This window comes from Amborella trichopoda, chromosome 4 (genome assembly GCF_054954075.1).
Source record: "Amborella trichopoda isolate Santa Cruz 75 chromosome 4, AtrichopodaSantaCruz75HAP2 v2.0, whole genome shotgun sequence".
Lineage (NCBI taxonomy): Eukaryota > Viridiplantae > Streptophyta > Magnoliopsida > Amborellales > Amborellaceae > Amborella > Amborella trichopoda.
The window spans coordinates 56628379-56745263 of NC_142339.1; the positions used below are offsets into that span (position 1 = coordinate 56628379).

The 116885-nt window shown below is 35.8% G+C and overlaps 7 protein-coding genes, 2 long non-coding RNA genes and 1 pseudogene across 32 annotated transcripts; 7 read left to right on the forward strand and 3 right to left on the reverse strand.

Moving 5' to 3' along the window:
• The first annotated feature begins 15139 nt into the window (after window positions 1-15139).
• LOC18422378 (calcium-dependent protein kinase 2) lies at window positions 15140-21341 on the forward strand. Of its 2 annotated transcripts, none has more exons than XM_006827049.4 (8): window positions 15140-16118; window positions 18574-18717; window positions 19092-19244; window positions 20067-20182; window positions 20301-20468; window positions 20611-20738; window positions 20862-20961; window positions 21069-21341. In XM_006827049.4, the coding sequence occupies exons 1-8, from the start codon at window positions 15392-15394 to the stop codon at window positions 21171-21173; spliced, it is 1641 nt and encodes a 546-aa protein (XP_006827112.2). In that variant the 5' UTR covers window positions 15140-15391; the 3' UTR covers window positions 21174-21341. The 2 variants fall into 2 exon arrangements, with proteins under 2 accessions (XP_006827112.2, XP_020521846.1); XM_020666187.2 differs by lacking the exon at window positions 15140-16118 and adding an exon at window positions 18182-18388.
• A 3036-nt stretch (window positions 21342-24377) lies between these two features.
• On the forward strand, window positions 24378-28744 carry LOC148782622 (uncharacterized). 2 transcript variants are annotated; one of them, XR_016054976.1, is made up of 2 exons: window positions 24378-24498; window positions 28200-28744. It is a non-coding gene; the product is annotated as an uncharacterized LOC148782622 (long non-coding RNA). The 2 variants fall into 2 exon arrangements; XR_016054975.1 differs by having other exon boundaries at window positions 24392-24498; window positions 28191-28744.
• On the forward strand, window positions 24498-27060 carry LOC18435689 (transmembrane 9 superfamily member 11). Its single transcript, XM_006845731.4, is given in 3 exon segments — window positions 24498-25883; window positions 25885-26136; window positions 26138-27060. Coding segments are annotated over 3 exon segments (1428 nt in total). The 5' UTR covers window positions 24498-25337; the 3' UTR covers window positions 26768-27060.
• Window positions 28745-32235: 3491 nt separating the features above from the next.
• Window positions 32236-43147, forward strand: LOC18422381 (uncharacterized). Of its 8 annotated transcripts, none has more exons than XR_016054982.1 (6): window positions 32240-32751; window positions 39634-39703; window positions 40924-41090; window positions 41177-41250; window positions 41750-41859; window positions 42517-42723. XR_016054982.1 is itself a non-coding variant. In XM_088865902.1 (6 exons), the coding sequence occupies exons 1-5, from the start codon at window positions 32350-32352 to the stop codon at window positions 41810-41812; spliced, it is 732 nt and encodes a 243-aa protein (XP_088722028.1). In that variant the 5' UTR covers window positions 32240-32349; the 3' UTR covers window positions 41813-41859; window positions 42517-42723. The 8 variants fall into 8 exon arrangements, 7 of the variants coding, with proteins under 7 accessions (XP_088722027.1, XP_088722028.1, XP_088722030.1 ...); XM_088865902.1 differs by having other exon boundaries at window positions 41794-41859; XM_088865901.1 differs by lacking the exon at window positions 41750-41859 and having other exon boundaries at window positions 32236-32751; window positions 42517-43147.
• An 8654-nt stretch (window positions 43148-51801) lies between these two features.
• LOC18422382 (shikimate kinase 3, chloroplastic) lies at window positions 51802-58463 on the forward strand. Of its 4 annotated transcripts, none has more exons than XM_088865900.1 (11): window positions 51802-52263; window positions 53343-53572; window positions 54318-54379; window positions 54502-54556; window positions 54654-54726; window positions 54840-54927; window positions 56823-56905; window positions 57008-57137; window positions 57428-57506; window positions 57829-57893; window positions 58124-58463. In XM_088865900.1, the coding sequence occupies exons 2-11, from the start codon at window positions 53350-53352 to the stop codon at window positions 58181-58183; spliced, it is 918 nt and encodes a 305-aa protein (XP_088722026.1). In that variant the 5' UTR covers window positions 51802-52263; window positions 53343-53349; the 3' UTR covers window positions 58184-58463. The 4 variants fall into 4 exon arrangements, with proteins under 4 accessions (XP_088722026.1, XP_020521024.2, XP_088722025.1 ...); XM_020665365.2 differs by having other exon boundaries at window positions 51802-52021; XM_088865899.1 differs by having other exon boundaries at window positions 51802-51834; window positions 53297-53572.
• A 2943-nt stretch (window positions 58464-61406) lies between these two features.
• LOC105420589 (pentatricopeptide repeat-containing protein At4g21065 pseudogene) lies at window positions 61407-65338 on the reverse strand (annotated as a pseudogene). The gene is made up of 2 exons (XR_016054980.1): window positions 63080-65338; window positions 61407-61998 (listed from the first exon to the last, which is right to left on the reverse strand). The product of XR_016054980.1 is annotated as a pentatricopeptide repeat-containing protein At4g21065 pseudogene (transcript).
• A 664-nt stretch (window positions 65339-66002) lies between these two features.
• On the forward strand, window positions 66003-67467 carry LOC148782623 (uncharacterized). The gene is made up of 2 exons (XR_016054983.1): window positions 66003-66156; window positions 67165-67467. It is a non-coding gene; the product is annotated as an uncharacterized LOC148782623 (long non-coding RNA).
• LOC18422385 (Protein kinase superfamily protein) lies at window positions 67340-78771 on the reverse strand. 11 transcript variants are annotated; one of them, XM_020665341.2, is made up of 22 exons: window positions 78216-78771; window positions 77285-77329; window positions 76509-76547; window positions 75818-75988; window positions 75541-75693; window positions 75383-75418; window positions 74506-74549; window positions 73090-73180; window positions 72928-72969; window positions 72720-72828; window positions 71629-71743; window positions 71498-71547; window positions 71224-71302; window positions 70390-70440; window positions 69842-69983; window positions 69696-69740; window positions 69242-69346; window positions 69077-69118; window positions 68817-68990; window positions 68448-68576; window positions 68250-68338; window positions 67340-67929 (listed from the first exon to the last, which is right to left on the reverse strand). In XM_020665341.2, the coding sequence occupies exons 1-22, from the start codon at window positions 78603-78605 to the stop codon at window positions 67698-67700; spliced, it is 2373 nt and encodes a 790-aa protein (XP_020521000.1). In that variant the 5' UTR covers window positions 78606-78771; the 3' UTR covers window positions 67340-67697. The 11 variants fall into 11 exon arrangements, 8 of the variants coding, with proteins under 8 accessions (XP_020521000.1, XP_020521006.1, XP_020521002.1 ...); XM_020665347.2 differs by having other exon boundaries at window positions 67340-68006; XM_020665343.2 differs by having other exon boundaries at window positions 67340-68049.
• Window positions 78772-85871: 7100 nt separating this feature from the next.
• Window positions 85872-94855, forward strand: LOC18422374 (elongation factor G, mitochondrial). Its single transcript, XM_006827057.4, has 20 exons — window positions 85872-86333; window positions 87055-87276; window positions 87498-87619; window positions 87733-87883; window positions 88158-88229; window positions 88542-88637; window positions 88749-88837; window positions 88974-89040; window positions 90366-90404; window positions 90801-90861; window positions 90964-91073; window positions 91373-91447; window positions 91550-91618; window positions 91703-91824; window positions 92579-92704; window positions 92883-93003; window positions 93205-93305; window positions 93426-93486; window positions 93569-93622; window positions 94491-94855. The coding sequence occupies exons 1-20, from the start codon at window positions 85896-85898 to the stop codon at window positions 94593-94595; spliced, it is 2301 nt and encodes a 766-aa protein (XP_006827120.4). The 5' UTR covers window positions 85872-85895; the 3' UTR covers window positions 94596-94855.
• A 2214-nt stretch (window positions 94856-97069) lies between these two features.
• On the reverse strand, window positions 97070-110321 carry LOC18422386 (beta-D-xylosidase 4). Its single transcript, XM_006827058.4, has 7 exons — window positions 109815-110321; window positions 108659-108946; window positions 104172-104341; window positions 103478-103575; window positions 101115-101465; window positions 99137-99553; window positions 97070-97875 (listed from the first exon to the last, which is right to left on the reverse strand). Exons 1-7 carry the CDS (start codon window positions 110226-110228, stop codon window positions 97304-97306), a joined length of 2310 nt encoding a protein of 769 aa, XP_006827121.1. The 5' UTR covers window positions 110229-110321; the 3' UTR covers window positions 97070-97303.
• Window positions 110322-116885: the final 6564 nt, after the last annotated feature.

A 116885-nucleotide genomic window follows, 5' to 3' on the forward strand; every position in this document is an offset into this window, starting at 1 on the left:
ATAGTGCTCTTTGGCAATGTTCTCTTGGGTCTAAAAAGTCAATGTAAAATTTGGTCGAAATGATTTTTGTGGACAGAAATAACAGTTTCGGCTAAAAAAAATGAGCTTTTTGCTTAAGGTTATTTATATAGAAAATTTGTTTTTGGAGAAAAAAGTGACATAAAAAAATAGATTGCAATAAGTTGCATAAAAAGTGTGGAATTTTTTATTTTTTTATTTTTTTATTTTTTTATTTTTATAAACTACCCTAAAATGTTCTTCTCTATCTTGGACTCTTTTGGGGTTCTCTTTTATTGCATTTGCGGGCTTTAATCAAGGAATTATACAAGGAGACTCTTTTATTATGAAAGAGAATCAGAGTCTACAAGGGTGTATAGTGAATGTAACCTAACATGCACTTTCAACGATGAAAATCTTCATGATGAATCAAAATTAATTTTCAACATTAATAATAAAATTTGAAATTAAAAAATTGATACAAATCTTACGGTTCTATGAACACTTAATTTTAGGGTGTCATGAACTTTCTACATAATTTGTTACAATATACATGATTTTTAGAGCTTAATATTTTTTTACAACTAATATGTTCAAATGGAGATGATAGATGCCAAGGGGGTTTTTCAATGCTTGAATTGTAATTTTTTTAGAAATGATGCCAAACTTTATTTATTGGAAAAATATCTCCATACTCTCTATTTTTAGGTTTTATTTATTGATAAACTCAATTTTTTAAAAAAATATCTTCTAACCCGTTGTCACTTTAAAATTATTCTTTAACTTAAACAAGTATGATAAAGACATGTTTTTTTTAAATCCAATCATTTCTCTCTCTTTATTTATATACCTTGAACTTATCTCTTTCTCTCTCTTCATGCCTCTATTTTTTCTAAACTCAATCATTTCTCTCTCTTCACTCATATGCTTTAAATTTCTCTCTTTCTCTCTCTTCATATGTCTCTCTCCTCCAATGTTTTTCCAAACATCTCTCTCTCCTCCCGATAACCTCTCACCTTCATGAATCTTTTATCTCTCTCTAGAATTTTGGGAGAATGGCTTTTAAAAAATATGTCTTTTTTTATTTGTTTAGCCTAAAAACCAGGTTTAAATTAGCTCAAGGGGTTAGAATAAATAAAATTTACAATTTTTATGTCTCAATATATATTTTAAAACCTTTGATCTATTGTGAAATAAAACCTAAAAAAAAAAAGTATAGATATATTTTCCCTTATTTATTTTAATAGGGTTACAGCACTATCAAACCATTTTCTATGTTTAAAAATGCAGTTCAGTTGTCCGGTCTCCAATCCTAGCCGAACTCCAATCCCAAAAAGAGTAAAGACCGTCAGTGAATTGAATCCTCATCAATTCTCATCAACAATATTTGTTGAGATAACTAGACAAACAAAACCTAAAAAAAAAAAACGAGGCCGAGCCGAATCTTTTGGTTCTTAATAGAACCGAACCGTTTTTAATACAAGGTGGGAACCATATCCCTATCGGTTTGGATCAAATGATTCCAATGCAGGTCGACATTTTTTAAAACCCTTGACATAAGAGCTAGGTTTAGCTTCTTCATTATCGCACTTTGGAAGCAAGCCCTAAATGCCCTACTTTCTTGTAAAAGTGATAGATTTTCCTTGATAAATGTTTCTTAATTTACCCAAAATAAATATAGGAATTTATTTGTTTATTTTCCAAAAACCAATCTTACGAATGGATGGTTGAGAGTTTTATCAGGGCTTTGAAACCCAGCAACAGGAATTGCCCATTCACATCAGATTCTTTGAGCTTAAGTCCCACACATCCAGCCCTTCCCGATTATACATTCTATAATTTTTTGAACCAAATTTTGACGCCGATTCAGATTTCCGATCTAGAAATCCAAAACGTGATCCAAGGTTAATAGTTCTTAGAACAAATAGGTGGATTTTCAGTATCATGCGCAAGTTAGCCGCGAGTTGTTTAGAACTATGGACTCGAGGATCAAGTAAAGTCGGGTTTGTTTAGTACTATGGATTCGAGGATCAAGTCAAGTCGGGTTTGGTTCTAGTGCATCAAAACACATGATGCATTTTTCAATAGAATTCATGAAATTGAATTATAAAAATGAGTGATGTTAAATAATTGACTTTTGTTAAAGGGATAATATAGTATGAGATCATTTATCTTTAGTACAAATAGGTCACAATTATTATTAGCCATAACATACCCAATTTGAAATCTGATTGACAAGAATGATTGTAACTTCATTGTACTAAAATTAAATGGTCTCTTTGTGGGGAAGACTTATATGTGACCCCTAGTCTCAGCCATCAGATCTAGGTAGATGCTTAAGGTGGCTTGAGTCACAATGTCACAAACTGACTTTTAACTATCAAATATTGATCAGACGGCTCAAAGTTTTTTATTTTTTATTCTATAAAAAGCAAAATTTGGGGCATGCATAGATCATGTGCACATGATAAAAATAAAAATAAAATATTTTCGATGATGAACAATTACCATAATATCTATGAAGATTGTAGGGGTATTTTGGTCATTTATTCTCATATAAAATATTTATTTTCATTTTTCCCCCAAAATTTCATCCAAAAATATTTCGTAAGAAAAAATGAAAAATATAAACTGTTTGGCATGACATTGGGGTATGAATGGTCATAGCCATCCTATTCTGATCCAACGGCTAAAAAGCATAGCCAAGAAATACCAAAAAAAATGAATTTTCGATATCTTTGATACATACTCCGGGAAAATTGAGAGTTTGAGGAAAATGTTGCGTATAGAATTAGAGTTGGGTGGTTCTTCTCTTTATAATCTATTTTTAGATGAAGTTTGGACCTGATTTTCTGGAAATATATAATCTCTAAAATTTTAGTGTCGTAAATTTTATGATGACTTGAAATTTGATTTTCATACCTAGATATAAAATTCAAAATTTCAAAACTAATATAGATAGAGCATATCAATGAACACTTAAAAATCTTGAAAATAAACGGTCCAAATGACTTGTTACAAGATGCAATATTTTTTGGACTTAAAATTCTTTCTTTTTTTTCCCTTCATGTTCATAGATACATCTTGATATCTAGATGATTAATTGGAGAGTTTAACTTGATAACACTATCTTCGATAGGATTTTTGAGGTGCACTTTATTTCAATAGTTTATGATTTCAACCTTATATGTACTTTTCCTGGATGAGGTTGGTATAAAGTTGCACCAAAGTAGGGGTCATTGAGGAGATGGAACTAGTGGGTCAGAACGGTCTTTGAAAAAAACAAAAGAAAGTATAGATGTGAAATTAGGTGGCTGCAATTATTCTATTGATGAAGCTCAAACTTAAAGGTGGTCACATTAATCTTGACCAATCGATGTAAAATTAGGTAGTTGCAATTATTTTATTGGTCAAGCTCAAAATTAAAAAGAAAGTTTCTTGAAAATTGAGACACATCTAAGCTATCAAATTTCAAGTCGGATGGTTTCTCATTTCAAGTCGGAAGGTTTCTCATTGTATATAATCCCTTTTAATAATGAGTCTCATCATATTGGGGTTTCCGATGATGGGTAAGATCGAATTTGAGAGAATTAGGGATGGCGGGTAGAGAGAGGAGAGAGAGAGAGGATGAATAGAGAGAAAGGGTGGGTGGAGAGCGAGGATGAAAAAAGGGAGAGATATGGCAAGTAGAAAGAGAAAGAGAGATAGAGAGGACGGAAACATAGAAAGAAAGAAATGGGTAGAGAGAGATAGAGAGAAATTGTTGCCGACATGTGACTACAAAAATATAGGGGGAGAGAGAAAAAAATGACATTTTAGTCTTTAACTTTTTTACTGGAGAGCTAAATAATTGTTTCATGCCCGACTACTGCGTTTCCACATTTACAAACTAGAGGTGTGGTTGCATTATACGATTGTACAACCGTTAAATCATTTCCCTCCATATTCGTATCTTTAAATGATTACTAAACCGAAAGTATAGTACGGAAATAATGTCGGACCTTTAAATTTTGATGAGAGGCGTCATTTCAGTGTCGTAAACTTTGTGATGGCTTGCTTAAAATTTGCTAATGAAATGACATTCAAACTCCACACAAAGGCAGGTCCAAGGAGGAGCATGAATAGGGTTTTCCAAACAAATTAAAGAAAAGAAGTATCCTTTTTGCTAATAGAGAAAACCGAGTTAGATAAACACTACATCCTCCAAAATGCCCCATTTTCACGATAATGGTGTTATCGATTCCAAACTAGATCACCCTCACCAATTCATAATGGTATTGTCCCTGACCAATTTATGATGGTATTGTCGATTCCAAACTAGATCAACCCCTCCAATTGGTTAGACTGCCTACTGATGCTTTGATCGGTCTAGCTTGGAGTAAAAATTGAATTTGCTCAATTTTTTGTCAAAATTAATATTTAATATTTTTTTGTTAGTATCAAAGGAATTAGCTAAATAAAGGTGGATCACTTTTTTTGTAATATATTATATATTTTAAAGTTATTATATATATATATATATATGATCGCATAATCCTACTAGCCTATAGCTACATATGAGCCCAACAGTCAATATTGAATCTAAGCTAATCCAATGATCACGATTGTATTTCGTATTTGAATTTTAATATTTTTTTATATAAATTTAAATCACTTGAAATTTTGGGCATACGTTCCTTAAAAATTGAAAAGAATAATAAAAATATCAAAATAATATTCCGTAAAAAAATAAATTTCCCAAAACTTTTGAGGGTATTTTAATCTATTTATATTTTTTGAATTATTATTTTAATGTTTTTATTAGGTGCACCTTTATGTGAATAATAGACTCCTAAATTTCACATGATTTAGATTTGTAAAATAAAATAAAATTTAAATATCAAATGAAGTAGTGTTTTTTAGATCGGCTCATATTGAATTTTAACTGTTGGGCTCATATGATATGCTAGTGGGTATATGACAGCATTTCCTATATGTGTGTATGTGTAATGAATAGTAATATAGGTGCAATCACAACTGTTAGATCTTCAACTAAATGGTTCAAAATACATATCACTATTTTAATTTTATTATTTTTTATATAAATCATATTAAGATGAAATTTTTGGTGTACATACCTAACACTATTGTGCAGTATATAAAAATATAAAAAAATTATTTCAATAATTTAAAATAACAAAATTATCCATGTCATTTTTAGGGGTATTTTAGTCATTTTATAATATAGGAAATATAATTTTTTAGGGAAAATTACATTCATATCAGTTATAGTTTCCATTATTATGGCTCTACCGAATAGTTTCCGTTATTACCACCATGTCCATTTTTTCATATAAAAAAGCAATTTTTTAAAAAAAATACAACTTCATCATTTTTCGGATGTTGAACAACCGAAAATACACTAATTTCGATAAATTTTAAATTTTTGGTTCTTCACTGAGAGAAAAATGTTTTCTCTCTCTTGTCACATATTTTATCTACCTCTCTAAAGTCATAGTTATCCGATAAAATCAAAGAGGAACAACTGGTTTGAGCCCCTAAATTTAAGAGAAATCTTAGGGATTATGAGATTAGAAGATTAAGATAAATCTTAGGGATTATGAGATTAGAAGATTAAGATAAATCTTAGGGATTATGATATTAGACGATTAAGATAAATCTTAGGGATTATGAGATTAGAAGTTTAGGAGAAAACTTGTGGCTTATTCTCTCTCAACCTCTTTGAGGTCATGGTTATTGATAAAATCAAAATAAAAAGAAATTCAATTCAAAATAAATTAATAAAAAATCAAAGTAATAGAGTAAAAAATATTTCTTTCTCCATTTTTCATGCTTGTTTGAGTAATAGCAATGAGATTCCACAATATCATGCTAAGAATAGCTATGGTTATCGGAATCTATCTAATTTGGTTTGCTGGGAAATAGAGAATTACACTATATGGATAGTCCATGATAGATAGTACATATATAACTAATGACCAATGAGTATCTAATTTCACATATACATGTGTCTCTTCCATAATGTAAACCATCCGCATACAGCTAGTTTGAGCCCCTAAATTTAAGAGAAATCTCATGGATTATGAGCTGACCCAAAAAAGACACTGGGTGAAGGGGAAATACAATGTTTAAAAAATAAACATTTTTACCTATGTAATGTAGAGAGAGGATACACGGACCCACAAGAGAGACAAAAAAATTCAGAATTTGAATAACCGAAAAATTTGTTTTGGGTTGTTAAACAACCGAAAATATTTTGAATTCGGTTGATCAACAACCAAAAAAGGGTAAAATCATATTTTTTTCTAAATTTCCATTTTGACGTGAAAAAAATGGACACGATAGTAATAATAGAAACTATTCAGTAGAGTCGTAATGACATAAACTATAACAGATATGCATGTAATTTTTCCTATTTTTTAATTGTGCACCCTATTTTTTATTACACACGTCTAAATTGTTATTACACTCCAATTTCTAGAAAAAATATTAAAACTCAAATAGTGATATGTATTTTGAACCATATGATGAAGATCTAATGACTGTGATTCCACTTATATTACTATTCATTATCGCTGCTAAGTGTTCATTAACTTTTTCTAATATATATATATATATATGTGTGTGTGTGTGTGTGTGTGTGTGTGTGTGTGTGTGTGTGTGTGTGTGTGTGTGTGTATGTGTGTGTGTGTGTGTATTAACACATTATTTGTAAAATATTAAATAAAATTGATAGACCGAAGGAAAAAAAAAACGCAGTTCTTATCTGTTTTTCCTGTAACCATGGCTTCAAATTCAAATCTGAGATGTAATAGTCCAAAATACTCACAAATTATAAACAAAAACTTGTAAACAACACTCTTAAGATCAATAACCTTCAGATTTTACAAAAAATGATGTCCTATTTTTCTTGAAATCAGAGAAATGGTGGATCCCTAAAACTCACGCTTTGTTCTTCACATATCCAAATATTTGTGATCAAAATCGATGATTCTACAACAATTTATTGACTGAAATGTCTGAAAATATTAAAGTAAAGGCTGAAAGATTCGATTAAAAAGCTGAAAACGATGAAAAATGACAAAAAATCAATGATCTCGTGAATAACACTGTTACACCCGAGTTTTCCTATTGAGAACCGGTGACTCGGCGATTTTTACTGTTGGGAATCGGCCGGTTCTCTCTGGACACGGATGATTCCCTGTATTTCTATGGAACCGGCATGGGTGTGCCGGTTCTCGAGTCGAACCGGGCGAGTCCGGTTCGACTCACCGAGTTTTCAATCACTGGGTATAACACAGTCACAAAAATTGAGTTCACTAAATCAAGATCATAAAATTTTCTCACTTAAAGAGACCAAAGCATAAGATAGTTATGCTAAACAATGAAAATTATTATGCAAATAGAATATGTAGAAAAATTCCAAAATTATAGAGCACAAAAATACATGCAATTGTTATGTAAACCTTCACTCGAACAGTTAGTGTGTGCACAACAATTTTCAATATTCCATAAAAGATGTGCACTAATTTCAGCAGCCAATCTGCCTTAAATCAAATAAATTACATCAAATTGAAAATATGTTATTTATTAACACATTATTATAAAAAATAAAAATAAAATCGATTGAATGGGGGAAAAAAAAATGCAGTTCTTCACAGACCCACTTAATATCAGTCATTGCATCTAAAAAATCAAGCTCAAATTGAATAAATTAGATCAAATTGAATATATTCGATGATAAACAATCCTATAAGGAATCAAAACCCTATAAAATTGACACATTATTTGTAAATAATTGAGTAAAATCGATTGAATAGCCGAAAAAAAAAAGAAAAAAGAAAAAAAAGTTCTTCATAAACGTCAGTCATTTTTCTAAAAAATCAAGCTCAAATTGAATACATGTGACAATAAACAACACTATAAGGAATCAAAACCCTATAAATTTAACCCATTAAATAATTGAGTAATATCAATTGAATGGTGGAAAAAAAAAAAAACGACGCAGTTCTTCACAAACATCAGTCATTTTTTCTCGAAAATCAACCTTAAATTGAATAAATCAGATCAAACTGAATACATTTGATGATAAACAACACGATATGAATCAAAACCCTATAATATTAACACATCATTTGTAAAATATTAAATATATATATATATATATATATATATATATATATATATATATATATATATATATATATATATATATAGGAAAACTACTCACATTGAACAAATGGAACTAATACCCTAACCTAAGGTCATCCTTTCCTGAATCTTAGCTGTTCTCTTTCTTTTTTTTTACTACTACCAAAGGCCGGAAGATTGAAATTACGTCTCTGGGTCGTACGTCTGGAACAAGAAGGCCTGTTCGTCGTACAATTTCAGCGATTCAAAAAAGAAAGGACTCTCCCTTAGTGTCTTTCCACTTCCGTCGTTCAGGAACAAACGCAACACTTCTCCTAATTCTTTTGAGTCCCGGCCCGGTTTTTCCCCACTAAAAAATTACGTTACGACCACTGAACAAACTTGGCTGATGAACATAGTTTATGCGCCGCTAATGTAGCGGCTTGTCGAGCATTTGACAAACTCACACCATCCATTTCAAATGGGATTTGTCCTGTAGGATTCCCTTTTCCTCTTCCCATTCTAACTTCTGTAGGTTTACTGGTAATAAGGAGATCCGCGAGAACTCTTACCCACATCTTACTATTTCTTCGGAATTGTCCGCTCATAGCACGACGCGCTGCTTCAATGGCTCGATATGAAAGACGACCAGCTCCACAAATTTTTGTGCCATATCTTCCAAAACCATGTTTTGTACCGTTCGGTTCGCGACCCCTACTACATATGCCTTTACAATATTTACTATATTTCGTATGTTTCGGAAATAGCACGTCCCTCTTTTTTTTTACTATATGAGTTCCGCACTTTGACACCTAAGATTCCGTAATGAGTAGCTACTTCCGCAGGAGCATAATCTATTTTCTAGTGAAATACATTACGATATGTTTATCCATACTTTCCGCATTCAGTTCTAGCTATTTCTGCACCTTTTAATCGACCTGAACAACAAATACGGATCCCCTCCACCCCTTTGGGCATTACTAATTGAATATCCTTCACTATTTGACTAAAAATGGAACGAAATGATCTTGTTTTGTTCCTCGGTTGAAAAGAGATGTCTTGAGCAATCAGAGAAGCACTTTGATAAACAGATTTGATCTTGACCGACTCTATAATAGTATGAGTCTTTTTTTTATTAGACAAAAAAGATCGCATTTTTTGCATTTCTTTCAAATAAGAGTTGTACCTGTACGGAATTATTATGTTTCTCAGTATGATCTCTATCATCATCTCTATTCCCTTTATCAATTCTCCTATCCTACCTAGGTCTATTAATTTCTCTATGAATTCCACCTTACCCATGAGGTTCCTTAATTTGATCCTTAATTTACCTAAGAGTTGTTCCCGGGCATCCTCAATTAGGTTATTAGACACCCCAACCCCATCCCTTGGAAAGAAAAAGTTTGCACCGAAGATCATTCGCTTCGCGAATGAAGTGGGTCAACCTCTTTTTGGCTTCGGCCAAACACTTTTTCTCGCTGGTCGAGCTTTCTACAAAAAAACCGATGCGAGAGAGTATTCTGTTATCTAAGCTTCCCTCATGTTCATTCGCTCCCCCCATCGTATATGGTTCGGCCACGCCCGGTGCCACAAAATGATTGAGAACTACGACGAAGTCGAAATTCATTTGGTTCTTTGTAAAAAATAAGTATTGCATGACCCAATAATTCAAGGAAGGGCGCACTGTAGGGAGGGTCCTTGTAAGTAGATTACTCGTCGGGCCGCCGGAGCGGGACTTCTTTTGGAAAAAGAACTTGAAGAACTTCGTTTTTCTGAAGGAGTCGTCATTTTCTATCAGAAACGCTATGTCATTTACAACTCCGACGTATTTCGGATTCTTGAAGGCCCCGTTGACCCGAAGTGATTTAGAAATCTTATTCTGTCTCGATGGTGATCGATCATGGTATCCTAAGCCTTGCTTCTTTTTCGACCAAATCCTGACTTCATTTTGCTTCTCCCGGTCGTCGAGCCTGATCGACTCGACAGTTTTCCCTGCCCCCCGGCCTCTCACTTCGTCTCGTTCTTCCTCTGTACCGTCGCTTGAATGAAGACACCCGATAGGCCCAACTTTCCCAAATGCCCACCACCGGCCCTTCTCCTTTCCGGGTCTTCATTTGTAGCGTCATTTTCGCTTGTTAGGAAGAAAGAAATGAATGAATGTCCTTTTGGGGAAATGTAGAATAATACACCTATCGAGACGAAAGCCAAAGGTTTGTCTCGTAGGTGGACGTATCGAAGCGAAATAAGATCTCAAATTGACATCTTGATGCACTGATTTACCATAATAATAAATAGAGTCAATGGTTACAGTTACTCCGCCGTGGGAAGAGACACTTCTTTCTTTAGAGGGGGGCTTCCATTCACCAGCGCAGACTAAAAGTGCTCTCCGAACCGTGTTGGATAGTAACCCATCACACGGCTCTCCAACCCAACCTGTGCTGGATCCCAGGGGACAAAGTCAAATCAAAGCGTTTGATCCCTTGCCCCATACTTTGAGATGCTCCTACTCACCGATCAAGCAGCGACGCTGCTCATGATAGGCTTAGCTTAAGCCGCTAATGTTTGGTTCGGATAAGTCAAGTCCCTTCGGTTGGTTCGCTCAGGTGGTCTTCCCTTATCTTCCCTAACGTTCAAATGAGTTATGGGGAGCACCGGCCGAGCGCCCTGAATGAATAAAAAAAGGAAAGCAGAGGGAAGAATTTCTTCCCGAGAATAAGCTAGCAACATGTCGTCGATTACACACCTGAGGTTGCTGAGAACTGTGAGCCCCCCGCCACCGGGCGTAGTTTAAGCCTACCTGCGGCGGGTACTGTCTCGTTTTTTGTAGGAAGAGGCGGTTGTCATTTGAAAGGCCACCCCAAGCCCTCGCTCTCTTGGCACAACGCTTCGAAAGAAGAACCGTCTCGCCAAGGCCCCGCCCGCCCTCTTTGCCCGCCGGCCGGCAGAGAGTCAACGTCACCCTTCGCCTATCGGCCGAGAGTCGGAAGCGAAGCTTCTTAGGGCGACGTTAGAGGCATGGAGCAGGTAGGAAAGCCGACCACGTAATAAGCCTACTTATAGCATAGCAAAAGGCTGGCAGCTCGCCCTACTGAAGATTCAAAAGGCCTTCCCCCAGGAGAACATCTAGGCCCTACGACTACTTCTTAACTGAATCAAAAGGTAACCAAAGGTTGACTTTGTTAACTAATAGGTGGGTCAAACCGACGGTTCCCTACTTTGTCCGTGGTTTTCGCAACCTATAAACATCCATAGAAAGTGGGAACCGCAAGCAAAGTTTCGGGATAAGGAACCGTAGGTTACGACGTACTTCAGTAGGGCGATTCATAGGAATTAGTTAATTAGTTCAAAAGTTGTTGTACAACATAATGCCGTTCGCTACTTAAATAGTAGTACTTTAGATTTAGTGGCTTTTTGTAATCTGAAAAAGGTGAGCATGCCGGTCGCCCGGTCGCCTTTGCTATTAGGAGTTGTCCAACAGAATGCTGTTCGCCCTAATGTTGGACAACTCCTAATAGCGAAACATCGGACTCAACTGGCGGATAAACGCCTACTAGTTTCCAAAGTCAACCTTATTGTATTGGTCTTTGCCTTTGGAGCTCAAGTAGCCCGTTGATCACTCTTTATAATAGAGTGTTGCCTTATAACCGGTTAATTAATTACCAAACAGTACTAACTAAAAACAACTACATCTCTGTTCAGTTCCTACAAACTCAAATAAAGTCAACTACAGCTTTAAGGGCCACTATAGAAGCTATCAATCAGTGGACTGACAGTTCATAAACTCCAACTACACTCTTGATTCATCAAACTACACCCCCTACAACTCAAACTTTCAGTGAACAACTCAGTTTAGTGGCTTTTGTTTCTTTATGACACCCAGTGAACTATAAAAAAGTCAAAGTGGCTTGGGCAAAGAAAGGCAAGGCTTTCAGTGAACAACTCAGTTTGGTTTTTTCAAGCTTCCGACAGAGCCACTATAGAAGCGAACAGTGGGCCCAAAGGCCTCTTTGGTTGAAAGGCTACCGACGATCTAAAGGCTTTCGCCCTCTCCTTAGGCTCTCGATAAACATGCGGGCTGCTGTTCGCCTAACTTAACTGAGTAGCGCCTACTGTTGTAGTGAACGCGAAGCCAGCGAGATAAGTACTACAGCACTGAGCGAGCCTTTGGGGGGAAGCAAAGCCAAAGCTTCGTATACTAAATTGAAATGGCTTCGCTCTTTGGCTCGCTTTTTGGCTCGCTCCGTACTTACGCACTTCTCTCGTTCAGTGCTACACTTCGCTTCCTCCCTTCTGGCTTTGCTTCTACAACTAGCTTTACTAGCGCTTGGAAAGCGAGCTTTAGCGAGCTTCCTTTGCCTACTCACGCCGGTTATCTTATCAGAGTCGTCCTTTTCCTCCTGCTAAGTTCAAGAGCTTGCTTGGATCGTTCTGCGGCCGCCCTAATTGAACGTTCGTTTGACATAGTCATAGAAACTTCCATAACCCATTCATTGGTGAAACAAAGAAAAAAGAAGGGTTAGCTTAGGAGAGAAAAGTGTGTCTTTCTAAATGAATCTAATAGAAATGACAGCTTCAACTTGGCTCTACTTTAGTTTGAGTTTAGAAAGATTTTTCGGTCTTAATCCAAATAGGTCGGTCAGGGGCGCGTCGAAACGATAGCTGCTTAGTCTCATCCGAGAGTCCAATCTCTTTGTACTGCCCTAGTGTCTTTGAAGAAAAAGAAAGAAGGGGGTCGATTTAGGCTCCTTCCCTTCCACAACATAGCAGCGCTAGCAGGTACTACGAGCCCTCTGTCCCACGCACCTAACCAGCTCGCGTGGTTCATCGGTTCCACCGAAAACTCTCATTTGTTGAAGCGGAGCATAGTGCGCTTTAGGCGCTGAGCGAGAAACTTCTCTTCCGATTTATTCACTGATCTGAAACTTGGCACTGGTCTTATTGGATTCCAGGGGTGGCGGCATTCTTTAATTCAGTCTCCCGAACCGAATTAGCACTTCTCAGATCAGGCTAGGCCTCAACTGTGCGCCGGAGACACGGTCGAAGCACGCCCGGCCTGTGTGCTTCTTTCACGACATGCTCTGGTCCCGGGTGTCTTCCTGTGGTTGGTCTTCTAACGTTAGAAGAAGTCGTGTCCGTCCCGGACATCTGCAACGTCCTCCCATCCCACGCCTCATATTAAGGGACTCTGCAGGGAGACCCATTCGGTGACTTTCGCGGTCGCCCTCACTGAACCGACTTGGATCTGAACTACGATTCAGATCAAGTCTTACCGAAATTGGATTCCTTTTTGTTAGAAAGCTCCCCCGCCCTCTTTTACATCACATTAATCATCCTATGTACCGGGCGGGCCGCCTCTAGGGGTGGTCGCCTTGACTTGACTTTAGAAGTAGTGCCTTCATACAACTTGCATGTGTGAAACTTCTAGCTTAGAGTTTAGTCACAGTATAGAAGCCCCGCACCGCTCTTCCCCTTTCTACGGCTTGACTCATCTGCTCTGCATCTCTTCTTCCACGCTTTCTTGCATGGTTGATAGTGGGGCGGGGCATTGAACCTATAGAATAGAGCTCTAAACAAGCCGGCTGCTGTTTTGTTATTTAGAAAATGCAAGAGCCGGGCATAGCGCTGCGCCGGGCAAGAGCAAACAAAAAAGGAGCTATCAAGAAGAAAGAAGGGGCCGGGCTCCCCGTTCTTCCGAGGCATTGTAGAGTGGAGTTCGTGGAGGTCCTTACAATTTGGCAAGGTAGTCCGACCTTATAGAAGAGCGGGGGTTGTCCTCGGTTTCCCCCTGACGGGGCAGGCTTCTGCCTCCTCCGTCACTGCCCCAACAACATCTGCCTTTCTAAGAGACTTCTCTTAAGTGGTCCCGACGCAAAAAAGAACATACAAGACCGACTCTTTCGACCCCGCCGCTATCGTAGATACGTTCTATTACATCGATAAGAATGAGTAGTGGCCTTCGCGGCCGCGACTTATATGTTCTTTATGTCTTTCCCTCACTCACGTTTTCTCAAGGAGGAGGACGGTGGAAGTCTGATCAGTTGAGGAGAGAGGGAGAGAGGACTCTACAGGTCTGAATGATCGTGACGAGAGAACGTATGAAACACATCACGTGCCCGCTGTTGCTCAGATAGGGGCTGCCTTGATGAGGTCTCCTGCTGCACCTGTTGTTATTTATGATGAGACTCTTTGTCTCAATTCACGGCTATCTCCCGAGACAGGAGCAGGAAAAAAAAGGCACAAAAAGATGGATAGCTCTCTTCGAATGTGACATGCCTTGAAATATGCATCTTCTTAGTCACAGGTCTCCTTTTTTTCCTTTTTGAGAATAAGGATACCCTAACCTAAGGTCATCCTTTCTTCAATCTTAGTTCTTCAATCGTGATCGTATGATAAAATTAGGACTGTGATAAAGATAAACGAAATCACTATTTATTTTTGCCTACATTGAAAAGACTTTTCCTCTACATATATATAAAAGCGAACGGATGTGACCAGCTGCTACGCAAGTTTCAAATGTGCCTGATAATCGAATCAAAGAGAGGGAGATCCTAACAAATCTCGATTGTCATTAGAAATGAGTAAGAAGGAGCAAGCTCTATACCGTTAAAAAACAAAGAAAAACCTATTCAAATCCAATAAATCACGTTGACCACATGCCTCTCGCGCCACCACGTTGGAGAAAGAAACGTCAGACGACCACGTCAGACGCGGAATATTACATGTGGCACGCAGTCATTGACCGATCAGTAGCCCCACTCTATTTCCTAACGCTTCCTCTAACCTGCCACAAAATGTCTCTATAATCCCCTCTCTCTCATACATTCCCCCTCTCTCTCTCTCTCTCTCTTAAAAATCGTCTATAAACCTCTCTTAAATGACCATTTTAACTCTCTCTCCTCTACAAAAACACTCTCTCTCTACAAAAACGCGCACTCTCTCTCTATCTCTATATCCTTGGTCGTGCACTCCAACGAGTCGTCTATAAAATATTCTGGTCTTCATTCCCATCTTCAGAAGCCGTCTGCAAACATCTTCACATCAAATCTCTCTACAAGGTGTTCCCCGTCTCTTTCTCTCTCTTGACATCTCTCTATTTTTTATTTTTGTTGACATTTCTCTCTCTAAACAACTCTCACGAGTTCATTTTCAATTCCAATACCTCCCGTCTGCATTTCCCCTTCGTCTTAATCACCTTATCTCCCTCTCCAATCCATTTTCGCCCCAATCAATCAATCTCGCTCTCTTTCTCTCTCTAAAATCCACAATGGGTATGTGTCTGAGCCACCAGGAGACTCCACCGGAATACCCCACCAAGCCCGGAAACCACACACCACACCACCCATCTCCCGGAAACCATACACCACGCCATGGGAACCACACCCCTAACCACCCCTCTCCGGGGAACCACACGCCACACCGCCGCTCTCCGAACCATACACCGCCCCTCTCGCCGGCCCGGTTCTTCAACCTCCGCCCCCGCGTCGGCACTGTCCTCGGCCGCCCCCTGGCCGATGTCTGGGCCTCCTACAGCAAGGGCAAGGAGCTCGGCCGCGGGCAGTTCGGCATAACCCACCTCTGCACCGACCTCTCGACCGGCCGGCAGCTCGCCTGCAAGACTATTGCCAAGCGCAAGCTCACCCACAAGGATGACATCGAGGACATGCGGCGCGAGGTCCAGATCATGCACCATCTGGCCGGCCATGAGAGCATCGTAGAGCTGGTCGACTCCTTCGAGGACCGGCATTCGGTGAATCTCGTGATGGGGTTGTGTAGCGGAGGTGAGTTGTTCGATAGAATTATCAAGAGGGGGCATTTCAGTGAGAGAGAGGCGGCGGGGCTGGTGAGGGCTATGGCAAGGGTTGTGCATACTTGCCATTCCATGGGGGTTGTGCATAGAGACTTGAAGCCTGAGAACTTTTTGTTCCTCAGTGAGGAGGAGGACTCGCCTCTTGTGGTCACTGATTTTGGGCTCTCTGTTTTCTACAAGCCAGGTACGTGAAAATTATTTTATTTTAATTAATCAAAAAAATCAAACAGTTTTATTCCATTGTGCGTGAAAATTGTTTTATTTTAATTATTGGAAAAATTAAATAATTTTATCAAATTTTATCCTTTTGGGAAAGATAAGATGACTTTTTTTTTTTTTTTTTCTGGGGGTGGTAAATTAGATGGGATTAGATGTGAAATGGGTGTTTTTTTGGCTTTAGGTTTTTAGTGCAAACTATTTTTTTTGTTGGGTTTTTAAACGTGAGATTATTTATCCATGGGATAAAGAGGTAACAATTATTTGTCATTTTTGGGATGTGAAATTTGATAGCTTGAATGTGTTGTAAATTTTAAAAAAAAAAATTTAAAAAATTTTCACGACAAATAGTCAAGATTAATTGTAACCACCATAAATAGTCTCATTGAATGCTTTTCCTCATTTTATTTAGCCGTCGATTTGGTCCAAAACAAGAGAATTTTGCTTTAGGGCGGTCTTTTAGAGAGAGGTTAATGGCCGTCTTTGATTAGAGAGAGCCCAAATTTTTGCGAGATTCCGGCGAAATTTGTGGAAATTAGACCAACTTTCGATAAATTTTGCACATACGTTTCTTTTGGTTGGTTCCAGTTGGCCTAGCCGAAAAATTAGAGGAATGTTTCGGACCTTTCGGTCCATTGGGCGCTCCAGCTAAATTTCGAAAAGTTTTTAATTTGATCTTATCTTAACATTTAAATTATGCACATAATCTCTTAGAAAGTAAGAATTATTTTATGTTTTTTTGGGTTAAGCAAACATCATTATTGTCATTCGAGTTTTATCTCTGATTTGGGGTCCATCAATATAAATCATGTTCCTCCATTCTTCTCGCTTAAGAGTCCTATTTTTTTTGGACTGCATTATTTATTATACGATGAAAATAGTGTTGGACCCAAAATATGTTAGGAAAAACAAAGAAAACGACACAAACACAATAATTGTAGTGCAGCATTGATTCCTTTTTGTGATCGATGTCCTCTTGCATCCTTTTCCTTGGACAAAACTCATCAGTGCGCCTCCTCCTCCTTTAAGGTCCCTTTCTCATCAAATGTCTAAAGAGATAATGGTTGGTGGGTCACTCTTAAAAAATGATTTGAAAATCATCAATCCAGCTCGTAATCACCCGAGCCAGATTGGGCAAATTAAAATCAAAACCCAGCTATGGTTGTTATCGGCAGGTTTCGGGGAGGGCCCATGAGGCCCGAATCATAGCCAAAAATCATGTAAGGTAGGCCCGGGCCCAAAAAGAGAATTATGGGTCTAGCTTAAAATCTTGCCTACAAGGCCCAAACTTGAAAAATCAGATTGGGCCAGGCCCAATGGGCCTTTCACAAATGTAAGAAATTTTTTACATGTATTAGTTAATATCATATAATGTTTTAGAGTAAACCTTACAATAGCTGGGTAACTATAACGAATAGTAATATAGGTGGAATGTAGAGCCGTCAGATCTACATCATGTGGTTGAAAATGCATATCACCATATGAATTTTTTTTTTTTTTCTATTATCTGATTAAGATGAAATTTTGGATGTATATACTTAACACTATCGCGCACCATATAAAAATATAAAAAACTTATTTTCAATAATTTAAAAATGATCAAATTACCCCCATCATTTTTCAGGGGTATTTCGATCATTTTATATTTTGGAAAATATTTTATATATAATTTTTTAATTGTGTTCCTATTTTCTAATACACATGTCTAAATTTTCATTATGATCAGATTTCTAAAAAAAAATATTAAAATTCATATAGTAATATGTATTCTGAGCTACATGATGAAGATATGACGGCTCTCATTCCACCTATATTGTTGACACGTATGGCATGAGGCCTCACATGATTTAGCCTACAATTGTGGGCTTGGAAGAATCCCATGTTTTATTATAATTATCCATAATTATCAATATTCATCCAACTCATCTATCCGAACGATGGAGAATATAGATAATTATGGATAATTATAATAAAACATGGGATTCTTCGAAGCCCTATAATTGTAGGCTCAATCATATGAGTCCTTATGGCCATACGTCTCAACATATATTACTATTAATTATATCTGCCCAGCTATTGTTAGCTTTTTCCATTTTTTAGGTAGGCAACACAATTTCAAAGGGTCTATAAATCATCATCATCCATTTATTTGGGGTAGGCTACACATCATGTTCTGTCATTCCACTCTATCAGGAACATTCCACTCTATCAAGGGTCACACCCTCAGTCAGACCATAGGTATATAATATTGTAGCGAAATTCATGATCCAATGCGCGACCGATCATGGCAGAGGTCTCTAGATATGAGCAAATGTTGGCCAAGTGCTGAATCTTTCAAAAAGTAAACCTAGGAGTATGGTGAAAAGTTCTACCATCCAAAATGCATTTATCTAAATCTTTTGTTTTATTTTTCTATGCAACAGGGGACGTGTTCAAAGATGTCGTAGGGAGTGCATATTATGTGGCTCCTGAGGTTTTGAAGCGAAACTATGGACCAGAGATTGATATATGGAGCATTGGTGTCATACTTTATATACTCCTCTGTGGAACTCCTCCTTTTTGGGCAGGTAATTCATGGTCAGGAGTTTTCTGTTCTTATAAATACATGAATGTTTTGTTGTTGAAGTAAATATAATTATGCCCACTTGTGGTTTTATTAGAAACAAAATATGTTAACTCTAGTCTAGTATTTTGGTTAAAGTAGCTTATAGTATTGCCTTATTTAGTTATTATTGCTTTAGTTTTCATTAGTAAGAATTCTATAAAATATGTTTCAAACATATTTTTGTTACTTTTCCTTTTTACATCTTGTCATTTTTTTGGAGATTGTTTGATTTTATTCTCAAATTTTGGTAATAATTATTGTTAGTTGTTTTGTCTGTGATCTTAATGGAAAGTTATAGTATTTCAACCATTGATTTTTTTTTTTTCGCTTTAACAGAGAGCGACGAGGGTATTTTTGATGAGATCATGAGAGGTCTTATAGATTTCCGTAGCGAACCATGGCCATCGATCTCTGCAGGTGCAAAGGACCTGGTGAGGAAGATGTTGAATCCTGATCCCAAGCAAAGACTCACTGCCTTCCAAGTTCTAAGTAAGTTTCCCTAAACCCGTAATGGCCCTTACGTTTTACATGGGCTCTTCTAAACAAATGTTCAAAAAATTGCCTGTCTGACATGTGACTTGTTTGAGTCGGTCTGGATTGGGAAGTTGGTGATTTTGGGCCGGAAAAACCTGCCATCACCCTAGTCACTTGGTTCCCACTTCCCAGTGTTCTGAAAAAAAAGATTTTGTCAAATATAGCCCAGTCCGACTCTGGCTTACCTGAGTTGAACCTGGGGAACCAACTCGAACCCTTGCCAAGTCACAGCCCCATTCTGATTTTTGAAACTCTGCCCACTAAAATGAATTCTCCAATACAATATTTCCTTGTCCAAAAAAAAAGACCACCCTCCTGCCCGGCCCTCTCTCCAGCGGGCGAAACGGGAAAAGGCTTCGGAAAGACCGGACCGGAGCTAAAGCACCCAAAAAAATACCTCGCCCCACACCCAACCTTCCTTTTGAACGGTTTGGCTCTACGAAAGCACCACCATAACTATCACTTCATCAGTGCCAGCCTATTGATTGGCCCTAGAACATATGTTGAAACCTTAATGAATTGGTCAATGATGATCCTATGGACTAGTTTATTCATCGGTCCAACTGTTATTTGAGTTCAACTCGGCTGAGTCGGAACCCTCGACTCAGACGAGTCAGTGTCAAAATTATAACTTTTTTGGTTAGTTATCTAGACCTGGTACGCCCCCAGATCTGAGTTGCTGGGGCGAGTCCGAGTCAGAGTGAATGATTTGTATCCCTGCTCGAAATAATACTACACCTATTACATTGACAATTAAACTAATTAAGTTCACTACAGATCATCGATGGACCAAGGAGGATGGTGAAGCTTCTGATACTCCTCTGGACAACGCAGTTCTGAACAGGCTGAAGCAGTTCAGAGCCATGAACAAATTCAAGAAAATTGCTCTCAGGGTACATAAAGCTTCTTTTGTTAAAATCTAATTCATATTAATTTGATGCCTTTTGCCTTTCACATTAAAGTCTCTGCCACTCGTACTTGTCTGAAATTATACATTGTGTGGTTTTACAGGTTATAGCAAAAGGTTTATCTGAAGAAGAAATCATGGGGTTGAAAGAAATGTTTAAGGGAATGGACAGAGATAAAAGTGGCACCATCACCTTCGAAGAATTAAGGCGCGGCCTTGCCGCCCAAGGGTCGAAGCTTACAGAGACGGAGGTTAAGCAATTGATGGAAGCGGTGAGAAATCCATGAATTTCTTTTGTTGAATGAATTGGATTTTGAAGGACTTAGCCCTTGATTGGATCTCTCTCTCATTTATTGAGTAATTATTCTGTTTTAGAATTTTTTGTCTCCTAAATTTTGGTTGGGGTTTTCACAGGCCGATGTCGATGGGAATGGTACAATTGATTATGATGAATTTGTCACAGCAACAATGCGTTTGAACAAAATACACAAAGAGGACCATCTTTATACAGCTTTCCAGTACTTTGATAGAGATAACAGTGGGTATGTAAATTTACATATCAGCACTGAAAACATCGCCCTGCGTGTGTGCGCACATGAGTTTTTGTTACTGCTTTTTTCTTTAACAATTTTTTCAAAGTGATGAAATCCTTTAAATTTGATCAGGTATATTACAAAAGAGGAACTGGAGCAAGCCTTAAGAGAACACGGTTTGTACGATGGTCGAGACATAAGAGATATCATCGCAGAAGTTGATGCAGACAATGTGAGTGAATTAGAACGATTCTCCATGTCTAATCTGCATATTGGCCTGACTTTAGTGAAAATTGCTGAAATATTTTGTTATTAAATAAATAAAAATTCCATGTGCAGGATGGTCGGATAAATTACGATGAATTTGCAGCCATGATGAACAAAGAAAATGCAGAACCAAAGGCTAAGAAGAGACAGGACATATTTGCTTATGACCCAAAATAAACCCTTTCCAAATCCCTTCGTTCTTTGTACAGTATTGGAGTGAATTGTTTTAAATAATGGGACGATGTAGATTGATTTTTGTAAATGGTACTAGAAGCAGTCGTTCTTTGTACATTATTGGAGTGAATTGTTTTAAATAATGGGATAATGGAGATTGATTTTTGTAAATGGTACTAGAAGCAGAAATTGAGTTTATGGCAACTTGCATGCATTTAAAAGCCTAACACCCTTCTTCATTAATTGAGCAGTATTTAAATTCCCTTACTCAACGCAGTAAATTTTAAAATTACTCTCTCTCTCTGTATATGTGTGAAAATAAAAGATTTCTTGCCTGCACCAGCTTCGTAGGTCTCAGTAAAATGTAATATATGATATTGATAGGAATATCATGAAATTACTCTCTCTCTATGTGTGTGTGAGAAGAAAAGATTTCATGCCCGCACCAGCTTCGTAGGTCTCATTAAAATATAATATGTGATATTGAGAGGAATATCACGAAAAATTGCATAGTGAATCCGAAACTGTAACTGTCTCTCTCTTTATTTTATGCAAGTGAATGTTCTAATTTTTGAGATGGAAAATAGCTTCCAAATTCTCAATGATTCTATTGCCCTATTTGGATTACACAAACATTATTTGTAACCATCCAATGTGAAATCTGATAGTTTAGGTGTATCAGAAAGTTTGAGAAAATCTCTTTTGAACTTTGAACATGGTCAATGAAATAAATGTTGCCACTCGATTTTACATTCAGTGGTCAAAATTAATTGTGACCACCTCGTATTAAAAGTAAATGGTCTAAATGTATACTTTTCAACATAAACTATTAAAAACCATACAAGGATCGCTATATCATGTAATAATCAAGAAGTTTTTAAAAACTATTAAAAACTATCTTGAAAATTTTTACTATTAAAATTATCTTGAAATTTTTTACTATTAAAACTATCTTGAAATTTTTTACTATTAAAACTATCTTGAAAATTTTTACTATTAATAGTTTTAAAAAACATAGTGAAAATTAAAAATTATTAATTTTTAGAAACTATCTCTAAAAATTTGGTTTAAATTTGAAGAAAGTTTTAAAAAACTATGTTGCAATTAAATTTTTTTAAAAAAATTATAATTTCTTTATAGTTTTTTTTAATTTTAATTTTTAAAAATTAATTTTTTTAAAAACAATTAAAAATTTTAATTTTTTTTAAAAAAATATCTTGAAATTTTTTAAAAAATTTTAAAAACTATCTTGAAATTTTTAATTTCAAGATAGTTTTTAGATATAATTTTTAAAAACTATCTTGAAAATTAAAAACTATTAATTTTTAGAAACTATTTGCAAAAACGTAGTTTTTAATTACTATTATGAGTTTTAAAAAACAAAGTGACAATTTATACTATTAAAAACTATCTTGAAATTTTTTACTATTAATAGTTTTTAAAAACATAGTGAAAATTAATATTTTTATTTTCACTGTGTCCCTCTTGATTATTCTATTTAAAATAATATTGTAAATCTTTTGGTCGCATATAGTCCTTTTTTATGATAAATATTATATCTGAATTATTTCATATGTTCATGCTTTTTAAATAAATTTTATACTTCTTAAGTGAATGCGATAAAATAACGCAATTTAGTGAAAATGACTATCCCTTATCAATAAGCATGCATTTTTTTTATTAAACATATCTCTCTCACATTTAACTCATTATTTTCCATGCGCAACAAAAAGCCCCAACCCAATAAAAAATGTACATATTTTTATTTATGATCATTTATCCCTCTCACACAAGTTATTATTTTGATCTATTTTTAATAAAAAATATATAGGTTAAGGAAATAAATATGTGTTAATCTCACCTCTCACCTCTAAATCTCTCACTCATCTCTCTTTCCTTGTCTTTAGCAGTCTTTTTTTTTTTTCCCTTAAAATTTTCTCCCTTTTCTTATTTTTTATCAATATATCTATATATATATATATATATATATATATATATATATGAATTCTTATCACTCTTTTATTTATAATAAGGTTAATGCTTCTTAATTATGCCTTAAGAGACAAATATATTCGATATAGATATTAATAGAATCTAATGTCTTAAACTAATATACTGGATATTAGCATTAGTAAGACTCTGCATAAATTTATTTATTACTTTTATTTATTTAATTTATATTATTTATTTAAATAATCTTCATTATTTTAATTACATGTTAAATGGATATGTATTAATTAATAATATATTAAAAATAATTTTTACTATCAAATTTATTATTAATTAATAAAATATTCAATTGTGAAGATAAATGCATTAAATTATTTCTCTCTCTAAAAAACCATGTTTTATTAAAAAAAAACTTAATGATAAATATATTTGAGTGATTAATATTAAAAAGCACGAGCAACGCTCGTACATATTACTAGTAAATTATTTATATGACGAGGCCACGGGGTATTTACCAAATGGGCCTTGAGATCTATTTTATTTCATTTTATGTGAAATATTTTTTAATTCCAATTTTGAGTTTTTAATTTACACTTTACTTAGTAATACAAAAATTACAAATGTTAGAAATCTTTAAATCTTCGATAGAAGTACCTTTTTGTCATAGTGCCTCAACAACACATTTTAGATAAAAGTATAAAAGTTTATACAAAGTTGCAATTTTAAAAATATAGAAATATGTAGAATTAAAGTTGCATCTCAAAAATCCATTAAAAAAATATTGTTTTAATGTTGAAAAACTTCCAATTGATCATCTTGACATCGAGATGTATGCATATGGAAAAAAAGACAAGAAGTTTGAGTTTCAGAATTAGTACATTTTGCAACACATTATCTAGATCGTTTATTTTCAATATTTTCATATGTTTTTAGATCTATTTGGTTTTAATTATTTTTGAAATTTAAAATTTTATAATTATAGATAAAAATAGCTTTTTAAATAATTTAAAAAATTATTTACATCAAAATAATATATTATAATTGGATTGTTTAAGGTTGCAACCTTATAGAAATTCCACCTTTTCTTATTGCGCTCCATTTTCTTTTTTTCTTTTTCTTTTTTTTGTTTTCGTGTGTTTTTGGCTCTTAGTCATTTGCAAATGGCTCGTTATTTGTGAATCGTATGTTAATGTCATTTTTCCAATTGTATGAGGTAAATTGTGGACTTTTGAAAGGCTCAGGTATTTCTAGAGAGATGATTACAGATTTATAGAGAGAGAAATAAGAGATTTAGCACCGAAGAAATGGGTTGCTTCTGTCTCCCTCTCTGGGCTTGAGCTATAAAAATGAGCTCGACCTTCTTCTGTTCAAGAGAGAGGTAAGAACTTCTCCACTCCCTCCTTTTGTGCTCAAAACCAAGAGATCTATTCTCTGGTTTATTTTTCAGATTCTCTGGTTGAGTTTTCAGACCTCTGGTTTTTCTGCTCTTTTCATGGCGTAAACATGCTCCATCACTATCCATTTTGATACACATCTGTGAAATCAATTCAAGTTGTTTTTTAGGTTTTTGGGTCTTTTTTTATTTTCGAATTTTTCATATGGATCTGATAATTGAGGCCCCCAATCGTTTTCTCAGAGATTCATTCTGGTTTTTCAGAGTTGGATTTTGTAACTTCTGTTGAGTCATGGGTTTTGAGTCTCTGTTTGTTGTTTGGGATGTCTGATGCTTTCTATTTACCTGGAAGTTATCCCCACAAATACCTGAAAGGGGATGAGCTATGGGTTAAGGTGCATTCTCTCACCTCTGTTGAAACAGAGCTTCCTTATAGGTATTATAGCCTCCCTTTCTGCAAGCCTCTTGATGGGATCAAGGATAGTGCAGAGAATCTGGGGGAGCTTTTAATGGGGGACCATATCGAGAATTCCCCATATCGGTTCAAGATGAACACCAATGAATCTGATATCTTTCTCTGTGCTACCAATCCTTTGTCAAAAGATGATGTGAAGCTTTTGAAGAAAATGATTGATGAGCCTTATCAGGTGAATCTCGTTCTTGAGAACCTCCCTGCTATTTGATGTACATAGAGAGATGGGTTTAATGTGAGATGGACTGGTTGCCCAGTTGGGTACCAGCTTCAAAATGTGCATTACTTGTTTAACCACCTGAAATTGAAAGTCTTGATTCGTAAGTATGAAGATCCCAGTGTAGCCAGGGTTATGGGTACTGGAGATGCCGTGGAGATGATACCTAATTCTCAAAAGAATGGAGATTCACCTCCTGGTTTCATGGTTGTTGGGTTCGAAGTGGTTCCTTGTAGCTATCAACATGTTGGAGATTCAGCCAAGAATTTGCAGACTTATGATAAGTTTTCTTCTCCGATCAATTGTGACACTGCAACTCTTTCTATGGCTCTCAAGGAAGTTCAGCCTGTAATCTTCTCTTATGAGGTTTCCTTTGTGGAGAGCGATATAAAGTGGCCTTCGAGATGGGATTCTTATTTGAAAATGGAGGGAGCGAGAGTCCATTGGTTCTCGATCCTCAATTCTCTAATGGTGGTAGCATTTTTAGCAGGAATTGTGCTTGTTATCTTTTTACGGACAGTTCGTCGAGATCTAACCAGGTATGAAGAGCTTGATAAGGAGGCTCAAGCCCAAATGAACGAGGAGCTTAGTAGTTGGAAGCTTGTAGTGGGAGATGTCTTTAGAGCCCCACCTCATCCTAACCTCCTCTGTGTAATGGTGGGTAATGGGGTTCAAATTTTGGGGAATGGGGGTTGTTACCATACTCTTTGCAACCTTTGGTTTCATGTCTCCAGCCTCAAGAGGAACTCTCATCATTGGTATGCTATTTTTCTATATGGTTATTGGTGTAGCAGCTGGTTATGTAGCTGTTAGACTTTGGAGGACCATTAATAGTGGGGATCACAAGGGTTGGTTATCTGCTTCATGGAGAGTGGCTTGTTTCTTTCCTGGTATTGTCTTTCTTATTCTCACTACTCTGAATTTCCTCTTATGGGGGTAGTCATAGCACCGGTGCAATTCCCTTCTCACTATTTGTTGTGTTGATTTTGCTCTGGTTTTGCATTTCTGTTCCCTCTGACTTTAGTTGGGGGAGGGGGGGGGGGGGGGGGGGGGTGTAGTATTTTGGAACAAGAGCTGCCCCAATTGAGTAGCCAGTTAGGACGAATCAGATCCCAAGAGAGATCCCACCCCAAAAATACCCTTCTTGGCTATTGGTTTTAGGGGCTGGGATCCTTCCTTTTGGAACCCTATTCATTATGTCAAGCCTCTGGCTTGGCCATGTCTACTATGTGTTTGGGTTCCTTCTAATTGTTTTTGTCCTTCTTGTGGTGGTATGTGCTGAGGTTTCTCTGGTCTTGACCTACATGCACCTTTGTGTGGAGGATTGGCAATGGTGGTGGAACGCCTTTTTCTCTTCTGGTTCAGTCGCTATCTATATCTTTTTGTATTCAGTCAATTACATGGTTTTTGATCTCCACAGTTTGAGTGGCCCCATTTCAGCAGCCCTATATCTGGGTTACTCCCTTTTCATGACTTTAGCTGTTATGTTGGCAACTGGAACTGTTGGGTTCTTATCATCTTTCTGGTTCGTGCATTACTTATTCTCCTCGGTCAAGCTTAATTGATTCAAAACTTTGAGGAGGCTCTGAGAAATATTCATGGAAGAACCAGCATCATTTATTGGGTCTCTTTGTTGTGAGAACTAGGATATCTTTCTTTCATTTCATGTTTTCCTTCACTAATATCATTCTATGTTGTTTTCTTAGATTTATTTTTTTAGAGTTTGAAGACCAGACTTGGTTAGAGTATCTTGTAATTTTTTTCATACATGTTCCATGAAGCAGCTTGTTATGGCTATTGGGCCATGGATGCTTTGGTATTCCATTGATGATAATAGAGTGGCATATTTTTTGTACTAGCTTCAGATGCTTCCATTATGCACTGTATTCCTCTTTTATGAACAGGAAATTTATCAAAATGCTAGGCATTTTACACATATGGTTTGATTTAATTCAAAATGCCCATAGAAAGACAAATGATCATGAGTTGGAATAGTTGCAAATGTGTCAAATGCTAAATAATGTATCTCTCATGGGTATTTTGATAAATTTGCTTTTATGAACAGGTCAAGTGACCTACTGAGAAACTTCAATTGGAGTCCCTTGGCAAGGTTAATTGTCATGACATATTCTAAATGTCATTTTTTTATGATTTATTAGGAAAGCTAAACAATATGAAAGATCTAAGAGATTATAACAAATGATGAAGAAAGTTAAAAACTTACCCTAAATAATCTTTAATTTAATTTTCCATGAACTTTGATTTTTCGGTGCTGTTAACAACTCGTGTCAAATACTTTTTCTTTTTCTTTTTAAAAGACTTAATATTGCCATAAACATATGCCTACATTTCAGTGTCAATCTATTTTTCAAAAAATTGCAAGAATAAAGCAAAATAGTAGGGGCAAAGTTGTTTGACATCAATGAACATATTGTTCACCGGAATCTTCTTATGGTTTCAGGGATTTTCCATGAAATTGGGATATTCACCCTTAGTTAGCTATGGAGTTTCTATTATCTACCAAAAAAGCAATGGAGTTTCTATTTGCTGATTTAACAGGCCTTCACTTTTAAAAAGATGAAATTTTGAATGTTTAGGAGTAAGGATCCTGAAAGTTCTGGGCAAATCTTACTATGAATGTTCCCAGTTCTAACATTTGAAGTTTGTGCATGCTTTATTTGGTGCATTACTACTCAGATTTGATGGTTCTCCCTTTAGACTTTCTTTTCTCTGACTGAATCTTGAACAAGAATTGCTTCTTTAGTTCATTCCATGGAGCTTTAAGCTATGTTTTGATATGACCTACTGGTTTGGCCTGCTCAACTAATAGGCACAAAATTGGGTACCTCCAAATGTGGTGGTCTCATATTTTCACTGCTAAATTTCGGGCCTTTTTAGCAAAGACAAGATACTTAAAAAAGATTTTTTATTCCTGTGTTTACTATACATGTTAGCTTCCTAAGAGTAATTTCCATATTTTAAATGAAGCTTCTACAGGCTGCAACTCTCTCAATCCCTGGATTAAAGTCCTACTTTGATAAACACTGAAGATAAGAAGGGAGGGCAGATGAGGAAACGTGCTTGGGTCAAGATGTAGAGGCTAGGCCTTCATAACAACTCAAGTTCCATTCTTATGTAACCCTGTCAAAGAAAAAAGAGGGCAGGTTTCTGCCCGCCTTTAAATTGTCATCTTGTAAAGCCCTAGGGCGTCAGAGTGATTGCTCAAGCAGTGTATGTATGTCATATACACTCCCTATTCTGGAGGTGCCACCCTCGTCTCAGTAGAGCCTGAGTGAGTCACCCAAGTGTGAGGCAACTCGGATGAGTTTCTTACACTGATTCCCAGTGAGGAACTGTGGAGAATTCCCAAGGTACATTCATATGGGTACTGTCGATCTCAATTGTCCGAGATTGAGAATGGCTGGTGGATCTCCATGTCGTTAGCTATGTACCATATGTGCCGGGTCTATGGTACACTCTACCTGAACATAGTACATACTAGTTTGTAGTATGAATACGTTTTAATCATGTTTTGTGTTAAACAAGTGCAGTAACTATTTTTTTTTTTTTTTGTTTTTTTTTTTTAACATTAACAGTTAGTAGTGGGTTAGCAATTTGAAACAATTAGTAGTTTTTGAACGTGAACGGTTAGTAGGAATGGATAGCTATTTTAGATGGCCATGAGGAGACAAAAGGGCTTTCTCTACTTAAAATAAATAGTTTGTTGTGTCCATTTCTTTTGGGCTTTCTCCACCTAAAATGAGTGACTTTTATTCACCATTTCTTTCATAGAAACTTACCTTTGTGTTTTGATTTGTTGGGGTCTCTTCTATCTCTAAAAGTGAATTGTGCCAAGAACTTAATTTCTTTTGTATCAGAAGGTTCTCTCTCTGGGGAAGAAGGAGAAAAATATAATAATAGACGAAAAGAATTTGCAGACTGGATCCCTTAAGAATCATGAAATGGTCAGAAATTCATAACAAAGAGCGCAAAAAGATCATAAGAAAAGCAACGATAGAGCTCAGGGAAATTGATTCTTAGAGAAACATTGTTCTTCTTTTTATGCATTCAATCACTAAGAAGCTTCAGCATATAGGGGTAACATAACACAGTTCACTGGCAAACATCGTCTTAAAAGGATCAGTGGGGCAGATCGTTCACCCACATTTTTGTGTTGGATGGGTCCAAATTGGTGATCTAACAAAATATTAAAAATAAATAAAATAAAATAAAATTTAAAATAGGGGTTTGTGGGATGGGAATTTAGAAAAGACCTAAAGAACATTAGATAAGCTAAAAAAAAGGAAAAAACATATAGAGAGGGGTTATGGGGGAACCAGGCCGAGACCCATGGTATTCTAGAATTGGTTCAGCTTTGATTAAATCCCATCCAAATTGGCAATCTTTATAAGAAATCGTCGGATTTTGAACATTTTAAGCTCACTTTGGTTTTCAAGGTTTGTATGACCCCATAACGCATATTAAATTCTCATATCCATTTCCGTCTCATATATAAATTTGGAGCTCCAAAAAATAGAGCATATGTAATGGTTTTTGAAGAGTTGAGATGAATGGTAAAAAAAGGGAAAAATATTGAAATCTTCATGTGATGAACAATTTAATAGTGCCCCCACGTTTTATTTAGTTTCAAAGTACATGATCATGAGCAGCAATAGTATCAATCATGTAAATGCTAAATAATGCATTTATCATAAATATTTTTATAAATATTTAAAATAAAAGGATTTAAGATGGACTATTTTTAACACATTCATGAGTGTAGTGATCGGGGGATGAAGCCCTACAAAATTTTGGACCCCTAGTCCACTCCAATATGGATTTCAGAAGGTAGATACCCGGTGCGGCCGGGACCACCTAAAAGCGCCCCATATATATTTTATATGAAATTTTGAGGAACTATAAATGCACTAGAGCATTACAAATGTTCGATATAATTTATGTTGGGTACAATCTGTGAAGGTGATGTTTGTCATCCGTTAGAAGTTAAACTACGGGAGGCCATCAGGAACAGAGAAATTCATAGGACTGAAAGTTGATAACCAACCAACAAAATGGCTTTTGCCTCTCCAAAATTTGTGTGCTCCAGTGGAGTAAATGTACACTTACTCCAATGATCAAACCCTTGCTTGGGGAATTTGTTGGACCTTAAGTTTTAAGGTCTATTTTGAAGTACTCGTTATCGATTATGTAAATTATCTGTTGTTTGCAAGAGCCGTATTGAGTTTATCTTTGTGAAAGTTGTATTTGCTTTATTCAAAGTAATTTATAGAATGTCAAATGTTTTTATTAAAAATAGCTAAAACTATATGGAAAACATAAAAACAAGTTGAATAATTAAATAATATTATCCTTAATACAAGCTAGGTGCTAAACATCTAACAAAACAATAGTGTATTAATTTAAACAAGATAGTCTATTCCAAATACAATCGATTGTCATCCAAGCATGCTCTCATAAATTACCATAACGAGAGTTTTTTTTTAAAGGAAAAAGTTTATGCACGGTTGCAACCTTGAAATGTAGAATTAAAGATACACCTCAAAAATATGTCGGAAAAGGTTATTTCAATGTTGAAAAATCCTCAATCATCTCAATCGATTGTCATCCAAACATGCCCTCATAAATTACCATAGCAAGAGTTTTTTAAAGGAAGAAGTTTACAGTCTTATAAATGGAGAATTAAAGATGCACCTCAAAATCCATCGAAAAATGTTGTTTTAATGTTGAAAAACCTCATCTCGACATCGAGATATATGAATATGAAAAAAAAATATGTCTAGTCCCAAAAGATTGTGCATCTTACAACATATTATTTAGACCGTTCATTTTCAAGATTTTCATATGTTTATAGATCTACTTGATTTTAACCATTTTTTGGAGTTTAAAAATTTATAATTAGATATGAAAATAGATTTTGAGATAATTCTAAGAATTGTTTACACCAAAAATACTTGTTATGATAAAATTTGGAGAAGCATCTTAATTGGATTGTCTAAGGTTGCAACTTTATAAAAACCACACCCTAGTATAAGAAGTAGTTTTACAAATTTTATTTATTTTAAATTATTTTAACATTCAAAATTGAGCTTTACCCATGGGAAAAGTTTATGTAGAGCCGAGACTCTAAACAATTAAATTAGAACCTACCCCAAAAATTTCATTAGAACAGGTTCTTTTGATGTCCAAATATCATAATCTCGATATTAAGATGCATGGACATGAGAAAATAAATAGATTTTTAGTTTTATAAATAGTATATTTTGTAATGAATATTTGGACAGTCAATTTTCAAGGTTTTAAAGTTTTCATAAATCTGTTGATCTACATTGTTTTCAAAAATTGAAACTTTATAAATAAAATTGAAAATATATTTTAAGGCTATCACAATGATTTTTCAGTATTGAAATAACATTTCTCGATACTATTTGAAGGTAGGCTCTAATTTGATTGTTTAGAGCCTAGGCTCTATACAAACTGCACCCGGAAGAGATAAAATAAAAATATATTTTAAGCGCCACATATTTTTAAGGACCAGGTTTCTATGAGGCCAAGCCCGCATATGTAGAAATACAGGCCTATTAATAAATATATTTTTGAGATGTTTTTTTTGACTTAATTTCTATAGACATGTAATCTCTAACATGGAGATCATGAATATGGAAAATAAGTAAAATATTTAAAACTAGAAATAAAATTTCTAGTAAGGAAATATTTGGATTGTTAGTTTTTATTGTTTTTGGATATAACACCTACTTGCATCCATATTTAAGATTGAGGGCTTACATGTTTTGAACCGCATATGTTGCCATGCGGTCCAAACCGCATGAAGCAAGCAAATTTTTGATAAAGATCGGTGAAAAGTTATAAAAAGCGGAGAACGTATTTTTAAAAATTGGAAAAAGCTTGGGTGTGGCCGTTCGCGCACAGTTTTACGGTGAGCCTCAGATGGTTTTGACGAGTGCGAACGGTTGGATGTTGCCTCTTTCAAAATAATAATAATAGGACGTCAGACGTGGCTGACAAAACCATCCATCAGGCCTACTCGATGAGCCTCTCTCTCATCTCCCAGTCTCTCTCTCCTCTCGCCCAAACCAGTCGTAGCTGACAAAACCATCAGGCCTGCTCGATGAGCCTCTCTCTCTCATCTCTCTCTTTCCTCTCGCCGAAACCTGCCGCAGAGCTCTCCCAACTCAAGCTTTTTCCAGCACGCAGACTCTCTCCACATAAAGCACATCCCTCTCTCTCATCTCCCCCAAACCTGCTCGCAGAGCTCTCCCTCATCAAGCTTTTTCCAGCACGCAGTCTCTCTCCACAAAAAGCTCGCGGTTTCTCTCTCTCATCTCGCCATCCCTGCTCGCGCACAGGTCTCTCTCATCTCGCCCTAATAAAACCAGTTTCTCTCTCTCACAAATTTGGGTTTTACAAGACCAGCAGCAACCCTTCCGCGTCTCTCTCCCAGAGCACCCTCACAGAGCATGCAGTTCCTGACCAAAGTTGGGTTTTTTTTCTGAGCACCCTCACAACGAAGGTAATGGTGATTTTTTGTTTTACTTTGCCCTGTTATTAGGGCTTTATATATATTGGAATGACATCCATTGATTTTAGGGCTTTTTAGTTGATTATGGGGCTTTTTGTTCATTAGGAACGTTTCCTTTCTAACAAACGTGCAATTTGGGTTGTTAATGGAAATTTGGATATATTTTTTTTTTGTAATACTCCAATGCCATCCATTAGTGTTGCTCTGTTATATGATTTTGGGTTTATTGTGGTTTTACTGGATGGAAAGGAACTCTAGCTCTTTGTTCAGGTAGTAGATTTGCAGAGAAAATGTGGGTTTTCGTGGCTTGTTTATTTTGGACTTGTTGGCGCCTTCACGGATGAAAGGAGCGCAAGCTCTTATTTTCGAATTATTCTAGATCCTTCTATGTAACCCCCATTAACTGCATTGTTGTTGAATTTTTCTTTTTTCCATTATTTTCTCAAGAATTTGGGGGAATATTGACTCCAACTCTCTGAGCTGCTGTAAACTACGGATTTGGATTTTTTAATACTCGAATGGCATCCGTTCATGTTTCTCTGTTAAGTGGTTCGAACATGGTTTCTTCTTACTGTTGGAATTGATGTTGCTCTGCTTAGTACTGATTTGGATTTTTTTTTTGGGTAATACTCGAATGCCATCCACTAGTGTTGCTCTGTTGAGTGATTGCTTTTTGTTCATTAGGTTTGTTTCCTTTCAATCATCAAACATTTTGGATTGTTAATGGTTCAAACAAGGTTTCTTATAGCTGTAAGAAATAATTGCCCTGTTTAGTACTAATTTGGACATTTCCTATTTATTTATTTATTTATTTTAATGCTCGAATGGCATCCCTTGATGTTGCTCTGTTAAGTGATTGCTGTTTGTTCATTAGGTTTGTTTCATTTCAATCATCAAGCATTTTGGTTTGTTAATGGTTCAAACATGGTGGAATTGATGTTGCGATGTTAATTTAGAATTTGGAGATTTTTTTGTTCGTTTCTTTTTTTCTTTAAATACTCGAATGGTATCCATTGATGTTGCTCTGTTAAGTGATTGCTTTTTGTTCATCAGGTTTGTTTCCTTTCAATCATCAGGCATTTTGCTTTGTTAATGGTTCAAACAGGGTTTCTTCTTATTGTTGGAAATGATGTTGCTCTGTTAAGTACTGATTTGGATTTTTTTTTTTTTTTTAATACTCGAATGCCATCCGTTACTGTTGCTCTGTTGAGTGATTGTTTTTTGTTCATTAGGTTTGTTTCCTTTCAATCATCAAGCATTTTGGATTGTTAACGGTTCAAACAGGGTTTCTTATAACTGTACAAACTGATTGCTATGTTAAGTCATAATTTGGACATTTCTTTTTTTTTTTTTTTTTTTAATACTCGAATGGCATCCATTGAGTTAAATTTCGATCCTAATCTTACAATTTTGTGATCTTAACCTCTTGTTGGAGAGTGTTACTAACTCGGCCTGTCCAAGGTGGAGTTGGAGCGAGTTCCACAGCTATTATACCACCCTTAGTGAGTTCAATAAATTCACTTTCAGCTTTGCATTTGCAATTTTTCATGAGCTTTGCATTTTCAATCTAGTATGCTCATTGACTTTTAAATTCGGTGTTCACTGACATGGAAACCAGTAAACATATTTAGTGTTCGAACTAGTGATTAAAAATTGGACCTGAAATAAATTGTGTTTTGTGTAGGGTAATTAGAGTACCTGAGATGGACCTCACCATTTCAGAAAGTGTGACACCACCCATATTGTCAGACATAAGACCTAGAACTCTTCAAAATAGATATGAAGACTATTTTTCTAAATGGCGACTTGGTGGAAGATATCTATATGGAGCAACCTAAATGTTTTATAACCCTGGCGTTTAGTGCAAAGTGCACAAGCTCAAAAAGTCCATATATGGTCTCAAGCAGTCATCAAGACAGTGGTATATTAAATTCTCTATATATATTTTAGTGGTCTCCCTAGCGCGCGAAGTCACACACTCTAGTAAGTACCAATTGCCATTTTCCTCTTATTCAAAATCTCTCTCTCTCATCACAATTGCTACTTCCCCTTCTTCAAAATCCCTCTCTCTGTATTCCTCGGAATTGTTCATATTTGGATTCAGCAAAGGGATCTTATATCTCGTACTCAAGGTATGCCCCAAGTTTGCCTGCTGTCAAGATTTCTAGGGCTAGGAATTTCAGGTGTTTATAGTCTGGTTATGCTTTCTTTTATTGCATATTAGACTCCATCTTAGGTTTTTTGTGGCCTATTTTGGGGATAACTAGTTCATTTTTTTTGTGATATACCTGTCTCTTATTTGAGTCAGCGCTTCTTAATTTTGGATTTCATTTGTTTTCTATCTTTTGCTGTGGAAATGTTATTGAATTATTGGGTTTATTGGTCTTTGTTTCGATATTTTTTATCCGATACACCATGCATGAATAAATCAGATCTTAATCTATATTTCTTTATCGTTTTGCTTTTATTTTGCCACAATTTTGATATGATACACAATTGCTGAGGCTTCAGAGAGCCTTAGGTTTGTATTTTTCTGGAAATTTTGGGATTTTGAAAGTACTTTTTGAATGCTCTGAGTTCTCATAGAACAATTATATGAAATAAATGGAATCGTATCATATTTTAGAATAAGCTTACAGGCCACTTGAAAGAGAGAGGGGTTTTTCTCTTTTTCTTTTCTAAAGAATTAAGAATAAAATTGTTAAGAATATGCTTATGTCAAGTTTTTATGGTAGGATCTTTACACATGATTTTTTTAGTAGTTTTATTCGTGCCTTTTGCAATTTTATATATGCTTTCAACTTGAAGTGCTTGCTGGGGACATTATGAAGATCATGTGGTTCTTTGACATATATACGTGTTCTAACGGCTAGAGTTCAAGGTCATTTGAATTCTTTTTTTTTTTTTTTTTTTTTTGTTTTCTTAAAAGGAAAAATTTATCAAAATACCCTGAGTGATGCAGTATTCAGCATTTTGCACAATTGTAACTATGCCAACTCATGATCATGTCTCTTTTGATACATATTTTGAAATTAAATTAAATGATGTGGTTAAAATATTAAATAGTTCATCTGTCATGGGTATTTCAATAAAATGCCCTTAAAATGATCGTATTTAAAAAAGCAATGGAGTTGTTGGGTTGATGTTTGTTAGATACAAGTCATAATCGGTTTCCATGCCACTTTGAATTTATCAATCGTCATCATCATAATCCAAGCCTTATCCCAATTATTTGGGGTTGGCTACATGAATCTTGTTCCTCCATTCTATTAAGGGCTATACCTTTAGTAAGATTAAAAATCACCATATCTTTTCTCACTACTTCTATTGATGTTTTTTTGTGCCTTCCCTTTGCCCATTTAGAGCCTTCCACCTTAGCCAAATTACACCTCCTAACCAGTGTTGTATTAGATCTTGTTGTACATGGCCATTCCACCTAACTCTACTTTTCTTCATCTTATCGCCTGTTGAAGTCACACCTAAGTTCCCTCATATGTATTCATTTTGAATTCTATCATTTCTTATTTTTTCACTCATCCTTCCAACATCCTCATCTCACGTATGCTTATCTTACATGTGTTGTTTGTTGACCACTCAACATTACATCCCATAAAGCATGGCTGGTCTTATAGTCATTATGTAGAACTTCCCCTTCAGTCTAATGGTAATGCCGTGATAACATAAAACTCCAAATACACATTTCCTCTTCGCCCACCTAGCTCTAATTCTATATACGACATTTTCCTCAATTTCGCAATTTTCTTGATTATCGAACCTGATATTGGAAACAATCTCTTGTAGGTATTTATTTACCATGAATTTTAACTACTTCCCCGTTTCTACTCCTATTATTACTAAATTTGTATTTTATATATTCTGTATGAGTCCGGCTGATTTTAAAACATTTAGATTCTAGAGCATCCCTCCAACACTCTGACTTTGTGTGAATGCTGCCTCTAGTCTCATCGATCAAAACTATATGGTCTGCGAACAACATACACTACAGTACCTCATATTGTAGGTGCTTGGTTAACTCATATATAACCAAAATAAAGAGATATGGGCTCAGTGCTGGCCCTTGATGTAGGCCCATTGTCGTTGAGAACTCACTTGTCTCTCACTAGTTGTCCGCACACTGGTTATCGCTCCCTCATATATATCTCTTGCTATGTCAATAGAGCCTTTGGTAACTCCTTGTTTTTCCAACACCGACCAAATTCAATCTCTAGTTACCATATTGTATGCTTTCTCTAAATAAATAAAGGACCATTTGGAGGTCTATTCTCTTCGCCCTAAACTTCTGAATTAGTTGCCTAAGTAGGAAAATGGCTTAGACAATTGACCTCCTTGGCATAATACCACATTGATTTTCTGATACACTTGTTTCACACATTAGTCGTTGCTCAACTACTCTCACCCACAACTTCATAGTCTAGTTCATAAGTTTAGTACTTCGATAGTTCGTACAATTCAATATGCCTTCTTTGTTCTTGTAAATAGTTACCATTGTGCTTTTTTCGTATTTGTCTGATATTTTCTTTCTTCTCAATACCTTGTTGAACGACTTGGTAAGCCAGGATATATCAATTTGTCTGATGCACTCCCAAATCTCTATCAGGATACCATCTGACCCTAAAGCCTTTCATATCTTCATCTTTCTCAAAGCTTCTTTCACTTTAGATATCTTAATCCTGCAAATGTAACTATGACCTCCACCCTCATTTATGTCAAATGTTCTTCCTTACGTTGTGTTCCCATAGTATTCGTTATTTGACGATTTTTTAAAAATAAATTATCCGCCTTTTCTTGACCTCGTCATCTTTCACCAAGATCTTTTAATCAACTTTCACCAGGATCTTTTGACTCTCGATCTTAATGCATCGAGGATCAGAGGATCCTGGTGCAATAATGTGGAGTTCCATGCTTTTATGCTTTTACTCCCATTTTTGTATTTGGGTAGACATGTACAGGTGTGCCTTAATAGTATAAACTAGTGTTCCAAAAAGCGGACCGCTCAGCGCCTAGGCAGCCTTGGCAGTCTAAAAGGCTTGGGTGGATTGCCTAGGCCTAGGTGGCCAAATTGGGTAGCAGTCCCTGGGTGGCCGCCTAGGTAGTACGGAACCCGCCTAGAGGTGGAATTTTTTTTTTCGATGTATTAATTTTTTTTGAAATATAAAGGTTTTGAAGGATGGGTTTTAGGTTCATTTCAAACCTTAACCCATAAGAACCCATTTTAGAGAGAAATAAATCTCAAGAAAACAAAATTTTGTGACTTTCATTGTATCAATGTGTTTTTCAAAGTTACGGAAAACAGATCCAAACACCATCCAGGTAGATTTTATTTAGTTTTGGAGTTTTATAATCCTATTAGAGGGTGTTTTGTATTATTTTAGAAACAAAAAACATCTAAGATGTGGGAGTTTGGAGTTTGTGCAATCAAAGTAAATGCAAAAAAATTGCATTATTTTGAAATGTCTTCAGGATCTAGTCGAAGTGGAGGTCTGGGTTGGAAATATGGATATAATCCGAATCCAAATGAAAAAAATTGCATTAGATACAATTTTTGTGAAAAAAATACGAAAGGGAGAATAAACCGGTTTAAGAAACATCTTAGCGGTATTAACGGGGATGTTGCCCATTGTAAAAATGTTCTTGGAGCTATCAGAGAGGAGATTAAGCAAAATATGAGTTCTATAAAACAAAAAATAGGAACAAAATTCTTGTCATTTGAATAGATCTATTTCTACTACTTCTAGAAGAAGTGATCTGGGTTAGAAGTATGGTTATAACCCAAAACCAAACGATAAAAATTTTATAAGGTGTAATTTTTGTGAAAAAGATACTGATTCAAGAAACATCTTGCCGGGTATTAAAGGGAGTGTTGCTTCTTGTAAAAAAATTCCTGAAGCTATTTAAGGTTGAGATTAGACAACTTCTGAATGTAAAAGAACCAGAAAATGATGAAAATGAGCTTTGTTTTGTGGAAATATCTTCTTGTAGTGGTGATTCGGGTGGGAAGCATGATTATAACCCGAATCCGAATGACAAAAATCGTCTTAAATGTAATCATTGTGGAAATGATACTAACGGGGGATTTATCGGTTTAAAAAATACTTTGCCAGTATTAAGGGGGATGTTGCCCCGTGTAAAAATGTTCTTGAGACTACAAGGGAGGAAATTATACAAGAGTTGAGTTCAGGGAAGCACAAAAAGATAGAAAAGTGTAGAACAGCCAAGACTCCTAGGGCCTCATTTGCACATACTAGTAAGAGGGAGGTAGAAGAAGAGGCGGTGGAAGAGGCAGATTCAGAAGAAACAAAGGAGGACGAGCGTTATATTGAAGAGGGAGATGACTCTGATGGTGATGGCATCGATTCAAATGCATATGATGAAGTTTACCCTATTCCTTTTGATGACGATGATGATGATGATGATGATGATGATGACGATGACTGAAGAGTGAAGACTCTTGGTGTTGAGTGTTGAGTGTTGACTGTTGAGTGTTAACTATTGTCTCCTAGACTGTATATTTTCTTATTTCTATACTTTTATTTTTTCTTATTTTTACTTTTTTTATTTTTAGTTTTTAGTTTTTAATTTCTGTATGGAACTTACACTTTATATGGCGCAACTTATACGGTAGTGTTTGGTTGTTTATTTTATTTCAAGCCCCCTCTTTGATATGCTGCTATATATTTAAAAGATCCTGGGTTGACTTCCCCACTTGCATCTCTATGTGAACATCTGTCCTCTTTTGCTTTTGTTTGAGTTGATTTCATTATTTGCATTTACATTGAAAGTTTCAATGTGCATTTGGAACTTTGACCTAGCTGAATATTGATGCTCAGTAATATTCATCATTTTGGTGCTTAGACTGATGACGTGCTTCCAAGTTTGGAAGAACAAGGAGTTCGCCAGTTATATCCTAAAGGGCCAAACATTGGTACGACTTCTCTTTCATTTTTTATTTTATTTGCTGGAGTGAAGCTCAAAAGTTCTCTGGGATATCTCCTTTATTAATAAGTTTTAATGGTGTTCTAGTTACATTCGGGATTTATGAATCATTCCAATCCTACATATTAACAGTGCTCTGGAAACCTTATTACCAAAGATTATAGAGTTTCCAATCCTTTTATTCACTACCAATTTCCTGTGTGTTTTCCACAACACTTGTACCTAGCGTTGGAGCCTTTTAAATTAGCAACTTTTTCACATTCAGCTTCTCAATAGTCATACCATCAATTTGACTTTATCCCACATATTTTGATTGTTTCTGTGCTGTCTTATCAACTGCATCTATGGACATAGCATGAACAGTATTCTTCTATTCCACTATGGGAGATGAGAGATACTTATCCAGGACATGTTCCCCATAGTCTCATAGTTTATGCACTCTCTACTTGCTGTCATCGTCTAGGGTTCCTTTCCATTTATTTTTTTGAGTAAAAGTTCCACTCCATTTATTTGATTTCCCTTGTGTGACGCTCCAGTAACAACCAAGTTTATGATTGTCAAGTTGTAGCAAAATTATAATACTGCATTGCAATGTATTAAAGGATATCAGTTATACTGCATGGGCATGCATTATTGCATGTCTTGGTTTTGGTCTCTTTCATTAGATTTTCTCTTAACATATTATTAGTGATTAGAGCTGGCAAAGGGCCAGGCAAGAGATGGCGCGTCCTGCCTGAAAATAAACCACAACTTGTGACCTGGGCCCAGCCCGATTTATATAATTGAGGATCAAGACTGGCCCAGCCCAACCCAACCCAAAAAATATTGTGGCAGACTGGGCCTGTTGTGGGCCTATTTTTGGTGGTGTAATAAATTATGCTAATTATATATAAATGAACACTGATTTTCTGGCCGTTTAGCCTAGCCCGAAAAATGTTCAGGCTTAAAATGCATTCCCGAGCTTGGTTTGGTGGCTTAAAGTATGGCCCAAAGCCTGCTGGCTGCTAGGCCTGGCTCGTTTGGCAGCCCCGCTAGCAATTGAATGCTTCTGTGAAAGACAAAAGGTTTTGATCTCTGCCAATTCCTTCTCTTTCAAAGTATTAAAAGTAAAAGAAATGATAAGAATAAAAAATCCAAAAAAAAAAAAGAAAGTTTGATAAGAATTTATGAAAAATAATTGATGTTTATGTATGATTGCTTGTGACACAGATTACAAGAAGGAACTGAGAGCACTGAACCGAGAGTTGCAGCTTCATCTATTGGGACTTGCAGATGTGCTTGTTGAGCGACCATCTCAGTATGCATGGAGAGTGGAAGAGATATCTCTTATTTTTCGGAACTTGCACCATCTCCTCAATTCTTTGCGTCCTCACCAAGTGAATATTTTGGTTCAATGTATTGGACAGATTCCTTCATTTTTTTTTTCCTTTCCTTATGGCTGATATTTTTACCTTTTGAACAGGCCAGAGCTACACTAATTCACATTTTAGAACTTCAAATACAATGTCGTAAACAAGCAGTGGAAGATATTAAGAGGTATTTCATGTTTTTAATTCTTCTTACTCTTTGAAAACATCCATGGAATCTCCCTTGCTTTATGCTGTTAGCATTAACTGGTTGTCATGTGCATAGAATTGCAATGGATTATTCTCTTATTTATAAATTTAATGGGAATTGCATTAAATTATTGCCCATTAAATTATTGGAATCGATAAAATTTCTTTTTTTGTGATTTTCATTTAGAAGCACGTAACACTGCAGCTTTGTTTTCTTTGAGCGAAATATCTTGGAGCTCAGTGTTACTGCTTTTGCAGATATAAATGGAAGTAGCACCAGATTGTTTGTGTGAACTTTGTGCCATGACTGGAATTTTAGATTCGTACTAAAAATAGAACTTAGATATATAAAATGACGTGATGCATGATCTTCTGCTTGTTATATTGGAATATATTTTAGTACAAATGTTAATATTAACATACGCACCTTATCGTAATAGTAGCAATATATGTTAACATGTCTGAACTTTGTAGCGTAGTATAATCAAAAGGACCATTGTCAAAACTCTACTCCATGTGATAGTTGCTGTCAAGTGAAGTAATGGAGGATGGAGAGTGGGAAAAGCCGATGGTGTCAATCTTTGTTCCGGTGAGTCCCACTCTCTCCATCGCTGTCCATCATCTCATCGTCTTTATAAAAGTTCAAACTCATTCACCTAGAGGGAGTTTTGACTCAGGTGATGTGTGTGGTTGAGTGAGTTCGATGACAATTTTAAAATATTTAAAACTTGGTCATTAGTATTTGTGGATAAAATGGACTGAGGTCAGTTGGGCATTGTTAAATTTTTCATGTTTTTTTATTAAATGCAGGTATCATGCTACTGATAGAAAAGTAGTGGGTCATTCTAAAAAGATTGAATTCCCTAAAATTCTTGAGCGTCATGGCACTCTTGTTCTATTACTTAGTTGTTCTATGCTTAAAAGATTAAATAAACCTTATTTTCATGGTATTTTGTTTCTATATGGGCCTTTCATATCAAGGACCGGCCTGATTTCGAGTTGTGATCCATTTGGTGGTCCTTGGATTCTTTTGTGTGTGAGGATTGAGTCAGAGAAACTTCACCCTTAAACAAGTATTTTATCAAAAAATAGGAGCCTCCATGGCTCTCTTTTTACTCTCCTTCTATCTCTTTAATCAAGATTTTTATTTTTGTCTTCTCATTTTATTTAAAATGTGTTTACCTTTTCATTGCTTACTATTTCTTTGCTTCTCATGTTTGATAAGTTCTCTTGGTGATTTCTTCAGGATTCAGCATATGGTCCTCTTCCCTCCCCCCCTTGTCGCTGTTTCTTGCTTTTTCACTTGGGTGTTCAGAAGAAGAGAAGAAGCGCAGCAGCTGCTCAAAGAATCTCTTGAAACCCTAGATGGACACTTGCCTTGAACTGTATTTCTGATAACTATATTTGCCGGGTACATATTATCCATGTTCTATATTAAGATGGATTTTGCGTAGCCACTGCCCACTTGAGCTTGTTTCCTCTGTAAGAGTTAATAAGTTGCCATAATCAAAGATGAAAGAACAAAGACGAGGTTCATGGGTCCAAAGTTATACTTGCGCTCAATGTTCTCTCTCTCTAGAGGCAGGCTTCTGAAGTCTCCACTTCTTTGGTACTCTCTCTCTCTCTCTCTCTCTCTCTCTCTCTCAGTTGTCATTGCTTTTACTTTTACTGGAATTTCAGTTGGACATAAAAAAAATTATGTTCAACATGAACTGCATGTTTTCATCCCTCTGGAGGTAGACCTCCCGAGTCATGCCTTCTTTTGTGTTTTCTGTCTCTCTCATGCAATTTTTGTTGCTCTTCGCTTTTTCTGGAATTTCAATTGTGAATAGACAAATATGAATATTTTAACATAATGTGGGATTATGATTTCAGCATCTTTGGGGTTTTGGGTTCTATAATGAAGACTGGTTACTTGGTCTTTACCAATTCACAATTTCAAAGTTTTGAAAGGTACTTTTAGACAGCCTAGTGCTTTATTATGTAAAACCTAATGCCCACTCACCTCCATTTCAAATGAAGAGCCTATATGATGACTTGTTCAACTTGATGGATGTTGCTTGTAATAAAGATAAAATAGTAGTTAATGGTAAAATGAATAATAATGTTGTTTACATTTCGTACAAAAAGATCACAAACCCTTCTGGGTGTTAAATGTGAAATTTGACGGTTAGGGGTGCACCGTTGATGTTGCTCAAAGTTTGAGAAAGTTGTTCTTGGATTTTGTGTCGAGAAAGGACACACCCTAACCTAACTGTCTAATAGTACATCTGATGTCATAGATTTTTCTACATTGTATATAATCTCTTAAGTAGCCCTTGTTCTCATAGTTGAATTTCATGTCGGTTATTTTCTGATTGTTAGTTTCTTGTTAAATTTTTTTTTTTTGTTCGTCCCTACGTATCGTTTTTTGTCAAGTTTGGAACCTTTATGTCCTTTTTTTTTTTTCCCTCAATTTTCTATTTGTAGGAAATTGGATAGTAGAATGGATAATCTTGGTCCCACGAATCTGGTGAAATATTGAAAAGTTTTTTTTTTTTTTTAATTTTTTCTTGTAACCTTCAGGAGACTGGTGTCATTAGTTGTCCATTTCAGTTTAAATTATTAAAACTTTTTAGAAACTATCTCTAAAATTTTTTAAAAATTTGAAAATTTTTGAAAACTATCTTGAAGTTAAAATTTTTAAAAATTTAAAAAAAAAATAATTTTCAAGATAGTTTTTAGAGAGTTTTTACAAATTTTCAAGATAGTTTTTAATTTCAAGATAGGTTGTAAATTTTTTCAGAAACTATATCTAAAAACTATCTAAAAATTAAAAACTATATTTAAAAATTCTAAAAACTATCTTGAAATTATTAGAGAGAAAAACTATCTTTAAAAATTTTTAGAAATAGAAACTATCTTGAAATTTTTAGAGAGAGAAACTATCTCAAAAAATTTTTGGGAGAAAATCTCAAAATTTATGTTTAGGAGAGAGAAAATCTCAAATTTTAAACTTTAGTGACAGAAAGTATATTAAATTTTAGAGAGATTATATTTGAAGTTTTAGGAGAGACATTTTAAAATTTAAGAGAGTAATTATATCAAATTTTAGAAAGAGAAAATACATAAAATTCTTTAAAAAGAGAAACTATTGCAAAAGCCTAAGAGATAAATTATGTCAAATTTTAAATTTTAGTGAGAGAAAGTATCTTAAACTTTGAGATAAAAACTACTACATATTTTTAAGAGAAACTATTTAAAAATATTTAGAGAGCGGATCTATCTCAAAATTATTGAAGAGGAGAAGTATCTCAAGTTTTAAGTTTTAGAGAGAGTTTCTTAATTTTAGAAAGAGAAACTAAATTAAATTTTAAAGAGAGAAAACACCTAAAATTTTTAGAGAGAGAAATCATGTCAAAATTTTTAGATAAACAATTTCAAATTTTAAGTTTTGGGTAGAAAATATATTACATTTAGAGTGAGAAATCATATCGAATTTTAGGGAGAGAAACTATCTCAAATTTCTTAGACATTATACGAAATTTTGAGTTTTGGAGAGAGAGTTTATTAACCTTTTAGAGAGAGAAGTTGTATCAAGTTTTGTTACCAAATTATCGACACAGAAGTGATTGCAAGGAAATATGAATTTTGTATAGTTTTTCAAACAAGAGATTTGAAAAATCCGTAACAAAAATATTTGAAATTGAAAATTCATAGATTTTTTTTGTATTTCAAATATCTAAGATTCTTAATTTATCATATTTATTTCTCTTGCTTGAGTTGACCGAGTCGTTTCAAACCCAGCGGCACGTGCTTTTAAATACTGAATGTTTGTAAATTTGAAAAACATCTTATGTTGACTTGTTAATACATTGGCTTAGCTTGTTATTGGCTTGAATTGACCTGAGTTTGGTCTTATTTTATAGCTTAACTTCGGAATATGGTAGAAAAGCCATTTAACTTGCCTTTGACCAAAAACACGATTAATTGGGATTATATACAATAAGACCATTTACGTTTGGTATTGATTTAGGGAGATCAATGTGAAATCTGATAGCTGGTTGAGTCATAAAGTTTGGAAAAAAAATTTGAACTTCGAGTTTGGTTAATTAAATAAATACAACCACCCAATTTCATATCACTATCTCGTATAAAAAATAAATGGTCATTGTATTTTTTTTCCCTGATTATAAATGTTCATCCGTAAAAGAAAAAGTATGCATCTTATAATCCATATATACACATCGGTGTGCTCATAAGGATCACCACCATCCAATCAAAGGGTTGAATTATAGCAGATTCGCAGCTTACCATCCAAGCGATAATGTTGCTTGTTGCATCTCACCCTTTCTCCAGCATCAAAGAAATATGAGGATTCAAAGGAAATTGGGAGGCAGATGGTGAGGAAGGTTCATAGCCTCATACGTAATTTAAACAATGAAATAGATGTCGAAGGGGGTTTAATCTCATTTTTATAACTTTGAAAGGGTCAATGGGCTTTTCATGAACTAAAATGTTATTTAGGATTATGATTTTTGATAAAGGGTACACCCACCCTCTGCTCCACTTGCACCCGTCATATATTTGCAGTAGGTAGAGAAGCAAGGATGCCCGTCTTCAAGGGAATGAGAGAAGTCATAGATTTGCAGGAGGTAGAGAAGCAAGGATGCCCGTCTTCAAAGGAATGAGAGAAATCTGTGCAACTTAGGCAGCCTCCAAAAGAGTAGATGGGACGTCCCAATGTAGAAGCGACATGTGCAGCTGGGGTAGCCGGTCCAGGGGTTTGGGCCCCTTCTTCATATTCGTCCTTGGGGTGATAAAATCCTGTCGGTCAATTGTCGACAAAAATCGCCCTCCAGGACACACAACGAAGTGATATAAGAATTTGAATTGGAGATATCATTACAATTAAAATCTAAAATTATTAGATGATCCCCAAAGGATGAAGAACACGATGAGCTTGAAAGGTTACCAGTAGTTATGCACTCCTCAGAAGTTAGTAAGGTTGTTGATGCGATGAATCTCCATTACGGATACACTCTGGACTCTATCACCGAAATGTTGCAGAAAGATCATGACAAGGGTGTTGATGTATAACCTAGAAGCTCAAAAACTCAAAAATCAAAGCACAAAAGCGGAATGCAAAGGGAGCTTGAGAGTATGTTAAGTCTGTCTATCGACTGCTGCATGAGGAGAATCACAGAGCGATTGATCGTAGTTTAGCAAGAATTTGGAATTTGCAGGTACCGTTGAAGGTTCAGTTATTTTCGTGGGTAGCTCTTCAAAAAAAGTTCTCTGCAGTGGATAACCTTCGTAAGAGAGGTTTCATAATTGTCAATGTTTGTAGCCTATGTTTGAGAGATAATGAAAGTGTCGACCATATTCTTTTACATTGTCCTTTCACTCTAAGCATATGGGATTGGTGTAGAAAGTTGATGAATCTCAATATCTTGATTCCACAAAGCCTAGAGTTAATTCTCTCTCATGGATGAACCCTGGTGTGTCGAAAGTTAGCACTGTGCTATAGAGAGCTTTATGGATGAGCACTAATTGGAAAGAGAGAAATAGAATAACATTTGAAAGGACACAAAGTGAAATTGAAGTTTTGAAGTCTAACAACTTAACAACAACAACTGCATGGTTTTTAACAAATAAGGATTGCAAGTTTATCCCAAAATCACAAATTTTTTCGAATCCATCTGAAGTTGTTAAGCTTAATAATCACATACAGATTCGAAATACTATTTGGATGGCTCTTCAAGAAAATTGCTTAAAACTCAACTTTGATGGAAGCTTGATTGGAAACCCAGGCCCAACAGGTTATGGTGGTACCATTAGAGATCATATGGGTAATTACAAATCCACCTACTCAGGACCATGTGGACATATGTTAGTGAATGAAGCAGAGGCAAGAGCTCTTTTAGAAGGTTTAAAGATAATAAATAACCTCGAGAGCCAAAAGATGATTGAAGGTGATTCAAGCAATGTCATTGCTTCGGCAAAAGAAGAAATAAAGTCACCTTGGATATTATGCAGCATTTTCAATGAAATCTTTTTCATTTTAAGTAGTGGTACTTTTGAGTTATCTCATTGTTTTAGGGCGGCTAATATAAAAGTTGATACTTTAGCAAAAGGTGGTGTGCATCAACATTCATTGGTGGTTACATCCTTTTCATCTTGAACATCCTTGTAATCGTTCAAGGGTGAATGAAATTCATAGTAACTGATTTAAAAAAAAAATCTAAAATTAGCTGAAAGAAACTTGAGACATGAAATTGGGAAAAGGAAACTTCATAAAAAAAAGAAGTAATCTTTATGGGGTTTGATCGCAACATTTTTGAGAATTTCGAATGAGATGTTATTCGTTGGCTGACGGTAGGTGTGCCCTCATTTACATTGGTCTTCAAATTTTTATTTTTTAAATTAAGTCTACCATAATGATATCTCCATTATCTTTAGGTAAAGATGTGATTAAGCGGCACTCTAATGCTTCTTTAGCCTTGACAAAAGAGCGCATATAATATGCTCCCTAGGGAGCAGATTATAAAACTTATTTACTAAGGATTTATTGAATTTAAAATTTCAAGAACTAAGTAAGAGTAACTAGATGGTTAGAGAAAATTTGAATTTTACGTTTTTAAACACTTAGATCTCACCCTCAAAAAATTGGATAGTATCGGTTCAATATCAATTCATTGTTTTTTTAAGTGTATAGAGAGTGTGTTGTGAAAATTTCGTTTTTGAGGTTATTCTATGTGTTGACAATGTTACATTCTTAAGGATTCTAAAACTAAGGTTGATGTTTATCCAAGGAAGTAAAAGGATAGAATGCTCCAGCATAAGCATAAAATATTTTGGGCCTGCCTACCAATATTCCCTCGAAGATGCTTTAATTTGAATGACCATCCCAGAAAGTCACATGAAAGCTATAGGGAGAGAGAGAAGGAAGAGATTTATTGTGGGGAGATGACATAAAAAAGAAGAGATTCATCTGATGAGTTTGAAAAAAGTTTGTAGACCAATGAAGGAGGGGAGATTGGATATTAGGAAACTGAAATATATGAACTCAACACTTTTAGTAAAATTGTCGTGGATGATCCGGACACAACCTAAGTATTTATGGGTGTTTGCTGTGAGAGAAAAATATGGAATAGATTTGAAGTTTGGCCTCATTAAAGGTTTAAGAAACAAGACAAGTTTGTCCCATGTTTAGAGAGATATTGATTATGAGAGATCTGTGTATCTACGGCAATTTCGAAAAATAGTAGGGAATGGATAATCCACTCTCTTTTGATTTGACAAATGGATTGGAGATGAATCGTTAAGATACTTTTTCCCCGAGGTTTTCTCAAAAGCTTTAAACCCGCTAACATCTGTCAAGGAGGCTAGTGGGGGTGTTTATACTAAGATTTTTTGTAGGTACAGAAGATGTACAGACAGATTCATTGAGGAGTATCAAACATTATTGGAATTATTGAATTACACATATTTGACTCCAAATATGGATGATAGCTTTATTTGAGATCTTACCCCTTAGGGAGACTTTTCAGTTAAGCCAACCTATAACCTATTATTTTCTGATCGTTAGAGAGAATTAGATGCTAGTTTATTAAAGATTAAAAAACTGCATGTGCTTCTTAAAGTGCAGTTATTCTTATGGATCTTGTGTCTAGATAAATTAGCAACTGTTGACAACTTGAGAAAGAGGGGATTTGTTATCACCAATATATGTATCATGTGCAAAGCCAATGATGAAACTTTGCAACATCTTGTCCTCTCAGGTCTTTTTGTTACTTATCTTTGGGGTTGGGTTCACCAATGCCTCAATCTGTCATTACCTTTGCCCCAAAATGTCAAAGCTCTTCTTGACAAATGAATTACACCTGATATTTCAAAGATTGTAACTATCCTTTGATATCTATTTGCGTTAGCCTTCTTTGGAATGTTTGGAAGAAAAGAAATAGAATAGTATTTGATAGTATAAGTGCAGATCTGTCTACATTAAAATCGAATATTTTGGCAGTTACAGCTGATTGATTGCACATAAGGATTGTGGCTTCATTTCTAAAAGTTTTATCATTAGCAATCCTTCGGCAGTGGTGCCTATGGGTGTTTGGATACAATCATCAGTGAATTCCTTCAAATTTAATTTTGATAGAAGTCCACTTGGTAATTCATGACCAGTCGCCTATGGTGGACTCATCAGAAATAATTTGGGTCTTACTCGGGTCTGTGTGGTATCATAACGGCCAATGAGGCGGAAGCACGAGGTTTATTAGAAGGTTTAAAATTGCTATGCACTTTGGAAGGGGATAGAATTATCGAATGAGACTCGACAAATGTCATTGCCTGGAGTAAGAGAAAGGCCACAATCCCTTGGAGATTAATGACTATTTTTTATCAAATTTGAGACATTTTGTCAACCTCTATGGCAACGGTTCAACATTGTTATAGAGAGGCGAATGAAGATGCCGATATTCTTGTTAAAGGAGGAGTCCATACTCCCTCTCTGTTGGTTACTTCTTTTATGTAATATTGTGTTTTTACATATGAATTAATAATAAGTCGTACGTTACCGTTCAAAGAAGAGAGAGAGAGAGAGAGAGTCTATTGGGAACTGTGATTTGCTCGATTGTTACCTTACAATGGGTGAAAAACAACTAAATTCCATTTTCAACTACTACAAAAGAATTATAGATCCAACATCCATTATCAACTCCATCATTATGGATATGCCTATAATAGGAATTAGATATTGCCGATGAAACCACCCAAAAATGGGTAAAATGGTGACTAGGGTTTTGTCCAAAACCCCCCAATTTCAATCAATAAAGGTTTTTATGCTTCTCCTACAACATAAAAGATATATACTTCCCCCTTCATCCAGCCGTCCAATTTAAATCAAGCGAGCCACTCACCATTTAATCAGATCTAACTCCTATAAGTAGTTTATTTTTAAACTATATGAATATCAAAATTTAGTATGTGTCATCATCTCAATGGGGTAAACTTAAATAAAATATTAAAAAAATATTTTTGAGAAAATAAAATGACCAAAATACCCCTAAAACTTTCTGGGGCATTTTAGCCATTTTATTTTATTGAGAATATTTTTTTATATTTCTTATTAGCACGAGATCAAGAGATAATTGGACACCCAAATTTTGGTGTCAAAACATTTTCTATAAAAAAATAAAAATAAAATAGTACATCTAAACCATCCATTTAAAATGGACGGTTGGATAGGGGAAAGTATCAAGTCCTCTCACAATATATCTCCCGCTACAAATTGACTCATAAAGCCTCCAATTTTCGCAATGACAAGAGCTACCCTTGAACAATGAGAAAACCCGTTGAAGATGACATTGGTTCACCAACCCAATGATGTCAAGCATTTTTTGCATTTACATCAAAAATTAAGAGATAGAGAGAGCACATAAGTTTGACCATCTTGAAAGATAGGGGAGCTAAATCCAGGCTGATCTTGATGAGTTTTATTAAACACTTGGGTAAAACTTACTGAAATTTCGGGTGGGCAAGGTTCACTTCTTACAAAGGTCAATATTCAGACCAAATTTCCTAGAAATTATCCCAGCTCTCATTTTCTAAATGGGAAATTTATGTTAATATCTTTTTTTTGGTAATTAAAAATCGATCCCCCCAGTATGTTGGATTTTATGCTTATATCTTTATTTTTCAAAATTTTAAAAATAAATTTTTTTTTTTAAATCCATATTTTCTCTGCTTTTTTAAACTTTATTTTAACTTTTAAAAGTGTTTTAAGTTCAAACCTACTTTCAATACACATTTTTATTTTTAAATTTCTCAAGTATTTAGAATTATTTTAGGCCCTTTTGGGCCTATGCCACAAAGATTGGTGAGTGTTTTTTAATGATATTTTTTTTTGGTTTAGATTTTTAAAACTATCCCAAACTGTAAATAAGTTTTTTTTTAAAATCTATATTTTCTCTACTTTTTTTAACTTTATTTTAACTTTTTAAAGTGTTTTAAATTCAAATCTACTTTCAATACACATTTTTATTTTTAAAATTTCTTAAGTTTTTAGAATTATTTTAAGGCCCTTTTGGCTCGAAGCCAAACTCAAGTAACTCGCCTTGGCTGAGGGGTGAGTCCTTTGGCTGAGGCGAGACCCGGCTCATTGGTTAAAAAAGATAGCATTTTGGGGAAAAAAATTAAGAATTTGAAAAACAATGCCGATAGCACAAATTACAATATATTAAATTATATTTTTAATTCCACAAAATTTAGAGGTATTAGTGTAAATAACCACAAAAAAATTCAGGGTACCATGACCGAAAACATGCTAAGATTTCAAGTTTCGGCGAAACCGAAACTAACCGAAATTTCGGTAGGGGTAAGGTCCTTCACCTACCGTCCATGCGGGGGTAGTTAGGCGGCCGCGGCGACTTCACCAACCCCGCAAACGATAAAATTTTTCCAAAAAAAAAAATGTTTTTTTTTTTAAAAAGTTTCCACCTTGTTTTCGCTCGTGTATATATATAGTAACATTCTTTCGAATCTTGCATTTGCTTTTGGATTAAACAGCGGCTTGAGCATCCAGGTAATTTGAATTATGTTTTGCATTTCTTGTGATTTTCGCTCTTATTTTACTTTTTTCTTCTTTTTTTTCTGGATAAATTTCTGAGTAGATGCTGCGATATTCATGGAGATTCTTTAGTTTCTGGGGTCCAGCTCAAGTTCTCCTTTTTCTTTCTATTTATTTTCTGCGTTTTAAGAGCTCTTTAATGGTACGTTTAGTTGTTTCTCTGTGACGATGGAACTGTGTTTGCAGTCTTTTTAACTGTTACTGTTTCTGGTTTCTTGGAGCTTGTTAACGTTGTAATTTGTATACTATTGAATTGCGTTGACAATCTCACATTCATTTGGTATAGTGGGAATTATTTTTTGTTTTGCTGCTTATTAATGGAACTCGAGGTTATTTATCTGGAAATGAGGTTGCTGTAACAATTTGGGGCTGGTTTTAGCTAAGGTAATTGTGATACCAGCTTTAAAATGAGATTACTTCGCTATGGTTGAAATTCTGGGGCTTCCTTGGTTGAAATCTGTTTGAAAATCTAGTTCTAATTGAAATTAGGGCTTTTTCTTCTCTATATTGATTTCACTTGGTACTGACATACTTGCTGCAAAATGTTGTATTTGCTTTATTTTAAAATGCATGGCTTAATTTAAGCCATATATGTATGCAATGTGGTCTTCCAGTTCGTAGCTTTCCCTTGTTTTCAGGTAGTTCCAGTTCATAGCTCTAGTGCTCTTAAATGTGTTTTAATATCTGTCTACTGGTCTCTATTGTGTGAAATCCATTAGAGAATGCAACTCTTCATCAATTTTAGGGTTGCTCTCATGTAAATATTGTTTTTTCCATGTCGATGCCAGAAAATAAGAAAATATGTTTTAAACTTAGTTATTTGCAAAGTCTATGTGACGTTGAAATCTGTTTGAAAGGTAAGCTATATGTGAAGGGATTGGTTGGTTAGGGAGACTATCATGTTTGTCTGATTTGATTCTCTTTAAGTTTCGTTATGTACTTCTATTTAGTGCCTTTTCTCTTCTTCACTTTTCTAAAGTGAAATCTGGAGCCTGCTAAATTGTAGGCTACTCCTATTCTAAAAATTATTTTGCAAATCTATTTGATGCATTGGCTAAGAATCTTCTTCAAAACACTTGTAATGAATGGATTGCTCCGCTAACCCTTCAAGAAACTATGTATCTGCTTGATATTGTGTATTCTATGCCATTTGATGGATTTGTAAAGGCTATGTGGTCAAATCCCCTTATAAGTTATAAGTGTATCTTTCATTTCAATTTAGGGGTTATTCGATGTATGTGGCAAGTTTTCTGGCATTATCAGTCCAGTGTTTTTCAAAAATTTAGGAGTCTGTGCTCAACTAAGGGCACTAGATGAAGTTTAAAAGTTAATTAGGTTTTATATGTTAATTTATGTCCTGAAATTTGAACAAATGTTTCCTAATCATTTGGGTTATGCCATTTTTTGGCTTTTAAAGGTGTAGATGTTAAAAGGAGTTGAAGTGTGTTTTAATCGTACTATAGGGCTTAAATGGAGGCTTCTAATGTTTTGAGACTACAAGCATGTGGCCCATGGATGGACTTTGAGAAGAGCAGAGGGAAACATGTTGATTGTCTACAGTTTCCTGAGAGATGGAGAGAGCGGCGAGGATTTCAGAGGTCTACTACTTCAGGGCCTTTTCAGTTGAAAAGTGTCTCAAGAAAATCTAGGCTTGTGGCAAGGGATCTATCTTGCTCATACAAGAACTTTACTGGTATGTATATTCTTCATCGTCACAAAAACATAGAAGGGGTTGAATGTTTCAGTTTCTACAGTGATGGTGCTGTTAGCAATGTCTGACTGCTCGGGCAACTCCACTTTGACTCGCCCGAGTTACTTGGGCTTGATAGGGTGTCAAGCCCAAAACCCCCTAAAATTCAGATGTACATAATTAATTGTATTTCTTTTATAATTGATTTAATATCGATTGGATCAATTATAATTGACTTATATTTATGTTTCTTTATATTTTATAGTTTTACGTTTTTTAATAATCTTTTCTAATTTTTCTCATTTATTGAGAAGTTGATTTTTAACCATTTTTTTTTTTTTTTTTGGAAACTTTTTACGCATACCTTATTATATGTTTTTCTGTTGTTTATATCATTTTTTTTTCACTTAATCTTTTTGAAAATTTTAGAAATTTTCTTCATTTTTTTGAGGTTTTTTAGGGTGAGTTGCCTCGGACTTGCTCAGGTGACTCGGCCAGGTTAGGGGCTGAGTTCCATGGTCGAGCTGAGTTTGAAAACAATAGTTGTAAGTATTGGATGGAAACATTGGTTTTTAATAGTGGATGTTTTATATTATGTATAGTGATAGATAATTTGAACCTTTGGAATTTCGTATGTCATATCCCTGATATTCCATAGTTGGCATTTTTGTCATGCATTGTCATACAAAATCATGAGATTTATCACGTAGTATTGAATATTGACTTCTTCAGTTGAACTTTGTGATAGTTTCATCGGAATTGGAACTGAAAAACTTAGGTACTGCTGAGAAAGAGGCATTAATAATAAAGGTGTGGTACTTTATTACTTTTTTTCGTTGTTATGTTACATCTTAGTATTTTCAGCAACACAGGGTGCCAATGTTAAGCCTCAATCCCGTTATACTCACTTGGTGATTTTAAATATATTGCAGAAGAAGGCACTAGAGGTTTCTCCACATTTGAAAGGAAGTTGTATTTTCCTTGTCGGTTAGTTTCCCTGCAACCATTTGCTAAGTTGCTCATTTCGTTATGGAAGGGGCAATGAACTGTTATTTTAAGTTCCTATTACTATTATTGTGTGCAGGCCTGATGGGCTCTGGGAAGACCACGGTTGGCAAGATTCTGTCAGAAGCACTGGGTTATTACTTTTTTGACAGGTTTGCTATCAAATTACAAATGATTGTTGTATTATGATGTTTCTTCTTGTATCATAGTTTATTTTTCCTTAATTAGGCTATGAGGTAGCTAAATGCCTCTTGAGTGTGTGCAGTGACAAATTGGTGGAGCAGGCTGTTGGTGGAACTTCTGTGGCTCAGATTTTCAAGGAGCATAGTGAAGATTTTTTCAGAGATAATGAGGTGACTTTGTATTCCATTTTTTATGAATTGGTATTTCTTCTATTTTCATGAAGCTTTTATAGTGTCACATGATATTTCTTTTCTGTTTCAGTCTACTTGTTCTTTATGTGCTTTGACTTATTGTTTACCTATGTGATGAATTATATAGACAGGTACCGGTTTCCTTGTCTTTCATTTTAGGATTCTTTCTGTTTGAACATTTATATGATCGATTCCCAAACTCTCATTATTTTTTGTACGTTAGTGTTGTGCATGTGTTCAATAAAAAAAGAAAAGAAAAATGTGTTTTAGTGTTGGTCAAGCATGCTGCTTTGGATTGGATTCAAACACGTTATTGTTACTGGTTATAGGGGTCAATACTGGGGTTATATTTATTATCGGTCATCATCGAAGTGCGTTCTCACATCTTGGCATATTTCACTTGACAAGGCTCTCTTGCTATGCCACCAGTTGGCTATGGGTGGATGGCAAATTATTTATCACATGTTCCACCTTTATGGGCTCTTCCATTTTTCTCAAAGTGAATAAGTTTTTGATGTTGATGATATGATTTTAGCCTGCAATGATCTTCAAAGATTGCACATGCCAGAGCATTTTTTAGATACAAAAAAAACTCACCCTGGAAGTGGATTTTAGGAGTTGATGTTTCCCATGCCCCATCTGATGTTTTCTCCTTTATTCAGTATGCGAATTTGATATTTTATCTATGTTGTAGGAGTCAACGTTTGGAAACTTTAATCCACTGTTGGCATTACCTTAGGTTTCAGTAATGTCCCACTAGAAGTCTAGAACTCCTTAATTCAGTCCCACCGGCTATTACCTTGTAGCCAGTCATGGTAGTTGGAAGTTACAGTAATTTGCAAGTGTGAAACTTGTGAGGGTGTGATACCTTTGGAAAACCTCTCCACATGACAAACTTTTTCTATTTTTGCTCTGCTCCATTTATGGTTATTCTCCTTAGAAATTGTGCATGGACTCTATCTTTCCATATAAAAAGGAATGTTTATTGGAGTGTGTGGTGGAAGGCATGTTGCTAGGTGTAAATATCCCGGTTTCCTTTCTCCTTTCCTTAGATTTTCTGCTGTTGTAACAAAAGAGAGCATCTGATGACACTTCCTGCTTGCTCTATTAATAGATGCAAGGTTAGTTGGTGACCCTAGGGAAAAACGTTAATGCTTCTAAGCCCATTAGCTATATGAAGAAATGACTAAATAATATAATTCCTTCTCAAAATAGTTTTTATTTCTCGATGTTAAGATCAATTTATATTACATAGCTCATTTATAAGAGTGAGTGAGCAACTACATGAGATAATTGCATTTTGACTTTGAAGTTGAACTTTTATATGCTCTTGCCTCACCTATAATCTATGACTGAAAATATTATCTAAAGATTCTAAACAGCATTTAAAATTGTGCCATATGATTGGCAATTACAGCTTTTATTTTGGGTTGGTAACCTGGTGGAACCTGTGAAGTTAAGTTGTAGTTTGACCTCCATATCCACTGAGCCAAGAGCCAGAATGTTCTTCCTATGGTGACTTTCTACCCAAGCAGTTTTCCATTTCAAAACACTAGCAGTCATTCTTTTCTTTGTTTGGAATATGGAACTATTCCCAGGATTCATCGAAGATTGTTGCCCAAAAACTTTCCTGGCAGTCAAGACTGAATGTAGATACTCCCTTGCTGGAGCCAATCTTAAGCTCAGTTCTGTCGTCTTTATCATATGAGGGTATTCCATATAACTTCTTAAATGGCCAGAATGGACGATCTAATCCTCATTCGTGCTCTTGAACTCGTTCAAGAATTAAATATATCTTGAATTACTTCACTATATGTCAAGATTATTTTTTTACTGAGATCATTGATTTAAAGATTCGGTCATTTACTTTTCAGAGTGAGGCTTTAAGGGAGTTGTCTCTGATGCACCAGTTGGTTGTTGCAACCGGAGGTGGAGCAGTCATTCGGCCCGTTAACTGGTGAGGCAATGATTGTATGTTAATAACTGAACCCATTTTGTCATTGTAAGCTTGATAATTTCACTAATATATGTTATCATTTTCTTTTCGCTGAATTTACAGGAAATACATGAAACAGGGGATAACTGTGTGGTTGGATGTGCCCCTTGAAGCTCTGGCTAAACGAATTGCAGCAGTAGGAACAGATTCTCGTCCGCTTTTGCATGAAGAAGATGGCGATGCATATACAAAGGTAGCAAAAAATTTTAAGCTCACTATCGTTTATCCAAAAAAAAGAAAAAAAAAAACCAGAAAAACAGAAATGATTGCTCAATTGAACATGCTGAATGCACCCGATATGTATTTTGCTGGATGGTTTCTATGGTTGAGTGGTTCAGTTTTCTCATAGCATACTCTCTCTCTCTCTCTCTCTCTCTCTCTCTCTCTCTCTCTCTCTCTCTCTCTCTCTCTCTCTCTATGATTCTAAGGGTATAATAAAAGGAGATGGTATTTGATTGTGCATGGCTTATCTTGCTTTCTCAGGCCTATTTACGGCTCACAGCATTGTTCAAGGAAAGAGGTGAAGCATATGCCAATGCAGATGCAAGGGTTTCTTTGCTTCGTAAGTCCTGAAATGCACAGCGTCAATATTTGAAACCTTCTAAATTTCAGTTCCAACTGTTGATTGTCTCTGAAAACCATACACAAATGAGGGCATGGCCTTTGATGATATGCATTTCATTCTGTTTAACATGACAAACACGTGTGCACACATGTGTGTGTGTGTGTGTGTGAGAGAGAGAGAGAGAGAGAGAGAGAGATGCATGGCCAAATTACTAGCTTACAGGAATGATAACTTATGTCTATGAAGACTCTTTGTAAAAAGTACTCTTTCTTTCTCCTTGGTACGAAAGGACTCATCATGCATTGGTTTATTGCTGCAGAAATTGCTGCTGAAAAGGGACACAATGATGTATCCACTCTCACTCCAACAGCTATCGCAACTGAGGCATGTTAACAATCTTCCAAGTTATAATTTCAAGATTATTATCTTCCAAAATATACTTTTCCTTCCAATATTTTCCTTCTGTTGCATCATTTGCTCTCGTCTTTAGGCTTGCCCTTTTTCTTTTCTTTTGATTTCTTGTTTCTTTGTTTTCACACTTTTTCCATATTAAGTCAAGTTCTGGTTTATATTAGGTTATTGAGGAAATCCACACTTTCTGTTTGGTTGAGCAGGCACTTGAAAGAATTAAGAGTGTTCTAAGCTTGAAGAAATCCAATGGAAGGCTATCTTAATTTCCAGGAACCACCAGGGTCTCTCTCTCTCTCCTCCCCTGTTTTAATCTCATTATGTATATGTGCTGTCATTATGTTCATATGGATGAGTATTGAGTGCAAATTGGCATGCATCCATTGTTTTGTTTTTTCATTTCTTTGGTCAGTGAGGCTTCTGTACATAATTGAAATTACAACTGTTAAAAAATTCAAATGTTTAAATGATCAAAAGATTTTCTTGAGGATTGAGCTGCTTGTTTGTTGAAAAATAATACAAATTCAGTGTAAAGTTTTGATGCTAGCCAGAGTCTTCTATCTAGTTGAATCAGACTTTTAGTTTTGCTCTGGAATCTTTTGCCAAAGTAGAAGTGGAAACCAGTGAAATACCATTTATTTTATGAGTTATGGCCAAGGGGCATCTGATTATTGAGCTCTGTGTTAACCATTTGGTTTGTACTTTAAGCCTGCTTTCCCAATTGCTCAACAGAGAGAGAGAGAGAGAGAGAGAACACAGTGGCATGAGCCTTCATACATTTCAGCAGTGGAAGAGAGAGAGAGAGAGAGAGAGAGAGAGAGAGAGCATGAAGTGGCATGAACCTTCATCCATTCAGCAAGAACAATGTCTTGGTTTTCCTTTAATAATCATCTAGCAGGGTCGTGATATGGAGCTCTTTGCCTCAACCATTAGGTCTGCAATTCCAACTCAGCTCTTGTCACTACAAAGAGAGAGAGAGAGATGTACACATTGTCATTTTGGGGTTTTAAATTTGTAATTCTTGGATTTGAACACTTTGTGATTCTCTGATTCTTATGCTGATGATTATCAAGACGACCTGCAGAAACAGATAACCATAAAACAAGACACATTATCACCTCATGTATAATCTAAGTGTTTGGAAAATTGCTATTTGGCAATCATCCTGAGAAATAATTTTGTTTCATAAATCAAATATTTGACGAATAGGTACAAGTCTATTTTTACATATATTCACACAATCAGAGAAATTGCAGCTCTAATCAACAAAGAATGATGACATCTCACTTGAGATATATGTATTCCTATAAAAAAAATATCCACTTGATCACTCGAGATCTCTACAGAACAGCTGATCTGATGGTTCTCGCTACAATCCGAAATGCTAGCCTTCCAGCTATTTCTACCGGTAGATTGAAAAACTGACCCTGCATTTCAGGTGGAAGCTTATAGCAGAAAAGCAAAAGGAGAGAGAAAAAAGGGATGCCACTTTATTAGACAAAATGTGAAACAATAGCTGAAAAAATTCATAACGTAGCATATGAACAAACACTTTGAATGGATTACGAGCAGATGAAATTTAAGGCAGGGGATCCTGTATTGAAGATAAGTCATTAAACATGTATCATGCCTCTCTTTATGAAGTTATTGATCTTATTGGGTGACATCAACAATGGTCTCTCTAATAGCCTCAATGCAAAAAATTGTTACAAACATTCTAGTTGTTACAAGCAACTTACAAATATCCCTTCACGAAATTTTCAAAAAACCTATTCTAAATGCAATTTTTATAATTGTAATGGTATTTTGTCATTAAAAATTTTGGAGTCGAAAATTCTAGGTTTATTATTAGTATAGAGTATTATAGAGTATCACATACACACGCAAAGAGCTACCATGTTAACTATGTCAAGTGTGTGGCTCTATCTTCCCAAAACCAACATGACAACCTCATGAGCACTTATAGTTTCCCAGATAAAATATATATAATCTAATCATGCCACTTACAGTTTGGAGCTTTTTTATTTCATTTGACTGAAAGATTTGAAAAATTACTAGGACATTACCTTCTCACTCAGCGTGAAGGAAAGAAGTTCTTGAAAACAATCCTAGAATCAGCTTCCTTCAGTTCTCTCCTGGCCAAAGATTCCTCTGGTCTCTACTGTAGGACTGATGCAAAGAATGCAAAGACACTTAGAACGGATCAGCATTTGTCAGCAGGAATGCCATGATAGCCAGAAACCACATTTCTGAGGAAACTGATCAAGAAATATGCTTCTTTCTCAGAAAAGCGGGAAAAATAAAATGCAGATTGATTAAAAAAAAAAGAAGTTTCAGAATATATTAATTAACTTCTAGATAAAAGGGCTTTTCTTAATATATATTTCCATTCTATGAACAACCATAATAATGGCCAATTTTCAAGAAGTAATCATGACATCTCTCTCATCTTAAAATGGTAATCATGCAATTTAAATCAACAAGTATTAATCAGAGCAGATATCTGACCTCAGTTAGTAATGATTCAAGACGATCAATTCTGAACGTCCCGTCCTGATATTCATAAAATGTAGAAATGAGAGGCCGAAGTTCAAAATGCTTCTGGTTATCTTGCAACATGGTATTCAGTTGCCTCAAGTGGGAGAAGAAATGCCTTGTAGAGAAGAGCTTGAAGGGCTGATCTAAGCTGAGGTGGGCTATCAGCGAGGACCTTTCCAGTAATCCATAGGTACGAACTGCTGAGCACTTTGTAGTTTGGATTTGCTGGAAATTGCAATGCCCTCTAAAAAAGCAATGCCGAGATAACAGACTAAATGTGAAATTAACGCCACAGTTGTTAGAAGTTCAAAGGAAACTCTACAGTAGTTAAAGGATGCTAAAATTTGATGAAAACCTCAAGAACCCTCTCAGCAACCATGGATCAACTACTGATAAATTGAAATCGTGCGAGAAATATTTCTCTCTACCTTTTCTCCTTCATACAATGCTCATCTAAGTGGTTATTTTTTTGTCTAAATAAGGTTTTTTTAGGAGTATGAAGTATTACAAAAAGGTATCTGCTTCCCCACAAAATGATTTGCACAATACAGTTTTAACAAACAAAGCAAAAACTTGGACACAATATGCACCTGAAATATGATTATACATATATTACGAACCCAAACTAACCAAATAAGGGAGTAGTTCTTTGAGTATAACACTTTTACCTACGAATAACAACTAAAAGATATGACAGTATATATATATTCTGTGGCCCTGTAAAGGGTATTACTGTCCTTCACCAATCCTTGTGGAAGGTAACCTTTGTATTATCTTTTTACCTCACTACAAGTAAACATTCTCAAAAAAAAGAAGAAGACAGGATTTGGATCTTAAACTTGTACCTGAAACAAATGTTTTTTTTTTTTTATAAAGTTACCTTAAATTGAGTAAAATATGAGTATAAGAGACCAGGCAAATCCACAAGGGCGGATGCTCTAGAGAAGAAAGTAAAAACAAAAGAGGAATCCAAAAGCCTTATTTTTGAAGGTTACAGTATAGAAACAACAACCAAGAAAAAGAAACTGATCCAAAAAAAGACCGACGACGAAGCTTCTAAAATCCATCCATTGATGCTGCTTCTTTAGCTAAGGCGTCTGCTTCCTGGTTTCCTTCCCTCCAGGTATGCATCCAAGAGAAGTCCATATCCTTGCACAAATAATGCATCTGATCAAAGAGATGCGCAAGGGACCACGACATGGTATTCTGCGAATCTCCTGCAATCGAGATGGAGTTCAGGCAGAGTGATTGGAGGAGCTTGAGTCCTTCCAGAAGAGCTATCGCCTCGGCCTCCATAGAGTTGGCATGGCCAATATGAATGGAAGTGGAAGCCACAGTAGTGCCTAGATGTTCTCTAAAGATGGCTCCCACTCCGGATGGTCCTGGATTTCTGAGGGAACATCTGTCAAAGTTAAGCTTAAGCCGACCTTGTGGGAGGGGATCCAAAGGGAAGCCCGGGCAGGGCGTTTGCGATTATGCTTAGTACTATGCTCCAATCTTGGAAGAAAGCCGAAGTGGAAACTCCTTTGAAGCTGTGATTTACCTGAAACAAATGTTTAAGACTGTCATTAACAAAACCAATACACAGAAATATCAAAACATATATAGTGTAGGCGCAAAAATTCTTTGGTGCATTTACATGTACTTGATATGCTACATTATCAATATGGACCTTCCTCCAAAACTAATAAACATGGAAAACCAGAGAAAGTAGCATTGCATATGTGATAGACACCTCACATCACCAAAGGATGGTTTTTTATTTTTATTTTGAGAACGTTGACATTGTATTAAGATCAAGAGAGAATACAAAAAAAGGCAGACCCCAGAGTGGCTGCTCTATGCAGAGTATCACCTGCCCGTGATTACAAATTTGGGGCACTCAAAAAATGTTATACAGCATGAAATGAACAGAAAACTACAAAAAATGCTGAAATGAACAGAAAGCTACAAAAAATGTGGGCGAAGCCTCCGGGATATGAGAGGGATGGTACCTTCATTAGAATAAAAAAATTTCTAGTTTGGGTATGCAAGCAAATTAAGTACGCCTCTTTCCAGGCCTGTCTCTTTATATGTGCAACATATAATAAAACTAGTTAACAAGAAAGGTGCAAGTTAGGGGTGATGAGATGTAGACTAATATCTCTATAGGTCATTTTTGTTGGCCACTGTGGTGTAGTGTCGACTAGCTCTTAATGCGATTGAAAGCAAAACTGGTCATTCTTTTGTTGAGAATAACTAGATTTACTAGCATATATGCAGCATTTTTCAAAAAAGCAAGGTAAAAAATGGACAAAGACAAATATGTTGTGGAACAATGCCCAACCTAGCGTATTTGATAAACAGAATTAAATGTGTTTAGTGGTCTACCCAAACAGTCCTTATGGTTACTATCAACTCAATCAATATCCCATCTTAAGTTTGTATAAAGTAATGCAATGTTTTACAGCTAAATTTTAAGTTATCCATCAACTTCTCAAAATTACATTTTAGAAACAAATAAGAGGAAAATCTGGCATTTCAGAAAGTATATTTTTATGAATAATCAACATTTTTGTTAAAATTGAAACAAAGAATAGAGGCAATCGATGTTGCCATGGTGTACATTGATGACAAATGACAACCTAGTTTATGGAATTCACAAGCAGGATTTTCAAGGAAATGTTGCTTCCACATTCATTCTAAGCAGGTCCTTCCTCTTGCGAGTAATGCTCTTTCATCACTGTGGTGCTTGTTGATTCTAAGTGACTTTTTCAACCAGGTCGTGAATTGAGACTGCAGCATTAATTGTAGCTGTGCACTTAACTGTAACTGTAAATAACACTTAAATTGTCCATATGGGGCCAGGTTAAGGCCTTCTTGAGGTCACCCCAAATGGTTGATTGTGTCAATGAGTTTTGGTTCACCGGAGTTGTCCACCTTCCTGATGTGTAAGTATAACCCATGCCAACCCAAAAATCTCACCAATAATCTCGACACGAACACGACCCATTTCTAAAGTGGTGAAACCTCACTCGATCCCTTATAATAATCTCTCTCTCGTAAACCTGTGATATAATCTTCGTGACCGAATGGCAGTCACGACAAACACGAAGGTTTTTTACAACTCTTATTGGACACCCCTCACCCACATTAAGTAGCCCAAAGGCAATGGCCAGCCTCTCACTATGAAGCCCCAAGGCATACTCTTTCTCTTCCTCATCTATGTCATGTAACACACCCCCAGTATCTGCAACATGCCCTTCAGCACTCAACTTAGCACCTATCTTTCCAAGCATTTCATATATGTCCTTCCACTGAGGGTGGGATTCATCCCCCATCACAAACTCATGCAAAATGCTGCCAACCTCTATTGAGCTAAATCCATGGAATTTCTTAGCCCTCTTGTGCCTCATCAAACCCCTAATCTCCGAAACATCAGACCACCTTCGAAGACTAGCGTACACATTGGAAACGAGCACGTAATTCTCCCCTCTTTGAGGCTCAAGCTCAAGCAAGTGCTTAGTGATGATCTCACTCAGCCCAATATCGCCATGAATCCCACATGCATTGAGTAGTGTCCGCCACATAATAGCATTGGGTTTCACAGGCATCGACATTACAAACTCGTGGGCTCGGTGCAATTGGCCAGCCCTACAAAGCATGTCCACTATGCACCCATAGTGCTCTGGCTCTGGCTTGATGCTATACTCAAAACGCATGCTCTCAAACTGCCTATGGCCCTCAGACACCAACCCCGCATGGCTGCACGCACACAACACGCTGGTGAATGTCACACTATTGGGCCTCACCTTAGCCATCTTCATTCTTGAAAACAATTCCATTGCCTCCTCTCCAAACCCATGTATGGCTAACCCACCGATCATGCTAGACCAAGCCATCACATCCTTATAAGGCATGGCCTCGAAAACCAACCTGGCCTTCTCCACGTCCCCACACTTGCAGTACATATCGACAAGCGAAGTCGCCAAAACCACGTCCAAATCAACGCCATACTTATCTATATACGCATGCACCCACCTACCCAAGTTCAGAGCACCAAGAGCCCCACAGGCCCCTAAAACACTAGCCAAAGTGAATCCATCAACCTCCTGGCCGGATTTTTGCATCTCTCTAAACACACCCAAGGCCTCGCTCGGCTTCCCGTTCTGCACATAACCAGCCACCATAGCACCCCAAACACCGGACCCTCGTTGAGGCATTTCGTCAAACACTTGGCGTGCGCAGTAAACATTGCAACACACAGAATACACCCTCATAAGCGACAGGCCCACTGAGCCATGTGCAAGCCCGAGTTTCACTGCGTCAGCATGGACCTCATGGGCCTCGTCCGCCACGCGCACATGGGCGCAGGCCTGGAGGGCAAACCCCAGTGTGTAGCCATTCGGCACGGTGCCGTGGGCGCGCATGGTGCGGTAGGCTAGAAGTGCGTCGCGCGCAGCATGAGCCCGCGTGTAGCCGCGGATGAGCGTGTTCCATGTGAAGAGGTTTGGGCTCGGCGCGTGGGCGAAGACACGGCGGGCATAGTGCATTTGGTCAGGGAGAGTTAGCGCGCAGAGCTCGACGAGGCGGCCGGACACGAAGGGGTCGAGGTGGAGGGCGGCTCGGATGAGGCGGGCGTGCAGGGGCTTGAGGTGAGAGAGAGAGGTGCATTTTGGGATGAGAGAGAGAAGATGGTGGGCCGCTATGAAGGTTGTTTGGGTTAGCATTTCATGGGGTCTGAGTGGGGTGCCATGAAGGAAAAAGGAAGGGAATTCGGGCGCGGGGAGGGGGGGGGGGGGAATTTCGGTGTATTTCGGCTAAATTTCGGCTTGGGGTGCTTGGGTCTCTATAATAACTTAAGATTTCATGAGCAATGTAACTTAAGATTTCATGCCTAATTTGAGCCTGATTACTTCACTTATATATGTTCTCTTTTTTATTTGGGAATGACACTATTTATTTTTAGTACTAAAAATTGATCTTGATCATTATATGTGGAATTGGATGGCTGCATTTATTTCATTAACAAAGCTTAAAGTTCAAATTTTTTTTTTGGTGTTTTGTAGCACACTCAAGCTATCAGATTTCACATCGAATGGTTATAAGTACTTGTGACCTCATTGTATATAATTTCATTTATTTTCTTTTTTTTTTGATGAATTTACAGGAACTACATGAAACAACTAAATTTTTTAAACAAATTTCATTTATCCCAAAAACTCTCAAATAAACAGAAATAAGAAATGCCCAACTGAACTAGATGAATTTTGCACGATACGTATTTTGCTGGATGGTTTCTAAAGTTGAGTGGCTCAGTTTTTCTCATAGCATATATACTATCTATAATTATAAGAACTCCATAAACGGATTAAATTAAGTGTATCTATAAACGTACGAAAATCTTGAAAATAGACAATTTAATTTGCGACAAGATGCATTATTTTTAAGATTTAAATTCTTTTTTTTTTTTCCATATCCAGACATTTCGATATTGGGATCAATTAAGTGGTTTTCTAACATCTAAATAGCCTTTTCCAATGAATTATTAAGATGGATAAGGTGTAGCCTTATATGAACTCCTTTGGTCCAAGAATATAACAAAAGGAGTCGGTATTTGATTGTGCATGGCTCGTCTTGCTCCTGCAGGTCTATTTACAACACACGGGCACATGGCATTGTTCAAAGAAAGGATGAAGCATATGCCAATGCAGATGCCAAGGTTTCATTGCCCTTTTTCTTATTTCCTTTTTTATAATGTTACCAAGGTTTCACTGTTTGGTAAGTACTGAGATGCATATGGTGCCAATATTTGAAAACTTTTTAAATTTTGAGTTCCAAATATTGACTAATTCTGAAAAGGACGAAGTTTTTATGAGGCCTAGGCTCGATGAAAACAAAGTAAGCCTCATGTTGAACCCTCATCCAGAAAGCAATTTGGGCATCAGAAGCCTCCATGATTGCTTTAAAATCAATTTCCAACACTGACTATAAAATTTGAAGTTAAAAAAAAAATACAAATCCAAATATCCATGAAGACTTATTTTTAAGGCAAAATGGACAATCTAGATAATGTGTTACAATATACAATATTTTTAGACTTCAAATCTTAATTTGTTTTCACAACCATAATGCCCAAGGCAAAATGATCAATGTGAAGATTTCAAACGTCACAATTGTAATTTTCAACGAGTTTTGAGTGGAGGCTTTACTTATTTTGATACAACAGCGGCCCTATCAAACGCATTTTCCTTTCTAAAAACCATACCTTAAAAAATGATAGCACTCTCTTCAATGATATGTGTTTCATTTTGTTTAAATGACAAAACACATATGAAAAATGATAGCTTGTGTTGGTGAGGACTCTTTTGTAAATAATACTCTTTTCTTCTCTCCTTGATACCATAGGACTCATCATGCACTGGTTTACTAGTGCAGATATTGCTGCTGAACAGGGACACAATGATTTACCCACTCCCACTCCAACAGTTATTGCAACTGAAGCATGTTAACAATCTTCAAAATTATAATTCCAAGATATCTTCCAAATTATAAATTTCCTTCCAAAAATTTCCTTATGTTGTGCATTTTACTCTCATCTTTAGGCTTTTCCTTTTTCTTCTCTTTTGATTTTTCTTGTTTCTTTGGTTTCACTCTTTTTCCATATTAAGTCGAGCTCTGGTGTATGTTTGGTTATCGAGGAAATCACACTTTCCTTTTGGTTGGGCAGGCACTTGAAAGGATTAAGAACCTTCTAAGCTGCAAGAACTCCAATGCAAGGCTAACTTAATATCCGGAAACCACAAGCGACTATCTATCTCTTTCTCTCTCTCTCTCTCTCTGGTCTTGGTGCTGTTGATTTTATTATGTTTATGTGCTGTCATTATGTTTAGATGGATCAGTCGTGACTGCAAATTGGCCTGCATCCATTGTTTTGTTTTTTTATTTCTTTGCTCAGTGAGGCTTCTGTACATAACTGAAATTACAATTGTTCAAAAGTACAAATGTTTAAATAAACGCAGAAGATTTTCTTGAGAATTCGGCTGCTTGTTTGTTGAAAAATACTACAAACTCAGCACAGAGTCTTGATGCTTGCCAGATTACTGAATCAGACTTTTGCTTTTGCTCATCGTCTGGGGTAAGTAGAAGTAGAAAAATAGTGAAATACCAGATTTCTTTTGTATGTTTTGGACTAGGGGTGTCTGACCATTGAGCTCTAGGTTAACCATTTGGTTTGTAATTTAAACCTGCTGTAACCATTGCTCAAGAGAGAGAGAGAGAGAGAGAGAGAATGAAGTGGCACGAGCCTTCATACATTTCAGGAAGAGCAATTTCTCGGTTCCTCTTATAAACGTCTAGCAGCCATTGATATGAGCTCTTTGCCTCAACCACTAGGTCTGCAGTTCCATCTCGGCTCATATGACCACACATTGGCATTTTGCAGTTCTCGATTTGTAATTCTTGGATCAAACTTTGTGATTCTCTGATTCTTATGCTGATGATTATCAAGATGCCCGGCAGACAGATAAAAGGTCAAACAAAACACGCATTATCAACACATGTACAGCCTACCTGTGTGGAAAATCTTGCTGCTGATTAGCTCTTGGCAATCACTCTGAGAAATAATGTTGTTTCATAAATCAAATATTTGACAAATAGATAAAAGTCAATTTTACCATATGTTAACATCATTTTCAATTCATGCAATCAGAGATTACTGCAGCTATAATCAACAAAGAATGATCATATCTCACTTGAGATATATGAATTTCTTTTAAATAAATATTTCACTCGATCACTTGCAAAGCAGCCGACCTGATGGTTCTCGCCACAATCCGAGATGCTAGTCTTCCAGCTATATCTGCCGGTAGATTGAAAAACTGAAGCTGCATTTCAGGTGGAAGCTATACCAAGGAAAAAAATTAGGAAGAGAGATTCCACTTTAGACAAAATGAAGCAATAGACGAAAAAATTTATGACAGAGTATATAAACAAACGTTTTGGATGGATTACCTCAAGAACAGCAGAAATTAAAAGCAAGGGATCCTGAATCGAAGACAATTCATTAAAAATGTATGATAACTCCCTGTAAGAAGTCTTTTGATCTTTTTGGGTGGCATCAACAATGGCCTCTCTAACAGCCTGAAGGCAAAAAATCATTCCAAACATTCTAATTTAATTAATGATACACCTGGGATTTTGGAACCAGTTACCATGCAGAGCATGAAAAAGATGAAAACAATGAATAGAAAACTTCAATGCCATGATAATTTTATGTGAAATTTAAATGTCAAGTGTATGGCTCTTTCTTCGCAAAACCATCATGAGAAATTCATGACCACTCATAGTTTCCCAAATAATAAAATTATAATCTATTCATACCACATTTGGGTCTTCATTCCTTTCGAGCCCTGATAATAATTGTAGAAGGCGGCGAAAATTCCTCAAGTTTCTGATATATTCTTCATCCATTTGAAATACAGTTGTAAAGGAGTTGGTAAATGGGAGGCTTGAAGCAACAGAATCGAAGGTTGCAATGCCAAGTGCTTCCAAGCCCTAAATGTATTTGGAATGGTAGCATTCAGTTCCTGCAGAATTTTAAGAGATCAAGAAAAAGCATAAAACAGAATCAGAAAGCTCACCTTTGTGAACTCTTCCAAGAGAACATCTCTCACAAATTCCCCCTGCAACAAAAAAAAAGAAAAAAACGAAGGTAAACCAGAAAATTATTTTCAGAGATATTTATTTCATAAGTGATATTTGACTGAAAGATTCGAAAAATAAAACCAGATGTACTAGGATATTACCCTCTCACTCAGCGTGAAGGAAAGCAGTTGCTTGGAAACAACACTAGAATCCTGTTCCTTCAATTCTCTTTTGGCCAAAGATTCCTCTGATCTTGACCGTAGGGACTGAGGCAAAGAATGCAAAGACAGAACAAATCAGGATTTGTCAGTAGGAATGTCAATGCTAGCCAGAAATCACATTTCTGAGGAAACTGATCAAGAATTATGCTTCTTTCTTGGAAACTTGACAAAAAGAAATGCAGAATAAAGTTTCAAATGACCAGTTTCTGAGAATATATCAATCAACTTCAAGATAAAAGGGCTTTTCTATACACATACACACACACACACACATATTTCCATTCTACGAACAACCATAGTAATGGTTCAAGAAGTAATCATGAAATCTCTCTTATCTTAAGATAGTCATCATGCAATTTGAATCAACATAAATTAATCAAAGCATATATCTGACCTCAGTTAGTAATGACTCAAGACGATCAATTCTGAATGTCCCATCCTGATAGTCATAAAATGTAGAAAATTAGCAGTCGAAGTTCGAAATGCTTCTGGTTATCTTGAAACGTGGTATTAAGTTGCCTCAAGTGGGAGAAGGCATACCTTGTAGAGAAGAGCTTGAAGGGTTGATCTAAGCTGAGGCGAGCTATCAGTGAGGACCTTTCTAGCAATCCATGGGTACGAACTACTGAGCACTTTGTAGTTTGGATTGTTGGCAATTGCAAGGCCCTCTAAAACAGCAAGGCTGAGATAACAGAATGAACGTCAAATTAACTCCACAGCAATTAAAAGTTAGAAGGAAACTCTACAGTAGTTAAAAGATTCTGAAATTTGATGGAAACCTCAAGAGCCCTCTCAGCAACCATGAATCAACAACAGATAAATTGAAACCGTTTAAGAAAATTTTCTCTCACCTTTTCTCCTTCATACATTACTAATGTAAGTGGTTATTTTTTGTTTAAATAAGGTTTTCCTGGAAGCATGACGTATTACAAAAAGGTATTTGCTTTCCACAAAATGATGTGGATGATATAGTTCTAACAAAGAGCAAAAACTTGAACAAAATATGCAACTAAAATATGATTAGACATATATTAAGAACCAAAACTAAACAAATAAAAGAAGTAATTCTTTGATTATAACACTTTTACCTTCGAATAACAAGTGAAAAATATGACGGTATTTGGAATTTAAACTTGTACCTGAAACAAATGTTTAAGACTGACATTAACAAAAACCAATACACATAGAAATATCAAAACAGTAAATAACGTAGGCAAAAAAGTAAAATTCTTTGGTGCATTTACATGTACTTGCCGTGCTACATTATCAATATGTGACCTCCAAGACTAGTAAGCATGGGAACAGCCAGAGAAAGTAGCATTGCATATGTGATAGGCACCTCATATCTCCAAGGGATGGTACCTTCATTAGTATCCAAAACATTTCTAGTTTGGGTGCTCAAGCAGATTAAGTATGCCTCTTTCCAGTATTGTCTCTCTATGCCATGTGTGCAATCCACTCTAAAACTAGTTAATTATATGGACATTCACAGAACACACCTTGGGATATTATGGCATATAATTCTGAAACCAAAACCGGGATGCTTATGGGCCAATCATGCAATTTGATAAAAGACCAAATCAAAAAAATCATCAAATTAATGCCCAGCATCATTAGTGAGACTTTGTGACTGAAGACCAGATTCACAAGGGCCACAGGGCAGAGAATGTATATTCCTTAATTAGAGGAAATTTTAGATGCCATAGTAAGGAAATATATATATATATATGTGCGTGCGTGTGTGTGTGTGTGTGTTTGTGTATACATATCTTATTTCCAATCAATATCTCCTTTCATGTGCATTAATTCTAAAATTTCTTGTTTGGCTTCAAGACAACTGAACTTTCAACAAGAAGAAAAACGCCTGGGTAACTGGAGAGCATCAATATTATTCACAATAGTTCTGAAAAAAAGTGCTATACATTGTTCGGCCCAAATTTCCAGATAAATCTCCAAAACTTATATTCCGTACTCCTTTGGACACAGCATTTTGGAAAACACCTACAAACAGGTAACACTGGTGTTAGTATGATTGAATAGCAACTCATTTGTGCCAGTGGTTGTTCATCATCGACTTTGAAGGGTTTGTGACATGTTGACATTGATAACAGAATAACGAAAACAGACGAACTTCGTATAAGCAAATACACACATTGAAAAAAAAGCATAACAAGGTGCAAGTCAGAAAGTAAGTACCAGTTAATGCCTTTGTCACTTCACTCTTTTGTGCAGTTGGAGGAAGAAGCCTGTATCAAACATGAAGAATGCCCCCTTAACTCCCGGCCACAACCTAGTTTTCAACAACAGAATATAGAGATTTTACATACCCAAGGGTGACAAAATCCTTAGCCAAGGCATCAAAATCTTGATTGACTAGATGAAGGCATGCCTCAATAAAAGCCTCTCGCAGTTCTTGTCTGAATTCACCCATCATACCAAAATCTGGAGCAGCAAGTAGAGTTATGAGCAATTTAAAAGCCTCGCAAGATCTTTAAAGCCACAAAAACAATATTTAAGTGAGCAGGAACTTAAAAGCCTAGCAAAAGCATCATTAGAAACTATAAAATATCTAAATGGTGCCCAAATTCCAATGCAATTATGGATAACTAACCATGCCTCACCATACTTAAAATTGCTCTTATGATACAATACAAAACCTGCAAAATCCAAAATGCCTTGAAATACGCACAAATGCTTCCCCATTATTCATATAATGGACATTTATGTCCATTGTGCTTTCTTATTCTTGCATTCTGCAACTCATGTACTATTTAATTGTCATCTAGGGTCATGATAATCCTAAACTTGTAACACAAACTATACGATCTGCCATCCATATTTGTAATTCAAACAAACGATAAGAGATATAATATATAACAAATACCCACAAGTGAGGAAATAGATGACTCTATGCAAGGGTTCTCTTTCTTCACATGGCACTTCCTAGGGATGTCCCAGTGTATCCTTTCAATCATTTTCCAGTCAAATCACATCTATCATTAGCATCCATCACTAGCATCCATCTTTCATCACCCTCATCAAACTCTTTTCCTTTTGAATTATGAGTTCACACGATATAAATTTATAAGATTAAGAGTTATGCTACAAGTGCACTTTGTTTCCATAGGAACTGCACCTGCTACCATTAGAAAATAAACTAAATGCAAGGTGTGCCTCGATCATATGAGCATCTTCTAGTATTCTTAGTTTAAAATTACAAAAGGTTACAGAAAGCCAAAAATGTGTGGTGACATGCTTTAGTTCTTTAGTTGCCCCAATTACTAAATCTCCAAGACAAGTTTTTCAGCTTAATCCACTTAAATTATAAGGATTGTGTTTGTGAAAACTGTAAGCATCTGTCTTAAGCTCACATATCAAAGAGTCACTTATCCATTTACTAAATCATATAGATAATTACCCAAATAAGCTAGCTGCCCATCAAATGTGCGTAGAAGATTGCCAGGATGAGGATCAGCATGATAGAATCCATAGTCTAGAAGCTGAGTTAAAGAACAGTAAACTCCAACCTGTCATATGCCCAAGTCCATAATTTGCAGTGAGTCACTCCGAAGTAAATAATACCTAATTGAACATGACAGACAAAAATAGTGCAAGCACTGCGGTACCTCAACAAGGTGAAGGTCCTTGACTTCTGCTAATTTTTTCCCCTACATAAAATGCACTAATAAGCTAACACTGATCAAACATTAACAGCATCAGCAGATATGTATATGAAGAACAGAAAATACTTCAAGTTCAACAGAGAGAAGAATGGGGAAAGATATCACCTCAACCCACTCCATGATTAGCACATGGCGACTGGTCAGATCCAAATACATTTCTGGTATAAATACATCTTGCAACTTCCCGTACAGCTCTCTAAGGGAACATGTGCATAGGAGAAAGAAATTAGGCCTATCCTAGAATTTCATTTACTCATGATTGAAACATGCAAGAGAATGTAGTTTGAGGAAAAAAAGAATATAACCAGTGAGAATATACAGTACATAAATATCCAGCATCAAACAATCTTTTAAGTCTTCCGTGAAATTCATAAGTTACCGCGCTAAGACCATCACCCAATCTACTATCTAGTCATCTTCAAAAGTGGGTCCACATAATTCCCTCTTGAGATCTTTCCGCACAACTCACTTAATAACAGTGTAAAGAACATCTATCTGCTTCATGTCAGTACCCGTGACTCAATAGGCATTTTTAGAAAGGTGACAGAATAGGAAGTTTGAATAAATAAAGATTTCTAAGGTCTCCTTAAATATTTTTAAAAAGAGGGCCAGGATGGCCCACAATATTTTCTATCTGTGAAGTTGCAATCAGGTAAAACAATTAAGTCAGAGAAGTTAATATAGCAAGCAGCAAAAGCTTACACCATGCTTTGTCATTTTAGATGAATTATACTGATGCCAATATAAAGGAATTGAAGTTTTGAAGGGCCACTGTTACCACTAGCACAGGAGTTTCACATATATGTAAGATTATGCCTGCCATCACTGCAGGATAATCAGCTGTAGGTTCAGTGCACGTTTTTGCTATCAACATGGAAGGCGTCTAGTGTGGACCAAGTAAGAGGTCCTTTGGCACTTATATTGCAAGAATCAGATGGAGAGATTATATGTGTATAAGGGACACAAGCATGTGAAAGTACGTGTGACAGGTATGCATGAGATATTGACTTAGTTGGGCAAATCATAGTAGCTCAAGAAACACAATGTATATCTGAGCAAGAGCAATACTAGTGCGCATTGTGATACACTCATAGATTTGTTTCCACACATGAAATTGCTGACTGCTTGATAAACAACTATCCATCAATGAATAATTGGTAGGTGGCATCACAACCATTGTAAGGGCTAAAATTACATCTCACCTACAAAAACAAGGAATGCTCTAACCATTATAGCCATGTATATTCTTCTATTGAATGGCCCCAAAAATTCAAAATACAGCTTTTCATACTAACCTCAAAAGAAGACTTTAATGCACAATTTGGCCTGATTGTAAGTCTAATTAATCCATATTTACCAGTAGTAAATCTTAACAAGATTCCAAGACAAACAAATCCAAGTACCAAAGTAAAAAAATCAAAAGCAAATGTGAGGAGCTGCAGGGTCACTGTAAAACAAATCCATAACATTGAAGATTATTTTTACCATAAAGAACACCAAAATAAATAACCATGATGCTACCTGAATCTTAGGCCATTCCTTGCTTCTGCGTTATAATCCATCTCCTGCATTAAATTTGATTTACCTGTATTCAATGTAGATCTCTAAGAACATGAATAAATACCTCACAATACAATATTCAGTTATAGCATCAAATAAGTTACAACTGTTACAAAAAATTAACAGTAACTAGCATAGAATAGCAGCGAGATCATATTACTAATATATACAAAAAGTAAAGTAAATCATTATCTCTCCCAGTAGATTACAGTACAACCACTTTGATAAGATTAAACAGGCTTCATAATTTCATGGTTGATTGAACAAAGAAGCCTTTAAATTTCTTACCCTGGAATTTTTCCATGACAGGATCAGAATCATGAAAAGGGAAGTATACTAAAATCAACCATGGTCATCTGAAACGATGCACAGTAGCAGAGAAAGTGGGACACAGACAAGCAGGACCCTAATGGCAGGTCCACTCACTCTCTCCACCCCCACTCACAAAATATCATTTTACCATCCATGTTGATTTGGATGAGTCTCATGTCTCTTGCACAGGTTTAATACTTCAACCTAAAGTTATTGAAAGATTTGCAAAGAGGCTGCAATCATATGAACCAGAGATTACACATACTGATTATACCGTTTTGGTATAGTTGGGACTACTAAATTTTTTCCTTTCGAATATTTGCCCAACACCAGTCAAACTGATTCTTATAAGCCATAACAATGCTAAGTTGTCCCCTTCAAAATTTGCACAAAATCAACGAAAAATATCTTAAAATCATTATGGGATAGCTATGGCACCAAATTAAATATGTATAATGGTTCAATTGACCAAACCTTGGTTAAAATGTAGACTAATACAAAGCAATAAATTTAAAAATAGGAATACCCGAAAAAGACTGGATGCCCATTCATCAACCACCGCCTGCAAGAAAAAAGAAGGTTACTCAAATGTATCAACTTGAACTAGATGACCTTTCAATAAAACATAAGAAAATGAAGGACCACACACAATGGTGCTACCAGAAATCTGCTATTTAGTATTACCTGAAGGTCAGTATTGAATTTGGCAGCTTTCCTTATGTATCCAGCAAGGGAACGCATGATAAAGATATCTAAAGAAATGGCTGCTTGAACCCCAGGCCTCTGCACTTTAACAGCAACAACTTTTCCACTACGACGAAGCCTAGCTTGATAAACCTGCAAGAAAATGTATCAAAAACTTCTTAATATTTTACATACCCCATAGGATTACTATGATATATCATATAAAAGCCTGGAGGTTAGAAAGCCTTAGGTAATATATCGATATGATCCACCAAACCTGCCCAAGTGATGCCGCAGCAATTGGCTCTGGAGAAATATCTGAAAAGAACGTATAGATTGGCAATCCGAGCTCTTCTTCTATTGTACTGAACGCAAGCTCAGTTGAGAAAGGTGCAATCCGGTCTTGTAACAATGATAACTCATCAAGATAAGCAGGTGGTATTACATCCTACAGAAATAGTTCAACTATTCATAGAAGCACAACAAATGCCACAAGGAAAATAAAGAAAGAAGAACCAAAGGAAAGATGTACAAATCAAGGAAGCAGCATGTAAAATAAATCAGTTAAGTAGCATCCAGAGTATTCCAGTTAGTGCTTCCTAAGGATTTTAAAGTAAGCACCATCCCTACACCCAAATCCCCAACACTAAAACACTGATGCCAAATCGCAACACCCATTCTCTCTTTCTACAAGTACTAATTTTACATTGTATCAAAGCAACATGACATATACCATTATGTTTCTAGGCACATTATCAGTGTCTAGAAATCCATGTGAAATAAGAAAGATAAGCATAAAAAATTTTGGGAGAATAAAATTGAGTTAGTGATTTAGTCTAAACTTAATATGCCATCTAATTCTTCTCTTTCAATTACAACAAATGAAATTGTATGAAATTAAAAAAGTTTGCATGTAAGGAGAATGTTTTTTTTCCAATAAGAAGTAGATAAAGAGAAAATAAACTTACTGGACGAGCTGAAACTGCTTGAGCAATTTTAATGAAGGCCTGCAAAATGAGTAGCAACTTGAATCGCTTTTTTAGTAATGTACCTCTAGAAAGTGATAGTCAAGAAAAAGTTACAATGCATGATTATTCTTCAAACCAGAATAATTTTTCTTTTACGATTGAAACAGAAAGTACACCATACTGCATGTAGGCATGTAGTACACTATTCGTAAGCTACATGCAGGACATCAATGTCAGCTATCAATAATGACTAGATGAGACTACATGTAACATACAAACATCACAATAAATGTAGTATTGAACACACTACCTTATAGAAATAACAAGGTGTAGTTGTAGTAAGTACTTGAACACCCATAAATATTCTTGAAATAAGGCCAATGGTTCACAACAAGAAATGGGTAAGATGCAAGATTAATTAGTTCAGAAACTAACTTAAATAAGATGAGATACTCGATACCCTGCCCAGACATTAATTATCAAAAAAACCAAAAAAACGAAACACCAGTATACATGAGCAGCTGAGCTAGCATGGGTCTAATTTTTTGCCTTGCATTTTCAGCACTTGTTTTCTGGAAGTACTATATCCTATGTTATGCTGGATCCAGTTTCACATAGGTCATGCAGAGTGGTAATTACATGGGCCATTTTCCGTACAAGTTAAACTAGATCTAGGTTTCCATGGTAGAAAAAGATTGTGCCTCGAAAAAATAACATCAAAGCATACAGTCATTGTTGTTCGAAATGGCAAACGATCTGCTCAAAAAGAAACATACTGGTCCAAGTTCCACCAATATCGAGCGAAGTTCTGCTGCTCTTATCTGCAAGGAATTTCGAGATGCATCTATATCAAAAACCCATGAAAGTGGTCAAAAGATCGATAGGAAAAGAACTAAAACCAACCAATTTGTTAGAAAAGAATAAGCACAGAAAGAAACTTAAAAAAAGATAGATAATATCCTCCAAGCCATTGTGACAAGATAAATTTTCTCCACTAGCTGATAACAAACAATATTTCATTACTATATTCCACAAATTATCCTTTAAGAAGCATGAATCATGGTGATATATTTTTTTTTTCCATCATTAAATTCTATTGCTGAAGAAAAATCTGATGAATGTGGTTCCTCATAAAGGAAATTACAGAAGCCCAATTGGATTTTCGGAGTGTCACCCTCTTATCCGACTTCAGGGATCTTTTTTTGTTGATCTGGGAATTCAGAGACCTATTACAAGCTAAAAATGTAGCCGATTCATTGGGTTCTCAAGAAAAGGTACTAATTATCTCAAAAACAAACTAAAAAAATCACCAAAAAATCCCCTAAATTCTCCATAAATAATTTTTTCCTAATAATACATTTTCTGTAATAATTTTACGAATATAATAAATTTTTCCTAATAATACATTTTCTCTAATGCTTTTATGAATATAATAGTATCAACAATTTAATCCATTGACTAATTAACAAATCACCAAATTTAATCTCACCTTAATCATTTAATCAGATCACTCCAATTTATTGAGTTCTCAAGGAAAATTGCTAAACCATTTTCACCTACAAATTCACCAGAAGTTATATCTCTAAACTCTTAGATAAGATTCGTCCAAATGAAACAATTTGCTAAAACGTTATTCTGAAAACTTCATAGTCCCAGCAATTCATACCACCAGAGGAAATGAAATCATCAACCAAAATCCACTCTCACCTTAAACATCTGATCAGATCGTCCCAACATATTGTCAAGATATCGAAGAGCAAACCACCTCCCGAGAGTTGTCCCAATCTGAAGCAGCCTCCTCAAAATAAGAAATGGCCTTCGCCTATATATCGAAGCAATCCTTAAATGATCATATTCCCCCAAGCTCTCTGCTTCTGATTCTCCATTTTCAAACAAATAACCAGAGTACTTTGTGAAAGAATCCACGGCCCCGTTAAGCCCTTCTGGTTCAGATAGGGCTCGTGAGCACCTGCAACGCCTGAAATGAGGGAGAAAGCTAGGATTGTAAGAGCTTGAAAGTAAACTAGAATTTGGAGGGAAATTTGAATTGGGACTGAGAGAACGAAGAGGAGAAAATGGCGGGAAAAGGAGGTTCATTGAGGATTTTCTGGGTTTTTAAGTCTCTGAGAAAAACCCTGAGAACGTAGCTGGTTCTTAGGGCTTCGCGAGAACAGTAGAGAGAAGATAGAATGGACGAAGGTAGAGAGAGAGAGAGAGAGAGAGAGAGAGAGAGAGTTTTTCAGTGTGGTTCTCATCGTTTATAGCTTCGCTGATTTTTCACTATTTTTGTGGTTCATGGATTTTTGTCCTTGCCTGTTCTCAATCATTTTATTAATTTAAATTTGGGTGCGGTTTGTATAGAGCCTAGGCTCTAAACAATCAAATTAGAGCCTATTTCAAATAGTATCGAGAATTATGGTTTTAATACTGAAGATCTTAGTGATGGTCTTAAAATATATTTTCAACTTTATTTATAAAGTTTAAAGGCTCAAAAATAGTGTAGATAGACAGATATATGAAAATTTGAAAATATTGAAAATTGACCGTCCAAAAATGCGTTACAAAATGTACTATTTCCAAAACTTGAAATCCATTTTTTTCTCATGTCCATGCATCTTGATGTCGAGATGATGATTTTAAGGGTATTTGACGATCAAAATAACTTTTTTAATAAAATTTTTGAGGTAGGCTCAATTTTGATTGTTTAGAGCCTCGGCCCTATATAAACTTTTACCTTTAAAATTTAGTCAGCAAAAGCAGTTAACGACTTAAAGTCATCGCCGCTTTTTTACGTTGTCAACAGCCGTTATTCTGGAAAATGGGTGTTTTAAGTTTGTAAAAAGTTTGTACAGAGCACAGGCTCTAAACAATCAAATTAGAGCCCCATTCACAATTTTCACTAAAAATAAGCTTGTTTTGATGTTCAAATATCTTCAAATTGATCATCTCCACATCAAGTATAGACATAAAAATAATAATAATAATTTTTGAAAGTAGTGCATTATGTGACATTTTTTGGATCATCAATTTTCAAGTTTTCATATATGTGCTCGGTCTACATTATTTTTGAAGCTTTAAATTTTATAATTAAAAATAAAAATATATTTATTTATTGATACTATTTAAAGGTTTACGGTCGTGCCATACAAACCGTACCGTTTAAATTTTACTAAGCAAAGATATTAAAAAAAAAAAATTGTTTCATGCGGGCTGGACTGCATTTATAAAAAGTGCAAAGCATCCATTTTAAAGATGGATGCAAGTAGGTGTTTCATCTAAAAATAATGAAAACTAACAGTCCAAATATTTTCTTACTATAATTATTATTCATAATTTTTTAGTTATTTTTTTTTCCATATTCATGATCTCAATGTTAGAGATTACATGTCTTTAAAAACTAATTATTAAAATCTATTTAAAAAATCGATTTATTAAAAAACCCCTATTTCTACATATGCGGGCTTGGGCCCAAGGAGACCGTGTCCCTTCAACAATAGTATAAATTTGGTTTGACAATTATAATAAATAAAAACAAATGGTCTCAAAAAAAAAAATGCAAGATGGACTGGTATTTAATGTGGAAGTTCATTTTCTTTTCATATCCATGATCATGAAGGTCTCTGTTGCTTTACTTCCTCAAACCATTCCCCAAATGGACTTAAAAAATGTGGGACTGAAGCCGAGGATACACCCAAACCTTTCCCTTTCATTCGGATAACATACAAACATTGGGGCGGCGCGAAAGTGTACGCCGACCACAAATTTGGTATTGAACTTCTTGATTTTTCATTAATTATTATTAGGAAAATTGTTTCATCCCGATTGGACTGCATTTCTACCGTGTTCGTAAAATTGAACTGGAATGGTTAATCAGATATTTTTAATAATTTTTATTTTTAAAATTTTTAAAAATAGTTTTTAAAAACTATCTTGATTTTTTAGAAATTATCTAAAAACTAAATTTTTAAAAACTACCTAAATTTTTTTTAATTTTTTTAATTTCAAGATAGTTTTTACACATAGTTTTTAGTTTTTAGACATAGTTTTTAAAAACTATATTGAAATTATAAATTTTAAAAAAAATTTAACAAGTACCTTGAAATTTTTTAAAAAAAATTAAAAACTATTAAAAAAATTTTAAAAATTTAAAAAGTTTAAAAAATTAGAGATAGTTTTTAATAGTTTCTATCTCTAAAAAATTTTAGAGATAAATTTTTTCTCTAATAATTTATATAATTTCGATATATAAAGTTTTTAATATATTTTATCTCTCTAGAACTCAAAATTCGATATAGTTTCTCTCTAAAACTCAAATTTGAGATACTTTCTCTCTCTAAAAAACTACTTCTCTCTCTAAATTTTTGTTTTTTCAGTTTCTCTTTCTAAAATTTATAACAGCTTCTTTCTAAAAGTTTAAGAATATTTTCTTTCTCTATAATTTTAAGAATACTCTATCTAAAACTTAAGATTTGATATATAGTTTATCTCTCTAAAAATTCTGAGATAGTTTCTCTCTAAACTTTTTAGATACTTTTTTAAAAATTTCATATAGTTTCTCTCTCTAAAAATTAAAATTTTTAAGATTGTTTCTCTCTAAAAATTTTGAAATAGTTTCTCTCTCTAAAATATGATAATTTATCTCTAAACCTTAAAATTTTGAGATAGTTTATCTCTCTAGAAAATTTTGATATCTTCTCTCTCTAAAATTTTAACATATTTTCTCTCTTTAAATTTTTAACATACTCTGTCTCTCTCAAAGTTAAACTTCGAGATAATTTATCTCTCTCAAAATTTTGAGATAGTTTCTCTTTTAAAAAAATTAGGTACTTTCTATTTCTAAAATTTTCATACCTACCAAATGTTCCCTACGTTTCGGGTTTAGGCAGCCAATGAGTGAAAGCTATGGGCCTTAGAAATTAAAAAAAAAAACAGGTTTTGGTATGGAAATGAAATCATGGAAAAATAGGTCTTATTTCCATGATTTTGATTTTCTTGATTTTAAGTATCCTAGTCATTAAGTACTCAAAACTGTGGATTTTGCAATATTCAAGATATTCGAAATCCATGCCTTTAAATCCATATACCCAAACAGGCCTTAAAAGAATTACAAAGAATCCGAAATTTAGATTCCAAAATAACTCATATCTTCCGGATGGATTTAAATACAAGGAAAAGTTTCCCCTCCGCATGATGAGAACGGGTGGGAGGGTGACAAGCACCCTTTCAATGGTTGAGATCTCACATGGCCATTTCAAACAGTCGAGAAATAGTTTTCTATTATATTTTTTATTTTTATTTAAATAATATGAAATGTAGGTGTATTTTTATAAATATAACAAAAAAAAATAATGGTTAAACAATATTTTAAATAAAATATAACCAATATACGTCTAAATGTATTTTGGTCAATATTTTTTATTCAAAATATTTTTTTACTAATCCATTCGATCTTACTTATAAAAATAAACCTAATACCAAAATTTCATATTAATAAATTTTTTTAAAAAAATGAGATTCATTATTGACACTTGGACGAGCAAGGTTCAATCTGAACCATTGAAATGTGCGTGTGCACCTTTTAAGCATCCATGGACACAATACCAACGCTAAATGCAAATCTTGTTTTATATTCTAAAATAATTAAGAAATAAATATTAAAAAAGTAAAATGGATAAGGACAAGGAAATTCAACAAATCCAGATCGCCCAATTCTCCAAGGAAACCTCTAAATCAAACTGCCTCCTGATTACGGTAAAGAACTGGATTAGTGGGCCCCCCCCCCCCCCCCAATCCATATCTTAATACAAAAAAGTACGAACAAAATACTGACGACCTAGTGGTTTTGCTACTGTTAATAAGGCGGAACCATGTGCAATACTGCAAGGATTAAATATGTTTATGGAGAGGAAATTCAGGGGATGTTCGGTTGTGGAAGGTGATTCACTAAACGTTATCAACCGGAGTAATAAGAATAGACCCAAGTGGATTTTAATGCAGCTTATCGTTGAAGTATTTGACATTTTGTGGAGAAACTAGCCTATGGATCGATAAAAAACGTAAAAATGATCTAAGCTTTGATTCTCATCAAATATCGGCAATTGAAAACAAAGAAATACAAAACTTTGGGAGAAAAAATCTCCACTTTTCGATCTTCAAAATGTGAAAGATATAATATATTTTTTTCAGATCTAATGCTTGTAGTTGGATCGAGTGATTTTGTAGCAACGGCTTAAAATGACTCTAACATATCGGGAAAAAAAAAGAAGAAAAAATAGACTCAACTCGGCGCTATTATAGTGAAGTTTCTAAAGAGGGAGGGCAGATGCTTGGGCGAGTAAGTAGACTCTCTTGGGTATTCTAGTACTTGGGCGAGTCATACCAAATTCTACAGTATTGGGACAAATCCGTACAATACTCGCACCAAGTACTATACGCTTTCCCATGTACTCGAGTGGGTACATGGGAGCCCGTCGGCCACTAGTCGAAGCCGAATCCGAATTGACATGGCCAAGATTTCAAATATTACATTATTAAAAAAACCCATAAATTCTAGACCAGCCATGACAGCCTGGGCAGCTGCATATTTGGAGTTGTAGAGTAGCAATGCCAGTCGACCAACACATTACCTAAATCACAATCTAAAGGATATATTTGAAAGAAATCAAATATCATCTCAAATTCGAAGAAATTGTATAATTTTCTAGTCTATGTAAATCCCTGAAAATCAAGACAAAGAAACAATAATATGACCATTATATATGAGAAAGTTTATGATGTAGGTGGAAGATAGAAAGCTTGCCCAAAAAATTTATGAGCTGATTCTTTGCTATTCATTTCAAAAAGATTAGTACATTTTTCATATGAACCCTCGAGTTAAATATCCAAAGCTTTTTAAATTTCTATTCCAAGCGTATTTCACAAGGGAAAAGTTTACATAAAGTTGCAACATTACTTCTAGTAAGGCCATACTAAGGGAAATTTATCAAAATACTTATCAAAGATGAAACTACTTAATACTTAGACCCTTAACAACCATTTCAACTCAAGTTCGTGCTCTTTTATGGAGTTTTTGATATTAAATAAAAACTTATAAGGTGTTAAATTGTTCGTCTCTTACTGTTAACTTGAAAAACTTCCCTTGCATCAATCTGCATCATCTATTTTATTTGGAATTTTGGATGATGTAGATTTGATTATAGATGCGTCATATTTACTATTTTAAAAAATGCGTCAAATTTACATCATCAAACTAAAATTAGTTAACACATAACCGATTTTATAATTGATCCAGTAGTTTGTTGCACAAAAAAGTTAACAATAACTGGGAGAGCCAATCTGATATGTGGCACCAACGTTCTTTAATCCAAAAGGCATCATTATGTAACAAAAGACCCCTTTTGGAGTTAAGAATGCAGTGGCCTTTTCATCTTCGGGCGCCATCCTTATCTGATTATACCCGGAGTATCCGTCCATGAAGGAAAAGATTTGATAGGGAGCTGTAGAGTCGATGAGCATTTCGGCCTCCATTCTGAATGGACGGCTAAGATTGCCCCAATCACAATGTCACGTCTCTCCACTATTTTATTTTTTATTTTTGTTCTATAAACTATTTTGATACCAAATTTTGGACGTCCAATCCTCTATTAAACTGGCCCTATTAAAAAATATTTTCAATAAAGTAAAATAACCAAAATACCCCTGAAAGTTTCAAGGGGTATTTTAGTCATTATAATTTATCAAAACAAAATTAATATTTTTTAGAGGTGTGCCCCAATGAGAAGGTGACATGTACCAAATTTCATATTCTTACAATTTGTATAAGAAAAACTAAAAATAAAATACTTTGAGACGTCGGATCTAAGATCAAACAATGAGTAGCTATCTTTATCAAAATTAGACGGTTGGATGTTAAGGGGAGGATAGTTCTTCTATGTTGTAGAAAAAATATAGAAAACCTTGCCCAAATCTTTTTTGCATAAAAAGTCTAAATTTGGGCACAAGCTCTAATTCATTTGGAGCCCAAACCCTAGCCGGTCATCTAGCTCGAGTGGGTCCCAGATAGACTGAGCAATTTTTAATAAAAAAAATTTCAACACTTTGAAAATATCATCGGACTTGAGTGACTTCAAAGTTTCAACCTAGAATCAGCCGTCTCAAATTGGAGTTGAATTGAGAGAGTCCCAGCTCGGGCGATCTTTTAAACACAAAATATAAGAATATACGAGTATTCGTAATGAGAAGCGTTTGTGAGACTCGAGAGAAGAAACGTGCATCATTCTCTATGCAACCCGTTTATGCAATAACATATTTATTCCATATGCTATAAAATAAACATGCTACATTACATTTAGTTGTAAGAAGAAGAACAAAGCTTCACAGCATGCCCAGGGAAGGGAAAGTGAGGGATTCTCTCACTTTCCTATGAAAAACAGGACGTTACCTTAATGTACAAGTATGGTGCACATCAAAAGTCTACCTAAAAAAAATGTTTTGTTGCTATAAAACTTTCTAATTGAACTTTCGACTCCAAGATGAATGAATATAGAAAAAAAAGAATTTCGAACCTTGAAAACAACACGTGTTGTTATACATTATGTAGACCACCAAATTTCATGAGAACCTACTCGATCTGAACATGTTTTTGAGATTTAAATTTCATAATTCAAAGTAAAATTAGATTTTCATATCATCGCAAGGCTTTCCGATACCGGAATTTCATCTTTTAGTACAATTGGATCTCCCCAACACTAATATTATATATGAACCCCAATTATGTTGTCATTTGTTGCTGCAAGAAGTCAAATATATATATCAAAATACTCCCATTTAACCGATATTCATGTCACCCATTTTTTTTTTTTTTTGGTGTTGGACCAAAGATTCAGTCCAATCTGAAAAACATTTGATTCAACATAAAAAATGTGCATCATTGATTTAAAAGTGCCAGTCCCGTCTAGCACTAAAATGGGCTAAAAAACCAGTTTATTTTGTACTCGACCGGCACTATAGAAATGTGGGTGTAAAAGAGATGTTGTAATGTGATTATAAGCCGGATCCAAAATTAATTTGTGCTCGACCGATATTATAAAAATGTGGGTATAAGTCTTTATATGCCGAATAGTGGGTGACAGGTTTTACCCACACGCTCAAGTAGCCTCTCTCTATCTTTCTCACTTCTTAGTACTAGGGCGGGGCGGGGCGGGGCGGGGCGGGAAGCCGAAACTCGCTCTCTTCGAGTTACTAGGGCGCCTAACGGAAACTCACACCGGCGGCCGAAGTGGAAGTGGACTCTCGACTCCTCGCCAGCACCGGTGGAGGAGAGAGAGAAACCATTAAACCAGCAAGGTATAAGATAGAGAAAGTACTGAACCTCGTCTAGAGAGAGAAATGACGAGGTCTCTATGGGCAGCTCGGTGTATCCTTGTGGAGCTCGCCGGAAATGTCCGATCACATGCAAAGAAGAATTTCGGCGCCATTTCTTCTCAGAGAGAGCTCGAGGAGAGGGTCCTTGTCTGGTTTCAGCGAAGAGGCATGGCTGGTTTGGCTAGACCCAGCGCCAGTAGGAAGGTTGCAGAGGAAGAAGAGGAAGAAAGAACGAAGGAATTGATGGGGAAGATAAGGAATATTGGTATCTCTGCTCACATTGATTCAGGGAAGACGACACTTACAGAGAGGGTTTTATTCTATACGGGCCGAATTCATGAGATCCATGAGGTGAGAGGGCGCGACGGCGTCGGTGCCAAGATGGACTCGATGGACCTAGAGAGAGAAAAGGGCATCACTATACAGTCGGCTGCTACTTATTGCACATGGAACAACCACCAGGTCTCTCTCTCCTCTCTTTATCCCCCTTGACTGTGTACTGATGCCCAACTGTAGTTTTCATGTTTTAGGTTAAACTTGTCATCTCCCATACTCTATGTGTGGCTTATATAAAAGGAACCTATATCATGATAGTTCTTTTAAGTACATGTTATCAACGACCATCTGTTTTCAATGTCAAGACATGATTAGAGGAAAGAAACCCATTTCCTCGCTCTCTCTCCCCCCATCTTCTTTCTACATATTGCTTCTAAAACTCTCACTAGTTTCCCCATCCATCCCCTTCTTTTCTTTCTCTTTCTTGTTTAACAAATGGAATTGCATCATTTATCTGGAAATTCTAGTTGGGGTAGCACTACTTTATTGTTAGTGTTTTACTTCAAGGCTCAAGCTAATGTTTTATGTTCTAGAGAAGCTCTTGCTATAGAATTTGCGTTTAAAATGATAACTTAGGGAGACACTGCTGATTGGAAGAAGTTTACCATTTGGTTGAGCTTTTCATTGTTTCAATACATAAGCAAATTTGTTGCTTCTCCTTTGAATTTTTCCAATTTTTTTTTTTTTTGAAATCTTTGCTGAATGCTGGCTACCCAAGCTAAAATTTAGCGTCTTATGAATAAATTTAGTTTAAATTGTGGAAATTGCTAAGTTTTGAAGCTTTTGGGTTTAGAGCTACAATTTCGCATGAAATTCCACCAAGTATTTGATGGTTCTGTTGATGCAGATCAACATAATAGACACCCCAGGTCACGTGGATTTCACGATTGAAGTCGAAAGAGCTTTGCGTGTCCTTGATGGAGCCATACTTGTTCTTTGTAGTGTTGGTGGGGTTCAGAGTCAATCGATAACTGTGGACCGCCAAATGAGAAGATACGAAGTTCCAAGGCTTGCATTTATCAACAAGCTGGATCGAATGGGAGCTGATCCATGGAAGGTTCTTAACCAGGTTGTTAACTCCTCCTTTTGTTATAGAAGGTGGCAAAAAGAAGAAACAAACAAATTGAATTTGGGTTCTATCTTGTGTTATTGGACCTTTTATGGATTGGAAGCTATGTAATTTGTAGTTACAGGGATTGAAAGAGATTTTTTATTTTATTTTGCCAAATGAGAGTTTCTGTTTATAAAGTATCAGTTGCTGATGCTCCTGCTTATTCTTGTCATTTTTAGGCAAGGTCTAAGCTCCGACATCATAGTGCTGCGATGCAAGTTCCTATAGGATTGGAGGAAGAGTTTCAGGGTCTTGTAGACCTTGTACAATTGAAAGCAATTTTCTTTCATGGTGCCAATGGGTTTGTTACTTTGTTTCCTCTTGATTCGTTGAATTTCAGCAATCGATCTGTCAGCTACGGTACTTTAATATCTTCTTAAATTATCTGTATATTCTCTGTGTTGCACTTTGCAGAGAGAAAGTTGCCACTTCAGACATTCCTTCCAATTTAGAGGCCGTAGTTGCAGAAAAAAGGCGTGAACTAATTGAAACTGTCTCTGATGTGGATGACAAACTGGCTGAATTGTTTCTTAATGATGATCCCATATCACCTGGTGACCTGGAGGTTTGTTGTGAAATAAGCAGCCTCATAATTTTGTATTGTAGCCAAAAATTTGATATCAACATGAATCTTGTCTCTTGTATGTTAGATGACACCGTTACTTTTATCCCCTTGAACTGCTGTGATCATTGTCATCTTGCTTATCTGCATCTATATCTGGCTCAAAATAATGGTATTGGACGTGGCATGGTTTGTTTTATGCATTTAATGGACCTTTCTTCATTGAGATTAGACTCACCCATTGTTTTTTTTTTTTCCTTTTTTGATTCTCTATTAGGCCGCCATTCGCAGGGCTACAATAGCTCGCAATTTTGTACCTGTTTTCATGGGAAGCGCTTTCAAAAATAAGGTAACGTCCTTGAACATAAAATTGGAGCCTAGCTTTCGCTTTGATTTTTCTCACTCTAAAACCTCTCCTGTACTAGGCAGTCCTGTTATCTATGATTTATTCTCTGGACTTAGAACGTAATTAATTTTAGAGTTCTCAGTTTTCATATGTATGTGTTTGATATAAACACTGTTTTTTTTCTTATCAAATTGGTTTCATATAAAGATTTCTAGTGCACAATAGTTTTATTTTTTACAATTCATTTTTATGAACTAATAGACTCAGTTGAATCAAAGTAACCCCTTTCTTTGGTTCGAATATACACTTTCTCAGGGAGTGCAAACCCTCCTGGATGGGGTGCTTCACTATTTGCCTTGCCCCATTGAAGTTAGTAATTATGCTTTGGACCAAACAAAGAATGAGGAGAAGGTCAGTTTCAAATATCCTTCCTGGATATCTTGTATCGAAGTCTGCATTTCTATCTTTAACTAGAACTTTCATAGGAACTAAAAGTTATACTTCCGGATCTATTCTTGACAGGTCATGTTGTCTGGGTCGCCAACTGGACCTCTTGTTGCATTGGCTTTCAAATTGGAAGAAGGACGTTTTGGTCAGTTGACCTATTTGAGGTATATCTACTGACAAATTTCCAGAATTCATTTTGGAATGGAGTTTGTGATTTATTTCTTAATTCTTGTTAAACCTAATGCATGAACTCTTTGAAACTTTATGTTGTTGCTAAGATGGTGTATGTTTTCATGGCAGAATCTATGAGGGTACTATTCGAAAGGGTGACTTTATAGTCAATGTTAACACCGGAAAGAAGATCAAAGTAAGTTCATATTGGAGGCATGGCCCTTTATTTATATGAGTCCTTTTTTGAATTTTTCCTGTACTATTGCACATTTCAAATGGCAGAGTTTTCATTTCCTAATGTTGCAGAATGTTTCAGTCATTACTGCTTTTATTCTTTTGTTTTTTGGAAGTCACAATATTGTGTTTTCTGGGCCCTTTTCAGTAAGCATCATTGTGAAAATTACATTTAGTTATGTAATGGTATTGAAATTTAGATTGTATGTACGGGAAGTGGGACTTTGTAGGAAATTTTGGCTGGTTCGATATGCTTTCAGTTTTTGGTTTGGAAGTGTACTCAGATTCAACAATTGAACCAAAGGGTTCTATTTCATCTGTGTTGACTAGAGTACTAGACTCAATGGTTCAAGAAACCACATTTGAGTCCTGTTGGCGAACTATTGTTTATGGTTAACTTTTGGATGTTACCGGTTTTAGGATTATTGAGTCATTCTGTTCCTTGAGGAGATTCACTTTAATGTAGTCTGTAGACATTAATTCAGTTGCTCTGGCGTTTGTGGACGATTCTCTGACCCTCCACATAATTAGGCTGGTTCATTGCAAGCTTATTTCTAGCACTTGCTGAAATTTTAGCTACTCTTAAAGAGATCTCTAGTGACCTTTGTTGGTTGCAATTTTTATGTGTATAGAGTAGCCTTCTGCTTTGTTGAATTCTTTGTATCCACAATTTTAGAATACGACTGTCTGTTTCCCCACTCACATCTATGTGAATAATATTGGTTCATTGTTGGTGACGGGGACCGAAGATAGCCACCTCACAACTATCATTCTGATATCCTTGGTATGTATTGTTGTCATTTATGGAGATCCTTGAGAGCCTTTTAGCTAGCCGATAATATTTGGATTGCAATCCTAAGTTCACATGCTTAGACCACCAAATCTATTACTCGATTACTTTGTTCTTCAATAATCTCATCTAGTTTATATTGCATATACATAATTTTTGGCCTTTTTTTGTGTCAGAGTTGATTATGCTTGGTTTAATGTTTGGGCTATCCAGGCAAGCATGAAAAATATGCTTGCTTTTGTTTTTTCAATATTTGACAATTAATGTATCTGCCCTTCAGATACTATGGAAGTTAATTAAGAAAACACTCTTTCCTTTAGAAATTGTGTGGTTCGAAAATGTGCCACTATTAGGAACTTAAGCTACTATCATCCTGCATTGAAACATAACGAGTATGGCCATGCTTTGATGGTCTAGTATGACTGAATTTGAAATTGATGATGAAAGTTATATATACATCAGCAACTAATTATACTATATTGATATGTGGTTTCCAGGTTCCTCGGCTTGTTCGTATGCATTCAGATGAAATGGAGGTTAGTTTATGCATAGTGATGTGTTATTTTTTTGTCTGTTACAAACTGCATCGATGTATGGAATGTTGGGTTTGGCAATTCACTTTTCCTTTTCATAAGAATGTAAAGTTTTCTCTATATTTAATTGCGAACCTGTTAATGTTTCTCTATTTTTTCTTTTTTTGCTGTTTTTCTGATTGATTGAGGGATTTTTTTAATTTATTGATTGATGTTTAATTTTGAGTGGTGTTATTATGCATGGTGCGTGTTTAATTATTAGATTGTTTATGATAATACTTCTTTGGGATGTTAATGTTAATACTTCCATTATGATCGATTGAGTTGTTTATTAATTGATTGGTTTTGACATTTGATGGTTTTATTATGCATGACTATTTTCAAATCTGTTCTCCACAGGACATTCAAGAGGCACATGCTGGCCAAATTGTCGCTGTATTTGGTGTAGATTGTGCATCAGGTACAGACCCTCGGCCATTTGTTTCAAATCTTGCTTAGGGGCTCCTTTTTTCGTGCTTTGGTTCTTCATGAGGATCTGATATATTTGGCTGTGTTGCCTCAGGTGATACTTTCACCGATGGGTCTGTGAGATACACCATGACTTCGATGAATGTCCCTGAGCCAGTGATGTCTTTGGCTGTTTCACCTGTATCTAAAGATTCTGGAGGACAAGTACGTGGTCCCCATGGCGACTGTTCTTGTTTATTTTTTTAAAATATTATTTTTTATATTCCCATTTAACCGACCCCAAATAGTTGGGATAAGGCTTAGAAGATGATGATGATGATGATGATTTTTTATGTTTCCATTTTGCTAAGTAGAACGACTCCCTTTATTGCCTTGACATTCTATATATAGAGTTTCTAGAGAACATTTATGTACTCCCAATAACAAACATTCTCGTTTCTTTTACACCTCATAAGGATAAATCAACTAACAACATTTTATTTATTTTTTAAACTGCAAGTCAGTTCTCTAAAGCTTTGAATCGCTTTCAAAGAGAGGACCCAACTTTTCGTGTTGGTTTGGATGTTGAAAGTGGTCAGGTATGATCATTTCTTTATCTTTATGATGGGTCAATTCTAATGCATCTTGAACTATCAAACTACCTTTTCATGGTCTAACATGTCATAGTATTAACCCTGCAGACTATAATTTCTGGCATGGGGGAGCTACATTTGGACATTTATGTTGAACGCATTCGAAGGGAATATAAGGTGGTTGAAATGTGGTTATTGATTTATTTGATGCCCTTTGAGTTTTAAACACATTCTTTTTGACATATCTTTTGTCCTATGAAGGTGGATGCTGCTGTTGGAAAGCCCCGTGTAAATTTCCGGGAGACTATCACACAGCGTGCCGAATTTGATTACCTACACAAAAAGCAAAGTGGAGGGCAAGGACAGTACGGAAGAGTATGTGGGTAAGTACCTGACATCCAATTCACCTTGCAGTATCCCTAACCCCCTTCTCTCTCTCTCTCTCTCTCTCTCTCTCTCTCGACTTTGAACACCATGTTCTTTTCATACTTCACCTCTAAACCAACAAATTGCACCTTGGGATGTGTCTGAAGTACTTGCTTTACCTCTAAACCAACAAATAGCACCATAGGATGCATGTGAAGTTCTTCACTTGGTTCTGGATGCTGTTATTCGCAAATTGTGAATTAGAAACTAATTCCATGGTTTGCACCACTCCCTTACTCATTTTGTTATTTGGTAAGCCTCATGTGTCAGCCAATTTTCTTGATTGAGGGCTGCAATCTTAATATTCCATCTTGAAAAGTGGCATTCTCTTCCATCAAAAAAATGTGGCTTTCTCTTCCATCTTGATAACCTTTCTGTGGTTCTGCCCTTTTATGGACTATTACGAAGTTCTCCTCAATAATAGAGATGTCATATTACATCAGCAGACCATTTCATGTATTCACAATAAGTGAGAGGCAGAAAGTTGTGCTAGCTGTTTCTCATTGTGAAAGAATTGTAAAATACTCTCAATTGTGAATTATGATTAATGAGAAAATGAGAATTAAAGTTGTCTTTTCTAGTTTTTCAAAAGTTCACTTCTAATGAGGAAACAATTGATTTTGATTGCTTGAGGTACTGTGCAGTGCACTATTACCTGTTTATTGCTTTTTAAATCAATGCTTTTATTTATTTATTTATTTCTTGGAGCAGGTATATTGAGCCACTGCCAGAGGGATCTCCTGTTAAGTTTGAATTTGAGAACATGATTATTGGACAAGCTGTACCATCAAACTTCATCCCTGCTATTGAAAAGGGTTTTAGAGAAGCATGCAACTCGTAAGAATTGCTCTTTTCCTGATTTCATCAAGCTGGAATATTGAAATAATTCTTTTTTTTATCTTCCCTCGTTTCTTATTGGCGGATTTTTTTTTTTGCGTAAAGGTTTTGTATGTTTCTTCTCATCAAATCTCTCTCTAAACTAACTTTATCTTTTGTATTGTCATCACATGTACAGTGGCTCATTGATTGGGCATCCAGTTGAATACATAAGGGTGGTCTTGACTGATGGTGCATCTCATACAGTGGATTCCAGTGAGCTCGCTTTCAAATTGGCAGCAATATATGCTTTGAGGCAGGTGGGTCTCTTCTCCTGTGAATGGAGGCTTATGCTTGTTGATAATCACTTTGGATTGTACATCTTTCTTAATTTCTTTTTTTTTTGAGAAACGTCGTTCTTAATTTGTTCATCCTTTGTGTATTGTGATATTTGATTTTCTTTATGCTTTTTGTATTTTGATGTTCCATTGGTTTGATTTTTTTATTTGTTTTCCAAACAGTGTTATGGAGCTGCCAAGCCTGTTATACTAGAGCCCACCATGCTTGTGGAGTTGAAAGTGCCAACAGAGTTCCAGGGTGCCGTTGCTGGTGATATTAATAAGTGAGTCTTTTCATGCCATTTTCTTTGTGGGGGTGTCATTAAATTTTATTTTTTATATGATAGCAGATGCTTTCTAAGTTCCCATCAACTAAGTGTCTACGTCTAATTGTTGAATATCAGGAGAAAAGGTATGATTGTCGGAAATGATCAGGAGGGAGATGACTCTGTAATCACTGCTCATGTGAGTTGATACCATACTTTTCCTTGCTTTTCCATTTCTAGGTTATAAATGCAAGACTGATTTCTTCATTTATGAATTTCAGGTTCCTCTGAACAATATGTTTGGATATTCTACTGCCCTTCGCTCGATGACCCAGGTGAAGCTCTCAATTCTGCTTCTTTTTATATTATTTTCATTTGATGTTTTTGGAAAACCAAATTAACAACAACCTGTCACCTGCACTCCTCCACCTCCCACCCCTCCCACCCACCCCTCCAAAAAAAAAAAGCCTGCACACACCCTGCATGCATAGATGCCATTCCTGCCTTGTTCAAATGTCCATGTTTAGACTCTCTGACTCTCTTGCTCTCTACATATGTACCACTTGTGCATGCATGAGGAGCTTGAAGTGTTCATGTCATCCCACTCATACCTCTTGAGCCGTGCATGCATGTATGGCCTTTATGCTATTCACATGGAATCATGCATCAAGCAACCAAATATTAACCCATCATTGCCAGCTCCACTGCACAGTTGAGATCTTCTCTATCTTCCATGGATCCAAACACCTGATCACATTTATACCAAACAGAAGTGAATAATTTCCTGACTGAACCATAGCTCCCAAGTAAGTCACTCAAACCGAGAATGTGTAAATTAACAAAAGATTGGGACCTGTAGGTGATGGATCCACAATGTTCACCCTCATCACATACCTACCAAGACCTAAACTCTCAGGATCGTATTGGCCATCTCAAAATGAATGAAATATTCCCAAAAGGAGACAAGAAGTCTCACGCCACAATAAAAACCTAGACGTGTTATCGCAAGTCACCTCAAAGTCGAACCAAGCAATCCATAAAATATTAAGATGTCACTCTCTCAATCCAAACAAACAATGAGTTCACAAACCCAATTGTTATCCAAAACATTACAACCTCGAAAAGTGAAACCACACTTTGAATCTTTGAGATGGTATTCATTTATCAATATATTTCTTCTCTAAGGGCTGGTTGTTTGTGCAGGGAAAAGGTGAATTTACAATGGAATACAAGGAACACTTGCCAGTGTCTCAGGATGTACAAATGCAGCTAGTAAACAACTACAAAACCACCAAGTCAGTCGAGTAGTCCCTCGGATAAATATCATACAAATTAGTTGTAAAATTTTATTGATAAGTGATGATAGTAATTAAGGCTCTATTTATACGACGAAGCATTTTAATTGTTCAATTCTGAGGATGTATTTTTTCTCATGGTGGAGTTTGCGGCTGATAAATTTTGTATATTTTATTTTGTTTTTAGGAAATTTTGGATTCTAGAACCAATCTAAGTTTATTTGATGATCCTGTGATTATTGCGATAATGGAAGATCTTGTGCCATTTCCACTTATTTGGTTCAACTGGCGAGTGAAATATTAGAATATGGTTGCTACTCTCTCTCTCTCTGGATTGGTTGCTAGCTTCTCTCCATAGCTTCTCTCTCTATGGATTAGTTCTACTATCTCTCTCTATGGTTGCTACTCTCCATAGATTAGTCAATAGCTGCCCTCTCCAAGGATTGGTTGCCTGCCTCTCTCTCTCTCTCTCTCTCTCTCTGTTGGAGAGGGTAAGACACAATGCCTTATTTGAGACTTTAACCCTGAGAGAAAATTAAATCTCAAAAAACCTTAACCAATGTCATAATTTTGTCATGGGTGTGGTTTGTATAGAGCCAAGGCTCTAATCAATCAGCTTAAAACCACCTTCAAATAATGTCGAGAAATATGGTTTCAATACTGAAAATCTGTGGTAGCCTTAAAAGATATTTTTATCTTTAATTATATAATTTAAAGCTTTAAAAATAGTGTAGGTTGAGTAAATATATGAAATCTTGAAAATTGACGGTGCAAAAATGTTTTACGAGATGCACTATTTCCAAAACTTGAAATCCATTTCTTTTTCATGTCCGTGCATCTTGATGTCGAGATGATCAATTTGAGCATCAAAACAACTTCGAGTGAAATTTTTGAGGTGGGCTTTAATTTGATTGTTTGGAGCTTCAGCTCCATATAAACTTTTCTCTTTTTTTATTAGGAAAACGGACGTAGCTCCTCTTGAAACCTGCAGAAAATTTGAAAAAAGAAAATTTTACTATAATTCCCAGATTCAAAATTAAGTTACAGGTGCGAAAGATTGAAAATTTATTGGTCGAAGGAATATTAAGAGGGAAAATCAGACAAGAAAAATGAAAGAAATCGTGGGTCTCATCTTCCATCAAGGCTGATCATATCCATGACAGCGACAAAAATTAAGGTTCACATAGAACCATAAAGTCACTGTTTTGAATTGGACTGGTTGCTGACTCAGTAAGGGATCTGGTCATATAAAAATTGGGTAAACTGACAGTCATACTGCTTGAACTGATTTTTAAATAAATAAATATAAGAATAATAATTAAAATATGAAATATATTAAGAAAAGGGTCTCCACTTGTTTTTCAGTTTTGCTCCAAAGTTGTGGCTTCCCCCTTTACTGACCTTTTCTTTTAAGAACTTAATTGAGAAATCCTTTTTTATTTTTAAAATCTAAGAATAGATTTATATATTTTATATTTTACGCTTAAGTCCTACTTTTAATAGTGAATATGTATTTTAGTTTTAGTTTTTTTTTCTATAATTCCTATTAAGCTTAAATTTTAAACATTTATTCTTTTCATAATAACACACTTGTAAACAATAATTAAAATATAATGGAATTGAATATTTAAAATATAATGAAATTGAATTGTGCTGAAAGATGTAGCATTGGTACCAAAAACCTTTGTGATGGCCTAAAAATTTATTCTCCCCCCTAATCAAGAAATTGAAAGATCTAAAAATAGTGCAGATTGAATAGATCTATAAACTCTTGAAAATTGAAAGTCTAGATTTTACGTGACAAGATGCACTAATTGAAATCAAATTTTTTTTATATCAAATACATCTTAGGTCGAGATGATCAATTGGAGGGGTTTGCAACATTGGAACAATCGTTTTTATGGGTTTATGTGGTACACCGTACTTCTAAAGTATATGGTTGACACTTTTATCAACTTTTTCTTAAATTAAGACCATAATCACATAACCCAATATTTCAGCGCCTATCGATCTAGATAGGAAATCACCAATCCAATTCGGGAATCATCCGGGACCCATCCGGTTTCTAAAAAGTATGAATATTGCCCAAAAAAAAAAAAAAAATCCACTTAAAAAAGAAAGAAAAAAACATTTGATACGCCCCATTTCATAGAAAAAAACATTTGATACGCCCCATTTCATAATTTTTTTTGAGCACTGGATGCCCAATTCAAACCAATTTGGATCGATGATCCAACGTAGATTTGTGGGATAGACAATCCATGCCATTAATCTCGGTTTGAAGCATTGTCAGCAAATAACAATAATTGTTTTTATTAAATACAAGTTATCTGTTTAGTGAATGGTGGATCTAGGCCTTCAACAACTCAAAATTACTTTTTCTTTTCTTGAATTATTTATTTTTCAAATGAAAGTCCTGCAAAATTTGAGCCGAAAAAAGTACCTCTTAAGTAACTGCAAGTCATCTGTTTAGAAAGGAAATAAATAGAAGAAAACCAACGCAAAATGTTCTCCATTTTCTTTCATGGATCCTAAAAAAAATTGGTCTAGGTTACAAGTTTTTGTAATCCCATAGACCCCAATTTAAATCCAAATTGAATACCCAATCAACCTTAAACAACCCAAACCGCCCAAGAAAAGACTGTGACCGGGGTCTAATTCACCCGGTACCAACCTAATGTCGGCTCGCTTCAAACCGATTCGCACCCAAATCAACCTTATTCAAGTTACCACACTCAAAGAGTGCACCAAGTTGCCTACATGAAATGTGTGTGAGCCTAAAGCCACCTTCTTGCTCCCAAACTCATCCACCACTCCCAGACCCTCACAAACCTCGACCCGAAACTCGACCGCACGTTCGCTTCTCGGCTCCACATGTACCTTCTCAAAACCTAGAAGCCGCTTCCTAGGTGCATTGTGCACTCTAGGTGGCGTTGAGAACAAAAGGACGGTATTGCCCCCATGCCGATCCCCCACATTCTTAACCTTCACATGTAAACTGAAGGTTAAATTAGGACATTTGCTACTGTGAAGCTCGACAGATTCACAGGCAGTAGAGAGGCAGGGATGGCCCTCTTCTAGGGGGATCGAGACTGTTGTAGGGGCTCGGATAAGGTGGTGAGAAAACTCAGTGTAGCTGAGGCCGTCTCCGAAAGAGTAGACGGTATCTCCGGTGTAGAACCGATATGTGCGGCCGGGGTAGCCAGTCGAAGTGTCAGGCCGCATGTTCATGTTCGTCATCGGGACCTTGGTGACGAAGTCTTGTGGGTACCATGTCACTGGCAATCTGCCGCCTGAAAGCTTGCCAAAAATGGTGTAAGAATTTGAATTTGATGAGATTATTACAATTAAGGATTGCATACAATGAGAACATTTACTTTTAGTATAGGAAGGTCACAATTACTTACAACCATCCGATATAAAATTTGATAGCTGGAGTGTCACAAAGTTCGAGAAAATTTCTTTTAAATTTTGAGCTTGATCAATGAAATAAATTCCGCCACCCAATGGTCAAAATTAGTTATGATCACCTTCTACCAAAAGTAAATGATCTCATTGTATACTTTTCCTACCATTAAAATCTAGAATTAACTAAAATAAACTTGAGATGGGAAAAGGGTAAGAAGAGGTTCATAACAAATAGCAATTTTTTTCGACTATATAAAGTTTCATGAAGCTCAGATGATGATGACGATATAGAGCTTGATTGCACTATTTTTGAGAATTTCAATCAGATGTTACCCTCAGCATTCAAAGTTTCCAAACGAAATGGTACAAATGGCCATAAGGGCATCATTGTCCAAGTAATGGGTTAGATGGTGATGGAGAAAGAGTAGAACGCACCAAGTATATCACATTGTTTCGATTTCATGGACCAGCTCTATCATCATGCAACCATTTGATTGGACGGTGATGACTCTTGTAACCCCACTCCATACAGTCATGGAATATATGTTCTGCTCCTATGGAAACATGATATCCATCTACACCCTCGGGCCAAAAACCTATTAATTCTTTTGAATATTGAATTTTGGGAACTACCTAAGAATCACTCGATGATTATTTTCAAAAGAGAATATTTAAATTTTATGTTTTCTAACACTTAGAACTCACTCTCAAAAATTGAAAGATATCATTTTAATCTTGAGATAGTATTTTCTTCAAGTGCATAAAGAGTGCAATTTGGATTTTTTCTTTATTGAAGTGAGTATTATGGGTTGATGATATAACATATCTAAAATTTAGGATAAAAAATTACTTCTAAATTGGATGCAGAGGGAGTAAATAGAATGCAGGCGCATGAAATCTTTTTGCATTAATATTGAATAAACTTCCCTCGACAAATGAACAATTCTAGTGCTCATCGAGTCCATGCAACGTGCTAATTTGGAGATAGGGATGTCAAACTTAGAAACTTGTTGCGCATGATTAAAGGATGAGCTTACACAACTTTGTTAGAAAAATGCTTAAAACCCCAAAACAATAGTATAACATACTGTAAATTGGCAATCATCTTTTCACGATAATATCACAAAACAAGAGAAAGAATCTCACCAGGATTGTGAACCCCGAATATGACATCAGCTATGGCCGCTCCCCCGGCTTCGCCAGGGTAACCGACCCAAATAATGCTCGTAATCTTGTCATCGATCTTAGCAAATGATATGTCCATCGGGCCACCAGACATCACAATAAGAATGACTGGCCCGTTAGTTGCATTGGCAACCGCAGATATTAGCTTTTGTTGTGCCCCTGGGAGGGTGATGTCTGTACGGTCACGATCCTCGGCCTCGATGGATTGGTCTGCACCCATTATGAGGATGGTGGCATCAGCTTCTGATGCTGCCTTCTTGGCTGCATCGAGCTGGAGTCCGGACTCGGCGCAAGCCACATTTTGGCAACCCGGGTTGTAGACTGTACTCACTGAGGCTGAGATTCCTTGTAGGGGAGTTGTGTACTTGCACGGCGTCCCTATTGTTTATTTCAAAATCCAACAAGAATTAGTATTGTGGATTTTGTCATGGGAAAGGCTAAATTTCGATCTAAATGTATTTTCGACTTGCAGAAGTACATAGTCATGAGGGCGATCATGGTACCATCAATGGGTGAATGCTGATGAAGTGGGGATGGTGCCACCATTGGAGCTATGCCACGTTTGTAAGATCCCACTCTTTTTCAGTCATTGTCCAACAATTGATTTGACTGTGATGACCCCTCATGACTATGGGCCTCCCATAGCCATGAGGACTATAGTATGCTTTGACAAAATGTTTTTTTTTTTGTGAGTGTGCAGTCTGTGTTACATGTACCATGGTGTTCACTTAGGTAAATGAACTACGGTATGTGTTGCCCCTTTCATTGGTTTACAAAAACTTCACTAAGGTTGTAGTGGTAGCACTCACACACACTAGTTACGACGTTGTGGATTTCATTCCCATCAATAACACCATCCTACTAACAACACAACTACATAACACCATCCTAGTAACAACACAACTTCAAAAAGTGGTTTTTATTCCCATCAATAACACCATCCTACTAACAACTTCAAAAACACCATCCTACTAACAACTTCAAAAAATTAACACCATCCTACTAACAACTTCAAAAAGTTAACTCCTAATCTACGTGAAAAAATAGGTCAAAATGGGAATTAACTTGAAAATTACAAGGTTGGTTATTGTAGATTTTTAAAATTTTTCTCAAAATGCCCCTCGGTCCGGGGATACCATACCATCCTCGGGCCGGTTTTAATTTTTTTTTTGTTTTTTAGTTTCCTTCGCTATGTCCTATGTTTTAGGACAATTGGTGACCGGTTCGAGATCCCCATCCTCAGACCGCTTACATCATAGTCTTACACCGCATCACATGCGATCCGAGGTCCCCATCCTCGAACTACTCAAATTGTAGCGTCATATCATATTACAAGCGGTACGAGGTCTCCATCTTCAAACCGCCTATAATGTGGTTGAACACCACAATGTGGGCAGTTTGGTGATGGGGATCTCAGACTGCTAATTGGATTGACCCTAAGCGAGCAGTCTGATATCTCCATCTTCAGACTGTCGATAATGTGGTATAATACCACAATCTGGGTAGCCCGAGGATGGGGACCTCGAACTGGTTGCCAACTATCTTAAAACATAGCACACAATAAAAAAAACCTAAAACAAAAAAAAAATTGAAATGGCCCGAGGATGGTATCCTCGGATTTAAGGGCATTTTGAAAAAAAACTAAAGAGTCTACTGACCTTCCTTGTAAGTCAATTTTTTTAAGTCAATTCGACTCTTTGTATTTTACCTATTTTTTTGTATGTGAGCGTAACTAGCTCTTTTCTTTTAGCAACACCAAATAATTGAGAAGAGGCTCTAATGATAATGATGATGAACTCTCCAATAACCCAAATAAAATTAAAAAACCCTCAATTTCCATTAGGGCATGAATAACCCTTAATCCATCATTAGTCTAAAATGTAAATAAACTCGAGATTTGGATTTTGAAGATCGAAAGAAATAACTTACACATGCTTACCTTCATAGTTTCCGATCATGGTTTTGGTGACATTAGCATTGGGGCCGATCACTGCTAATTTCTTGATGGCGGCCGGCGACAATGGCAGTGATCCAGCGCTGTTCTTCAAAAGGACAATGCCCTGCCTCGCTGCCTCCAGTGCTAGCTGCTGGTTTTCATGGGTGCAGACATCTTTTGGCCCCAATTTTCCATACAATTGGCTACGTGGGTCCCCGTCAAAGAAGCCGAGCCGCATCAAAACGGCCAAGTTGTTAGAGACCGCGTTATCGACAGCCGACTCATTCAATTTTCCGGCCTTAATTGCAGCCGGTGTGTGCTGACCCAAGAAGGATCCACAATTGAGATCCAATCCTTAAAAGAAGAAAGATCACAAAATGCTGATTATTTATCATTGGATACTGGTAAGGGATGGGTCAGTATTTGAAAAATCGAACCGAAATTGGCAAAGGGCTGGTTTTGAGTAACCAGCCTAACTGGACGGTCCAAAAAATGCTAAAAAAAATACAAACAAAATTCAAAAAATATATTTAAATCATTACTAAACAAAACACATCCAAATAAAATACAAATTAGTGAAAATTAGATTTTAAAATCCATTTGTACCTAGAGGTATTCTTGAAATTTTTCAAAAATATGGAAAAAATATAAAAATAAATATTCATGGTAAAAATACTTTCTAATATTCACGAAAATGATAAAAAACATTAAAAAAATATTACAAATAAATTTCTTGTTTTTTGGGACTTTACCTATATATTTTTTATTTTTTATTTGTGCCTAGTTTGTTATTCATGCCACCTTTAAGGTGGGAATTTTTGAGGTAATATGGCTTCTAGCATGAATAACAAATTATTTAGCAGCTACTCTCTCTCTCTACAAATGTAGCATGAATTTATATATATATATATATATATATATATATATATATATATATATATATATATATATGAAAAGTCTTCCCAATATGAACAGTGATTTCGCCTGTGTTCATCACTGTCCAAAATACATCACACGGCCACGATTGTCCGGTAGTGTTTTAATTTTTATTTTTTTTATAAATCGGAATGATCTGAAATTTGGAATATGTGTACATCTTAGTGAGACACACCTAATAACAATATGAAAAAATTATTTCGTAAAATATAAATTACCAAAATACCCCCATAAAATATCAGGGGTATTTGATCAATTTATATTTTACGAATTATTACTTTTATATATTTTTATTAGATTATCTTATTTTTGATGAACACACGCTCTAGATCATTCTGATTTATAGAAAAGAAAAATGAAACACTATCGGACAATTATCACCATGTGATGAACTTTGGACACTGATGAACATAGGCGAAATCACTGTTCATTTCGCTTATAGGTTTTGTGTAGTGTTTTATATATATATATATATATATATATATATACCAACCTACCTACCTACCAATCGATCCTTGTGCATGTTTGTGTCTTCTTTTGGGTGTTGTTTTCTCATTAGTATCACAACTCATGAATTCTTCAGACAAAATAACATGCACGTCTTTCTTTTACATGTGTGTGTTTTATTATATTCCTTTGGATTTTGTTTCTTGGATTCCCACTTTTTTGGTTTCACTGCAGTAATCTAATTATTTTTGGGTACACGTGCTATTAATTTACACACTGCTATATTATATGCAAAGGGGGCATGTAGGTTCTAAGGGCCTGTTTGGTAACTGAGAAAAGAATGTTTTTCTTGAAGTTGGGAAAAGCGTTGAATCTGCGTTTCCACAATTTTCGAGGAAACTTGCGCTGTTGATTTATCATCTCTCTTCCATCTCTTTGTCCAAGCTTTAGATTGAGTTTTCTTTAATTTTCATAAATAGGTTACCAAACAAGGAATCTCCACTTTCAACCACAAGTTTTCTACTTCTGCCTTTTTCATGGTCTTATTCATTCTACAGGAAAACAACTTTTTCACTTACCAAACAGGACTTTAAGGTGCAGCCTTACCAAATTTCATAAAGTTGCGGCCTCTTACGAAACTAAACCCTTGCAGGGAGTGATATGCAGTTCAGTTCACAAAGATTCCGTGGTCGATAATGGTCCAAAAAACGTGCAAATAGCACATGCATAAGTAACATTTATTCAATTTTATTGACATTTGAAGTCTATTCTTGCAAATTAAATAAAAAAAAATTGCATATGAATAAAAAGACTTCTAAAAAGATTTGGTGGGAGCAAACATAAATACATGCATTATGCTTATGTTCCACATAAAAATTAGCATTTTATTGAAACTTTTAATGCCAGTTTCTCAATTTTAGCTTCGAAAATGGATAAAATATGAATTAATAAAAATGGAAATTGTAAATCGTGGGGACTTTTACCGGCCATAATTGTCTGGGCAGCAGCATCCTCAGGAGTTTTAGTGTACCGTTGTTTGTCATATAACACCTCCACTGAATCACAGTCTGAGACTATGTATCTGAAAGCAACCAGATTTTTATCACAAATTCTAAGAAATTAAATATTACTCGATCCATTCAATTCCCTAGAAACAAGACAAAGAGAAGGCCAACGTGGACTTCAATTATATTCTGAATGACTTACATTACAGAATAACCTCATTGATTTGTCGCGGCTTAGGGTATGTTTGGATACCACTTCAAACCATGGTTACGAGAGCCAAACCACAGACACAAAAACGAAGGTCGTTTAACAAACATTCCTCAGTGAAATTTGGTGAGTTCCAAATTTCACTGAAGTTGCAATTGAGGGTTGAATGGTAGCCGAATAACCTCAACAACAAAGTAAATTTAATGTAGTTTAGTTCGTAGCCATCTACGTTTAATTTTTTTTTGTCAAAATACCTATTAGAAATGAAGTATGTCAACATTTTGCTCAGTTGGATTTTCCATGGGTATTTTGAAGTTAAACAAAATAACATAGATAAAATGTTAAATTGTTCATCTCTCATGAGTAAATTGATAAATTTCTCAAAAAAAATGACAAATTGATTTTCATTTACAGCCAAACATGCACCAATTAACCTATTGGCCTCAAGATTTGAAGAAAAAATACCCATTTAAGTTCCATTCTCCTCTAACTGTCCCAGCTAAGAGATTAGGGTCTGCACATGTGGGGATGCCATTCACTTGGTTATAAGAGCACATCACACTTGCAACTTGCCCATCAATGACACAGCTCTTAAAGGGAGGCTGAAAAGTATCATCCATATCCTGTTTCGTTACCTATATAAACCCAATATTTTCATTAGTTACAGTGCTTACTTTTTTTCTGCAACAAGCATAGCAAAAATTAATAAAATATTAAAAAAATATGTACAACAAACTACTCAATCATTTTGAGTAGTTTTGATTAAACAAACTACCCAAAGAACAATTAAAAAAGCTTGTACTTCAGCTCAAGGTTTCATATTAAGAAATGCACTGCAACTATTGAAAGGGATAGCAAAGATTCAGCTCATAAATCTTTGTACATAGAAAAATTTTGATTTTTCTTTCCAAATTAGAAAGTAATAAAATTTTAGTAGTGGACAGAAATATCTCCATACTTTTAAGTTTTAACTACTTAAAATTTTTCCTAAAGATCATGGCTCGGGTTTAGGTGCGCCCGGGATTGCCTCTATTACAGTAGGGATTTTTTATCCAAAATTTAATGGTCTACCATCCGACCACCAAGATCGTGAATCTAAAAAGACTGAGTTTTGAGACTTTCAATGGTTTATTTTGTGTTTTTCCTTCAACCACGCATTTCAATTCTTCAAATATCATTACACTAAGGTCGTCCAAAGCATCGATCTGCGGCAAAAACATATTTATAGTGATTTGGGTTGTCCAATGTTCGCAAAATCGGCCGATCTAACAGCCCGGTTAGATCGGAATCAGCCGATTTCGGTTTTGGGTGTTTTTGATGATTAACCGGTGTTCTAAACTTTAAATAGAATATTAATTCAAATTCATATTAGATATATTAGAATAGTTTACTTGTTAGATTTGACGATTACGTTTGATCTCAATCATGGTTCAAATCTTGCCTTTAATATTAGGCGCTAACATTTACTATTGACACCAAATTATATGACTTAATTTTTTCTTCATTTTTTTTTTTAAAAAAAAGAGTTCGTCAAGTTGATTTTTTTAACATCGTTTTAATATTTTTATATTATGGTAAAGATTAAAAATTGGTTTGATCATTAATAGTCACGTTTATTTTTTTCCATCTTTTATGAAAATTTTAAAAAAACCTCTAAGTACATATCGATTCGCTAAAATCCATTTTTTTCATTAATTTTTAGCTTCATTTGAGTGTCGTTTTAATCATTCTTTATATGTTTTTCTTATTTTAGTATCTTGTTTATTTTTTTCAACACTTTTTTGACTAATCGGGACTTGTCTAGTTAAAACGGTTGAATCGACCAGTTTACCGGTTAGGCCAGTTAAACGACTTCCGGACCCGTATCCAGTTAACGGTTTCGCTTCGATTTTTGCAAACACTGGTTTCAACGCCCAAGTCTAGTCCAGGCGGAGGCGAGGCTTAGCGGACTCACCAAGGACCTTTTTTTGGGTAGGTACCACCAAATACTTTTCCAAAAATAATTGACTTTTCGTTCAGAAAAATAATTAATTTCTCATGCTCGGTAATGCCCATTTAAGTCATACACGTGCACATATAAAAAAACATACCCATAAAGGTGTGTGAGGAGAACTTTTTCTAGTACCCACGATTGATAGGGGCAGCCTACACGTATTATCCTTAGATAAAGTTAAGGTGCTTCCACTCAAAAAGGATCCTTTTCTCTTTTTTTTTGGAGTCAATCTCAAGGTATATTTTGATCCGGAAACGAGCATGGAAATTCCGAAATGGTCCTTCTTGAGATAAATAATTAAAAAGAAAAAAGAAGATTTATTAAAATGCACTTAAAACACTAACTATTTAATATCTTTTCATATGTTTTGATTTAATTTAAAATATGCCATCAGAATATACGTGATTGAAGAGTTGAAATTAGGCCCGGCAATGGGTTAGGAACCGACCTATCCCTATTGACCCGGCCCTAAAAGACTAGGGCCTTGACCACATGATGTGGCTCGAGGGTAGGGCCAGCTAAGTTCATCCTAGACCGACCTGGCCCTTCTTTTACTATATTTTTTCTTTTATTTACTAGTTGTATGTGGCCCGTCGTCCGCAGCCCGGTTTGGGGCAAGGACTCTTCCACTAAGTTAGGGTTGGGCCGGGCTTAGGTCGGCCCTATATGGACAAGGGTTGCGCTAAGGCCAAAGCTGGCCTGGTCTGGTCCATTTCAACCCTAGTTGAAGGTCGATTTCAACCCTAGTTGAAATAGTTGAAAATAATTAAAATATTAAATAATTGATATGTTAGGCCTGGGTGGGGGTTGGCCTGGGCTAGCCTTGCCCTGCATGGACTGGGCCGAATAGCCATGGACCAAGGCCGTGGTTACTAGATTGGAAGAAAACAAAAAAGAAATAATAAAGAAAGCATACGGTGGTGCTAGGCTAGCTCTGTTGTGACCCTGGCCTAGTTGGGCGCAGGCCCGCCCACGGTGGTCGCCATGGACTGTGAGGCCGCTTCCTAGCCCAGCCGTTGGCCTGCATTTTCTGAGTTCGATTACAATCTTTAAGCCATTGGGACTCTCGTATTTAAAGATGGTTCGAACGGTCCAGATGATCCAACGCTTAGCGTTAAAACCAATCTACAGCGTCTACAGAAGTTTTTTCGTGCATAATTAAAGATTATTAAATTTCATCCAGCAAAAATCAATATTACTGAATATCCCTCATTATTAATATGAATGCATATTTTAAAATGCGATAAAAATATTAAACAAAAGAACTTGGTCAAAAGTTTGACAAAGAAAACGACATCCTTTCCCCATACTCGTCATCATCGATTGTTATACAGAAATAGGACAAGATCCACCGCCCATCTCCACTCATTTTGCAAAGAAAAATTACAGAAGCGCCAAGGAAAAGGGAAGGCAAATAGTTGGAACTCATAAAGAGATTGCATAAAAGATAAAGGATAAATATAAACTACTACGATTTTTTATTTTTTATCTTTTTTAAAAAAGTTTATCAAAATACTCGTTAGAGATTAAGTATTTAACATGTTGCTCATTATTCAAGACTTTATTTGTGGATATTTTGAAATTAAATCAAAAGACATTGTTGAAGTGATAAATTGTCCGTCTCTCGAAGATAATTTGATAAATTTTTTTTTTCTAAAAAAAATTGAGAGAGAAAAATGACAGATGATGTGGGTCCACTCATCCTGGCTAAGTCTTGACTCATTTGAGATCGAGTAGGAGGTCTACTTAACCTGGACCCAACCAGGTACATTTTCCTGCCCAACTTGACATGGTACGTATATAATCCTAATCCTTACGACCTAGGATTGACCAACCCATGGCTCAACCTAGCCCATGTACATGTCTCAAATAGGAGAGGCAACGGGTCAGGTGGGTATTGTAGGACCTATGCCTGATCCAAAAAAATGACATGGGACTCGAACCTGGACCCGGATTCAACCCAAAAATTAAAATATCTATGTATTTAACTATATTAAAATATATTGGGACCTAAAAAATAGTATCGAATCCAGACCCCCAAATAGTATTTGGGTCCAAGATTTGGACCCAAACCCGACCTGCCGAGTCCAATTTTTAGACACATACTCAAATTTAGATCGGGTCTACCCATCGGGTCCGAGGTTGGGTCCAGGTCCATTGTCACCCACCTAGCCTAAGAGACCTCCTATTACACTAAAAAATAAAAATAAATGAATAAACAAACGGGCAAACTTCTATGTTTCTTCTACAGCATAAAAGTTCTATCCTCCCCCTTATCCAACCGTCCATTCTGAATGGAGGGTTAAGATTGCCCCAATCACAATGTCACCTCTCTATACAATTTTATTTTTAATTTTTTTTTATCAACTATCTTAACCCCAAATTTTGGACGTCCCTTCCTCTATTAAACTCGCACTAGCAAAAAATATAAAAAAAATATTTTCAATAAAATAAAATGACCAAAATATCGTTGAAAGTTTCAAGGGGTATTTTGGTCATTAAATTCCATCAAAAAATTATTTTTAATATTTTTTATAGGTGCGCCCCAATGAGAAGATGGCGAGTACAAATTTTCATATTCATACAATTTGTATAAAAAAAAAAAAACTAAAAATAAAATACTTTGAGACTCGGATTGAAAATCAAACGGTGAATGATTCTCTTGATCAAAATCAGACGGCTGGATGGTAGGAGGAAGATAGAACTTCTATACGTACCAAAGGGGGAGTATAGAAACTTTTCCCTAAACAATAAATGTATTTTTTTTTTTTTTTTAAAAAGAGAGGGACCTGAAGCATGAGTGATACTTAAAGAAAGTCATGATAGAGTATCGACCATGCTACAATCTCTCACCAAAGAAATCCCCGTGATACACTCACTTGCCAACTCACTCCATAATTATCCACCACACGAGAGGAGAGAGAAAGGAGAGGAGGAGAGAGACTAAAATCCCAAGTACCTTAGCATTAAAATGGAATCGATCAACCCCTTTCCAATTATCCAAGTCATAAGCTGTGTAGTGTTTGCAACAAGCTGCAACTTTGAGCCTGTTTGGATCCCCATCATCACTCGATTGCAATCCCTTCACATAACCCACTGCGTATTTGCTAGTGAGAAGTGGGTCTTCTCCTGCTGTTTCTTGCCCTCTTCCCCATCTTGGGTCCCTAAAAATGTTTATATTTGGGCTCCAAAATGTGAGCCCTGCCAGACCCACATTGTACATTGCTCGAGCTTCCGTTGAGACCACCTGAAATCGATTCGATTCGATTTATTCGGATTCCAAATAACTTATTTTCAATTTTATTTTCCATGAATGTGAGAGGAGTGAGTGTGAAGTCTGGTGGATAAATGTAGCTTAAGGGCTATGTTTTCTTCAAATCAGTTGGTGAATTGGAGTTGGGTTTTAAGTTGGTAATGGAGATAACTGCAAATGTCTCTCTCTTTAGATTTGTTTTGGAATTTAAAGTTTCAGAAAAAGTACAATATATGTAATTTAGGCAGAGTATTATTTTACAAACCCATTGGATTTGGAGAGAGAGAGAGAGAGAGACTCAAATCAAATCTTGTTGAGAAGAAGAGTCAAATCAAATTTATTTTCGAAAACAGAGGCAGAGGCTCTCAAATCAAATTTATTGATTTAAACACAGACAAACACAGGAGAGAGAGAGAGAGAGGTTACAGTTCAAACTCATTGATGATAACGTCCATTACCAATGAGTAATCTGAAAACCCAACTGAAAGATTCTAAAAACAAGCCTATTAGTGTGACCAACAAAATAATTAGAGAGAGAAACAAATAATGCTTTTGCTTCTAAAAGAAACAACGCAAATCTCGCACAAACTGAACAAGCACTAAACCACCACGGAATCGGATATCTACGTGAAAAAGTAAAAGAAACTCTCCATGAAAAAGTCAAAACAGAAAAACAAAAGAAAAGGAAAACAAAAAAAATGCAAAACAGAAAGTGGATCTTCAAAAAAATATGCCAAAGACTCTTAGAGAGAGAGAATGGAGATAGGGAGAGAAACCTGTCTCCAACTCAAAAGCTGAAGAGAGAGAAACCAGTTCTAACAGAGAGATAGAGAGAGAGAGGGTTTAGAGAGAGAAAACCTGCCTTTCCAATGGCCTCCCAGAGGGAAGAATTGAATGAAGCAACAGAATGAATAACCTGAGGAAAACTTGTGGCACCAGGAACAAGCCCAGAGAAGTGGGTTCCAGGCCCAACATAGGAGACACCATGAAGGGCCTCAGACCACCACTCATAAGCAGGGATACCAAGCCTGCTCACCCCAACTCCTTTGTTAACCAAAAACCCAATTTTCTCACTCAATGTGAGCCTCTGAACCAGGTCCTGGACCCTCTCACTGAGCCCAAGTGAGCCATTGCAGAACCCATATGAGCCAACAGACGGGTCCTTTGATGTGTCACAAGCAAAAACAGGGGATTGGGCAAAGGCCCCATGAAAAGAAGCAATGCTCACAAAAACCCATGGCAAAACGAGCAGGGCTTTCTTATCAGTGAGGGCCATGTGTGAGAGTGGGTGATTTTCTTGGCTTGCTACTGGGCGGCCATTTTGAGAAACTGTTAGGCTTTTAGAGAGAGTGCGTATGTGAGTGAGTGTATTTGCAAATGGGGAAATGTAGATGAATTATATAAGAAGCTGGTGGAGATGTATACATAAAATCTTGTAATGACATGGGCATCCACTAATTTTTATTTTTTCCTTTTTATTGCCTTTTTTTTTTGGCTTTTTTTTCTTCTATGAGCTGGTCTTTGGGGATGAGATGGTCACATGAAAGATGACAATGTCTTGGGCGTCCTTATCCATTTGCTAATGTTAGAGAATATCACTTTTATGTTCCATAATGTCCTTAGATATTTGGAAAATGTTTATATTAGGTTGTAATCTTATATTATACAATTTATTTGGACACAAGGTTTTTAAGTATTTATATATCTTCCGTAGTTGGAATTTTCAATTCAAGCGTTAGGGTTGAGCATGAATGTTCGAGTTGTCATAAAGTTTCGAACATTAGAACTACATCTTCTGGCAAAATTTAGAAGTATGTTGTACTCTTATAGTATAATGTGGGCACCTTATACAAAGCTCACCCTATATATTTTGGATTTTTAAAAGTTGTGTGTTTTTTTTTTTTATATCATTTATTTCCTCATTTTGATAGTTTGATATTTGACCAAATTTGGAATCCATTGGCCTCAAATCAAGTGTCTTGGCTGCGTATAATCAAAAGTCATAACCCCAACCAAGATTTAGTTTTGAGAAGAACATTCAAATGAATATCTAAATTGCAATCCATGTGACATTAAACTGAATATCTAGAACTGCAATCGATACAAATAGAGGCGGTATTTTATGATAGTAATAATATGTTGTGATGATATGGACATTGGTGATATTGATTATATTGATATCGATGTCGACCTTGGTGAGAGTTGCCTAACATCTCATATATAGTGTTTTGATCTAAGATCATAATTGTTTCTTGTTTAAGCAATAGCATATTATTATATAAAGATAAACCTATGAGTTTCGAGTGAATGGATACTTTGAGATAAAACGAGAAAAAATGACCCTACTTGGGGTCTGACTTGGGGTGAGTTCGAATTCCAATCGAGGATAAATTTTCATAAGATATATTGTGAAACACCAGGAGTCCCAAGAAATTCTAAGGTTTTTTCACCCATTATCACCGGGCTCCCTATGTGATTCAATTCGAGCAAATCCCAACCCCCAAGTCAGAGAGGCAAGTTTTCAATCACTACAACATATCATACACTCTAAAGAATGGCTTTTATTTATGGGATTGTATACTATTAAGGCATTTATTTTTTGTATAAGGGGATAACAATTACTTTTCGTAATTGAATGTGAGTGAAATCCAATAGATAAAAGTGTGTAAAGACATTATTTTTTACTGTGTCCAACCAATAGCATAGCCTCAATCACCCCATTTAAAATCTAACGGTCAATGATAATTGTAACTTCCTCGTATCAAAATAAATGGTCTCATTATATACATTTTTTTTATAATTTCGTAGATTGCAATAATATGGAGCCATAACCCCAAAAATATTTAAAATCAATGGCATTTGCCTTCCAAGGATTTCAGAATGGGCAGTTAATGCAAGGACTTCAAGGGAAATTTCAAATCTAAGGGGACAAATTGGCCATCAAATTTGAACAATGAACGGCCAGATTTTGTTTTATTCAGCCCGTGATAAGTATGGAAAGGACAAAGGCTTGGCGGTAGGCATTTAATGACCCTGAAACCCAGAAATTCGAAATACTACCTGCATTGAGGAGAGAGAAGGAGGAGAGAGAAAGGGGTTGGTTTTTATTAATAATAATAAGTGGGTAGAAACTACGTAAATGCACCAGTTATCAAAGGGACATCAAAAGGGGATGTCGTTTTGATTATTTTAGCAAAGCTTAAATAGCTCTTTGAAGTTATAAATTTTTACCATGCGCTTTTAGAAAGATATGACTTTACCACCACCTAGTCACTCTCTCTAAAAAGACTCTCTCTCTCTCTAGAAGGATTTATATTTCAAACGTGTTTCCAGAAAAAAGTCAGTAACCCCCACCCACTCTCTCTCTCTCTAAGAAACAAAAATATCTCTCTCACTTGAATGTGCTCTCTCTAAAAGGGGAAAAGTTTATATAGAGCTGAGGCTCTAAACAATCAAATAAGAGCCTATATCAAAAATTTCACTAGATGAGGTTGTTTTGATGTCTAAATATTATCAAATTTATCATCTCGACATCATGATGCATGAACATGAGAAAAAAATAGATTTCAAGTTCTGAAAACAGTGTATTTTGAAATGCATTTTTGGATCGTCAAATTTCAAGATTTTCAAGTTTTCATAGATATTTCGATCTACACTATTTTTGTAGCTTTAAACTTTATAAATAAATATGAAAAATATATTTTAAGCCTATCACGAAGATTTTAAGTATTGAAACTACATTTCTTGGTAGTATTTGAAGGTAGGCTCTAATTTGATTGTTTAGAGCTTAGGCTCTACACAAACGGCATCCCTCTAAACAACACACGTGCATATGCACGCCTTGAAAAAATAAGAAAAATCCTAAACGTGACCTATGCAAATCCTTGCTTTATACAACTAGGCCCGTGAATGCATTTGAGTGTGTTGCTTGAAATAAAGGCATCGTCAATACTATCTCTCTCTAAAGAGAACGCTCGAAATAAATACAAGACTCATGACAAATACGTACTACCACTTGGTAATTAATAGTCACTTATTAGCACTTAATTAGCCACTTTATTGAGGTATCCCCTATAGAGAGAGAGTTGATTGTTGCAATTTACAGGCTCATTCTCATGCCTATCAAGGAGTTATAGGCCAAATGGTTCCCAAATGGCTTATTGCAATTTGGAATTGGAGAATTGGAGAATTTTTCATGTATTTTTTATGGATGTTTGAAATGTTGGCTCTCAATATATAATGAGATCGTTTATTTTTTATATAAAATAGTCACAATTACTTACAACTATCTCATGCGAAATTTGATAGCTTGGATATTATATAATGAGATCATTTACCTTTAATACAAGGTAGTCACAATTACTTACAACTATCTTATGTGAAATTTGATAGTTGGGATATGTCATAGAGTTCGAATTTTTTTTTTTTTTAAGTTTGAACTTAGTCAATGCAATAATTGGACCCACTCAATTTCTATCCAATGGTCAAGATTAATGTGACCACTTTGTATTAATGGTAAATGGTCTCATTTTATATTTATACTTTATGTTTTTTTCCATTTTTGGCAAAGATTGAAAAATATTTTGACTAGATACTTATTTTGTCTTTTCTTTTTTTGAGAAATTTGAAAAATAACCTTAGTCACAAACTCATTTTTTAAAATCTATTTTTAGCTATTTTTTAACCACAATTTTACTTTTAATATATTTTCCTTTTTCTTTTCTTTTCTTTTGTTTAACCTTTTTAATAGTTTTCAAGTGCTATACTTGGGCTAAGTTACTCTCAGGGCGAGTGCTTGGCCGAGTCGATTTTTTTTAACATTGTTTCCAATCCTATAGAGAGAGTGTGTGTTAGGGCATTTGCGTGTGTTTTGATTGTTGCAATTGAGAAGGTTTGGCAGATCGCTTAGTCCCGTTCATCTTCGGCGCAAGAGCGCTCGATCAGTGAGCTAAATGATTTGTCTTAAAGGAATCAGGTTTTTGATCTTCAACGAGAAAGACTTCCGCAGATCAAATGGATCTTAATGCCTCATACTAATTTTGAAAGACGGGGGCCCTTTCTCTTATATTTTCCACACTCTTGAAGTTTTTAGAGAGAGAGAAAGCCTATCCATTTAGTATAATAAGCCAAGTTTTGAGCACGAGCTCGAAATGATAGAGCCAACACGAGGTGAGTGCAGGCCGTAAACGCACTGAGGCTTGAAAGTGAGGAAAACCCCCAAACACAAACAAAAAAGAAGACATTGGTACTCTGCTTCCTTTCTCTCTCTACCCTTACCTCACGTGAACAAATAGATGCTCTCTCTCTCTCTCCTGTCAGGCCGAATAGGCTCGCTCGGGCCGCAGCCGGACCGGCTGGGTCGTTGGCTCGGTGACGGTGCTAACTGCGAATCTAATGAAACGAAGTATTTGCCTTGCATTAAATTATCTTCATAAGAGTATGTAATATTTTCTTGCTCAAGTAAAGTCCAGGTTTTTATATTGATTTCAAAACATTAAATACAATTTCTCCTATCTAAAAACCCGTTCATTAACTTAATGAAATAGCCGGTAACATTCAGAAAAAAAAAAAATGTCGTTAAAAACATGGATTGATATATGATCTAGCTGGTTAATGGTTCTTCAACCGATCCGAATATTATCTTAACATTAGTTTTATATTTTAAAATAATTAAAATTAGAATATTAAAAAAAAAATTGTGTAAGAATATTCGGCTGATCTGAATTGCCTGTTAGGAATCCTTTGCCCCTCATCTTCTAATTAATAGGTAGCCAATTCTCAAATTTTCAAATTCTTCAACCGATTAGGAGATCATCTTTTATATTTTAAAATAAGATATTAAAATAGTAAATTGCGTGAGAATATTCGGCTGAATTGCCTAGTAGGAATCATTGGGGAAGATTTTATTTTGCCTCATCTTCTTATTATAGGAAGCACGATTTATATGGTTGGACTCACATTTTAATGCCAATTTTCAGATTTTCAAATCATCATCATAATTAGAGGTTTTTTCCAATTATTTGGGGTCGGCTAAATTCAAATTTTTAAATATTAATACAGGAACATTTCATCATAAAATGCCAAACTAAACAAAATTAGAGTTGATTCGGTCGAATTGGCTAAATTTTTGCCAAATTTGAGTGGGATAATGTCCCCAATTCATTCAATATCACATATGCTAATCTCAAAGTACAGCACACAAAAAAAAAAAAAAAAACAAGGGTGAGATTTGTATAGAGCCAAGGTTCTAAACAATCAAAGTAAAGCGCACATACAAATGGTGTAGAGAAATGTAGTTTTAATATTGGAAAACTTTGTGATAACCTTAAAATATATTTTTATCTTTAATTATAAAATTTAAAGCTTTTAAAACTAGCAAAAGTAGAGCAGATGTATGAAACTTGAAAATATTGAAAAATAACGGTAAAAAAGTGCATTACAAGATACACTATTTTCAAAACTTGAAATATTATTTTTTTTTTTCCCATGTTCATGCATCTTGACGTCGAGATGATCAATTTGAGGATGTTTGGGCATCAAGACAACCTCTTCTAGTGAAATTTTTGAGGTAGGCTTTAATTTGATCGTTTAGAGCCTCGGCTCTATGTAAACTTTTTCCAAAAACACAATAGCTAAAATCCCACAAAATTTCGCCTAAATATAAAGATGGTAAACCATAGGGAGTCATTCGAACCGACTAGATGAGCCGAGCCGAGCCGGTCTGGGGCCACACGAGTCCCAAGACGATGACTGCCCTAAATTAGTGATTAGGTTTGCCGTGATTCGTTGGCAAGCAGGCTAAAGAACTGAATCAGTCATTGGGCACACATGTGACCACTCGGGCCTCAATCCATTGGTCACTCACGGGCTGCATTTGTCACCCATTTTTTCCCGCCAAAAAGAAGGCCTCAACCCACACTTCCTTGCGCTGATTAGATGGCAATGGGCCCCACGCCCTGGCCTAAACAGCTTGGGCTCGGGACTTAAAATTTGATCGGGTCCCGTCCTGGGCCAAGCCCAGCTCAAACAGGATCTAGGGGTTGCCTTGCTTGGACAATTTTTTTAGGAGTATTAAAAGAAATTAGGTGCAGCCTGGCTAGGACCATAGTAGGGTTGGACACTATGGTACCGGCCTAAGCTCGAGGCAGCCTCGGATGGGCCTACCCTAGGCCCAGCCTATTGCCACCCAAACTAATTATCAACGTGATCTGGTTTTGGTCCTGCAATATGGACATGCCAGAGGAGTCTTAGTCTTAAGTCCAACCTGAACGTCCCCAGTTTGGTTGGATGTGGGTCGGGATGTCTCAACCCGACCTAAGACACCTACCCCACTTAGACATAGCACAAATCAAAGCTAAGCATGTCAGGTCTAACTTGGACTATGCCAAGTTGGGTCCTGGCCAAGGGTGGTCGATCAAGCTTAGACCTGACCTGACTTGTTTACAGTCCCACCTAGAGGTGTTAACATCTAGGTTTGGGCTAGTCTTAGCCCTAGATTGAGCCCGTCCTGATACAATGCCAAGTAGCAAGGACTTGGATGGGGCCAATCTGAAGCGAATGATATCGAGGCTCGTTCCAAGTCAAACATAAAAACACGAAGTCAGGCTAGTGTTGGCTCGAGCCCAAACGGAAATATTTCAGCTTGCTTGCCCTGGTCAGTTGGTCTTATTCTATGGCACAAATTCGATCGGAACTAGGCCACAGCATGAAGCCCAAGGGTCAGCCCAGGGCCACTAGCGACCCTAACCCTATTGCTTCCCTTCACAAGTAGGAAATCAAAATCAAATAGGAGAGAATAAAATTAAAGCATAGAAATAAAGTGAGGGGCCCGTCAAAATAAAATAGGAGAGAATAAAATTAAAGAATAGAAATAAAGTGAGAGCCCTCCTAGAACCCCAATGCAACAACCCTAATCATGCAAATTCATCATTTT

What these genes read in the sequence shown, in the direction of transcription:
- LOC18422381 (XM_088865901.1), top strand. Translation starts at nt 32,350, where the DNA reads ATGAGCCTCTCTCTCTCATCTCTCTCTTTCCTCTCGCCGAAACCTGCC. An exon ending in TCCTAAAGGGCCAAACATTG is followed by an intron (nt 39,704 to 40,923) that starts GTACGACTTCTC and finishes CTTGTGACACAG; the next exon opens with ATTACAAGAAGGAACTGAGA. An exon ending in ATTCTTTGCGTCCTCACCAA is followed by an intron (nt 41,091 to 41,176) that starts GTGAATATTTTG and finishes CCTTTTGAACAG; the next exon opens with GCCAGAGCTACACTAATTCA.
- LOC18422374 (XM_006827057.4), top strand. Translation starts at nt 85,896, where the DNA reads ATGACGAGGTCTCTATGGGCAGCTCGGTGTATCCTTGTGGAGCTCGCC. An exon ending in GAAGCGCTTTCAAAAATAAG is followed by an intron (nt 88,230 to 88,541) that starts GTAACGTCCTTG and finishes ACACTTTCTCAG; the next exon opens with GGAGTGCAAACCCTCCTGGA. An exon ending in CCCTTCGCTCGATGACCCAG is followed by an intron (nt 93,623 to 94,490) that starts GTGAAGCTCTCA and finishes TTGTTTGTGCAG; the next exon opens with GGAAAAGGTGAATTTACAAT.
- LOC18422386 (XM_006827058.4), bottom strand. Translation starts at nt 110,228, where the DNA reads ATGGCCCTCACTGATAAGAAAGCCCTGCTCGTTTTGCCATGGGTTTTT. An exon ending in GGAGAATGGAACTTAAATGG is followed by an intron (nt 103,576 to 104,171) that starts GTATTTTTTCTT and finishes GGTTGCTTTCAG; the next exon opens with ATACATAGTCTCAGACTGTG. An exon ending in ATTCGGGGTTCACAATCCTG is followed by an intron (nt 97,876 to 99,136) that starts GTGAGATTCTTT and finishes GCAAGCTTTCAG; the next exon opens with GCGGCAGATTGCCAGTGACA.
- LOC18422382 (XM_088865900.1), top strand. Translation starts at nt 53,350, where the DNA reads ATGGAGGCTTCTAATGTTTTGAGACTACAAGCATGTGGCCCATGGATG. An exon ending in GGTTATTACTTTTTTGACAG is followed by an intron (nt 54,727 to 54,839) that starts GTTTGCTATCAA and finishes GAGTGTGTGCAG; the next exon opens with TGACAAATTGGTGGAGCAGG. An exon ending in TGCAAGGGTTTCTTTGCTTC is followed by an intron (nt 57,507 to 57,828) that starts GTAAGTCCTGAA and finishes TTATTGCTGCAG; the next exon opens with AAATTGCTGCTGAAAAGGGA.
- LOC18422385 (XM_020665341.2), bottom strand. Translation starts at nt 78,605, where the DNA reads ATGAACCTCCTTTTCCCGCCATTTTCTCCTCTTCGTTCTCTCAGTCCC. An exon ending in GATCTGATCAGATGTTTAAG is followed by an intron (nt 77,330 to 78,215) that starts GTGAGAGTGGAT and finishes AATTCCTTGCAG; the next exon opens with ATAAGAGCAGCAGAACTTCG. An exon ending in TTCAAGCTCTTCTCTACAAG is followed by an intron (nt 69,741 to 69,841) that starts GTATGCCTTCTC and finishes TATGACTATCAG; the next exon opens with GATGGGACATTCAGAATTGA.
- LOC18422378 (XM_006827049.4), top strand. Translation starts at nt 15,392, where the DNA reads ATGGGTATGTGTCTGAGCCACCAGGAGACTCCACCGGAATACCCCACC. An exon ending in AACTCCTCCTTTTTGGGCAG is followed by an intron (nt 18,718 to 19,091) that starts GTAATTCATGGT and finishes TCGCTTTAACAG; the next exon opens with AGAGCGACGAGGGTATTTTT. An exon ending in TTTGATAGAGATAACAGTGG is followed by an intron (nt 20,739 to 20,861) that starts GTATGTAAATTT and finishes AAATTTGATCAG; the next exon opens with GTATATTACAAAAGAGGAAC.